This window comes from Arctopsyche grandis, chromosome 1, assembly GCF_051622035.1.
Source record: "Arctopsyche grandis isolate Sample6627 chromosome 1, ASM5162203v2, whole genome shotgun sequence".
Classification (NCBI taxonomy): domain Eukaryota; kingdom Metazoa; phylum Arthropoda; class Insecta; order Trichoptera; family Hydropsychidae; genus Arctopsyche; species Arctopsyche grandis.
The window spans coordinates 21,522,643-21,666,821 of NC_135355.1; the positions used below are offsets into that span (position 1 = coordinate 21,522,643).

Here is a 144,179-nt window from a genome sequence, read left to right on the forward strand (position 1 = left end):
TATCCACTATGTCCACTACCCTTGTCATATTTCTCACCCACGTGTTCCGCTTTCTGTCTTTCCTCGTTATGCCGAGCATACAGCGTTCCATACTTCTTTGAGTACATTGGATTTTATTTTGCATCTTGGCGTTCAGTGTCCAAGTTTCACATCCATACGTCATCACTGGCAAAACGCATTGATCAAAGATCCTTTTCTTCAGGCAGAGTGGCATTTTTGATTTAAAAACAGCATTCATCCGTCCAAATTCACTCCATCCTAATTTCATACGTCTCTTTATCTCTTCATTTTTACTACCAGACATGTCAATTATTTGACCTAAATATAAATAATTATTTACTACTTCTACTGGTTTATCATCTAAGGGGATGCTATCAGGCATGCAATAACTATTGAACATTAGTTTAGTCTTATCTACGTTAATTTTTAATCCTACTTTTCTACTTTCCCTGTCCAGCTGTGTTAGTCTGATAAGTAGGTCAGCTGAATCACGAGCTACTAAAACTATATCGTCTGCGAACCGAAGGTGACTCAAAAAGCGACCATTGATGCTTACTCCGGCTGTATCCCAATCCAATTTCCTGAAAACTCCCTCAAGCACCGCATTGAATAACTTGGGCGAGATTGTATCTCCTTGTCTTACTCCTTTTCCTATGCTAAATCTATCTGTACCTGAAAAAATTTTAACCGAAGCTGTGGCATTCTTATATATTGCAGCTAACAGTCCCACATAGGGTTCCGGCACTCCCTGTGTTTTTAGAGCGTTAAGTACTGCATTATGACTAACTGTATCGAAGGCTTTCTCATAATCGACGAAACCTAGGCACAATGGCCGTTGATATTCGTTGGCGCGCTCGATTAGTTCGCCAACTACTTGGAGGTGGTCCATTGTGCTGAAATTTGCCCTAAACCCTGCCTGCTCTATAGGTTGGTTCTCGTCGAGGATATTTTTCAGCCTTTCTGTAATAACCTTCGTGAAGAGCTTGTAGACCGCTGAAAGTAGACTAATGGGTCGGTAGTTCTTGATATCGCTTTTGTCGCCTTTTTTGTGTATTAAAATGATAGTTGCGTTATTCCATCCTTCTGGTATAGCTTGGTTCTGGATGCATTTGCTGAAAAGCCTAGCTAAGATATTAATTAGGGGGGGGCCGCCACATTTTAGTAAGTCAATGGGAATATTATCTTCCCCTGGGGTTTTACCGTTCTTTGCAGTTTTTAGCGCGGCCTCTACTTCGCTAGGCAATACTGCAGGAACCCTTTGGCCGTGTGTCGATTCCAGAGCGGGGAATTGGCCGTTGTCGTTCTCGTATAGTTTTGCATAGAACGTGTAAACTCTGTCTATGATTTCTTCTCTATTCCTAATTATTACTCCGCTCTCTGATCTGATTGCGATCATTTGGTTTTTGCCTAAGAAAAGATCCTGTTTGCACTTTTTCAGGCTACGGTTATTCTTAATGGTATTTTCTATTAGCTTGCTGTTAAAATCCCTGACATCCCTGACTATTCTCTTTTTAATTTCCTTATTTACTAGATTGTATTCTTGCTTATTATTATCCCTATCTAAATTCCTTTTATGCTTAATTAGGTTTTTTGTTTCCGCTGAAATTTTGCTTAATTTAATCTGTTTCCTGAATCCACCTAATTTCTTACCTGTTGAGGTTAGAACCGAACTAATTACAGTGTTCAATTCCTCGATGTCTGCTTCTGGGTTTAATTTCCCGTATCGATTTCCAAGTTCGAGTTCGAATTCCTTTTTCCTAGACCTTAGTTGAGCGAAATCTGGAGAGTTACTGCATCCTTTTATTAATTTCCTTCGTTCGCAATTTATATTAATGGCCATCTTGGCACGGACTAATCTGTGATCGCTACCTATATCTACTTTACTTAAAACACTAACGTCTTTAACGGAGTGCAGGGCATTTGTTAGGATGAAATCGATCTCGTTTCTGTCTCCTTTAGGACTCTCCCAAGTCCACTTATTGTTGGTGTTTTTCCTGAAAAATGAATTAGTGATAAAGAGCCTGTTGTGTTCTGCGAATTCTATGAGGCGATCGCCTCTGTCGTTTCTTTGGCCGGTACCAAAATTGCCTACTGCTCTTTCTGTATTTGCCTTTTGTCCTATTTTTGCGTTAAAGTCGCCCATGATTATTTTAAAGTGGTGACGGCTATTATCGTATGCGTCCTGTATTTTTTCGTAGAAGTCTTCTATTTCCTCGTCTGGGTGGCTAGATGTGGGGGCGTACACTTGGAAGATTTGACAAGTGTACCTGCTCGAGATTCTTAATACTATATAGCATATACGTTCCGATATGTCGCTTATTTCTATAATATTTCTTTCTATTCTCTTATTGATAAGAAACCCTACTCCTCCTATTCTACCATTTGGTAGCCCTCTCCAGTAGAGACAGTTACCACTTTTTAGGATTATTTGGTTTTGCTGTTTTCGTCTTACTTCACTAAGTCCTACTATATCCCATTTGATATTTTCTAATTCATTCTCTAATGCAAGCACACTTCCTTCACTCGATAACGTTCTTACATTGTACGTGGCTAAATACAGGTTTCTATTAGCTAAGCTATCATTCATCGTCACTCTTACCTTGTTGGAGGTTTGGATATTATTTTTCTCGCATTTATCCAAGATGTGTTGAGAAAAAGGCGGTACCTGAGAGAGATTTCCATTCAAGGAGTGAGTTCTTACCGCCATAGACTCTTCTCTGTGGTCAGCTTTGACAGATAGTCATCCTAGGTATCACTTGGATCACTTATGAATTATTACATGCCATTTAACAGGGTTACTTTGTAAGTGAAAGTAGTTAGTTATGATAATAATAGATTAGCAATTGTTATACTACTTTTTTATAGATCTTTATCGTGAGACGCCTCTTTGGAGACAACGGATTTATATATGTGAGTGCGGTTTGCAATTTAATATTTTAATAATAACTTTAGTAAAGAATATAAAATTACACGAATTACTTTAATATAATTTAAATATAAAAAAGAACTGATAGACAGTTGGGAAACACCGTTTCTGTTTGCTATTATTCTATTAAGTAAAGTTCGTTAAAGATTTTTGGCTGGAAGTAATTATGTGGAAGATTTATTGCTTCTGTGGGACCGACTGAAGGACCCTTTTTTTGTATTCAGGTAAGGAGATGTATCTCGTTCGTATATTTTTTTGCTCAGATTTGACACAAAAATTAGCACAAAATTTTTCGAAATAACTGATATAAAACCGCTTTTTACGACCGATTTGCTGTTTATTTTTACACTTAAATTATACTAGGATGCAATTAGTAAAATAAGTGATTAGATGGTTAAGTTTTTAGATTAAATTTCGTGCAATAGCCGGGTTTAAGCGAGTAATAGCGGGAAGAACGCAGAAGCACGTCTTCCCCGCATGACACGAAAGACCGAACCATATATATATATATATATATATATATATATATATATATATATATATATATATATATATATATATATATATATATATATATATATATATATATATATATATATATATATATATATATATATATATATATATATATATATATATATATATATATATATATATATATATATATATATATATATATATATATATATATATATATATATATATATATATATATATATATATATATATATATATATATATATATATATATATATATATATATATATATATATATATATATATATATATATATATATATATATATATATATATATATATATATATATATATATATATATATATATATATATATATATATATATATATATATATATAAATCTTTGAAAAAATTATCTATAATTTCCTTTTCTCCAATTTCAAAAACTACATTATACCTGAACAACATGGTTTTTTTAAGGGGAGATCGGTAGAGACTAACCTGCTTAATTTCACTAGTACTCTCACATCTTATATGGACAAACGAATCCAAATAGACGTCGTTTATACGGATTTCTCTAAAGCTTTTGATAAAATCAATCACAACCTTTTACTCAATAAACTTTGGTCCCTTGGAATCCGAGGAAATTTATTTCGTTGGATCTCTTCGTATATACTAAATCGTCACCAAATCATAATTCTCAATGGTTTTAGATCATCACTTAGACATATTCCTTCCGGTGTCCCACAAGGGTCGCATTTAGGTCCCTTATTCTTTTTACTCTATATTAATGATATCTCATACATCTTCAAACATTCCTTTATACTTCTTTACGCTGATGATTTAAAAATTTACAAACCTATATACACCATAGACGATTGTCATAAGATACAAGAAGATCTAGATAGATTCTCTATATATTGTTTAAATAATGATCTTTTTATTAATCTAGAAAAATGCTCTATTTTAAATTTCACTAGAAATAAGTCAATTATTACTAATCAATATCAATTAAATCATTCAATCCTTAACACGTCATCTTCTATTAAGGATCTTGGTGTAATACTCAATAATAAACTAGATTTCTCTGAACATATTTCTTTTATTACCAACAAAGCATTTAAATCTCTTGGATTCCTACTCCGCTCAACAAAACCCTTTAATGATCCTTATGTACTAAAATTACTTTATTTTTCCTTTGTAAGGTCTCACCTTGAATTTGCCTCAATTATCTGGTCACCTTTTTATTTATCCCATATTAATTGTATTGAGAAAGTTCAACTTAAATTTATTAAATCCTTACGCTACCTTTTTCCTACCTATACCCATTCTACTGTTTCCGACATTTTAAAAATCCTTTCTTTTAACAATCTTTCTGTCAGGCGACGACATTCTGATGCTATATTCTTCTTTAAGCTCATAAATGGTTTCCTTGATTGTTCTGATTTACTGAATAAGGTTAATTTCAGAATCCCAGTTCGATACTCTAGACGCGTTGCACTCTTTTCACTTGATCCTTTCAATACTAATTCCCAAAAATATTTTTATCTGCAGCGCGTTTATCGTATGTTTAACGGAGAGCTGAATGAGGTTGATCTGTTTGGTATTTCCCTACATCAATTCAGGTCTAACATCAAGAGAATCTTGACCGATTGATTCATTTTTTCTTCTATTCTATTTTTCCAATATTTCCATTATTTTTATACTTTAGTTTAGTTATGTAATGTGCTATTTAATCATATTATAGCTTTCATTCCTTTCCATTTCATTTGTTTATTTTGTATTTACCTTTTTCATTTGTTTTTTATATTTGTAAATTTCAATTTCTTCTTATATTCTATCTTATAACCTTTTCCAAATATTTTAATACTATAGTTTAATTATGCAATGTACTACATATTTTGTCATGCCTTTATTCTTTACTTTTTAATTTGTTTTCCTTATATTTATCTTTTTCATTTTTGTAAAAATCTATTATTGGACTCGGGTGTTACATATATTATTTATTTACTTTTTGTGTTTTTTATACCTATCTCTGTACATCCTGTCTGTTGATTTTTCAATTAATAAAATAAAAAATAAAATAAATAAAATAAAAATAATAAAATATATATATATATATATATATATATATATATATATATATATATATATATATATATATATATATATATATGTAGTAGGGAGGATTGCAGGAGAGAAAGACAAGTAAAAGCGATTTCAATTCAATCTTATACGTTTATTTAGAACCATAGGTACTCGATGCGCATAAGCACCCGGTCTATCGTCACACAGCGACGCTACTGTCGCCGGCCCGCATTATGGGGTACCAACCCTAACATTAATACATGTGCATAATACCAAAGGTTTGGCATGAGCCACATCATTATATATCATAATTATAATCATTTTATATTAATATCATCAAAATACTTAGGTAATAACTTATGATCTAACTTATAAACAAAAGACAATGTACTAATATTTAGACTAACTCTAATACTCATCCATCCTAATTCATCTAACATACTTCCAATACTCTTAAATCCACTCACATTCAAAATAGCTCTCATAGCTTTATTCTGTATTTTTTGCATTATTTCTAAATCTTGGCCACTAAACAAATTAAGCACAGTGGCACAATAAACCACATGTGGCAAGACAATTGAATTAAACACCAAAATTTTACTTTTTTTACTTAAAATATTTCTTAATCTACATAATACACCAACTTTTCTAGCCATTTTTTTTATTATATAGTCAGCGTGCATTTTAAAATTTAGTCCTGAATCTATGTATACACCTAAGTATTTTATATTTTCAACTTTTTCAATTAACTTATCATCAATTCTAATTTCATTCAATATATTTTTATTTTTACCATTCAACCACACCATTTTGATCAATCCATCCATACTAGAAACTGATTTCATGCCCTTCAATACACCATTTAATCCCCCCATTTCCACTAATTTAAACCTTTCAAACTTATTTAAACCCAAATTAATATCATCATTCACACTATTATGCCTTGTTTGTATTGAATTAACTATATCATTCACACTATTGATGTAAAACTCATTCAATCTTTCAACCATATCCTCTTTATCATTATATACTACCCCCTCGACTTCTAATTCATTCAAAGAAAGATTTTTTCCCCCGGAAATCAAAGTATATTTTGGCATACATGAGCTTCCTTAAGTCGTCAAAAATGCGTCATCTGGGCCAGCTCTTCAAATTCTGCTATCCATTTCTCCACAGGATATTCTTCATTTCGTTTATACGGCGAATAGAGTCTTCTACATCTCGAAATGGCAATGAAGTCGCATCTCGTCTTTGTCCATCTTCTTCCTTGTCTTCTTGGTCGGTGTCCTCAGCTTGGTCCGCTTCTTCATCGTCTTCATCTTGGTTCGGTTCTTCATCTTCTTCTTCATCTTGGACCAAATTGTTTAAGAATGATCCAATACGATCGGCAATATCGTTCGTTGTCCCGATCATTTTTATATTTAAAATCCGACATATCATTATGAGATTATTTGCAGGCATATTCTTTACTTTTTCTATTATCTTTTCATATTCTTCCGATGAAGTATCTAATCTATAACCTGAAAATGCTTTCAAATTCTCTCTCAACTGTCTCGAATTTCCAATTTCTCCAAACATAAATAAATATAATTCTCTTATTTCACTCAGTTCCGCTTCATTCAAACTCCGCTTAACATTCTCAAACGATTCTAACGTCGCCATTTTGCAAATGAAATTAAATACAATGACAAATAAACAAATCGAATGGTAAATAAACAAATAGAATGTCAATTATAACCTAAAGAGTTTCAACACAACTCATCAAAATCGTTGCACTAATACATACGGCGGGGCATATAGACATGCACACAGCACTGAACCGTAATCACTGAACACACACACAAACACTCAATGATGCTTTGTAGGTGATCAGCTCTCGATGAAATCATCAGTCATCAGGTCGTCTTAGCAAGTCGTTTGCTAATGTGGTGAATTTCGGCGAAAGAAACCTTTCTTGGTCGTCTTCCCGTCACTGCAGTTCTCTGATCGTCTTAGCTAGCGCCGTCCACCAGCTACCAGACAGCAAATGACGCGTCCGTTAATACCAACACGAATGGCCGCCATCTGACAGTTCGTCAGCGTCGTCCTCTCTTCCAATCTTAATCCCCCATTTTATAGGAAGTCCGCTGGGTAGTAGGGAGGATTGCAGGAGAGAAAGACAAGTAAAAGCGATCTCAATTCAATCTTATACGTTTATTTAGAACCATAGGTACCCGGTCTAACGTCACACTGCGACGCTACTGTCGCCGGCCCGCATTATGGGCTACCAACCTTAACATTAATACATATGTGTATAATACCAACTGTTCGGCATGAGCCACATCATTATACATAATTATAATCATTTTATATTAATATCCTACATTTATATATATATATATATATATATATATATATATATATATATATATATATATATATATATATATATATATCAGTGGCGTGCGGTCCATGGATGCGGTGGATGCGGCGCATCCCCTATAACTTTAAAAAGCCAAGAGTATTTTTAATAAATATTTGAATTTCGCTTCGATGTATTCTTAGTGATGTACGTGATTATGATGTAGTATATGATATATATTTCACATATCACGTGTTTTTTGTTACATGATGCATTATATAGGATCTTTTGATAATTTTTATTAAGGATTCGCATAGGCCGCATTCGCATAGGCCGGCCACAGGCGAGTGACGCTGGCGAGTAGACGCTGAGTGAAGTGCGCGCGCGTCATGGATTCGGAGTCGCGACCGATCCCATTTGCGCATGCGCACTATGAGGCTGTCTTATTCGCGCGGACGCGTTGACACTTGTTTAACCTCTACGGTGGATTCGGTTTCTCTGTTTGCTTATCTATTGAGTTTCACTTGGAAGCCGCTGTTGATCGATATTTCCGCACGCTACGCCCCAAGTTATTTATCAAAAAGCTAGCCGATTCATTTCTTTAGACGAAGTTAATCATTTATACTGTAAGTTGGTTATTTTTTACTTTTGAATTAAGTTTTCATTTAAATTAGTTTCGTCTAACTTTATTTTTAGTTTACGTTCCACTACTTACGAGTTTTCATTATTGCCTTTAATATGGATATCGAAAATAACAATGAGAGTGGACTTGTCGTCGAGATCAATAATAATTGCAATTGTTTAATTGAAAATGTGCTGAAAAGAAGATTTGCTTCTCTCCCATTTAATGAAAAGGAGATTATTGTTAAGAGCCCCAAACCCACACCAATATTAAATATTCAGTCTAAAACAAAAACATTTAAAAGGTATTTTAACACAGAAACATACGAAAAAATTTCATGGATTTGTGGATGTGCTCACTTAACGAAATTATTCTGTTGGCCATGTATTTTATTTTCTCAAGAAGTGAATGTCTGGAGTAAATTTGGATTTTCTGACCTAAACAATTTAAGTAAATCGCGCAAGAGACATGAATGTTCTCAAGCTCATATATGTTCTGCTGCTCAATTTAAAAAATTTGGAAAGGGACCTCGTATAGAAAATTTTTTAAGTGCTCAATTCAAAGCAAATACTGAAATGCACAACAAAGAAGTTACTGCAAATAGATACATTTTGTCGAAATTAATAAGCGCGATCTATTTTTTAGCAAAACAAGAACAACCTTTACGAGGACATTTTGAGCACCAGGAATCGGAAAATAGAGGGAATTATATTGAATTGCTGTATCTGTTGAGTGAATCAGACATAAAATTGAAAACTCATTTAGATAACTCTACGGTGTTTACTGGACTATCGAACCATATACAAAATGACTTGGTATCCGCAATATCAAAAGTCTTGCTAGATGAGATTAAAACTGAAATACGTGCATCAAAATTTGTTTCCATAATTGTGGACGAATCTACAGATATCAGTCGCAAAGCTCAGCTATCTACTATTTTTAGATATGTAGATGAAAATAATGAAATTCAGGAGAGATTTGTTGGATTTGTCGATGTTAGTCCCAATAGAACAGCTAATGCTCTTTTTCAGCACATACGTGAGACCTTGGAAGAATTTGGTTGTTTGGACAAATTAATTGCACAAACGTACGATGGAGCGGCTGTAATGTCCGGGGAGCATAATGGAGTGCAACGAAAAATTCGAGATATTTGTCCTAATTCTTTATTTGTCCATTGTTACGCTCACAGATTGAATTTAGTTTTGTCGCAATCTGTTAAACATATATCCGGATGCAAACGTTTTTTCAGCCGTATGTTGTCATTTTCAACTTTTTTTTGTAAGTCTTCAAGAAGAATTTCCCTTCTCGATTGTCAAATAAAAAAACGATTTCCCACTGCTGCCCCTACACGATGGAACTACAATAGCAAAATTTTAAATATGATATTAGAATATCAAACAGAATTAATGGAAATATTTAATCAAATAATTAATGACGAAGACGAATGGGATACTGATGCTGTCATAAATGCTGAAGTCCTTCATCGTTATTTAAAAGAGTTTGAATTCAATTTCAATTTGCATTTATTTTCTGCAATATTTAATTCGGCAGATTTTTTATTTGAAATTTTACAAAAAAAAACCTTTGACATATCGTATTGCGTAAGTGAAATTAAAAAATTTGTAAAATATTTAGATAACAAAAAAGACGATTTTGATTCATTGTGGAACAAAGTAATAACTAAAAATTTTAATAGAAAAAGAAAATATGCTGAATGTGAAGAAGATGTGAAAACAACGTATAAACTTCACTATTCTGAAATTTTAGAAACTCTTTCAGTAAATACAACCAATCGATTTCGAGATATCGAAAATTTAAAATTTCTCGAATTTTTTAACGTCAAAAAATTTAAAGAATATGAAAATAATTTTCCAGATTTCCTATTTAAATCACTCCACCTAACTTATGGAAAATACTTTGATTTTATGAAATTAAAAAGCGAATTAATTTACATGTACTCAACGCAAGATTTTCATTTGAAATCTATAAATGACGTAAAGGAATTAATTGTGAAAGATGATCTAATAGACGTTTTGGAACAAGTATTTAGTTTAATACAATTAATTTGTACGATACCTTCCACGAGCGCATCGGCTGAACGATCATTTTCGACTATGAAAAGAATTAAAACGTTCACCAGAAGTAGTCAAAGTGAAGAAAGACTCTCTGGTCTTGCTTTAATTGCAATCGAAAAGAAAATAATGTCAAATTTAAAAAACAATAAAAAATTCTATGATGCGGTTATCGATGAATTTTGTAAAAAGGAACGAAGAATAAAATTAAATTTTAAAAAATAAATTGGTCGGTTTTTTTTTTCAAACAAGGGACAGCATCCCTTGTTTGAAAAGTCACCGCCCGCCACTGATATATATATATATATACGTAAGAACTTGTCACCAATGAGGAAGAAAAGAAGATGACACAAATTCTATATGCAAACATAGTTGTCACCAAAAAAATAAATCAAACGATGACCGGAGATGTCGGGTCAACGGAAGAAAAACAGAAGAATAATGGTGAGGAACTGACTGTTCTCACCGAGAATCTCAATAAAGTACAAGAAGAGCTAGCGGAGAGAAACAAAGAAATTTCACAGCTCAGAACGGAGAGAAATTTTATGAAGTTACGCTTGGAAGAGCTTGAAGACTTGATGTCAAACAAGGCGTGTTCTTCAAAAAGGATTGTACCGAGAAGGAAGACTGATCTACAGGCGGAGGTGTCTGTTGAAGTATCAGAATATTACATGGAGCCGGGAGAATTGCATGCTGTTTCAAAGAAAGAGACTTGGAAAAAGAGATTGACTGACAGTGTTCAGAAAGAAAATGTTTCAGATAAAAATATTTTATCGAATGAAGATATCTTGTATAAGAAATTCAAGAAGAAAAACAGACGGACATACAATAAGACACGAACATCAGAAAAGCAGTACAAAGAAGAAGATTTGGTCGGAATAAAAAAGGATTCACAATTTGAATCGGGAATGAAACTAAGACCTAAATTCATAGGACCGTATCGGGCATAAAAGTAGTATATAAATATTCACCGCCAAATTAAAAGGAAAATTAAAGAAATCAAAGAAAATTGGATGAAAAATAAATGTGACGAAATTAAAAGAATTTAACGTACATAAAAACTAAAAGAAGCAACAGGATCATTCAGAAAAAAAGATTTCATACTCCTTAGGAATAAAAAGGAAAAATCATTTTAAATATGGATGAGAAGAAATCAGAATTGACTGAGTACACAAAATTGCTCTCTAAAGACAATAGAGAGATCGGAGGGCATATTGAAGATCCACATACAGGACCAATATATATTGAAATCCGAAGTGGAACATGCTGTAAAACTAGCAAATAGTCAGAAAGCTACTGGACCGGATCTGATTCCTGCCGAATTTATGACGACGACAACATAGAAGATCTCATAAAACTCTTCAATAAAATATATTTATCAGGCGAACTACCTAACGATTGGTTACAATCCATATTTATCCCGTTGCCAAAAAAGAGTAACGCGAGGACGTGTAGTGACATCAGAATAATTAGCCTAATGAGTCACACATTGAAGATCCTACTAAGGATAATACTGGACAGAATTTACTCAAGGTGTGAAGAGGCGATTGGCAGATAGCAGTTTGGGTTCAGACGAGGCTTGGGTACCCGAGAGGCCCTTTTCTGCATGAAAACAATACTCCAAAGATGTAGAGAAGTCCGTAAACCTGTGTACATCTGCTTTATAGACATTGAAAAGGCCTTTGACCGTGTCCAACTCGCTCGCCTGATGGAAGTTTTAAAAAATATTGGCCTGGATGACAGAGATGTCAGTTTGCTACGAAATATTTATTGGAATCAGACTGAAGTAGTGCGCGTCGATGATCAATTCACCGATGAGATTCCTATAGAGCATGGCGTCAGGCAAGGATGCATCCTATCACCTACTCTTTTTTTAACACCTACACCGAATCCATCATCCACGATGCTCTCCAAGAAGCGGAGGGTATCAAGGTGGGCGGCGAGATAATCACCAATGTAAGATATGCTAATGATACGGCACTAGTCGCAGAAAATTTGGCAGACCTGCAAAGATCTCTAGACCGTGTACACCAAGAAAGAAATCGAAGAGGTCTGCGCATAAATATTAAGAAAACAAAATTTATGATAGTAGATAGAATGCAAACAGACATCGATGATCTAACGTTGGATGGAGAGGATGAAGTATTTCGGACACATGATACGGGGTCCAAAATATGAATTTCTCTATTTGATCGCCGTGGGAAAAATAGAAGGTAAAAAATGGATTGGCAGGAAAAAGTTATCTTGGCTTTGAAACGTGCACATGTGGACCGATATGAGCCCAAAGATCTGATCCGAGCCGCTGAAGACCGATGCAGATATTTTCAAATAATCGACGAGGTGGTCGCCAACGTTTGGATGTAGGGTTCGGTGATCATTGGTCACAAAGCGCTCCCCCAAAAGTCACTAAAATCTATATAACGGAACATCTGGCAGCCGAAAAGTCCATCATACTAACGATAACTACCATACTAACGAAAACTAGAGTGCCAAATATTCCGCATTCGCGGTTTTCATAGCAAAAATTGTCTTTGTGACCATTGCAATGTGACTAATAATTCAATTACCGGATGCGGATAGGGCATTGAGAAGAAAAATATGTCAACTATATTTGCACAAGTGCAAAACGCTTACTGATCACTTTGATCAGCACCACAAAAGTTTATATAACATATATGTACATACATATGTATGTACATACATAAATTGGTTGGTAAATGTGAAGGCATTTATTCGCATCAATTATCTAAATTAACACAGCGAGGGTGTGGCACTCAATTTCATATTGGCTTCCAGCATAGAAGCAAATTTAATGGAAAACCTATCAAAGCAATAAATTCGTCCATTAGTGTTGGAACACAACTCAATATCTACCCGCAGTGTCATTTTCAGCTACGACATGTGGGCGACGCCCTGTCGCAAAACCCTGCAATATCTTGAATTATTCAAACAGAAAATAAAAAAATAGCAAAAAAGAACATCAGTACTAAAATAAAATAAGAAAACGCTTCATGATATATGTATGTATATAAATACATATTTGTGTACATACGTAGTACATGTATCAACGGATTCCGTAGGGATTCGTAACTAAGCCCAGATTCGAACAGTGCCATCTGAAGGTCCGATTTTATCTCTATCTTGCGGGACATGTTCGTCCGTTATTTCCAAAACGTCTTGATTTATTCTTACGTCCGAATTAACCCTTTCTATGCGGGCCCTGGATTTGGCCTGTCCGTACACGCCTCCTGAAGAAAAGCCGTGCGGGATTTAACTACCATCTTCACCGTTTATTTTTACTTTATTGTGGATTTAATTTATGTTGGGCTGTATCGACAGATACCTCGACTTCGATAGATTTCACATATTACAATATATCTTGCTCCATGTCATGTATACTATGTATATGTACATATGTATGCAGTGGCGGACTGGGACTGAAATCAGTGCATGCCAGGAGTCAAAGGGGGCCCCCCAGGGTTAAAAAAATTTGTCCCCCCCCCCCCCCCCCATATAACTAAATTTTCTTCTTTCCATCACGCTAAAAATCAAGGGAAAAAATTTTTTTTTTTCAAAAATGGGAATAAACAAATTTAGGTAAAAGAAAAATGGCAAAAGCAAAATAGATCCATAAATTACATTGTATATTTCGTTTTAACCCTTGTCCTAGGTAAATAGAATGCATCATAAAAGAATCAGGGACGTCATTTAAGCTTTTTCTTGGGCTGGCAAAGATTGGTCAAATTTAATTTTTTTTCAAAAAATCTTTTTATATCGGAATAAAAATGGAAAATATTCTTTGAATACACCTTATTGAGTTATAAAATATGGAAAAAATAAGCTTATATTTGAAAAAATATTATGTAAAAAGCGAAAAAAGCGCCGCAGGCGAAAATTTTTTTCCAAAAATCTTCACATGGTCAACAAAAATCGACCATCAAACTGAGTCATTAAAAAACTATCAATTAACTTAATTTCTACCGACTGTCTTTTCACTTTATCTATGTTCATATGTACGTAATAACTAGAGGTAGGATAGTCACAGTGCTATCCATTGTTCGTCAAACCTTTAACAATGCATTTACAACCTTTGAACAATACACGGCCCCCTCAGGCTCCGGTGACTAGTAATAACAATAGATAAAGTTTTGTGATCATGCGAAAATTCGAACTCAGAATCGATCACTGATCACGTTTACATAATATAGAAAAATGTGTGTGGCTCTGTCTGAGTGTGTGTAAAATTTCGTGAACACCCGTTAACCGAAAGTGACAGTTTACTCCTGTTAGCAGTTTACCGGATTTTTCTTCCACTATTTTAATCGACCCTTTAAATATGTCTGTTCTTCACGATTTTATGTATAATTCCTTGTATCAAGTGATGAAAATATAATAAAAAAAATCATTAAATTTAATTAACCAAAAGTGGGATTTTTTCCTCTTAAAAAAGTAAAAAAAATTTTTACCACACCCCTGAACGTATCAAGCTGAAAATTTATATTTTTATTCTTTATGTACTAAATTTGATGAGGTTTTGGTCAGAAAGCAATTTTATTAAATAACTAAAACTTGTTTTGGACCGAATTCGTTACACAAGAAGTTTAAATCCATCTCATTCGTTGTTTTGTGAGATAATGGACGTCTGCAAATAAAATAAAAATAAAAGAAATAAAATCATTTGTGATCGAACCGATTCAGTAAAATATTAATTTAAAACATTTCTTGAAAACAAAAAATATACGAACTTTCGGAAAAATAAACGTTACACATCTGTTTTTGAGACAAAATAAAGTAAAGGGGACCTTTCTAACGATTCGCTTCATAGGATGGACAAATTTTACCCAAAGCATACCACTTAAAAACCAAAATATGCTTTGAAATAATATTTTTTTTTTCAAAGCACATTGCAGCGATTATTTTATTAGTTACCCAAAAGTAACATACACAAGAAATAAACGTAGTATTCATAGATCCATAGTATCCCATTAATCATTAAATTCATAATATTTTCTAAATTCACAATATTCCTTAATTTAGGGGGGCGAGTACCCCCTATGCCCCCCCCCCCCAAATTACGTCCCTGAAAACGATGCATAATATTTTCAATTAAATGTTAATCGAAAATCGGGATTTTGGGGAAGGGGCCCCTATCCTATATTTCTATATACATGGATGTGTCTAGATTAGGAATAGATTTTATATTCGGAAACTGTTTACAATTGTGTATTTAAATCTTACTATATCGTCGAAGTATAATCAAATGTTATTTCGAAAGTATGAAGTAAATTTAAATAGCTGGTTGATGATGAATCGTCCTAACAAAATTGGTTTAAGCAATTCAGTTTATATTATTCACGGAAATTTGTTTATTACCATTTTTATTTCAGTAGGTAGTTGTTACATAGGTATTGGTATATACATAATATTGACGTTGGAAATGGGCCCGGCAAAAGGGCCCACGCCAATGTTGAAACTTACATTTCGAGCCTAATAAAAAAAGTTAACCAATCCTTGGGCTGTTAAAGCAGGTATTAGTTGTTTTTGTATATCGTAAGAAATTTGTTTTGTTGAAATACACAAACTTTAGGTCCCAAAGTGCAATATCCTATAAATTTTTACACACGTGAAATAGATAAAAAGTTATTTAATTTTACTGAGGGCCCATATTTTCTAACAGAACGTGGGGCCCACATGCCATCGGGCATGTTCGCTTGTATGGCCAGTCCGCCACTGTATGTATGTATGCCTGTGATCATAATGTCGAAACGTTTCAATTAATTCTGTTTTTGCAGATGTATAAATACCAAGCTAAGGGACGAAATCGATTCGTCCTATATTTTTTCTCTCTCTTTCTTGATTGCACGCTTCCTATAAATGCCTTTTTTTTACTATACATACAACTCATATGACATACATACATACATATATACATACAAAAATAAATGGTTCAAAACCTCGCTAAATAAAATTATTATAATTACGTATTTTTATATAACGAAAACGAAAAATTCAATTACTGTTTAAAAAATAAAAGCCATTTTAATATTCTACGATGGTTTCATCGCTAACTCTCTGAAGTCATGTACATACATATACCTAAAATTAGATATTTGTGTTCGCTTGGGGGTTCGGGGGTTCGACTCCGAATGAGAATTTATACAAAGCTAAAGCTTTTTATCGATTCATTCATTATGTTCGGCTAGCGTTAGGATACACAGTTTAGCGTCTTTATACATATGTGTAATGACAAAACAAAAGATGCAAAAATAAAATTAAATATCAAAATGAAATAAAATGTAAACAAAAATGAAACAAAAGCAATGGACGAAAATAATGTAAAGTAAATAACAAAAATAATAGAAAAAAAAATTGGGTGTGACAGACCTATGTATCTATGTATTTGAGGAATATCAGAAAATCACAAAACAAACTTCTATATTGAACCGTACAGACACATTCACACATACCGTCAACGTTATGAAATACTAATAGCTATGTATTACAGCATTTTCCATACAAATTGAGAGCAAATATATGGAAACTTTCACAAAACAAAAGTTCTACTTCCGGTTGTCGAATTTTATTCAAATTGTTTTTAATACTTAATATTACTATCAGTATTATACACATTAAATATCAAGAAAATAAAAATAATTTAAAAGGTCAAAATTAAATAATGAAATATTGTTTTAAAAAAAATACTACTTCTGGCTTACGAATTCTGACCAAAACCTTATCAGCTCTTAGTTTGTACATAAAGAATACAAATATAAATTTTCAGATTGACACGTTCAGGGTGTGGACAGAATAGTGGGCACAACATTTTTGACCTTTCTAAGAGGAAAAAATCCCACTTCCGGTTTATAAAATTCAATGATTTTTTTTTCATCACATTGATACAAGAATTATACTTTTTTTTTGACGAGAACACATGCTTAAGGGGTCGAAAAAAATAGTGGAAGAAAAATCGAACAAGAGTAAACTGCCACTTCCGGTAGACGGATGCTTACCAAATTTTATAAATAACTTGGTATTAAGCTTAAACTTATAATAAACTATAATTAAGTTCTATAATAAACTAAAAAGTTTCTGAGAAAAAAATAAAAAACCTCGATTCTCTAGAGTAAAAGTTGATTGAATTCAAAAACTTAAAAGAAAGAGGGGAAGCACCATTACTTAAAATTTTGAAAAAAATTTACGTCGTGTCGATAAAAATGTCAGTAACCTATACTAAGTTTCAGTTCAATAAAACTAACGGTGTTCAAAAAATCCCCAAAGTACACAGACACACACACATTTTTTTCTAGATCATGAAAACGTGATCAGTAATCGATTATGAGTTCGAATCAGTCAAAATCTCGAATTCGAATTTTCTATTGTTACTACGTACATAGATAAAAACCATCTCAATGTTCACCTATAGCCGTTTTATTGGGTCAAGTATGATACATTTTGGCTGATTAACGAAAATTCATCATTTTATCAAAAAATCCCATACATAGCGCGTCTCGGTGGCAACAACCATTTGTATGGCAAAAACCTTCTTTTTGGTACAAAAACCTTCTTTTCCAACACGAAAAAAAAGTTTTTTCGTGTTGCCGTCATTATTTTGACAATCAAACTTTTTAAGATCTTCTTTGGGTATACATATGTATACGTACGTACCTTTAATTTCAACACAAATAATGCCGAAAAAATTTATATTTAAAATTTTAATTCATGTATGTACATATGTAGTTAATTAAGAGCTTTTAAGTGCTTTAGAAGCTACTTTTCAGTAGCATTTTATTCACCACAACGATTTTCAGTCTCACCAACTGATTGTCTATTCAACGAAGCGGTAAAATATTTGCAAAACAAATATACAAAAGTAGTCTATGGGAAATATTGAACCATCCATACAGTACGGAATCATGTCATCTGATTGACCTGAAAACTGGAGTTACCAAATATTCGAATCATTCGAATATTAAATATCGAATAGTAAGCTTTAAATTATTTAGATCGAGTTTTGGAAATGTCAGATCCTAGTCTATTACATCTAGTATGTAGTGTCAAACGTGATATAGATAAAAATAAAAAAGTTCGTATAAAAATTATTTGAATACTACTGAAAACCCATACCTAACGTTGCCGATGTTTATCAAATTTTACCAACTCTTCAACGAAAATTCCTCCACAATTTAGATGTCAATGTACGAAACGATTCTTGCAAATGACTCTTGTAAATCCAAATGACAGAGATGTGTTTTATACATAAATTTTTTAACGATGTTTTTTTTATAATTAATAGAACAAAGACGCCAATTTTAAATTTGAATTCGATCAGGCGATTTGAGTGTTCTAAGCAAACCTTGCTTCGACTAAGAGCTTCCCGACACCTATACAAATTCGCAAATACCGATAGTCTATTTGCGCAATGGCAAAGTGTTCCGCTCAAGGGAGCTTTCGACCCGGCCGCAAAGTTTTAAAACGAATTGCAAACTTTAGCTTTACCCACGCTACTCTTGTTTATCGTGCTTATCCAAACGACGTGCGTCGAAAAGCTTATTCGCACCCAATCAAAGGAAGCTTATAATATTCATAAGATTAGCCGACAGAATACTAATGAGGCCACAATCACTTCTTGAAAGTCGTCATTTATTCATAGACGTTTTGTCGGCGCAAATTCGCTTACGATGTTGTATGCGTATTTAAAAATTCATGATTTTAATCCCTCTGGCTTTTATATAAGCTTTATTGAATTTCAGATGAATTCATTATATTTACAATATATATTATATTTATAGTATGTAACATATTAAATTAGCTTGATAGCTAAAATATATATAAATAAATAAATAAATATTGTACATACATGTACAATATGTTACATGTTATGTTACATAGTTATCAATATAAAAGTGAAATCTCGTGAAATATAAAAGTGAAATAACCAGCTGCATTTTCACTGGACATAGTTCAGTGAAATCAAATCCAATTACATATTAATTGGTCTTTGTGTTAAGGGGGTATTCTAGTCTAGAGGCATGAATTTTAGGTATTTTTTCAGGTGCAATAAAAAAAACAAAAAATATTTTTACAAGCCATTATTTTACCAAATATTTATTAATGTTTGAAGAATACATAGAAAAAAAATGAAAAGAAAAAATTCTAAATTCAAAAAGTTACAGGCTGATGAAGTGAGGGGTCTCAAAAAAATGGTGCGCCCTGGTTGACACGATTCCAACCCTCCTAGTATTCCAAAATCAAAAAAGCAAATTAATTCTTAATCCAAACAAATGCTGCTATGGCATGAACTACGGAAAAGTCAAACAAAAATTTTTTCGCAAAATAGCGGCTGTTTGAAATAAAAAGTCTATTTTTTACCTAAAAGTCTATTTTAAGTTTTTTTGACTTTTCCGAATTTTTTAAAAATAGTAAAAATTATAATTTTGTCATAGTTCTAGTTCATGCGATAGAGGAATGTATAGAGAAGACCCACACCAAATTTCAAGTAAATTGGTTCAGTAGAACTTAAGATATCATGTCAACCGTCTCGAAAAAAGTAGTAAAACGCGTTTAAAGTTTCGGGTTAACTTACGTGCCGGTCAGATGCCACGTCACTAAAGCAGCTATATCTCCGAAAATAATTTGAATTTTGAAAAATCCTCTTAAGGACATATTCTTAAAGGTTTAAGCTTTGAAAATATGAAAGAAAAAAAATCGATTTCTAAAAATCGAATCTAGACTAGAGTACCCCCTTAAGTTATGCTGCGTACGGACCAAACCAACGACGATTTTGGGCCAACGTTTTAACCAGCAGGATAAAACCAGTAGCGTGCAAAATATCGAAATTAAAATTAAATTTAAAAATTTAAATTAAATATCAAAATTAAAACTATTATTATTATATTAAAATTAAATTCAAATATCAAAATAAAATTATAATCAATATATTAAAATTAAAATAAAATATTGAAAGTTAAAACAGAACATGCCCAATTTAAATAAATTTTCGAGATTGACCTAAAATTAGATCATCAACAATCACATACAGGTAATCCTCGACTTTTGTTTGTCGAAGATGTTTTGACTTACGAAGATACGCACTAAGATCGAAAAAAAAATCAAAGAATTATTATTTTTACTTCCCCGTAATGCGCAGTTACTGAGAATATCTCATGTATTAGTATGGGTGACCGAGCGATGGTCGCAATCCGGTGCGTTGTCGGTATATTTTTTAGTCTTCAATTGTTTCTCTCGTCGAAATAAATCAATTAATTAAATCATTTCAGAGGTAAAATTTATCGGATAATGTATTCAATTGTTTCTCTCGTCGAAATAAATCAAATAATTAAATCCATCTCAGAGGTAAAATTTATCGGATAATGTGTGATTATTAATTTTATTTCGACGAAAGAAAAAAAAACCCTTTGACAAATCACCGACAGTTTTTTTGTTAAATGTCGACGGCGGAAACACAGTAGTATATCGTGATGACTTTCAGTAAGAAATAACAACAAGGTTTTTTTCGGTTTTTTCAGAGAAATTATAATATTTCTCTGGTTGAAATGCGTATCGTCGTAATTAAAAACATTGTTGTAATTCAAAACATCAACGATGATCTAATTTTAGCTCAATATCGCTCTTTAGCTTAATTTTGATATTTAATTTCAATTTTTTAATTTAATTTTTATTTCGATATTTTGTACGCTACTGGTTTTATCCTGCTGGTTAAAACGTTGGCCCAAAATCGTCGTTGGTTTGGTCCGTACGCAGCATAACTTAAGGGGGTACTCTAGTCTAGATTCGATTTTTTTCGATTTTTAGAAATCAATTTTTTTTTCTTTCATATTTTCAAAGCTTTAACCTTTAAGAATATGTCCTTAAGAGGATTTTTCAAAATTCAAATTATTTTCGGAGATATAGCTGCTTTAGTGACGTGGCATCTGACCGGCACGTAAGTTAACCCGAAACTTTAAACGCGTTTTACTACTTTTTTCGAGACGGTTGACATGATATCTCAAGTTCTACTTAACCAATTTAAAAATAGTAAAACTGGTTTTAAAAGTTGGCCCAAAATCGTCGTTGGCTTGGTGCGTACGGACCATTAGAGTTGGTTTTGTTTATTTAAAATTAGGTTATTAGGGTTGGTTGTACTTGTAATTTGAATTCGTACGTCGTAATTCGAATTAAAAATTCACTAACATTGAGTGACAAATCACTGACAAAGTGAATTTGTAATTCTTTTGTTATGTCCATACTTACTGTTTGAGTCAATAACAGTTTCACTGTTGCATAAACCTATATGTATATAAAAATAACAGCACTCACTTTTATCTACCATTTCCGTGACTCTTCGTGTATATTTCATCGCACTTTTGGGTATCAAAAAGTATGTAGTAATGATTTTAAACATATATTTTCATCGTTTCAGTTCATCTCAAGCGTCGGAAGAGGATGATGCTGATGAATTTAGAAGACCGTCATCACGAGATTTGGTCATATTAGCTATCGTGCAAATGTTTCTCACTGTTGCCACTCTGGTATGCGTATTTGTTCTGGCGCGTATAGAATGGAGGGCCGATTGACTGCAACTGCTCGGAGGCAACATTCCTCCGACCAGTGGAACTTCAGCTTCCAACCCAACCTTCGGAGAATCATCTCGACCAACTGCAACAATCACCAACAGCGAGAGGACATTTCCGGGCGTTCAAAATTCAGGCACAGAAAGACCGACGAGAGTTGCCTGGGTCATATAGTCCAATGGAATGAGCGGTTATTGGAAACTTGTTGAATGAATATACATAAAAAGAGAATCCACTCATGTCATATTTTTCCGCTCCGTATATGTTTAACTCGTACTACATATCGTGCGATATTTTAATGAATAGAGTTTAGTGGTGAAAAACAAACGAGCTTTGTTGTTTTTCCCAGAACCTTCGTATTGTCACAATCGAACGGTTTACGGATCACGTGTCAATAACTTAGAAATTCGGGAAATTCGAATGCATGATTGATTCGAATGGTCAAAATTAATCATTATGGAACCAAAGTCAATATATGTTAATTGAATGAATTAATGTTAGAAAATTATTAAATATTATTTTTTATTATGACCAATATTGTTATATCACTCTATAAAGGTTCATCTATACCAGCACAGCACAAGCCGATAACTGCATGTAAACAAAGAGAGATGTAATTAGATTAGAGGGGCCCTTACGAATAAATAATTTTTGTCAATTTTACGCATTACGTCTCTATAAATACGCTACATCGCACGGAATACAATCAGATCAATTTACTTATAAAAATGTATCCCATGTTGTTTATTGTGTGTTTTTTGAATGTATTGTGCAATTTTTACCGATGCTTGCCCATCTTGCGAGTAATATAAACAGACAGAGAAGTTTTTATCGGACATACGTCGAGCACCAAGCGTCAAATACGACTGATGCTAAAATTATTTAGATCTGTCTGTGGACAGAATGTCACTTGACAACAATATAACACCTGAAGCCACTTCTATTATTATTACATTTCTGTGTAAACAGCAGTACGAAAAATATTCTTAAGTACATTCTAAATGCACACATTTATATTTTCCGTGATGTATGTATATGTGACGTATCTGAAAGAGCAACAACAGACACGATCTTTTCATATTACACAGCAGTTCATATCATCGAAACGGCTCAAACATAACAGGTTTTCTTTGACCACTTTGGAAATATTCACGCATGAATATTTGTGCATATGAATATTGACTCATGTGAATATTTGTGCATATGAATATTGACTCAATGCTTTGCGATGTGCATACATATATTTAAGTCAATTTTGTTTTGCACTCGTCCAAAAGAAGCATGTGCCGAAAAAAGGCGATACTGTATAGTATGAGCAGAACTAGTATTTTTCATGCAGTGTTTATTTATTTATTTATGTTTATTTATTTATTTTTCATGCAGTGTTTATTTATTTATTTGTTGTGCTGACGTGTTGACGTGCAGTCCTGAATAATATGAACGGACCTTTATTTGTAAATTAAACTAATAATATAAGACAGTGTAATGTAGACATTCATTTTCCGGTATTAAAAATCGGTCATATGTATGTACATGGGTATAGGTGTAATAACATATGTACATACATACAATGTGTGTCCAAGTATATATGTATGTTTAATGGATACGTTATTTTTTTAATTTGATTATTGCATACGTATCAATTTTATATAATATAATGTATTTTTAACATATCACTTTTATGTATGTATTTTTAGTAAACATTTAGATTTTTGATTAAGTGAAAATGAAATGTCTTTATTTAATTATGTACAAATATGAACGATTAATTTTTAACAGAGAGTGTATTTATTTCCAGTCGATAAGTAATTGTAATACCATTTTAAAACATCTATTAACATTTTGATCACTTAACATTAATGATACAATTACATATGTATGTAATATAGCATAAATAATAATATACATAATGTAATATACATATACATTTCCATATCAAATGATAATAATCATAACTATATTATGAAATGTATGCATGTAAATTTTATTATTAATAGTTGTAAATCTTAATATTGCGTAATGTGGATATGTACTACAACTTTAATAAACTATAGATAAACTATAGAAGTTTCGTTTTATTCATATATTCATATATATAATATGCTGTGTCTGTCTTTCTGAGATAACAAAAAATAATAATGAACAAAAAAAACACGTTTTTAAAAAATGCATAGTAGTGTTGCGTAGGGGTGGGTGGAGGATCCAAGTAAAAGGCCAACAGTCGTTTCACAGCATTTATTGATGATTAAGGAGATACACGCAGTGTCACGGCTAAGTCCAGAATGAATTATATCGCCTACGTACCGCCTTATAAAGGGTAGATCTCTCAGGACGCCTAATCTGTTTACCTGTTGTATAGTCACGTATTCGGATATGTATTTCCAAGACATTGGGTCTTCCCGTACCGATTCTGAGAAATAACTAATAACGGTCATTGTTTAGCCTAAATGCACTTAGAGTCCAGATATAATCTTTGGAAGTAAGTGCATGCATTTAGTTAATCCGATAACAGATATCCGTTGGTCTAAGTGCAATTCGCTCAATCCGCGGCGTACGGAACAGTAGTTAGACTATTTATTTATATATAAGAAAGTCATAAAGCAAAGAAAACTAAAAAAGGTACATAAAACAAAAAAATCAAATAAAAAAGTACATAAAACAAAGAAAATCAAAAAAATCAGTTACAAGAATTTTCATTCACCACCCTTGCTCATTAAATCACAATACTACTATCGTCGATTAAACTGTTCGACAAATGACGAATTTTTTTTGGTTCAGAGTATATGTATATATATATATATATATATATATATATATATATATATATATATATATATATATATATGTATATATATATATATATATATATATATATATATATATTTATATATATATATATATATGTATATATATATATATATATATATATATATATATATATATATATATATATATATATATATGTATATATATATATATATATATATATATATATATATATATATATGTATATATATATATATATATATATATATATATATATATATATATATATATATATATATATATATATATATATTGAAGAGTATTCAGAAGTAAGTGGAGTCAGGTCGAGGTACAAGAATACACGCAGACAGGTTCCAAGTCTTTATTGCTGCTCGTCCGGTGGAGGTCAGGATCCGAATGCCACCGTTCGAGGGCGCACCATACTTATAAATATTCAGCGCTCAGCGCATACACGTATGACACGTAAACATGTATAGTCATTGGTCAAGGAGTCTGGTGCAGCCATTGGCCGCAACGCCCGACTCCACCATTGGTCGGCGTCACCATGACGTCACCGGTCTACGGGACGTCTCTCTTAATAACTTTACAATATATGTATTACAATATTGCTTTGGGAAGCTGTGTTCCCCTGGATGCTACTACTCCACTTAATTGCAAAAGCATTTATGTGTTGATTTATTATTATTATTTTTTTAATATTATATTCTGTGAATGTGTGTGTGTGTGAGTGTGCGTTTGCTTTTTAGGTGAGTGTATGTATTTATGGTTTATGTGTGTGTATGTGTGTGTGTGTGATTGTGTGTGTGTGTGTATATATATGTGTGTGTGTGTATGTGTGTGTGTGTGTGTGTGCTTGCGTGCTTATGCACGCATAATCATGCGTACATGTATGTTTACTTGAGGTGTGCGTGCATTCGCACGGCACATCTCAGGTTTTGTTTCCTACCGCATGCGCGCTTTATGTGTTCATGCGTTGTTGTTAATTTTGTACTTGGTTATGTACAGTGTGGTTTTTTTTATTAGAACAGTGATGTGCGGTTGTTCTTGTGCGATATTCATGAACAACCGTCTCGTTCTCCGACGAGACTCTTGGACTGTATTCGTCGGGGGGGTGGTGGCCTCATGTTGAGGGCTTTAAGGGTCAAATTCCGTGACCTTTAAAGCGGGCTTAGAATGTATATTTATATATATATATATATATATATATATATATATATATATATATATATATATATATATATATATGAACATCTTCGTCATAGAAACTTCGGTACCACCAACAATTTTGGTACCACCAAGTGGTACGCGTACCACAGGTTGGGAAACGCTGGCTAAGCTAATAGAAATTTGTATTTAGCTACGTACAATTTAAGAACGTTATCGAGTAAAGGAAGTGTGCTTGCATTAGAGAATGAATTAGAAAATATCAAATGGGATATAGTAGGACTTAGTGAAGTTAGACGGAAACAGCAAAACCAAATAATCCTAAAAAGTGGTAACTGTCTCTACTGGAGTGGCCTACCAAATGGTAGAATAGGAGGAGTAGGGTTTCTTATCAATAAGAAAATAGAAAAAAGTATATTAGAAATAAGCAACATATCGGAACGTACACATATGCTATGTAGTATTAAGAATCTCGAGCAGGTACACTTGTCAAATTTTCCAAGTGTACGCCCCCACATCTAGCCACTCAGACGAGGAAATAGAAGACTTCTACGAAAAACTGCAGGGCGCATACGGTAAAAGCCGCCACCACTTTAAAATAATCATGGGCGACTTTAACGCAAAAATAGGACTAAAGACAAATACAGAAAGAGCAGTAGGCAATTTTGGTACCGGCCAAAGAAACGAAAGAGGCGATCGCCTCATAGAATTCGCAGAACTCAACAGGCTCTTTATCACTAATTAATTTTTCAGGAAAAACACAAACAATAAGTGGACTTGGGAGAGTCCTAAAGGAGACAGAAACGAGATCGATTTCATCCTAACAAATGCCATGCACTCCGTTAAAGACGTTAGTGTTTTAAGTAAAGTAGATATAGGTAGCGATCACAGATTAGTCCGTGCCAAGATGGCCATTAATATAAATTGCGAACGTAAGAAATTAATAAAAGGATGCAGTAACTCTCCAGATTTCGCTCAACTAAGGTCTAGGAAAAAGGAATTCGAACTCGAACTTGGAAATCGATACGGGAAATTAAACCCAGAAGCAGACATCGAGGAATTGAACACTATAATTAGTTCGGTTCTAACCTCAACAGGTAAGAAATTAGTTGGACTCAGGAAACAGATTAAGCTAAGTAAAATTTCAGAGGAAACCAAAAATCTAATTAAGCATAAAAGGAAGTTAGATAGGGATAATAATAAGCAAGAATACAATCTAGTAAATAAGGAAATTAAAAAGAGAATAGTCAGGGATGTCAGGGATTTTAACAGCAAGCTAATAGAAAATACCATTAAGAATAACCGTAGCCTGAAAAAGTGCAAACAGGATATTTTCTTAGGCAAAAACCAAATGATCGCAATCAGATCAGAGAGCGGAGTAATAATTAGGAATAGAGAAGAGATCATAGACAGAGTTTATACGTTCTATGCAAAACTTTACGAGAACAACAACGGTCAATTTCCCGCTCCGGAATCGACACACGGCCAAAGGGTTCCTGCAGTATTCCCTAGCGAAGTAGAGGCCGCGCTAAAAACTGCAAAGAACGGTAAAACCCCAGGGGAAGATAATATTCCCATTGACTTACTAAAATGTGGCGGCCCCCCCCTAATTAATATCTTAACTAGGCTTTTCAGCAAATGCATCCAGAACCAAGCTATACCAGAAGGATGGAATAACGCCACTATCATTTTAATACACAAAAAAGGCGACAAAAGTGATATCAAGAACTACCTACCCATTAGTTTACTTTCAGCGGTCTACAAGCTCTTCACGAAGGTTATTACAGAAAGGCTGAAGAATATCCTCGACGAGAACCAACCTATAGAACAGGCAGGGCTTAGGGAAAATTTCAGCACAATGGACCACCTCCAAGTATGTAGTTGGTGAACTAATCGAGCGCGCCAACGAATATCAACGGCCATCGTGCCTAGGTTTCGTCGATTATGAGAAAGCCTTCGATACAGTTAGCCATAATGCAGTACAAACACAGGGAGTGCCGGAACCCTATGTGGGACTGTTAGCTGCAATATATAAGAATGCCACAGCTTCGGTTAAAATTTTTTCAGGTACAGATAGATTTAGCATAGGAAAAGGAGTAAGACAAGGAGATAAAATCTCGCCCAAGTTATTCAATGCGGTGCTTGAGGGAGTTTTCAGGAACTTGGATTGGGATACAGCCGGAGTAAGCATCAATGGTCGCTTCTTGAGTCACCTTCGGTTCGCAGACGATATAGTTTTAATAGCTCGTGATTCAGCTGACCTCTTAGATGAAGAGATAAAGAGACGTATGAAATTAGGATGGAGTGCATTTGGACGGATGAACGCAGTTTTTAAATAAAAAATGCCGCTCTGCCTGAAGAAAAAGATCTTTGATCAATGCGTTTTGCCAGTGATGACGTATGGATGTGAAACTTGGACACTGAACGGCAAGATGCTACATAAAATCTAATGCACTCAAAGATGTATGGAACGCTGTATGCTTGGCATAACGAAGAAAGACAGAAAGAGGAACACGTGGGTGAGAAGTATGACAAGAGTAGTGGACATATAACAGAGACGAGTGGAAGCGTGTTGGAGAGGCCTTCATCCAGCAGTGGATGGCGAATGGCTGTAAATGATGTATATACATGATGTTTATATATATATATATATATATATATATATATATATATATATATATATATATATATATATATATATATATATATATATATATATATATATATATATACACATACATATATATATATATATATATATATATATATATATATATATATATATATATATATATATATATATATATATATATATGTATATATATACACATACATATATATATATATATATATATATATATATATATATATATATATATATATATATATATATATATGTATATATATACACATACATATATATATATATATATATATATATATATATATATATATATATATATATATATATATATATATATATAAATATATATATATATATATATACATATGTGTGTATGTATAAACCGGATTACCGGATATATAAGTAAGATTACCGGAATTTCAATATTTCAATTTAATCTCAAATTTGCTGGTAATCCTTTATTATTATATTTAAAACCCTCTTCAGTCAACCTGTCACGTAATGTCTTCCGACGCAGATCCTGTTATTCTTTTGATAACATTGACCTGTTTAGATTTGCATAAAGTATTACATAATCTCATTTCCTTTTTTCCAATTCCTGAATCTTCTTATATGTGTCTCCATTTATCTCAATTTTTAATGGTTTAGAAGCAGTGGCGGCTCGTGATAATTTTTAGTGGCGGGGCTGCACTGAAAAGATGTCTAAAAAATGTCACCATAATTATTCTATCATGTCATAACAGGACAAAATAAGCACAATTTTTGGCGTACGACCACTTACATGTGGATTTAAGTATTATTAAAAAAAAAACTAGCAAAATTCACCACCCATTAAAGGGGTGCGTCCAAACGCGATGAAGATTTCGAAAAATACGCTGGTACTCCAGTAAGATTGCTAAAAAAAATTCGTTCTTGCTGGTTTCGCGACGCGGATTAAAAAAACCCCAAAACCTTTCAAAAACTTAACCCCCTAATTCGTAACGAAAAACATTAACCTGTTGACAATGCATCGATACATCGGTTGTTTCATCTGCCATAACAGCTAGATATGTTGCTTTTTTTATTTCAGCACTTATTTGTTCCCTACACACGTTCAAAATACAATCTAAAAGTTAATTTTTAATAGTTTTTGATGTCCCTTTAAAAACCGAAGAAGTTTGAAAATGTTTTTTTAAAGAATCGTCGAAATTTTGTGAATATTCTAGAAGCCCCCGAAAAACTCCTGGATTTTTTGAATTATCTGTTTCATCGTGTCCCCTCATTGGCATTTCAAATTTACCGCAAAATTTAACGCAATCAATAATTTTAAATAAAACATCCCGATTTTTTTTTGACGTTTTCATTATGCTTATCTATTTCCCGCCGACAAGCTTCCCAAAATCGTGACATTACACACATTTTTTAAGTGTTCGACACTTCCCTCGTGTTTTTAAATTAATCGTTTAAATGTTTTAAGTCAATAACTCCTGTTTTCGTCCAAGATGCTTCGCCTGGCGACTCGCCTCCAAACAAAAGACACGGATAACAAAATAACGCGTTTTTTTCTGTACATCTCGTTAACCAATTGTATTTTTTATAAATGTCTGGATTAAATTTTCGCGAGTAACTAAAAGATCTACTAGTTGCAGGCTGTGAAATAATTAAATTGGGCGTGAGGCAGCCTAATGCTTTTATAGCGACTTTTTCGGTAAGTTCTAGTCGCGAAAAGTGCAAATTTTGTAAATATTTTACTGAATTCTTTTGTTCTTCCATTTTTAAAAGAAAAAAAATCTTAATATATTTAAATAAAAATTACGAGAAAAAGTTAAACAGATTTGAAAAAAGTTTGCTGTTATCAAAATGAAAACGACTCACCGAAGATTTGATGAGGGCTCGTACGCAACCAATTAAGAGTAACGAAAACGAATAAAGCTGTGATCGTGCGATTCAACTAATCAAATGTAAGATCAAGCGCGCGAAATCTTAAACAAACTGACAGATGAATGTCGTTTAACAGGCGAAGGCTGCCGACTGTCCAGCCCAAAACGGAAGAGTGAGTGAAAGAGAAAGAGCTATCTGCAGTTGCAAATAGCTCTTTCTCTTTCTCGTTCCGAAACTCCGGGCTGGGCAGCGTTCAGCTCGGCGCTGTAACACTTTACAGCCAGTACAGCAACATTTTAATTCATCTGTCACCATACAAGTTAGTGGGGTCTTCGAAACGGTCAACATTACTTACAATATCACCCTTTTGGATATGGGTGATATTGTAAGTAATATTTACTCTGTCGAAGGCCCCAATAGTTAAGTCCATCCAACTAATAAAAAAAATATCATTAATAAATAAAATATTAAATGTATTATTAAATATATATCTTAGAATTTTATAGGAGGGGCTGCAGCCCGGCAGCCCATTAGGACGAGCCGCCACTGTTTAGAAGTCAGTTTATTTCAATTACATTTATCGTTTTGGTACTCATTTTTTTTAATAATCTAATTTATAATTTCGAAAGAGACTTTGTATGCATATGTTACACCGAATCCGTGAAATTGTCTATATATATATATATATATATATATATATATATATATATATATATATATATATATATATATATATATATATATATATATATATATATATATATATATGCGTGTTGGAAGCGTGTTGGAGAGGCCTTCATCCAGCAGTGGATGACGAATGGCTGTAAATGCATATATACATCATGTATATACATGATGTATATATGTATATATATATATATATATATATATATATATATATATATATATATATATATATGTATATATATATATATATATATATATATATATATGTATGTATATATATATACATAGATATATATATATATATGTATATTTATATATATATATATATATATATATATATATATATATATATATATATATATATATATATATATATATATATATATATATATGTATATGTATATATTTATATTTATATATATATATATATATATATATATATATATATATCATCATCATCATCATTTACAGCCATTCGCCATCCACTGCTGGATGAAGGCCTCTCCAACACGCTTCCACTCGTCTCTGTTTTGCGCAACACTCATCCATCTCATTCCGCACATTTTCCTAATTTCGTTCACCCATCTTCCTTGCGGTCTTCCTTTTACTCTTTTGCCTTCTCTCGGGTACCATTCAAGCACTTCTTTTGTCCACCTTTCGTCCATCCTCCTAGCAACGTGACCCGCCCATTGCCATTTCAATCTCTTCACTCTATCCACTATGTCCACTACCCTTGTCATATTTCTCACCCACGTGTTCCGCTTCCTGTCTTTCCTCGTTATGCCAAGCATACAGCGTTCCATACTTCTTTGAGTGCATTGGATTTTATTTTGCATCTTGGCGTTCAGTGTCCAAGTTTCACATCCATACGTCATCACTGGCAAAACGCATTGATCAAAGATCCTTTTCTTCAGGCAGAGTGGCATTTTTGATTTAAAAACAGCATTCATCCGTCCAAATGCACTCCACCCTAATTTCATACGTCTCTTTATCTCTTCATTTTTACTACCAGACATGTCAATTATTTGACCTAAATATAAATAATTATTTACTACTTCTACTGGTTTATCATCTAAGGGGATGCTATCAGGCATGCAATAACTATTGAACATTAGTTTAGTCTTATCTACGTTAATTTTTAATCCTACTTTTCTACTTTCCCTGTCCAGCTGTGTTAGTCTGATAAGTAGGTCAGCTGAATCACGAGCTACTAAAACTATATCGTCTGCGAACCGAAGGTGACTCAAAAAGCGACCATTGATGCTTACTCCGGCTGTATCCCAATCCAATTTCCTGAAAACTCCCTCAAGCACCGCATTGAATAACTTGGGCGAGATTGTATCTCCTTGTCTTACTCCTTTTCCTATGCTAAATCTATCTGTACCTGAAAAAATTTTAACCGAAGCTGTGGCATTCTTATATATTGCAGCTAACAGTCCCACATAGGGTTCCGGCACTCCCTGTGTTTTTAGAGCGTTAAGTACTGCATTATGACTAACTGTATCGAAGGCTTTCTCATAATCGACGAAACCTAGGCACAATGGCCGTTGATATTCGTTGGCGCGCTCGATTAGTTCGCCAACTACTTGGAGGTGGTCCATTGTGCTGAAATTTGCCCTAAACCCTGCCTGCTCTATAGGTTGGTTCTCGTCGAGGATATTCTTCAGCCTTTCTGTAATAACCTTCGTGAAGAGCTTGTAGACCGCTGAAAGTAGACTAATGGGTCGGTAGTTCTTGATATCGCTTTTGTCGCCTTTTTTGTGTATTAAAATGATAGTTGCGTTATTCCATCCTTCTGGTATAGCTTGGTTCTGGATGCATTTGCTGAAAAGCCTAGCTAAGATATTAATTAGGGGGGGGCCGCCACATTTTAGTAAGTCAATGGGAATATTATCTTCCCCTGGGGATTTACCGTTCTTTGCAGTTTTTAGCGCGGCCTCTACTTCGCTAGGCAATACTGCAGGAACCCTTTGGCCGTGTGTCGATTCCAGAGCGGGGAATTGGCCGTTGTCGTTCTCGTATAGTTTTGCATAGAACGTGTAAACTCTGTCTATGATTTCTTCTCTATTCCTAATTATTACTCCGCTCTCTGATCTGATTGCGATCATTTGGTTTTTGCCTAAGAAAAGATCCTGTTTGCACTTTTTCAGGCTACGGTTATTCTTAATGGTATTTTCTATTAGCTTGCTGTTAAAATCCCTGACATCCCTGACTATTCTCTTTTTAATTTCCTTATTTACTAGATTGTATTCTTGCTTATTATTATCCCTATCTAAATTCCTTTTATGCTTAATTAGGTTTTTTGTTTCCGCTGAAATTTTGCTTAATTTAATCTGTTTCCTGAATCCACCTAATTTCTTACCTGTTGAGGTTAGAACCGAACTAATTACAGTGTTCAATTCCTCGATGTCTGCTTCTGGGTTTAATTTCCCGTATCGATTTCCAAGTTCGAGTTCGAATTCCTTTTTCCTAGACCTTAGTTGAGCGAAATCTGGAGAGTTACTGCATCCTTTTATTAATTTCCTACGTTCGCAATTTATATTAATGGCCATCTTGGCACGGACTAATCTGTGATCGCTACCTATATCTACTTTACTTAAAACACTAACGTCTTTAACGGAGTGCAGGGCATTTGTTAGGATGAAATCGATCTCGTTTCTGTCTCCTTTAGGACTCTCCCAAGTCCACTTATTGTTGGTGTTTTTCCTGAAAAATGAATTAGTGATAAAGAGCCTGTTGTGTTCTGCGAATTCTATGAGGCGATCGCCTCTGTCGTTTCTTTGGCCGGTACCAAAATTGCCTACTGCTCTTTCAGTATTTGCCTTTTGTCCTATTTTTGCGTTAAAGTCGCCCATGATTATTTTAAAGTGGTGACGGCTATTATCGTATGCGTCCTGTATTTTTTCGTAGAAGTCTTCTATTTCCTCGTCTGGGTGGCTAGATGTGGGGGCGTACACTTGGAAGATTTGACAAGTGTACCTGCTCGAGATTCTTAATACTATATAGCATATACGTTCCGATATGTCGCTTATTTCTATAATATTTCTTTCTATTCTCTTATTGATAAGAAACCCTACTCCTCCTATTCTACCATTTGGTAGCCCTCTCCAGTAGAGACAGTTACCACTTTTTAGGATTATTTGGTTTTGCTGTTTTCGTCTTACTTCACTAAGTCCTATTATATCCCATTTGATATTTTCTAATTCATTCTCTAATGCAAGCACACTTCCTTCACTCGATAACGTTCTTACATTGTACGTGGCTAAATACAGGTTTCTATTAGCTAAGCTATCATCCATCGTCACTCTTACCTTGTTGGAGGTTTGGATATTATTTTTCTCGCATTTATCCAAGATGTGTTGAGAAAAAGGCGGTACTTGAGAGAGATTTCCATTCAAGGAGTGAGTTCTTACCGCCATAGACTCTTCTCTGTGGTCAGCTTTGACAGATAGTCATCCTAGGTATCACTTGGATCACTTATGAGTTATTACATGCCATTTAACAGGGTTACTTTGTAAGTGAAAGTAGTTAGTTATGATAATAATAGATTAGCAATTGTTATACTACTTTTTTACAGATCTTTATCGTGAGACGCCTCTTTGGAGACAACGGATTTATATATGTGAGTGCGGTTTGCAATTTAATATTTTAATAATAAATTTAGTAAAGAATATAAAATTACACGAATTACTTTAATATAAATTAAATATGAAAAAGAACTATTAGACAGTTGGGAAACACCGTTTCTGTTTGCTATTATTCTATTAAGTAAAGTTCGTTAAAAATTTTTGTCTGAAAGCAATTATGTGGAAGATTTATTGCTTCTGTGGGACCGAATTTTGACTGGCGAGCAGGGACCCTTATTTTTTTTGTATTCAGGTAGGGAGATGTATCTCGTTCGTATACGCTTTTGTAACTGACACAAAATTAACACAAAATTTTTCGCAATCACTGATATTAAAAACGCTGTTAACGGCCGATCGTCTGTTTATTTTTACACTTAAATTATACTAGGATGCAATTAGTAAAATAAGTGATTAGATGGTTAAATTTTTAGATTAAATTTCGTGCAATAGCCGGGTTTAAGCGAGTAATAGCGGGAAGAACGCAGAAGCACGTCTTCCCCGCATGACACGAAAGACCGAACTCTATATATATATATATATATATATATATATATATATATATATATATATACGTGCTTGTAAAAAATACGTGTTGCATTATAACAGCTTGTATGTATAGCATGACCCAAGATACAAACATGTAAGTATTTAAATTCTAATAAATATACACACATATATATATAGCAATTTCTTACATTACCTCTTCATTTTCTTAAGCTCAACAAAGCTTTCTAGATGATAATCGTATTAGATTTTCATCTCGAGTTTAATTAATCCTTAAATTAGATTTTTATAACATGAAAAATTCATTATAAAATTCACAGAAAATGCCTACAAAATATCGTATATATATATATATATATATATATATATATATATATATATATATATATATATATATATATATATATATATATATATATATATATATATATATTTATAATATAATTTTATTTTTCAAATATCGAACATGTAACATATTGAAGTAATTGTAGCTATGTTAACTAAACTATGTTAATAAATGATATATAAAAAATACGTAGGCATGTACGTAACGGAAAAGTCACATTTTCCACCACATTTGATAAACAGAACGGATTTTTGTTTTGTCAAAAGGCGTCAATTTTCGTTTTATGATAATTTTAAACGTAATAATTATATCGGTAAATGTCTTTTAAATTTCAATAATGTGTACTTAAAATTCTAAATATTTTATAGGTACGTATAATAATTGCGCACCGATTTACTCACGCCACGGCAATACTCGAGTACTCACACACAACAGCCAATGACAGTCAAACAGCTAGCGGCGAGCGAGCCGAGTGGGTCCGCCTTGTCTCGCAAAAAAGATTCGACGCGTGCAGATCGAACACAGAACCGACACATTACTTTTATATTTTTAACGACAGATATTACCAAGTTTTGTGCATATTTTCGCAAACAATATACACATACTTTTCATTAAGAACTTAACAACTTGTTTTTTCAATCAAATTATTACAACTTACATATACATACATATGTATTTATAATATATTAATTAAATTGACAATGCCGATTATGTACCATCGGCATTGCCAGAAATGGTTCAAACAAAGTAATTGTTTGAACCATTTCTAATATCTATTTAATGATTGTAACTTTACTTGTGCCATCAATTTAAGTTTTGATCAATTTGGAAGAACGTCTATGTCGAAGTTGAACGTCTTTATGACAACATTTCTCATCGCTATTTTCCTTCAAAATTATCGTAAATTCAAATTTAGTTCCCCGAATTCTCTCTACCCCCCCCCCTCTCCCCGCCCCCTTATAACTTCCTCCTAAGTTTGAGATCTCACAAAGAGTTGCACAACTTCAAAGAGCAAAGAACTAGTTCTCTGATGATACCTGGAACATACATATGTATGTATGTAGTAATATCCAAGTACTACCTGTATGCATGGAATCTTGTTGAAGTTTGCGTATTAATTTGGAGATGAGTTTCATATTATATTACACCGAGAAACATTTGATTAGTTGACAATTATTGTTCTAGATACTGAACAATACAAATCTTTGTATGTATGTATGTACATATGTACATGCAGTGGTGTGGTGCTAAATAAAAAAGAACCAGGTCGTGTTTAATTTTTACGCCCCCACCCCACCCCGCTTTCTTCCTTACGAAAAAAAAAGATTGTATCCTAATATTGGTAGTTCAAATATTTATAAAAAAAATCAAATAATAATTAACAAATATTCTTATTTGTTGAAATTATGAGCTATTTTCTCATATTTTATTAAAACTTCCATAATGGATCCTCTTCAACATCTTTGATTTTGCAAAACCCGTGTTTGTGTGTCAACCTTTAGCAATACTAAAACCATGTACTTTTATCAAAAAACTATCAAATTTTAACATGAGAGTTTAGAAATCACTATTCATTTAAGCTGAGTCCCTCATTTTATCCATCCTCAAGTGCCTATAGTCAATAGTTCAAAGAATGTTTTCTCTCGAAGTTTTGGGTGGTTTTAGATTAAAAATCAAATAAATTTCATTAAACGTCCTTTAAGTTTTGAATATGCTCACATTACTATTCAACTGTTTCTCATCGAGTGCTAGAACGAGAATGCTAACAATATTTGGAATACAAAATTTTATATGAAATTTTACTAAACATGTTTTTTAATTGTACTCGAAAAAAAATGTTTATATTAATCAAAGTGCCAGGGAGGCGACATGGCTCCAAAAAAAGAACCAGGGCGGCGACCTGCCCGGCCTGACCCGACTACACCACTGTGTACATGCATATGTACATAATGGAGTATCTCAACTTTTATCTCTCACATGTTTGGATATTGCAAACAAGAAGCTTTCCCAACATTTAATGGAAAAAAAAAACTTTACTATCTGGGACGTTTCAATACTACCGCGAAAATAGTTGGGAAAGCTTCGGAAATTGATTCGCTTCAATCTGAGTGGTGTTGAGAGCTTTTAAAATTCAATAAGGGGCGCTATGAAGGAGCGGCTGAAAGTCGACATTCGAAAGGTCGTGCGCTTGGTTTTCAATCAAAAGGAAAATACCCTTCGGAAAATGGACTCTAAGACTCTTGAGACGTGTTCCATTATTGACACGTGTGAAAATATAGTAATTTATACTATATAAATACTCAGATAAAAATGTCAAGCTATTTGATCGCCATTTTTTCTTTTTTTAACATTCCTTTAGTACCATGAAAGTTTTCGACTGGGTATATTGATGAATAACCAAGATTCGCATATTTCGCTCAGGCCTAATGTCAATGAACATACGCGTTAATGCATATTAATTAAATCAATTCTGAATATCTAAAAAAATCGAACCGAAGTAAAATGCACCACGATTCTAAAATTATCAAAAAGTATAAGCCTTGATTTTAAATCGCCATATACTTTCTATATTAAACTATATATATTCCAAAACCATCCTTTGAACGTGAACGGACAAAAAACTAGTTATTATTTAATGAACTCGTTTTTATAGTATAACACTAGTAAATTAAATAGTTTTGTTTAATACATCCTTATACCTTCATAAATGAACTAACCGTATTGCCAGGCGTTGCTCGGGTGAGTGAAATTCAGATAAAAATATATGAAACCCGACCCCGTCCCTTCCACGAACTGTCCACAACCTAAGGCAAATAAGATACAATGAGATTTTAAAATATATTTAAAGTTGAAAATATTTCCAAATAAATTTAACGTTTCTTCCATGGAAAAATTGTGATTTAAATTTAATCGATATCTAAATCGTTATATAAATCCTTAAAAATGAAATATAATCGAATCTAGAGAATCCGAAATCAAACTACAGATGAATAATATACATTTTAATAATAAAAACTTTTCTTTAATTAAGTGCAAAATACGATTTTTTTCTTTTTATATGTTGGAATTATTTTGAAATTATGAATACCCTTCTTTCTTGATTTTCAAATATAGTAAGTGTAATACGGTGGATTTTATGATAGATATACATATGTATGTACATACATATATGCCCAATTAAAAAAGTAAATATATTTACATATGTAGCTGTGAAAAATATTGCCCGAACATGATTACGAATAGTAATGATTACAATGAAATAAAAGTGGCATGATTCCAAACCTAAAGTGATCAGTAAATTAAATAAAAAGTAAATATTTTCTTATTCTTACAAGTGTATCTACACAGAAGATAGATTGCCAATAAAAAAAAAACAGCCCTGCCGAGACAGTGGGTTAACACTGCCGTGACCAGGAGTCGAACCTGGGTTACTACGGCCACAACGTAGGGTCCTAACCACTAGACGATCACGGCTACCAGAGCTGATATTATTTCGAATGAAAATTCCAGTTTTTGTATTAAGCCAACTAATTGAAATCACTTTCACTTCGGGCAGACTTGGCCGCGCCTGCGACGAATTGGGTAATTCGCTTGTAACGATCTCATTTACCAATTGATACATGCAACATTGGCGTGCTCGTATTTATTTATTTTTTTGAATGGCAAACAACAAAAAAAAATATATACATATACACATATACATATATCACCGGGGATGATCTAAATTGAAGTAAAACTCATTCATCCCGCCGTCATCGCCCTCCCATTTTATCGGCCTTTCTATCTCTCTTCGTGTTTTTGGCAAAATTGCTTCACATTTTTTCGTCGAAATTCCAAAACTGGTCCTTTTTTATTCAAGTACATTTTTCTTCAGAGACGTATAAAAATTTCATCGATGACGCTCGTCAACGATGTCACATTATAAGTATGTGTGTAGCTTTTTTACTCTATCTAATACATATTCCCAAACATTCAAGAAGCAATGTAAATTGATTTCATTATGTGGTTATTCAAAACTACACAAATAATATTAATTACCAATGAATTCGTTCAACTTACATAGTATCAATAGTTTGTGACATATGTATTTTTCAAATAAATAAAAAAGATTATAAATAATTTAAGTCGACTAATTTGGCCACTTCGACGTTACTCGGGCGATGCCACGTTACCGGTGTCGTCTGAGTGACCAAATTAGTATTGTGTCAATCCGGTTTAAGCGAGACAAAATGAACATATGTATTACATTCATATGATTCGGATTTTTGTCAATAACTAAGAAGATTAATAATAAATTCTGGATGTTTTCAATTCAAATGTGATGCTTTAATACTATGGATTCGTTTCTGCGGACTCGCAAATCAATAGCCATCGAAATTCATAAGAAAATATTGCCGCCGTATGAAAAACGGTTATCTCACTCCTGCGAACGAAATAGCGACGACGATAAAAATAAGAAACAGAAAAAAGACACAAGACAACTGGAAGATAAAAAAATTGAGCCCGAACCCTAACGAAAAAATCATATTTCACGGCACAAACCTAATGTTGTCGAAAAAGAGGAAAAATATAAAAATCATATGTCGCGGCTCTCTAACTGAATTTACGTACGTTTCTGAAAATGCCTATACAAATCATACTCATATAAACAATATACATACATATATCAGTGGCGTGCAGTCAAATTCTCCCTGTTTTCTTCGCACAGCCTTACTTACGTGTGAGCGAGCAGGACACAAGAGGATGCGGTATGACGTCACAGCATCCTCTTGTATCTTACTCGCGCAAATTTAAATAAAACTGTGCGATAAAAGAGAAATTTCTACCGCCCGCCACTGATTATATATATATATATATATATATATATATATATATATATATATATATATATATATATATATATATATATATATATATATATTATATATATACAATTACAGTAAAAAAGTTCTTCAAGGTCAATCAATTGGAGTTTTAAGTCTTATTTATTTTTGCGGAGGCGAAATTGAATCTATACTGTACTGTACCAATATTGTAATTATGTGGCGAACGCTTTTGTCTAACATTTGTTTATTTATTCAAGCGATTTCGCCTCGAGAATTCTCATTATAATTTCAATTCACTCTCTGTTTTTGAACTTCAATTAAATCATTAAGAAGGCTTTTATTAATTTCCATGCAAAACCTTTCGGTCGATTTTCTTTCTACCTAACAAACTTTGCGTAGATTATGTAGTAATTAATATATGTATTTAATATTGTTATAAATATAATAACTATATTAAAATATAAAAAAAATAAAAATGATATAATAAGTATTGATAATAAATGAAATAGGAAAATTTGGATTTGAAGTAAGAACACTGTAAATATACGTGGAATGAGAACTATAATCTTCGATGAAATTGTATGTCATCTCTTCTTTAGAAAATCCCTAGTGGATAACCTACATATGTATATGCATAGTGTAATCTCACCTTGACAGGCTATTCATCATTGATATCTAACATTGAAACGTCAGAATATATTTGTGTAGGTTATATGTATATTCCATTTTAAATTAGAGTCCAGCATGAATTTTTGATACGATGAATGAAATCTATGTACATTAAATAAAATTCCCGATTATTTCTTAGACACCACAAATTTTAGATGGAAGCGTAAACATGTTTTCCGTAATGAAAACTTATTTATAATTAACAATTGAAGTTCATTGTTGAATTTTTGTTAAACTGTGTACGCGAGCTCTTACTTCAATCGCTTCCGAATTTGAAATTCCAATCCGCGTAAAACTTTTAATTAATTAATTACAATCGTTGTTTATATTATATAACGATAATATCCTAATTGACGTTTATATTTTTCCTTGAATAACAATATTTTTAGTACAAAATTCATAAAGATTGAAATTATTTTTGCTTGAAATAATCTATTAATTTGCATTTATGAAGCAACTCGTATAAAATGTATAATTTTCCTTTTCGTTTACTTTTATTTTAGATCTCATCTTTTCATCTATTTTGCATATTTTAATATCCAGAGAGTAGATATTATCATAACAAAATGGTTAAAATTTTATCAATTTTAATGAAAACATGTTTTCCCCAATGTACATTAAATCTCAAAATTAATGGCTAGACTAGACTAGATTGTCTGAAGTAATATTTTACATAAAACAGCTTAACTGTTCATTGCATTTTAAGTTATGCATGTACACAAATAGGTGGCCAGGTTCATCCATTCTATGAAACCCATCTATCTATTATATTACATATGTATGTACATATGTATTTCATTTATTTGTTTGTACATAATAAATACATGAAAAAGTCATTACTCTAAGCATTAATATTAAAAATAAAATAGAATTTACTTAACAATATATACACTCGCTGGTTCGATTCACCAAACTGCTGGTGAGATTTGGGTGTTTGTGACTCCAAATCGATCGTTTCTCTATCAGATTTTGAAACGATTCCTGAAAATTGGTAATAGATCATTTCCTGTTGTCACAAAATCTTTGTGTATAATTTGTAAAAATTATGCACAGTAATCTGAAATCTATAGATGTCTCTATAATTTCGTGTTTATTATGTGTATAAAAATTGTAATAATAATTGTGCACAAAATCTAAAAATAATCCATAGATGTCTCTATGATTATTATTTCTGTACTTGATTAATCATTGTATTCAATGTTTATTGAACGTATGTACTGTATACGTTGTCTGACCGTTCTCGTACACTCGTCACATTGGAGCGATCTGTAATGACTAGAGACTGGAATCTGAAGGGGCTGTTTATTGTTCAAAGATTGTAAATGCATTGTTAAAGGATTGCCGAACCTTTTTTACAAAGGATTTTTAACAATGGAACAATATATATATATATATATATATATATATATATATATATATATATATATATATATATATATATATATATATATATATATATATATATATATATATATATATGTGTGTGTGTGTGTGTGTGTGTACATGAATTTGCTAAATAATAATATAAACTTTGGAAAACCGTACTATTTCAAAGTGATTGAAAAGTTTTGGAATATACCTACGTATGCATGTATGTACATACATATATGTATGTAAAACGAGGCGTTCGGAAATCATTTTAATAACTGGTACTTCCAAAAAACCATCGATCAACATAATTATTTATTATGTTTATTCGTTTATTTACTATACCCAAAATTTCAGAAACAAGCATCAATGTGGAGTCGGTAAAAAAACACAACTCCAACTCGTAACTGACAGTCCTGGTTATATCTTCTGTATCTGGCTTCGATTGACTTATTCGGGTAGTTTTGCATATTTTTTTCATTTCTGTGGATAAAGCTCCTGCAGGAACGACCTGGTTTGATCTTCAACACACAAATTCTGTGCCAGGGGAACTCCTTCGGTAAGGCCTCAAGGTACCCAACGATCAACAATTGTAAATACATATGTACGTACATATGTATGTGTGTATGTACATATATACGGTTAAGGTGGTTATCCACGTAGACATTTGTCTGCAGACATGTCTAGTCGTTGCGGTTTCTCAGAGGAAATCTATTTATTAAGACAACACTTCAAACAGTCAGAAAATCTTTACACTACAATATATAATAAAACAATTTTTAGCAGACGAAGTTGAGATTTATCTCTCGTGGTATCTCTATCTATGTATGACGAATTACGTGGCCGAAAACCATATGAGAGACTTGTCGGTAGACAATTCTCTACGTGAATAGTCTACTTATGGGCAATCCACGACTGTAATCCATTCCAAAATGACTATACATACTTACATTCATATGCATATGCAAGTACACCCCGTTGTATATAACCTTACCCACAGCCACTAGAACAGTGGTTCTTAAGTGCGGCCACCAGCGACTTAATAGTAAATAATACTAATATTTAAAAAAAAATAAATATATTTTAAAAACTACAAAAAAGTAACTTAACACTAATATTATAGAAACCATGGTCATCATTGACAAACTAAAATTATAGCGAAAAGCCTTGTGGCAGAAGTTGAAAATGACAATTTTTCAATTTTATCTTCTGTTAGTGATTTCATATATAAGATGACAGAAACAACTTCAAAATTAAAACTTAAAATAATAGAGTGTCTTAAATATCTGAATCTGAAACTTGATAAAAGGTTCCAAGAATTGTATATTTTTAAAACTGTTTCTTTTGTATCTCCCCTTTTATTATGATGACAAATTAAAATTTCATAGTACTACAAAATAGATTAAAATCATTTTCAGTATTGAGATTAATTAACTGGGCTAAAGTAAAATATTATTAGAAATTAGTCATGATCAAGTACTTAATAACCATTTTAATAATATTTCGGTTCAAAAATTTTGGTCGGAAATATACGTTGACAATGAAACAAACCTATATAAAGATTTGGCAACAATAAATCGCTTTATTAATATTGTCTATTTTTCCCACTACCGTATATTGCGAAAGATCATTCAGTGTAATGCACTTTATTAAAAACAAATTTAGAAACCAGCTGACAGACGCAAACTTAGAAGCAGAAATGCGGCTTGCATTGGAAGAAAGGAGTATTGAGCAATTTCCATTTGCATTATTATTAAATAAATAGATACCAAAATGTTAAAATTTATTTTATTTTATGAATAAATTGATCCACTTTTTTTGTAACTTTAATTTATTTGATTAAATTTGGTGCGGCCACCAGACATTTCCATGGGACCACTATTATCACCTGTGCGGCCACGGTAAAATTTCGCCTGAGAACCACTGCACTAGAACGGTAGTATGTATATAACGGTAGTAAGTACTATATACATAAGTACTATGTAAATTCCCTCTTTAAACTGCACCATATTTGGTATATAATTTAATATTGTAAGGGAGGGAGTTAAGTTGCAAATTCAGTTCAATTCATTATTCAAATTTATTTACATCAACCGAGATCGAAAAATTAATTAATATTAACACAATTAAAACACATTAAAAAAAGTATTTATTATACATATGTTTACAGTATAATATGTACATGTATATCCTTGGTCAAGCCCACGACAGAAAACTAGTTAAAGGAAATAATGTATTATTACTTTTGTATGTTCTTCGAATTAGAAAACTTTTTCTTTTTACCAGTGCCAATAACAGAACTAACGATAATTCGTTTTACTTGTTTGTTCATAAGAATAACTTCCGAGATGAAAAATCTTTTATCGATAAAAAAGAGCGTTTAAAATTTCTGCAGAACGCTTGGCAAAAACCAATGCCGTTCGGGATATTTACGGTTGAATTTTGGTTTCAATATATTTTTTTGTGGAAATATTTTCCGAAACCTATGAAAATGTTTTAATATTTTTATGAGGCAGTATTCACAATTATCAGAAATGAACTTTAGTCAATTGTGTTAGTTTAAATTTTTATACATACATATATATGTAGGTACATTATTTTTTACATACATATAGGTAGGTACGTACATTTTTCTGAAACTTAAAAAAGTTTATGAATCACGTTTTTATTTTAATAATGCCGTAAGAAACGATCTCCCTTTTGTTTCTTATAGATAAGTCAGCATTTTCTGAGACAATTTTATGAGAAGATATGAAATTCACTTTCATTACTATTTTTTATCAAACGAAATCCGTAAAAAGCAATCGTGAGTATCACAATAAATGCTAAAGCGCATTTCATTTCGAACATTTGGCCTTTCATAGTAGTCCCACGCCCATTCAAACAACCCACAAGAAATATCCTGATATGAGAGACAATTTTCCATAACGAAACACGAGTGAAGTCTTCCTCTAGTGGTTATCGGAAGTCGACCTCGTAGATGTTTGCCATTGAAAGCACGACAATACCAGAATAAAACGAGGCTAACTGGATGGGTGGTGGGTACTTGTCGGGAAAATCGGCGTGCTTCTCAGCGAAAGCACCTCGTCACACCAAAGTGGGATTTGCAAGCTTTTTATCGTGTGGTTTTCCTACTGTATCCTGAGCTTCATCGACCCGAATACTCCACCATAAAAAGTAAACGGTTTATTCCAGTGGTGTCCAAAGAGTAACGGAATATGTAGATCCATCGACGTGCTCTAAGATTATATCATCAAAATCAAATTAAAAAAAAATTAAGAATGCATATTGTTTCAATATGAGATTTCCGAAAATATTCATATCCACTTGGCAGCACTCTCGTAAGCAAGGATGCACTCGCCACTATGACGTCACGTCATGCGTGAATATTTCCACAGTGGTCAAACAAACTGGTTCTACATGAAAATTTTCGGTGACATACACTTCTATATAGGGTCTACGTGACGAGACAGAATGTTAAATTACAGAAAACACAAATATCGGAAGGCAAAGATCGAAAATCGAAAGATTAAATAAAAATGGTGCATGGTAAACGGTACATACTCACTTAATTTGCGCGAGCAGGATATAACAGGAACGAGAGGAACATGCTTTTCCTCCCGTATTCTGCGCGCGCACATTAATACGGGAGGAAAAGCCTGTTCTTCTTGTTTCTGTTGTATCCTGCTCGCGCAAATTAAGTGAGTATGTACCGTATACCATGCACCTTTTTTTTTTTTGATCTTTCGACTTAAGATCTTTCGATTTTCGATCTTTGCCTTCCGATATTTGCGTTTTCTGTAATTTAACATGCTGTCTCGTCACGGTGACCTTTCTATAAAATATAAATAGATGGTATCGTTTACTGCTATTTCGATACTTCATTAACACATTAAGGAACATATGAATGTGCCCATATAGAATTTACTAAATAATATTTTTGTTTACGTGCAGTGGCCGGTAACAGTACTGGAATAAACGAAACTGTAAAGATATTATCATAAAAAATATATATTTGAAAATTCTATTAACAATTTCGTAGTCTACTGTTTAAATTAACTTTATTTGCCTAATTTAATTTAATAAATTATTATATTAAATATACTATCTTACAAACGTAATCATAAGATAATTCATAAAAATCTTGTTAATAATTTGATTAAATTTATTTCATAGGTAATCTCGTTATTCTGAAATTAATCTCAACAAGAATTTCAATACGATATATATATATAATACAATAGCTGGATTTCATTTCAAAGTTTTCATGATCAAAGGCTTCTGTAAAGTTTTGTGCCTTGCTCTTTTGTGAAAGCCTACAGAAACAATTCAGGTTAATTAATTACACGCTTTGTTATGAATTTCGTTCAACGTCAGCAATTAACTTGCTAAAAAGAAAATTTCACTGTATTTTTACTCCAATTTCTGATAATATACATACGTAAAAGCTATATAAATATAATATTATAAAAAAATTATAAACCACAGTCTACCGTTATCGGGGATTCATTGATTGGAAAATCCGAAAATAAGATGTTTATCTATAGCTGTTCTCGTTCCATTTCCCTCCAGGTGGATTTGCAGCATTACTTTATACGAAATTCAACGAATATATTTCAATTTTTACTTTTTTTAATACGGATATTTATGAACACTGGTCTATTAATCGAATAATCCGACAGATGGGTTTTTCAGGCTTGAATTTTTCATATTTCACACACGACAGGCATTTATACTTAATTAATTTTCCCGACATTTTTCCGACCGGAAAAAACGATTTCCAGGCTTCACTGCTGACAAATTGATTAAAACATTTTTTACAGATAATTTCAAACACCTCTCGTGCGTCGCGACGCAATGGATCTGTGTACTAAATAATTACCCTTTTTATGTAAATTAATCGCGTTGACCTTTTATAAACATTAATTACGTTCTTGTTACGTCATGAAAAAACCTTTGTGGAGACGGGAGGGGGGGGGGATTTGACCTTTCAAGCGATAATCTTTTACTGAAAATAAAAAGAACTCACATGGGTATGTATGTAGATACATACATATACATTTTTCATACATATTCCTAACGCCTTTATATATTATTTTTATTCCTGCCCACGATGTATCATAAATTATGTCGTCCTCAAAAGGCGAAGGCTTCCTTTCAAATTTTTATTTTCGCCATTTTAACGCCCCCGGAAAAAATTCGTTGGAAATGATAATGCATGCGTATTCATTTGAATTGAAAATTATTTGAATGTTTCTATGCTTGTGAAAAAAATATTTCCAAATATACGGATACCGCAAACAACTTCATGTACACTGTATGTATGTACATTAATTTGTTTATATCTGAAGCAGCGTCCAAATTAGAAGATATTATTATGTATTATTCATATTTTGTCGGTTAAAGCATTTGAACGAATTTCCATAAAATAAGCGAAGCGATTAGCGTGATCATATCACCACATTTAATTCAAAAGCCTAATTATAATACAAATACACAAGCTTTGTCAAAAATTTCTCTTTCGTGTATGAAAATAAGCCCGATATTTTTGTTAAATTTTGATAAAATAATTCTTCAATAATCCAAATGCCAAGTTATAAATATTATCAATTGAGGACAACACGTAGAACACATTAGCAAAACATTCAGCATGTCCGTTTCAATTTCAGACTGTATCCGTTTACATGCATATACATACATACATAGGCATAATTTTTTTTATATAATGTTGGCACATTGATGAATGTTTAAAATTAAAATCGACATAACAATTTAGATAAGTATGAAAATGACTGAGAATTATGTACAATACTTATTATGTAAGTACCTATATATGTACATACATATGTATTATAGAAAGAGGCGCATCAAAAGGTTCAGGATGAGATTCGAATCGTGCCGGAAATTTTCGGAAAAGTCTCAAGGAAATATCGACGCTTTAGCGCGTTTGAAAAGAAATTTAATCTTTACAGGGTTGGAAGATTCCGATAAACGACTTTGCGGAAGTTTTTCTGGTTGTGGGGTTTTTTTCCACGCTTTGCCATTCGTCAAGCCTGGAGGACTTGGGAACCCGAAGTCAGGCGAGCCCATTAACGCTGTCATACGTATGTATGTATGTATGTGTGGTCCCATTCAACAAAGGACCTACATTCTTTCTTCTTCTATATGAGAACGACATAAGGGGGAAGAGGATATGTAGGAAAAGCTAGGGAACAAGTGGGTTATTAGTATAAATTACGAGTTCAAGTGGAACCGTAATAAATGATGCAACACTATATCACGATAGAAATGGGACCCTATTACTTTAAGAAATTTGTAGGTATCTGAAGAAATTCCCGATATTGGGTAAATACATTTTATCACATTTTTTTTCATATAAAATACGTGTAATTACAACGCATTTAAAAAGAAATACTTCAACGTTAAAAGGATCGCATAGATTTTCCTTTAAAGCACTGGTAATTTCCATTAGTTTTATCCAGCGATTTTCTCGAGGGTGTACTTCGTACACAGCGCAAAAACTAAAACATATTAGTTGTCGGAATTTGATCTTTTTTGTTCATTTTAAACTCAACGAAAAAGCCGTCCGTGGTTTAAATCCATCGTACTTTCCCATTTTTTACTATAAATATGTTTTTACATATAAACAAATGTATGCAAAACTTTTTAATTATGTTTAGGCTATTTAAAATAATTGATAACGTGATCAATTTATCACATAAGGTTATCAACAAAATAATACGAGGCTTGTAATTAATACATGTCCGTAAATACGTATTAAATTCGTATATATACATATGTACATACACCCACACATATGTATATATATATATATATATATATATATATATATATATATATATATATATATATATATATATATATATATATATATATATATATATATATATATATATATATATATATATATATATATATATATATATATATATGTATATATATTGTATTTGTAGAAATGGTCCAAAGAGAAATTACATCAAAAATATGCCTGGAAAAGAATGAATCTCATCACATTGGAGACGAGAAGAATGAGAGGCTATCTAATCGAAGCCTATAAAATCATGAATAACCATTACAGTTGTAAAATGGTTAACCTCCTTACGTTTTACAAAAACACTGAGAGGTCACCCTCTCAATCTCCAAATATATACATATATATTACAAAATAATCAGAGAATCTTTCTTTTCAAACAGAAGCCAACTTTCAAATATTCGTCTTAGTACTGATGAACTTCATTATTTTTTTCACTTTTCATTTTGCACACGCGGGCTAGAAACTTAGATATGATCAAAAATAATTTTATAAACTGCATTAAATAGGTTCACAAATAGAATATATGTATGCATGTACAAGAATAGTCGAACGATATGTAACAAATATTTATAATTTGCTTATTGCCGCCCCCAAAACATTCAAATTTCAAGACACTGGAATTTATGATAAAACAAACACGAAAGGAAGATTGCGAACAAATGCACATAGAAAAAATTGTTATTAAAATTTAATAAAGTATTCATTGATGATAATAATAGCGCCAACTATCATAAGCTTTTTACATTACATTTTTGATATTCTTCTAACATAAATCCGAAATTCAATTTGGCTTTCTTTTTAAAACAAAAAATAAAGTTATAAAAAAAAGGAAACAAATATGTACAAAAAATTGCATGGAAAATACTGTTGATTTTAGATTTTTTTATTCAAAAGTTATCTTTGTTACCAATATTCATAGTTCTGATGCCTCAATATACATACGTAGAAAGAATTTATTTTCAGTAGTTGGAAAAAGTTTTTCCCAGATGCAATTTGTTCGCTTTGTAGTCGGAAAAGCCAAATAAAAAAAAGGTTCCGCCGGGACAGTGCTAACACTGCCGTGACCAGGAGTCGAACCTGGGTTACTACGGCCACAACGTAGGGTCCTAACCACTAGACGATCACGGCTATCGGAACCGTTGAGAGCACCTGGTTTATAGCAGTAATTTATATTTTGGAATCAGAACAACTGATTCAACCGGTTACACTCTATTACACTACTTTCACCTGTTACAATTACCATGAAATGTCCTACAATTCATTCTAAAAATTTATAATTAGATTTTAGTTCTTGAATAATATACAAATATTTCAAAAACAAAATAGATCAATGAAATAAATTCCAAATTTAAAAAAATCAAAAAGTCTATGTACTTTATATTTAGTATATATTCGTATTGTATGCAAGTATCAAATGATAATGATACCGATTGTATTTATTAAATAACACGTATATACATTCAAAACATATAATGTGCTAATACTAAAAAAAATTTCAAGGCATTCCACGTGTCTAGCCGATTTATTTATTTGTGTATATATATGTATATTTATTAGAATTTAAATACTTACATGTTTATAAACAATATTTGTATCTTGGGTCATGCTATACATACAAGCTGTTATAATGCAACTCGTGAGACGTATTTTTTACAAGCCTCTTCTAGCTTGTTTACCCTGAAATATAATTATAGAAATCAAAAGTCAGTTCCAGAACTTTATTACCCGTGTATTCTATACATTAAAGCTATTCTATCGTAAGATTTTCTTGGAAATGGCAACATTATTTCAAGCGCATTTTTCCTACATCAGGGAAATGGAAGATTTTACACATGTACATATATCAATTTATACTGTAAAATTTTAAATAGCACTTTGCATATGTGCATACGTACACACATATGTACATATTTGGATGGTTTATATAAGATGAATATTAAAAAAAAAACAATGTGAAAAAATCTCTAAAAAATTAGCGCATAAATAAAGAAACAAATTAAAAGCAATGCGATAATAATTAGCTATATATACCCGGATATTTCAATTTTTCAATTACAGACACGTTTTAACATAATAATTTCATTTATTTATTTTTTTTTGAATTTACTGTATTTATTTCTCTGATATTACAATGTTTTCATATTAAAGTGAGGTCTTCAAAATATACTTCGAGTCCTAATCGCACATATTTGGACAATGGCTCATTAAAACCGAAAAATATTATGTAGCGACATCTTGCTAATATTACTTATTCGTGCATGTAGAAATGTAAAATAGTTCTAGTATTTAGTTTATGAACTTTAATTATAAAACAAATTAAAAATATGATTATAATTATATGAATATTTTATTACCAAAAAAATAGTTTTATTTGTCATTATAAATATATACATATTGAAAATTTAAATAATATTTTTAATACGTATCGAGACATCTATTGACAGTTTATATAAACTGTGTTGAAATATTTATAGTATTTCATACATAAATTTCAACAAAGTAACAAAGAGTGACTTAAATTTATAAAATCCAATAAGCTGAATAAATTCTTCCAATTTATTACAAGTGTATTCTGTTTTATTCGTTATCGACGAGCAGATTATGCAAGTATAATACTTCTTCGACAGTATTATAGCTATTATAACAGTAATTCATCATGCAAGGTAAAATAGTTAAAAACACGACGGCAGGATATAAGATGGCGACATCTCATGGCTGAAAATTTTAAGATTGGTCAAAATTGGCGATGTTCTGTGCTGCTGTCAGTAAAAAAACGTAGCCAGGACAGAGAAATGTAATAATAATAGTGGCTTCAGGTGTTATATTGTTGTCAAGTGACATTCTGTCCACGGACAGATCTAAATAATTTTAGCATCAGTCGTATTTGACGCTTGGTGCTCGACGTATGTCCGATAAAAACTTCTCTGTTTGTTTATATTACTCGTAAGACGGGCAAGCATCGGTAAAAATTGCACAATACATTCAAAAACACACAATAAACAACATGGGATACATTTTTATAAGTAAATTGATCCAATTGTATTCCGTGCGATGTAGAATTGACAACAATTATTTATTCGTAAGGGCCCCTCTATTCTTATTACATCTCTCTGAGCCAGGGTGATCGCCAATATTCGCCGAGCTGATGAGGGATGTTTACTGACAGGATGATTCGATGGTGTCATTATCGGTATTTAATTATGTAAGCATTTACATAATATATAGCAATGCAACCAATTGTCAGACTTTTTGTGGCATTATAATTCATTGCCATTTTAGCATAAGTAAAAAAAAATAAAAAAACATATTTATTGTTATGTACTGTGTTTTTATTTGTCATTAACATAAAAACGTAATGCTTTTTTTGTAATACAATAATAATGTTACTTTATAGGTTAAGTTTACAGGATCTAGAAATCGTTTTGCTCTACGGTTTCATTTGTCAACTATTGCCCATGTTTTATTGTGCATACGTAACAATGAAGACTGGATAAATCTGTCTAATTCATCTTTCATATTACAACACAGACCACCTGTCGATAAACTACATATAATCATTTCAAAATGGGCTATCAACAGGTCGTACTCGTGAATTAAAATCTTAAAATTTATAGTTCTGGACAGATCAAAGCGAACAATTATGACATACAATTTAATTGTCAAATGTTATTTGGTAATAACATTGATTACAAATCAAAAATTTTATTTGCTAAGTTCATTCAATCGACCTGCCCCTCTGATCGGTCCAGTAGAAATATAACTACTATTAAATTTACCACTAGAAATGAAGAAGGTCCCTTGGTAATATCATGGTCACTTAACTTTGTTTACAATAGCTCTAAACCAGTGCTGTTCAAAGATTTTTTTAAGCTAAGTTTCATAGCCAGATAAAGTATAACAATCTTATATTTGGTCTTGTGAGCAGCACTGCTCAGAACTAAAATTTCATCATAAAACGTAAAATTTATTTCATTTCATATATTGATTTGAACACAAAAAATTGATAGTATTTTTATGATATAAAATATTTTGGAAAACAAATTGGATATGGAGCTTAGCATTATTTTCAGCATTTTAATGTGCTGGGCACAGGAAAATATTATGAGTTTTGACCAGATAGTAATTTGTTTTTTAGATGTTTAAGAAATAAAACCATAGTAAGACATAGTAACTTACTCCAGTTGGAATCGAACCGTTTAAATAAAATTATCTTAAAAAGAGCAAAAATGTCTACTACAAAAATAAAGTGGCTATCATCTACCTGGTCAAATTTCAAAATATACTCTACCTTCCACATAATAGTTAAATGACCATGGTGGTATTATTTCAATATAGTGGTTGTCACTACACTAGTACTGCGGTTGATTAAAAATATAGACTCAAAAAGTGATTGCCAAGTTACACAATATAGTCCATGATTAAGCACATTACACATATTCTAGATAAAAAGAGATTTATTTGAATATGATGAAAAAATACCTGAAAATGCCACAAATAAATGACTCCTAGATACGTAGCAATAATTCACGTACAATTTGATAAGTGAAGGATCGAAAAACAACAGTTTTGTTTGCCACGATCGCAAGCATCAGCTATAGCAAAATGAATTTTTTGTTTATGAAACCGAGATCAAGCAAAATATATATTCACAATGACGACAGCTCATACATGAGTTCAATGAGTTTTATTCCGTGAAACGAATGTTTGTGAATTTTAAGAATGTAACGAGTGTGCTAAGCACAATTACTAATGGAAATTAAAAACACCGAGAAATTCAAACTTGTAGGGATGTGCCACCACCCTATAATTAATATAACTCATTTCGGCAAATTTCACTATTGGAATAAATGCTAATTTATTAAAAAATTAAAGTTCATATAATATATAAAATAATGGCCCCCGTGTGATCGAATATAAGCAACTTTCTTTTTGTATTATACCAAAAACATTACGATTAAATGATCAATCGAAATAAACATATTATTACTATCAAAAATCCACATTATTATCACTTTTTTTATAAATTTGTCTATAACAAGTTAATTCCATTTAAGTCATCCGCATTGTGAAAACACAAAACGATACAAAACGCGGACCGATTGTTGGCCGCTACTGCCTCATGTAAGGTTGAGCACATCCCACCCGGCAACGACAAAATCGGTTGCAAATTGTAACGCTAAGTACATTTTAATATTCAATAACATTTTGGTTCCGACAGCTAAAAACTATGGATTTATACTTTATTTTGTTTTTTAATAATATATATATGTATATATATTTTATAATATGTAATTTCTATATAAATTGTTTTATTCGTTAATAATACTAGTCTAAACTGGCCATTTAATAAGTATCTGCCATGTTTTCATCGCTAATCATTATTATAATATCCTTAATTATCCATAAATATGTACAAATAATACAAATTTCAATATGACAATGTTGCAAAATAATTTAAAACGATTTTTTGCACTTTTTGATTATGTTAAAATAAAAATTACAATATTCGTTTTCTAAAGTTCACAATCATTTCACACGACTGACGACTCGCATACAAGCAATCATACAAAGCATAAAAATTTACATTCGCGACACAAATTTATGTACAAGTTTGTATACAAAGATATGTATATATGTATACAAACATTAAATTGGAGATTTTTAGCATATTAAGAACTTCAAAGTGTAATATATATTTTTTGCAATAGCGATTTGCAAATTTTTGAATTGTATATATTTCGCCTGCATCTCTCGATTAATAGTACATACAAATGTATGTACATATCTATATATTACTAGGAAAATTCCGCATTGAAAATGTTTTAAATAGCACCTTAAAGTTCATAGATTAGCTCCACTAGTTGTCTCATATTTGAATATAAGTAGACATACACATATCTTCGTACACATTACAAACCAACGAGAAATATATTACATCACTGCAAATACCGAACGTTATAGTTCTCACCGATTCAGTTTAGGAACTATAAAATCCATTCAAAAACCCTTCTTATTTCTAATATCAACATACTAACAAACTTTAGAATGTGAAATCTAAAACATACTTTTAAGTCAGTAAATAAAATAAAATTACTAGTGAATCAATTATCAACTTTTGTGGTTTTAGCCTAGTTTGTTTAGAATGAAATGGCGGCGTATACTCCTCGGTATCATCCGCACAACACTAGGAACAGCTTCAATGTTTTCTTCACCTCTTGAGGAACTTTATTGCGCGTAACATTATGTCTATGGCCACTTTTCAGAGTTCAATCCTTGCTTTTGTTTTTCTTTTTATATCCATATCACAATGAATGTAAATAATAACACTTTTCGTGATTCGATATATTAAATTTTGATTACATCTGAGTAAAAACTTGTTATTTCATTATCAAAGAGAGCATAAATTGTTAAATATGGCCATAAAGTTCATTACATCACACAATTGATATGTGTTTAAAAACATATCGAGGAAACTCACTTAGAAAATAGAACAGTTAATTTCACTTGCGATTATCAACTAACGATGGTTTTGGCATTCTTCAACTCAATATGAAGTGAAGATGACCATGATATTGATCCCTCAGCAATGGCGGACATTCTAATTACTGACGAAAAGTCTGTTTGTGGATCAACATCAAAATAAAAAAAAATGTTTATGTAAAGACACCACACTTATTTAGATTTTAATCATCACATTAAAGGTTAGAATTTCATTTCCGTTTTTGTAGAAAAAATTAGCAAATTTTTAATATACATATAAATCACATTTTCCATAATCAGCGAAACCGATTTTGTGTCTACATAAACAATGCGAGAATATCATCACACTCAGCATCCGATATAGTCTTAGTCTTTCGCTGGTCACGAAGGCCAGTTTTTGGGCTTAGTCACTCAAATAATGCTAGTATATCGTCCGATGAAGGTGCCCGGTGTGGGTGTGAATGAGCTGAGCTGGAGGATGAAGGCGGCGTGGCGAGGAGATCGCCCAAGCCACCAGGGGGGTCCAAATACGAAAGTAATTCCATGGGATCGACTACATTATCTGGTAATAGCTAAAATTTAAAACAAAATAAAATAAGCCTCGTAAAATCACAAAATTCAACTAGTTAAAAATGTCTAACAAATATTATATATGTATGTATATATGTATATGATGGTACTTACATTTAAGCCTTCGTTAGTTCCTTCACCATCTATAACAGCCGCAGGATCAAAATTAAGGTCAGAAGGAATATCGACATCAGTGAGGGTTGATGAAATATGCTGTTGCTGATCGGCGGAGGGGGGTACGCTGGGTGGACCACCAGGGGTGTGCGCAGAACCAGGAGTGTGTGCACCACCTCCGCCGCCTCCCCCACCAGCACCAGGTGTGTGTGGAGTGTGGGGAGTATGAGGTGTGTGTGGCATCTAAAACATAATTAGATTCATTATCAAATACACATTTTTTTTAACAACATAATTAAATATATATTGAAGATATATCAAGGAAGCTTACCTGTTCGTTAAGGCTTTTTTCCATTGCATTCAATGGATCCAAGGAATTGACACTATCACTTAAATGCGACAGAGGACCACCTCCTCCGGAATACTCATTGCTACCAGGACCGGTGGAGTTAACGCCAAATTCATAATTATTTTGGCCATTTCCACTTCCTGATCTTCCATGACCGTTGCCTCCATTGCCATACGATGATGTCATCATTGAACCATTTGCTATGGTATTCATGTCAGGTGGAAGATAAGGTGAGAGAGCTTGATTCATATCCCAACTGTTCATTGTGGGAAGAGTCATCGAGCCCGGTGAAATTGCTTTTCCTCGTTTACCAGCACAAGAATCACTACTGTCATCTTCCTGCTATAAAATATAAAAAAAATATGAGTTACCACGAATTTTTATTTTGTCTATCAAGCTTAAACTACAATTTAAACAATATTTACCTTGATTCCGGGAACGGTTGGGTTTTTAGCAGCTTTCCAATTAGCTCCACTATCTATCGTGACTTCTTCGACATCAGAATTATTTAATGTATTTAAAATACCCCACATATACTGATCTACTTCTAATCCTTCTAATTGTGCAGGTTTACTGAAAAATAAAATAAATAAATGACATAAACCTTTTATTTTCATATAATTTTATAATAAATTTATCAGAATTTAATTGAACTCACTTGCAAACAGGACATCTCCAGGAGCCTCGCTCACAATTAAGTTGTAGATATGATTCCAAATCAAAACATTGAATATGTTTGCAATCGTGCCCTCGGGCAGGCAAAGTTATTCTTTTAAATGTTATCGGACACTTCAAAGAAACTTTTAACGCAGTCTGCTCCACAGCATCTCTATCTCTATCTTGCATTAATGGACCACCACCACCGTTGCTAGTGCTAGTTTGACTAAAGTTGCGTTTAATTTTGGCAATGCAATGGTCTGCTGTTAATAGCCTTTTACGCAGAAGTCCTTGTAAAACACTCCTGACGCTCGGCCTATGCACTAATTGCAGAACAAATAGATGTGACTGCAAAAAAAATTAAATAAATTAAAATTTTATTCGTTATTCATTTTAATTGGATAGTATGTGTATAATGTAGCAATACTTACACAACAGCATGCTGAAACGGTAATTTGTATCGTGTTTCGGCCTGGCTGACACACATCTTTCAGGTACAAAGGTTTATGAGATGTTTTATTTTCACCACGATCGATAATTAAAGGTGTAGCGTTAACAGAAACTTGCACACTTGCTGGCCAATTGGTATTCATTTGCCTATCTTCATGGTGGAAACATTTTAATTGGAGTTCTAAATCAGATCTGAAAAATAGTGATGCCAATTAAATGGAGTTATGTTTGAATAGTTACTATTTAATACAGGATAAGTTAGGTATATTTACCTCCACATTAAAGTTTGGTGAACTGTCGGTTTTAATTGGAAAACGTGATTGCTTACAGCCAAGTTATGTTCTAGCCTAAACGGTGGGAGGATAATTCCATCTCTAACAGGGAAAGTCAAGCGCAACTCATCATCTAAAAAGCAAAAAAATATTTTTTAATAATAACTTTCACAGTTTAATTTTTATATTGATTAATAAGTATGAGAGCAATACTTACTTTGCATTGGCAAGGGAGGTTTGAGTTCGTTGAAATTTGGTTTGACATCAGCATTGGGACTAATATACGGAGGCATACTACTAGCAGGTGTTAATGGTGGAGTAGGATTCCCAGGTACGGGACTATGCTGATACGTCATATTGCTTCTCATGGTACCAACTTCAGGTTGGAATTGACCAGCAGCTGCATACTGCCCGCTCTGGCCGACATACGCACCACCGTTGCTCGATTGGTGGTGACCAGCAAACTGACCAGGACCCATTCCTCCATTACTGAAGTATTGTCCTTGTGCGGAGTAGGGTGGTGTATTCTGTCTCATTCCGGCACCTCTCATACTTGCAGGACCAAAGTTCCCGCTCGGTCCTAGTGGTTGCTGGGGAGGATATTGGTTTTGGAAACCCGGTCGGCCATTGCCGTAACCGGTGGGATATTGAGGTGTGTTGGGATTGAAACCAGGCTGCATTGTGCCTGGTCCAGTATTTATGTATCCCTGTTGTCTCTTTTGATTCATGTGCATTGCAGGTGAGGGATAAGGTGCAAGCCTCCGAGGATAATTACCGGGACCCATTTTTCCCATGGCGGACATATTCGACATCTGACCAGGACCCATTTGACCTGGCATCATGTTGGCGTGCATACCTCCCATGCCCATATTCGCCATTTGGGCCATAGGATTCATATTAGGATTCATATTAGGATTCATACCGTTCATGGCTGGGTTACCACCCATTTGGCCCATTCCACCCATACCACCCATTCCTCCCATATTTCCCATCGACGACATATTAGGATTGTGACTTCGCTGTTGGCCATAGCCATTCATATTACTGTACTGGGGATTTCCCATACCCATGTTGTTTTGCATCTAGAATAGATAATATAGTGTGTTAACTTGAAGGTTTCACTCTCCTAACGTAGATATTGGGATTGTTTTGGAGCTACATACTTGATTGAAAGGTTGTGCCTCCTGCATGGCGACTACACTTGCAGTTGCAGTGGCTGTAGCAGTAGCTGTGGCTGCAGCAGCCACCATGGCGGCCGTCGAAAGTGCTGGCCCTGCGCCGTATTGCCCTGCCTCACCCGCCGCACTCATGCCGCTCGCAGCAGGCATGCCCCCATACCTGTAAATGAAAAATATATTTAAATTTATTAAAAAAAAACATCTATAATTAAATTAATGAATTCAATGATATAAATCCACCAAAGTCTAAACAGAAAAAATATTTGAAAAATATATATGTATATGTACATATCTGTAATTCAATGGAGGGACCAAAACTAACAATTAATTAATATAAATTAAATCACCAAATTGATTATACTATTTCATGGTATTTAAAGTCATATAAAATTTTCTGAAAACGTATTTTTTTCTAACTATTGACATGAGCAGCACATTCGGCAATTTGGGTAGTAATTCTTAAAACATTTGTAAACATATGAGTAATACGCCTCCAAAATAATACAATTTAGCTCTCTATTGTAATAACAAATAACAACCAAACAAAAGAAGTAAGATAAGATTTCATGCAAATTTTGAACCTACTAAAATAGCGTGTGATTGATAAATTCCAAGGTTAATTAGGCAATTCACCCATTAGTCTTGACTATACACAAGATTAAATCATACACTCATAAAGTTGTTTATGTTTGGTTTATAGCTACGTTTGCTCATCTTTAACATCATTTTGGAAACACTTGGGACACCAGGAAACGAAAAAAACGTGATGTAAAAAAAGAACGTTCTACCCTATGGTGGCTAATTTTGTAACAGTTCTTGGCTTTGGGGTTGTCTATTTTTTTCCATCTATAGCTCAAAAGGAGCTTCCCTAAGTGGATATTTTACAAATCTCTAAATATTATTAGTGCGATAGTTATAAATAGTCTAAATAGGGAGTGTTGAAATTTTATCCGCAGTGGCATGTACGTATGTCAAAAAAGAAACATTAAATAATATCGATACATTGAGGGCACAAAAATAAAAAAATCGAAACGTTTGCGAAGTTTAGTTAATGGTAGAATTTGTCAAGTATTTGAGAAACAAATCAAAGGACACAAAAAAATGTACCCACGAAATCTTAACAATAAAAGAGGCTGCTACCTGATCCACATCTTTGCACTGTACATACACACATAGATGGCCAACAAATATTTCCATTGATACAAGAACATTGCTCAAAACTTCATTTAATTTAAATCAGTATTTAGCTCGCCGAAAATACGAAAAATAAAAAAATAAAAATACGAAAGAAGATTTTAAAACAAAGAAAAATAAAAGGTTTACATAGTACGGAAACTAAAAAAAAACTTGACAGGAAATCCGTAAAAATAGGATTTTTATAAAAATCTTCCCCCACAAGCAGCTAAACATCTGAAGTGCCTACCCTCCACGTAACCATAATTATGTACACATTTTCACATTCTTAGTTTTGTATAAATCATCTTCTTTTCCTCACCTCCATCAATACCATTATCATCATCATCATCAATATCATCACCGACCAGTCAACTCCAATCAGTCTTGCCTCGCCGGCATCTTGCAACAAATCAATACTCGTGTCCCATATTGCCACACTTCTTTACATCACCACCACTTGTCAGTATTGTCTCTATAAAATCCAAAATAAGAAATCATTTAAGAAGAACCTCAAACTATTTGACTTCTATTTGAAGTTTTAAATAACATTCAATCGACAGCAGTTTGGCCGACAATCGCTCTTGGGGTGGACCAAGAAAGACGCAAATACATATATCGAGAAAAAATCAATACAAAAATATGTGCAAGGTACTACCCCTGTTTTTGTGAAGGGAAACGTTTTTTTTTCGGCTGCTGCTGTGAGGCCAGGATTCATGTGAACCGGCCAGCTCACATATTCCCGTAGGGGTAGGTTGTGCAAGGGGTTGTTGTTAACGGAGGGGGGTGCCCCGACCAGGCGACAATGGATCTCCACAATGAATCAATTGGTACTACTACTCCCTCAGTGCACTTTCATCGATGTGTGTGCAGCAGCACGATGCACCATGCAACACAGCGAAAAAGCACAAAGTTTGATCTCCGATATCCGAGGGAGGAACTGTGTTATACCACAAACAAAAACACACGAAACCCGATTTTGATACGTTACACAATATCAAATTTGATAAACAGAGTATACTTACTCAAATCTAAATATATGAGCATGTTTCAGTGCAACATTTTTAATAACACCACTTAAACTTTTAGAATACGACACAAATTGATCATTGATGGAATATTAAACATCTTATCCTAAATGCTAACGTGACACCATAATCGTTAATTTGCAAGTCCTCAAATCTTGCAGTGTACATATGTACATAGGTTGTAATCAGAAAAATTTACAATCACGTTTATGATCATTTGTGAATATTATAATTTATAACTATATTCGTTTGGGTAACTATTGTACATCAAACAAATCTTTGTATTTAAGTTTTAAAACCACCATACTCTCGAACTTCTCTCTGAGATAACTATGCGTTCACATCACTGACGGAAATGATGAAAAAAGTGTACGATGATCTATCAACGTAAACAATAACAAAGACGATCCACAGACAAGCGGAATACTTTGGGAAAATTTTGTAGCCAACCACAAGTGTCAAGTATGCATGTGCATCCAATAATGATAAAAAAGCACGTTCACACACGCGCTCTTTAAAAAAAAAGTAAACATACACTGCATCATGTGGGTTAAATAAAGGAGAAAGGGGGGAAACAAAACGGGGTTGATAGCATGCCCCAAAGGCTCAATGGGGTTAATTAAGTCTAATCGAATTAATTAATGGATATGACGCGGACAACGCCGAACGGCACATCAAAAATACATCAAGCGGACGAGAAGAGGTTAATTCAATTATGGAGGTAAAACAAAAATTGCAGCGAGCTATGCACTATTGATGCGCTCCGCAAGGCCAAACAAGCAAAACTGAAAATCCGGTCAATGAAAACTTCATATTGACACAGTGTAGTCCACTCAACGACCCAAATTATTATACAAGCTTCAAAAACTTTTTGTTAAATTAAATGTAAGTTAAAAATTAACACTAACATAAACAACGTTTATATATTGTGACACGTGAGCTAAAGATGTAGGGTGGTCCTTGTTGGCCGTCTCGCTTTGGCTTGCATTTGTCGCAGTCGACAAGCAAAAAAAGGCACAATAGGGCCTTTTACCATGATCATGGTTAAATAAAGCTCGATGGCTGCGTAAGTGGAAGGGATACGTGTCGTATTGAACGGGAGGCAGAGCTTTCGTCATGGGGAATGATGAACGCTATAAGCTTGGGCACATGCCCTCATCGACGAAAGCTCCATCTCACTCTCTTTTCGAAAGCTATGGGGGTGAATGGTCACGTTTATAATATGAAGGGGAGTGCTTTGATGAATTTATTGATGTTTGTTTCTCACATTATACACACTCTATACAGGGCGTATAATCAAAATAATAAAATAATAATACACCAGACGTGAAAGAAAAATATTACGTTTGAAGCAAGTGCAATCAGTGCATTGATACGGGAGTCATTGAATGGACCGGATAATAAATCTTGAATTGAATGTTAACGCAAGAGAAAAGATTGATGGGTTTGGTGCAAAACAAATGAGACAAGTTTGTACAATTTCATGCACAACAACTTGTGGACTGACTTTGAAATTAGTCATAAATACGAGCAATGTCACAGCATCTCGCCAGGCGGTGACGGGGCGTCCATTTGTCCCCAAAACGATAAGCGGTCATAAATAAAAAGGACGAGGATGAAGTTTTCTCTCTTCTTTTTTTCCCGTCTCCCTCTCTCTCTTTCGTTTGGTCTCAGACCTGGATGCAAGTTCGGCATCTGGAGGTATACGTTGTTGTGCCCTGCGACAACAAAAAAAGATCCGAGGACCATTTGTTGGTATCCAAATATTTATGCCTGTAGTATTCGAATCGTCGCAGCTTTGTGCCTTTTCCGAGAAGAAAAAGTTGCCCCAAAAAAGATGGTGAAGATCCAAGCCGACAGCAAACCATCCGGCTTTCAAGTCAAACCCAACCTTTCGTGATAAGGACGAGGTATTTAAAAATTCAAAATATATAAGAGTGGTCTAGAAAATATAATAAGCCTGAGACAAACTCAAATTCAAAAGTTTGAATTTATGTATAATACATGCATAGGTCGATCTGAAACAGGAGTTTTCGAAGTGGTTTATGAAAATTAATTAATAGAAATACATATATAGATTAACGGCGAAGCCACCAGTTGAAAGCGACAGTTTCAAGAAGACTTCGAGGCCATTACACGAATGGATGACCTCATGCAGGGTCAGTACAAGCAATTTCAATGAGTCTTATCATTTTGTGAATGTAAGCATAGCCATACTATCAATTGCACACGAATCATGCAATAAAATTCATCTCAAATAGAACTGGTGAAAAATTAATAAACATTTTATAAAATAGATTGAGCCACATTAGATTTAGATAGTGATGTTCCGATACCTCCTAAAATGAGGGTTAAAAAAGAAGGCAGGTCAGGTACGATACAATAGTCAACAAAAAATACTGTTCAGATGAGGACGTTCTGAAAACAAGTTGTAACACTTTTACATAGTTCTAAAACTAATTGGTAGTTACGTCTATCAACATATTATTGTTTGTCAACGTGAATGTTTTATAAAATACAGTAAATATGTGTATGTAGCTAACGCGGAATTGCACAAGTGCAAGTTGCAAAATTATTGATGAGCAAACTGTTGGCGACGTTTGTCCTCAAAAATATGAAAAATAAGCAAAAAAAAAATTATCACGACACATCACCTTAACATACATGATTGAAAAATTCGTTTTGGAAGTTTCCATGGTCAATGGTCGCGCAAGACGACGTTCTTCCACATTTTTTTGGTCCACGCGGACCGATCAGAAGCGAGTGCACCTTGAAAGTCCAGGCACAGTCTGAGGTCGTCGTGTCGCCAAACAAACAACAATACAAAAAGAAGATAATAATGACGAGAGCAAAACAAAGTTCGAATGAAAGTATTGTTTGTTACGAAAGTAAATGGTGGCGTTCGAAGTCGCGTACCACTTTCTATATGAGAATTCTTCGTCGGACACTAGGAGTGTGTTAGATACGTTTCTCACACAATTACGAACCGACACATGGATCTACACTTATGTATATATACATATATGTAACACACCAGGCAGTTATTAACATTCCTCTAGATAAATTAGATTAATCTTCTGGTTCTATTGGTGCACTCGTTACCCAACAAACGAAAGTCAGCGATGCAAGACACCCCTGTCCCTTTATCGTCGAGTGAAGGATTTTTCGAATTTTCTCACAAGAATTTATAATAAATGAATAAGTAGTCATAGTTACATACGCATCGGTGTGACTGTTTTCACCTTGCCACGTTCAGGTCGTCAAACAAACAAACCTTGTTCGAATGATTACAGTTAGTTGTAATCGACCGTGTTCAACGCGATGGATACCATCACGCCACGTCCCATATTTATTAGTCGCTTGTTGTATTTGTTTATAATACTAATAATTGCACGAAAATTAAAATTCGGAACGGGGTCGTCGCGCACGACGTACGCACGATCAAAGAAAAAATTTCTCAATAAATTTTCACTCGAGATTATCATGTTAATTCGATTGCAAGAACGCAGCATAGCTGACGTCACTCGGTGACCTCGAAGAATCGAGGAAATCGCACTTGGATGCAAAACTTAATTTATAAAACTGTACAACGCAAAATATTCAAGCGAAAACATAATCAATACAACGAATATCAGATCAATATATAATTATTCCGGTACGCTTATGAAAGTGTTGATAATATACAGATAAATTCGAATTTCATTTGAGATTAGATAACATTACGGTAGGTCACCAAAGTATCAATAAAAATGCATATGGATAATACAAAATACCCGAATCGAAGAGTTTGATTGTTATGAAATAATCATTCAAGAATCCAATCTGGCCACAATAAAAATACAATGCAAGGATAATGAATATAAATATCATGTTTAGGTATGTTTGTCTGTGTTATTTGGTAGAAAAAAAAACAATATATACGTAAGCACATGTGTGACAATTATGTTTTAAAGGTTCGTTTATACCAGTACAGCTCAAGCCGGCAACTGCAGGTTAACAGAAGTACGAAAAATATTCTTCAGTATATTCTATATAGAGACAATCATATCATAATTTGTATGTGACGTATTCGTTGCAGTAGCAACCGACACGATCTATTCATATAATACAGCAGTACATGTCACCGAAACGTATCAAGCAGAACCAATTTTTTTTAGGCACTGTGGAAATATTCATGCATGACGTGACGTCATAGAGACGAGTGAACCCGTACCAACAAAAGTGCTGCCATGTGCATATGAATATTTTCGGAAACGTTATATATTGTGATAATATTGAATCGACGATACGACGTAAGCAACATTGCGCCGTATTGTCGCGCTCTGCAATGTATATGTAAGCCGATTTTGCTTTGCACTCATCCAAAACAAGCATGAACGTGCTGAAAACGGGCGGTGCTATATAGTATGAATAGAAATGTTCTTTTCCGTGCAGTGCTATACTGTGTTGTGCCGAGCTGTTGACGTGGAGTGCCGGATAATATAAATGGACCTTTATTTTAGAACACATTATATAAAGGTTGTGAAAAGATTTTTTAGCCAACAGTTAATGATGAAAAACGAACAACGAGAGAAACTTTAACATAAATTTTCATCGCATACGATTTTAGAAAACAATACGAATCCCCAACCAAATTTTTGGAAACTTAGTATGGACTTTGTATGGACTCGATAAATGTTCAAAATAGTCGAACTCAGAAGATGGACCAAGTCCAAAAAAGCATCAACACAAATACACGCGTTGCAAGAAAAGATCTGCGAATGAGTCTGTCCCCTGTGAATTTGGTAGGAATAAAAAAAGTGTTCACATTATTATAATGGGGCAAAAAAAAAGGAAAATAAGTTGCTCAGCGACACACATACCTGACGGTCCTGAAGTGGAGTATCGACCAGACCAGAGCAAAAAAGATGAGTGCAAAACGCGAGGTGCGATGCGTCAAGAACGGCCGCTTTCGCTCATGGCGCTTCCGCGTGCCATATCCGATAGAAAGCCTACATTTTGAAAATCACTCTAATGCGAACACATCAGAAAAGCCGCAATTTAAATTTTGATTTAACTAAATTAAAAAAAAAAACCAAATAGGTAAAAATTTTACTGGATTCTGTAATACATAGTTTGCTTGACGTGTGATATCTAGAGTACGGACCCAAAGCGCGCCGCTCATTGTTCAATTGTTGTAAATGCTTTGTAAAAACGGTTCAGCAAACTAACAATGCATTTACAACATTTGAACAATGAACAGCGCGCTCTGGGTCCGGGCTTTAGTGATATCATATCACACGTCAAGCAAACTATGTATTACAGAAATTACACTGATATGTAGTGTACTTAGTTTGGTGTTTAATGTCACAATTCCATGTTTTACCAATTTTATTCGACAGGTTTTAAATGTGTGTAAACTGTATTAATGACCAATCATTATAAAAGTCTGATATATATACATATGTATGTAGCATAAGGTGATTTTTTCCAAAAACCTATTTCTAAATACTTCAATTATTTAAAACGAAGATAAAAGAATCATGGACGCATATTTATGAAATGATCAAACCGCACAAAATGGCAAAGTTTCAAAACGATTTGAAGACTAGGAATTTTAGCTCAATCTTTTGCGAAAGCAAACTAATGACTAATAACTTATTAGTAATAAGAGGCTTGCAAAAATGAATTCATTTAATAGAATGCTCCTACAAAATTCTACACAAAACTGGTTAAAATTATAGTAGAGTGATTAGTTAACAATTTAAGGTTTCAACATTTAATTTCATCAAAGTAAAAAATCCGTCGACTGGTGCATTTTATGCTGATAAACGAAAACAACATTTGACTAATTTGCCAATATGTTTGTAGGAGCCATAATTTTCGCCGAAGAATTTGTATATGTATCCATCTATTAGATAAAAAAATTCTATTACATAAAAAAGTGTACTGATTTTATCTCACGATTTACCAGGACAGATATCCAAAAAAACAAGTACTGTCCTGGTAAAATCAGTACAAATGGTTACCTTAATGTAGCATAGCATTTATACTTCATACTAATTTATATTGCAAAAATGAAAGGACATATAAGTACTAAGTTGAGACAATTCTTCAATTTGGTCAAGTATAAAAAAGCCGAATACAAATATAGAAAATATTTTAATATGTACCATTGAAATTGATCGATCAAAAAAGCTATACCTATGTAAGATTCGTGATGTATCAAGCTGAATGTTATGTTTGGCACGGTTGGAAATATTGAGAGTGTTAAACTGGCTGAAAAAAGTTTAAAATTGTCTAAAAGTGGAAGAGTCGTTTGCGCCAGGGACGATGACGTTGCTAACCATGTACTAGACTTGGCACGCTCGTGATGAATAGTAGACGCGACCTTGCCACGGTTTCATTCATGATTGGTGCAGGTAGTTCAGATGCGGCGAAAAGGTTGAAAAACTCGACCAAAAATTTTAAGTATATATTGTGCCTACATGGGACTTGGTGTGTTGAACACACTTCTGGAACATTCGTTGTCGGCTGCACCATTGTCATCGTAGCAGGTAATAAACAGCTAAAAGGCCCACAGAAAGAATGTTAAATCTCACTTCAAGTTCGACACAAAGGTATGCCGTGCCAATCATTCGTTTATTGACCGGTGAAAATACCAGTGTTGAACTTGTTCGATCCTAAATTTCTGTATTCGCAGAGTTTTACAACCAATTTGGGCCCAGTCTTTCTAACTTTACGAGAGAAAAATAAGTTGACGTTATTAGGTGGATAATTACAATGATATCTTAAAAAGATGTTTCATCGTGAGGACATGAGTCATTTATCGTTCGCTCATGAACATAATAATTTGTTCATACACGAACCAACCTGGCCAGTTATAGTGTACACAAAAGGACAAATTGACAAACGAGCTAGTCTGTTCATGCACCAACTATTAGTCATAAGTAGAGGTAGGACCGGAAGCGTGCCGTTTATTGTTCAATTGTTGTAAATCCTTTGTAAAAAAGGTTCGGAAAACCTTAAACAATTCATTTACAACATTTGAACAATATACAGCCCCCTCAGGGTCCGGGCTTTAGACTCATAGAGCATAAGTTTAAAAATTCTCAATCGTTTGTTTCATTCTCCATATATGCATGCTTATCGTGGCTTGCGATATTTTGAATATTAGCATTGAATGTTGGAATGCGATTTCTCATTTCAAATACTTGGCGTTTTAATGGACGAACCAGAGTGAACACTTGGACTGTATCATATAATATATATGAATCTAATAAAAGTGGGCATTCACGGAGACATTTGTCGGTGGATAAATCTTTCGTTAGGTGTCTAGCAAAGAAATTTATCATAGAGGGAGACAAATATCTTAACTAAGAGGGTTTCAGAGAATCTTCTGTCTTCAAAAAAATATTTTGTCAAACGCAATTTTGGAATCATATTGACAAAAAAGCCAAACTTTGTCGACACATACATACATATTAAAATGTATAGACCAAAATTATTCAGTGAATTCATACGACTAGAATAACTAGTTGAATTAGAATAACGACTTTCCGATATTTTTATGTATATTTTTGACAAAATTATCAAATTAATTAATCATCCTGTAGGGGCTTTACGACATGGTGAAGTTTGGGTTGCTATCCAGAGCGTTGGGACCGATTCGACCATGTTGGTTGCTACCACTTTACTTCCTTCTCGACGGTCATTTCATTTTCCAAAATATGTACTATTTTTTTAATTAAGAGGGGCTGGCGCCCCTGGCTACAACCATGGTATAGACTGTGTTGTGTTGTAAACAAAAATCTTATTTGTCGTTGAGAAATTGCAACGATTGACAAATTGCTCGAGGTTCATCTAGATATATCTTTACGTTAATTGGAGACAAAAACGTTCAACCCAATATGTTGATATTAAAATAGTATTACTTTTTCTTCTATTCAGATATGAAACTTTGTGTTTAACAATAAGTATTATGTATGAATCAATACGAAAGCAATTTGTGTTTAACAATAAGTATTATGAGCATTGTAATGAATTTGAATTGAAGTTTTACGAAATTTGTTAGTCTAAGCTTGACTTCGTGAAGAAACAGTCAAATTAGGTTATTATCTGTGACAAATATGAACCAACCGTTAAAACGATCGGATTGAAAGCAAGCGACAAACACGACAACAATGGCGCGTTGTACAAGCGTTGGGGTCAGATCCCAACAATATTTCTTCTTCCGTATTGTATCGATTATGTTCGTGTGTAAGCAAAGTCTATACAGCACAAACACGGTTTTTCAAACTGTAAATAATGCATTAATTTTTTAATAAAATTAATTTTAATACGGTTAAATTATATAATACAGATTGCGTGAAGAATTTGCAAGTATCGAAGAGCACTTATAGTTTGCTCAATGATTTTAAACTCAATGAGTAACGGATAGGAAGTCGTTAGTAACATTTAACGGGACAGAAAAAAAATGTTGCGAACTGCTTCCGCACGCACAAAGGTAACAAACCCCATATTACCAAGTCATTGACAGCCCCTAAACACCCCTCTGTTAAATAATGAAAGCGCCTAACCCCTGGATGAATTTGTATGAATCAATACGAGGCTTTTCATTGTGTACGCTACACTGTGTGCCACAGAACGTATAAACTTGCGTCGCAACGTTTTGAACTCATTATTTATGGTTGATCATATCGTCGAGAGCTCGATCTTTATAATCTAGATGTGCGCTCTTTGTGTGTTAAGTTATTGAACGATAGAGTCGTTACGTTTTTGAGCGGTCGGTTATTCGATACGGGAAAAGTTTACATTTGAGAAGAAAAAAAAAAGATGCATTGTAATTTCATAAAATATGCGGATATGTTTGTCGAACGATAGTTCGAAGCGCCCCTAATGAATAGGCGCCTGTGGTCGAAGCTTGATTAACCGTAACCTAGTAACGACACTGATCTTCTGTTAGTCAGTACGAATTAAATATACAAATCGTTATTAAAATTAAAACAAAAACAGTTTAACAAATTTTTAACCCTCCCAAAAACCGTCTACGATAAGTTAAAGTACCATGATAACAAATTTGATGACTAAAATTAAAAACTATAGATTTGTATAACGGATAAACAAATAAATATCTATCTTTGTCCAGTGGAAGATAAACTTCAATAAAATTACTGACTAAGGGGAAATTCACCTAATTTTTGTTTTATCTACATACTAAATACGATGATCAATAGATGAAGTTTTTAAGATCGAGATAAAATTCGGCTATTTTTTTTTAGGTACTAAGTATCGATCACTGACTACGTTTTTATCCAAGGTTTTATATTATTCTTTGTGCCAGACGAGGTATTTTTACTCAAGAAAATAAATTCTGTGAGTGTGGTTTAACCCATTTTAGATGCACATACTTATAAATGCCACCATCGTCTATGAATTAAGGCAATTGATACGCAAAAACTTAGCAAAAAAAGAAGAAAGTTTTCGCAGAAGTAAAAGGTCGCAAAAGTGGGTCAAATCGGGGTAAAACGATTCAACGAAAAATCCTATACGAGCCGACAGCTTCACCCCAGGCTCGAAGAAGCGTGGGAGGGCGATCGAGTGCCACCCCCTAAACTAATTGAACCACCATCAACCCCCATACATACTCCCGCAGCGCTAATGGACTAAACCGAGACACTTAAATTGACGCACCAATGACGCTTCAATTAAATACTCGGAAGATTAATAAATTAAAATTGGAAAAAGCGACCGCAGCATGGATATATTACCCAACATATAGGTATATTATACGAGTTAACCCTTTGATTGCGAGGGCGCAGGAGCGTGCGTGTTGCTGAAATCAACACATGTCAACGCCAAAGGACCAATAGCGCGTCGAGACTCGTGAATTAGGGTTGTTGTTCCGCATGTGCATTATTTACCGGCAAAATCGGGTTGTATTATTATTGTCTGTATACATACATATATACGTATATAATATAATAGAATAGACGCTGTTTGCCCCTACCTCAAAAAGCGTCACCTAATGATTCTTAAAATGTGACAAATGGGACGCTACATAAATATCATTCGAGCATAACCGTGCAAAAAAAAGAGCAACGTGCTAAATCAACACATATTTAATTAATCAATTAATAATAATAGCGTAATAATTTGAATAAACATACAATCGATACTTTGACATATTTAATTAATCCACTTTTTTTGCAGTCAACTTTCTTATAACGACCTGGATTGGCTCGGCAAAAACACGCAAGAAATGTAAGGAAACAAAATAAATAAACAAAAAAAATGAAAATGTGAGCGGATGACGTTTTTATACAATTTCATATTTTCCTTTTGCCTTCTTGTATTCTCTCCGTTTTCTTGAGAAATTAACCCAGCGCGCTATAGGAGGGTTGACTGCACGTACCAAAAATTCACATACCAATTCATCAACTTTTTATATAAATTCTGGTAAAAAAAACTATTGTAAGATTTGATATTTATGATTTAAATCTCACCAACCAATATGTAATATATAATACATATTCAGAGGATCAATTAGTAAATAGTAGATTGATTTGCGCCTGGGGCAAAAGCTTGAATTTGGCGCCCCTTTTTTCCCTCAAAAATCATGTTTAATATACAAAACAATTTCAATTTTCATCAGTTATTTGTATGTTCATACGTTATGGTGTTATAGAAAAAAGATAAATATACTATAAATAAACAATAATGAGTATTTATTCGTTTTTAATACGACGCAAGAAGAACATGATAACCGAAATGAGTATAAATTCAAATTAAAAATATTAAATAATCGATAGAATTCTAAACGGTCTATATTTTGAATTTTTTTATTCAAAGGCGAGTAATGGCGAATAATGTCTTTGCATTTATTATTTCATTTAAAATTTCGGAAATTTGTCGTATTCATTTAAAATTCGCATTCAAAATTAAATTTTCTGATGACGATTCCCCCTCTCCTCCCTTTGCAATTGGTTTACCACAGTATAATTATGTATGTACCTAAATAAAAGCACGAATAAAAGTACCTCTTATGAAATTTCCTACAGCGCTTCATAAAAACAAAGCAAACTATCTGAAAAACTAAAAAAAGAGCGATAGGCAAACGTCCAAATATTTCAAATATACATATGTACATACATATATATGTAAAAGCATTGGGGGATATTTCTTTGTCGTTTGTGGAATCGCAAAGCTCGAGTGCGGGGAGCTTAAGGGTCAAAAGCTGCGGCTCGTGCGTGAAGCTCTCGAGCAGAAACACCTGCTCTTTGCGGTCGCGTCGAATTATTTACATCCTCAAATTAAATACAGTGTATTTAATAAAGTGTGTCCTACATGTGTACGGCTCGACTTGGCGTGAAATTGAAAACGGTCACGACGATTCGGCCCGCAATGTGTTAAAATCAACACGCGTTCGACTTTCAATGGAACGTCAAAATAGACGACCACTCATTGAAAACAAACAACGAAAGCTCGACAATAATGTCGATAGCATAATCTACCTAATAAAAGTAAAGGGGTTGTTGAGACTATAGTGATTACAAACAAAAGGACAATTGTAAACGTAGCCGAAATATTCAAATTCAAATTTCAAGTTAAAATTTTTGGACTTAAGACAGAAATTGTTTGAACAATGATTTCATTGTACCGAAATAGAACTGGATTGAATGAATTAATACAATTGTATAATAGTAATTTTTAGATTTTCGATCGTAAAATTTGCTAATAAGGAAAACGTGTGGGTTATAATGTGATTTCCGCACATCCTTATAAAGGATATCATTTTTAATTCAAAAAATTCAAAGACCGACAATATACATACATACATGACCTTCATGAATTTTTTGATTGATACACTTTATTAGCTCGCAAGTTGTAATTTATATGGTTTTCATAGCATACGATATGAACAGGTACCTCCATGGCTGAGAAGAATTAGCATAAGAAGCTTTCACGGTCAGTAAACTTTCCAACAACCTACAAGTTACATGTTACACACCTTTGGTATTATTTCGCTTTATTTAACAGAATCTCTGCTTTACTTGAAATCGATCACTAATTGGTAAAGGAGAACAAACATATGTATGTATGTGCCCCTTAATATGACTTGAAATTGTATTATTAGATATTATAATATTGCAAAACAATTTTTGAAATTCGTCTGAATTTCAACCACTAGGAGACTTTGAAATTTTGACCAAATAATTCACAATGGCAAAAAATTTCATTTTTTAAGGGTTAAAATGATCAGAAAGATATATTTGTCTACACATAAGTATATATTTCACTTTATTTTGTATGTAATTATTGATTTATGTAAGTCAATTTTTGATATTCAAAATTGTACGATTTGATATACATATGAACAAATGTTTAGCATGAAATGAAAGATCAAATCCACATGGTTAGATAGATATATTACCAATCGAAATTGGTTGAATCCATTACCTCTACTTTGAATATGCACAAACACGAAAGTCTAATGATCTCGATACGAAATATAAGGTTTGAGCCACTGAACCGGCTCATATATGTATACATATTTACAATCAGTTGTATAATTCACTGTAGCGAAAATACGCAAGTAGAAGGTTGCGAATAATATTATCAAATAATGAACCTTAGTTTTTTAATGAGGAACCTTAAGTAGTACATAAAGAAATTATCGGATATCGGATGGTCATTAGGTCGATTTGCTGCATGTCAAATGCTGCATCTAGTATGTACAATGTCGCAAGGTCCATGATTGCATGTATGTGAGCAGTGTTTCCATCTGCCCTTTAAGTTATAATTCACAATTGATAATGAAGTATAGACGAGGCTAGTATAAATAAATGGGTACGATTTAAGATCTGTTCATCAGCGTCCATATAGAATGTACCAAATAATACTGTCCGTAATTGCAGGATACCTGCTGCTACCGGTTTGTGCTGGATAGGTATGGACAGACATTTAGTGGTGCATTTAAAAAAAAGCTCCTGAAAACGAATCATTTGCGCATTAGAATAAGATAAATTGCGCATCAAATAAATATAATTAGGTAAATTATGCCCGACAAAAATTATCTAACCCAAATTTTAAGTAAATATACAAATATATAAGTAGACAATTTCGCTTCACCCATTCAATACCATATCGTAGATGTACACAAAATATAAGGATTCTCCCCATTAACGTACGGGATAATTTACCGCATTTAATTTAACTCTTAAAAATGGGACATTTGTCGATTGTGAGTGAACCGAACTGCCCAAAACGCACATCGTCGGATGAGTCAACATATTACGAAGTCAAAATAAGTGGGTTCGATACATTTCGTAGCAGTTGTGCGGTAGGTCGATGCATGTGCGTTTGTGGAACATGTGCAAGTTCAGGGCAATGTGGACATATGCCGGCCGGAAGATACGAACAAATCAACCCCTCCGGTTTGAGCATAGTCAAACAAAGCAGTCGACTAGAGCTCTGACAACCCCCAAAAAACGAACTAGAACACCACACTGTATATTACATGTACATATATGACTTCCCATGATCGAGTTTTTGTCGCCCTTCTCGACCCACAGACAAACCGACGAATTATCGCTCTTGTTTACACGCGTCTATGTTTCACGATGGTTTGTGTTTACATTTGAAAATGATACACGTTTAAGCATCATGACTTCATAAAAATATGTATACTCCCATGTAATAATAGTAATTGCTGTCGTAAACATTATCGCGCTTTGCAATTGCAATTGCAATTGTAGTATGAATTAAGAGTCACAACCTAAACTATGTATGTAGATATGCATGCGAGAACAAATGTGTACTTTTTATACATGAACTATTTAACGCTGAAAATAAATCAATATTCCTGAGTATATTTCAGAATATGGTATATCAGGAACATATTAACATAGAAAAGTAATTTGATCTATATTTTGTTTATTACGGACATGGCTTATCTTATATAACGCGTATGTAATATTGTGCTCAATTTATTAGATAGTCAGACAAAGTCCAATGCAGTCAATGAAGTATGGAACGCTAAATGCTCAGCATTACGAGGCGAGATAGGAAACGGAATACGTGGGAATATGGGTAGTAAGTATGACGAGGGTAGTGGATATAGTAGAGAAAATGAAGACATTAAAATGGCAATGTCACGTAGCTAGAAAAATGAATGAAAGGTAGACAAAAGAAGTGCTGGAATGGTACCCGAGAGAATGTAAAAGGGTAACAGAAAGGCAGCAAGGATTGAACGACATATAATATATGATTATATGACATAAATATGATTGGACGACAGTAAAAAAACATAAAGTAAAAATTGGGTGAAATGGTTGAGTTGCGGAAAACAGAGACGATTGGAAGCGTTTTAGGAAGGATGTCTTCATCCAGCAGTGGATGGTGGATGATTGTAAATGATGGCGATGATGATTAGATACTACCTAACAAATTACAATTATATTTTCATTTGTGCCAAAATTAAATAGTCCAGTCGTAGCTACATATATGTATATGCATAACACGTTCAAATTATGTATTCAATTTCACACGCAACCCATTAATTCTAAGAAAAACACAAGCACGGATTATCACATTATCTATAAAATCCAACACATATTTTTATTGTAACGAATCATTAATCGTCAACAGTAACCATTCAACTATAAATCTAATATTGGAATGTATTACCTTATCATATCAACAGATACATATTTTGTATTAAACAACAATTACGTCCAATAATTTGTGCAAGTGTGTCACGTGAATTCCGAAATATGATCAGTCGCCAATTAAATTATGTAGAAGCTATAGTGCACTGCACAAAAATGATAATTAAAATTTAGATGGTGAGGAATCGTCGACAATAACAGAAGGCGTTCGAAGGGCCGACAATAGCGAGGACCCTTCATTAAATAACAATTCGACAGGGGTGAATCATCGTCACTTCATAGGGCTTCATTGAAGGTGGGTGAAATGTGCAGGAGACCCTTCAAAATTCACGGTCTGTTACCACGACCTGCTATAACTCGGCGTAATCAAGCAGCGTGACGCTAAAAGACCAGACCCAAAGACCAGAGAGATACCATCAGCCACGGTAGCCGACCACGGGATCAAATCCTCGAAGTGGTAAAGGGGAGACGAGGTAAGAGGCGTGATGATGACCACTTACGACTAGGACAAGGGGCACTCATTTGACACCTTGTACGATGATAACCGTGACAAATTGGCGTCCCACAGCGAGGATACCCAGTGAAAGTATGTACGTACAGCTAAACCTGTATTTTCTTTTTGCCTCTCGTCTACAGGACTAGTTGCGATATGTACACTTAGCGAAAACTGGTTCGCTGTTTTCAACAACAGATGAAAATCATTGCGCGTCGGGCCGATAATCAGATGCAGGTCAATGCGGACAGGTCATTTCGATTGATTAGCACTTCTTATTATATAATACAACGGTTCCCAACCTATTTTGATTCGCGTACCACTTGGTAGTACATTACGATAAATTGTACCACCGTATGAAAATGATTGTATTTCATGAAATTTGCTATTGCAAGTGTAATTATATAGTATTTGCATGGTAAGGAATGTGAAGACAGGGTAGACGCAATGGATCTGTTTTGTTAAGAAATTTAATTATATTACTGATAATTTTTTAATAATTTATTTTCTTTTCTTAATTAAATCTCCTTACAAAATAAATTTAGTGAGATTCTTGTGCTTGTTTCTAGGAATATATTTTTTTTAAATTCGGTTAAAATGATGCCAGATATACCCTTAAGTCTGGAGCTGCATTCAATCTATGTATTTCTATAATTATCTTTTATAAAACGGTATCGATTGCCGGATTTTCGACCATCGACGTCGATGTTCGATATTTCGATATTGACGTCGACTATGATTAATTAAGATAATGTTTATTAATTATATAAAAATATTTCTATTTATGATTGTAAATCATTCATTCTTGCATGTCCGCCATTACTTATTTTTTTTTCGCGTACCACCAACTTTGAACCGCGTACCACGGGTTGGGAGCCGCTGATATAATATATTGCAGATAATCGAGAGAAGTTCTTTAAAAAATGTCGATTTTAACCATGAAATTCCTTTGCTCGATCTCTCATGCGGTGCGCAATTTCAGCAATCCGAGATAAGATACAAAGCAAATAACGCACAATACGCATTTTTTTTAATAAAAAACATATAGAGAGCCAAAATTTCGATAAAAATTAAAAGTATGCATTTTGCGGAAGTTTATAGAAACGTCAAGTACATACATATATACGTATGTAAATTTGATAGTAGGTATAGTAGATCCGAATTGTACAAAGCAAAGCAAGCTTATGATGAAAAAAAAAACACAAAAAAAGAGGCAAGTTTATTTTCATTTGGATCATCTGAACGTATACCGAAAACTTACAGATTTTTAATCCCCATATAATCCGAATAAACGAGTTCCAACCGTATTTATGAAACCGCAGACATGAAATCAAATTATTCACTTATCAGGCGCCTTTCCCAAGTATAAATAAATAAAAATACTTGGGAATGACACGAACAGATCTAAAAAAAAACGCTATACCGATTTAAAAACATTCTTAAACTACACTCATCCCCTGTTTTACAGAATTTGGTAAAAAAATCTCAAATGAAAATTGAAATTTATAAGTATCTCGAAAAATACTGAAAATCACAAGTTATGACTCAAAACTAAACTTAAGTTAGGGAGCAGTTATTTTCTTAAAAAAAAAAACACGTTTTTACAGGCTATTTTGCTCTCTTACTTTGAACACTGATGGAACCCAGTTCATTCAGTGAACAGAAAAAATATGCAAACCAAAAATGCATCACAATTTGTTACCTTACTTTGAAAAGGTTCTAACTTCACCTGTTTTCACTGTTAGTTAGAACCCTTTCAAAGTAAGGTAACGAATTGTCGAATTTTCTGATCTATATATGTATATTTTTTTTTAATATATTTTTCAAATGTAGGCCATTGTGGCGCATTAGGTTCTTCCTGTAATGCCAAAACTATTAAATAAATAAATAAATATACGAATTTCAAAACAATTTCTTAACTTTTTACAAACATCGTAAATTTTTTTTAGCATTATGTCTTGTACATATATATGGAAAAAATTACTTCGATATGCGGGGGAGCCATGCTTCCCTGTGTGATTTCACCCTTATGGGTGTTTTTACACGACTGATGGCCCAACGACAACTGGTCCATAGGACATAGCGATCATTCGTGATACGTTTAAGATCGGAGTACGATGATGATATATGGATGATGAAACTTTCGACACTTTTCACTGTTTCCGGTATCCCAAAAGAGTTTTAGAGAGAGAGACTTACCCGGGCGCGGAGAGTCGATATCCTCCGGGTGGTAGATGATGGTCAGGGTGAGGCTGAGGGCCGGAGCCAGAGCCTGAGGAACCCCACAGCGTGGTGGTCACTAAAGCCACCTGCTGCTGCTGCTGCTGCTGACCGCCACTCGTCCAGTCCCTGAAACACCATCAGCACACTCTTCACACACTGTCAACGATTACGTGCCCGGCGAAAAGCTTTCGTGTCACCGATGATGATAACCTCTCGTTTTCGTGTGCAATCGTGTGATAACGTTCTCGTGTGCAATCCTTCCAACAACTGACCAAACGCACAGTGGTGTCATTCTATTGATTTCCGGAAACCTGTTGTTCAGAATCAAAAGTTTCCGAAAACCCGTTGTTTGAAATCAAAAATTCATGTCGTTTTTGTTAAAAATTGTACAGTTGAACTTTGAAAATATTGTTTAATTCGTAGTGAAATACATAGCAGGTATAAGGAAGGACCTTTTTTCCGTTATGCACTAGAAAAATTAACTGTTGGTCATTCAATGTGAACTGCACAGCTGCACTCGACATTTTTTTCAAACTAGCAAACTTTCTGCATCTCTCAGTTTGGCATATAGTTCGATTCAAAACGGACTTATTTTTATTATTTCGGTTTTACTCGATTGAATTGTTAGACTTTATTTTCATGTATATATATAATATATATAAAACCGTAGTTCCGAAATTAGGATGACACCACTGAACGCACCAACTATATATTTAATCCGATTCACCGAAGCACTGGGGTAAACGTTGCACAAATTGACATCACCGTTGAGAAGAATTGCACACGAATACTGAACTGAGCGTTTTTTCACAATATCTTCACTTTTCAAGAAAAACACAGTAGAAATCGTTTGCGGTTGTATATATTAAATATATATTAATTTTGGGATATATACGAATATATCCTTACACTCGTTTGGCTGTTGCCATAATCGACTTCTACTGGTATTTCGAAAACGTTAGCACGGAATGGATCGATACGGACACGAAAACTAAACGTGGGCATTTTATTTGTAACGAATGTATTTTAAAATATACATCTACGACAATAAATAGTAATACGAAAAAAAAAATACTAATAAAAAAAAATGATAAAAAGTAAACAAATAATCGCTGTGTGTATGTATATTCGGCTCGTACAATTCGTATTGTGATTAAATTTTAGTGCGCGATTAAAAAGTTTTATCTTCGTAGCGTGTATGGGTTGCAGCGTTTAGAGTTTACGAAACGCATCGACAGATGCCTCCGGGCGACCGTTAATCGAAATTAACGTAAATAATGCGAACCGGTTTGCGTCTCGACTAAAATGCAACCGTGCATCGTTATCGCACGCATTAAAAACGCATAAACAATTGCATAAAGTGTCGACGATGTCGATAAACTTAATCGCAGCTCCACACGTGTGCACTTTCAATGCGAAAATTTGCAAAATCGATTTCGGTCTAATGGTCGCACACGCGCGCGCGCGCAGGCCAACTGTCAAAGCGTCAACGCGCGAAATTCAAAAAAAAAAAACATTTCACGTTTAAATAAAAATAAAACGTAACTTTAATATATATATATAAAAAAATCGTCGTATGTGTGTGTGTGTGTGATTCGTTTCTGATTGGCTATTATTGGTAGAGTTAAATATTCTTAATGAATTAAATCAAACAAACGAACGTTCACTGTTAGATAAGCCACATTAAAGCGGTTTACATTACAAGCACCGAGCAAAGCCGGGTGGAACCACTAGTAAAACTAAAAAACACAAATCGAAATTAGCGCGAAGATTTCGTTTTGAAAACGTATGACAGATGCGGCGCATGCGCACGTCGATACATCAATCGTTACGTAAACACTGGATCGCCCGCGAAATTCGAACCACTGATGAGCATTCCAGAAAGGTCACAATTTGGCACTGCAATCCGAGTCACTTTCCAAACACACACAAACACGCGCAACGGTAAACAAACAAAAACAAATCACTACTGTCAACAGTGAAATAAACATTGTAGGAAGGATACTCTACTTGTGAGAAATTTTGCGGTGATTTTACGTTTCCAAGTCGACGGCGAGTTCACGGCAGAGGAGGAAGGTAGGAGGGGAGAGGGGTGGGGGAAGTCGGAAGAGTTGGCGCGCGCGAAATTCAAATCGGTCACTTGGCGCACTCGCTCACTCGCCTGTCCCACACAACAGGTGACCACTGAACAACTGAAGAGTTGGCGTTCGCGAGCCGAGGGTCGTGGCGCGTCCGCGAAGGGTCGACTCGCGTACGAATCGGCCGAACGCCGAGGCAAAGAAGCGTTCGAAGTTTTGAAGTTCCGAGTGCGAGAGCGAGAGCGAGCGGTGGTGCGAGTGCGAGGGCAAGGGCGAGTGCGAGTTGCAGCACGAGTTGCGAGTTGCGAGGCGTGTACCTGTAGGGCGTGTAGTGTAGCATCGGACTCGTTTAGCGGCGGCCGCGCGGGCGGCACGAGCGGCCGAAGCGCGGCCGCACACGAACTGCCCGACTGACGGTGACGGCGACCGAACCCCCTCCACGCGCCCCTCCGCTCCCCCGCCCGCCCCGGCCCCCGCGCCCCTCTCCCCGCCGCCCGCCGTTGCCGCACTGCCGCTGCCCCCCCCGCCGCGCCCCGCCGCCCCCTCTCCCACCCCCGCCCCGCAAAGCTCGACGGCCGCCAGTCTGCGTCTCGGCGCCGAGCGCTTTGCTGCGCGTCGCTCTCCCCGCTGCCAATGCGCATGCGTTACATTTCAGATTTACGTACGTACATATTCGATACGGCACCGCACCGCACCACTCCTCGGCTTGCCGAGCCGCGTCTCTCCTCCATTTATTTACATGTATGCATGCATTCGATTCCAACTTTGCCATATATGTACGTACGATTGCTCACGGGGGATGAATATATATATATATATATATATATATATATATATATATATATATATATATATATATATATATATATATATATATATATATGCATACATTCATCACACAATTCACAAATCATATTCGCAAAACAAACTTTTTGACCTTGAGTTATCGTGTGGTGATGAAAATATGTACTGTACTATGTACGATTTTGCTAATCATAATAATGTTTCACTGCGTTCGTATGACCATCGCACAAAAGTAACCAAATTCATTTTAAAAACTGAATTAATCGACTATGACTTTATTCGTGAATGATTGATTAGCAATGTAAAAATTCAACAATGATTATTTTATTCTTTCAATGTTTTGTATTTTTTTATTTATTTATAAAGATAAACTAAAGGCCTAAACATGAAAGACAAAAAGATAGAAAAACATTACGTATCATATCTGCATACATTAGATATTGATGAGTCATTCTCTTCGCAAACATGAGCTCTGCACTTCGTTAGTAATTCAATCAAAAGCTAGTTATAATCACATATAATTAATTATTAAGAAAAAAAATAGAAAAACTTCGGTCAAAAAGCCACGACTCCAAGACAAAATTTAAGACGATTTATTAATTGTTCTGAAAAATAAATGGAATTGACATTTTAATAACACAAACTATGTAGTAATATATATGTACATATGTATGTATATGTATGAACGGATGGGATCCGTATGTATGCGCGAGTACATCGACAAGTATGGAGATTTCAAAATAAAATTTTAGAATTATCATGAACCATTATATTGATTTTATTATAATTGCGATTTCGATGACAACTATTGTTGTTTGTTATTATAGAACTTTTATTGAACGTATGTATCAATTATCTTTCCTAAACCACCAGTTGAAATACCAACGGGCACAACACTAGTTACCAATAATACTGAGCAACAACAAAGATTACCGGAGCGGAGATTATCCAATCATTACTAAGTTTGACCCACTGAATTCGAATATAATAATATTTTTGTTGGTTTCGTCTTGTTCGTGAGGTTGTAAGTGAAGCTAAAAGTAGGTACATATATAAAAATGCGTAATTTTTATAGATTTCTGGCTTTTGCAGTCTTTAACTCAAAATCTAGTATTACTGTGCCCAAAGTGAGTAATTGAATCAGTACTCAGATTTTTTTCCTATTTATTGTGATGTTTTTATTGCTTCAAATTACTTAATTATCCATCGAATATTTTTAAATATTATAATTGACTTGAGTCAAAATAGATATTTTTATCTCGACACATCCATTGGGCCAGTTTTATAATCCACTACGTCTACAAGGATTGTTTTACAATCCCAATATATTTTTACTTTATTTAAAAATATAAACGTACTAATTCGAGCGGTAAATCAAACGAGAGGAAATCAGCAAAAATCATTATCATATTCGAATCAGTGGGTTAAACTTAGTTTGATTTACAAAATTTCTTATAAAATGGTAACTATTTAATATTTTTTTATTTATTTTATTTTTATAGTTTTTTTTAAATATCTTATAACATATTATACACTCAAAGAAGTTTGAAACGCTGTATGCTTGGCATATCGAGGAGAGACAGAAAACTGAATACATGGGCTAGAAGCAGTGGCGGACTGGCCATACAAGCGAACATGCCCGATGGCATGTGGGCCCCACTATCTGTTAGAAAATATGGGCCCTCAGTAAAATTAAATAACTTTTTAACTATTTCACGTGTGTAAAAATTTATAGGATATTGCACTTTGGGACCTAAAGTTTGGGTATTTCAACAAAACAAATTTCTTACGATATACATAAACAACTAATACCTGCTTTAACAGCCCAAGGATCGGTTAACTTTTTTTATTAGGCTCGAAATGTAAGTTTCAACATTTGCGTGGGCCCTTTTGCCGGGCCTATTTCCAACCTCAAGATTATGCATATACCAATACCTATGTAGCAACTACCTACTGAAATAAAAATGGGAATAAACAAATTTCCGTGAATAATATAAACTGAATTGCTTAAAACAATTTTGATAGGACGATTCATCATCAACCAGCGATTTAAATTTACTTCATACTTTCAAAATAACATTTGATTATACTTCGACGATATAGTAAGATTTAAATACACAATTTTAAACAGTTTCCGAATATAAAATATATTCGTAATCTAGACACATCCATGTATATGGAAATATAGGATAGGGGCCCCCTCCCCAAAATCCCGATTTTCGCATGATCACAAAACTTTATCTATTGTTATTACGTACATATGTATGTATGTATATACATAGATAAAGTGAAAAGACAGTCGGTAGAAATTAAGTTAATTGATAGTTTTTTAGTGACTCATTTTGATGGTCGATTTTTGTTGACCATGTGAAGATATTTAGAAAAAAATTTTCGCCTGCGGCGCTTTTTTCACTCTTTACATAATATTTTTTTATAATTATTTTATCAAAAATAAGCTTATTTTTTTCATATTTTATAACTCAATAAGGCGTATGCAAAGAATATTTTCCATTTTTATTCCGATATAAAAAAGATTTTTTGAAAAAAAATTCAATTTGACCAATCTTTGCCTGCGCCCCCCAAGAAAAAGCTGAAATGAGGTCCCCGATTGTTTTCTACCGAAAGTAAAAGCCCCTTTTATGCCGCATTCTTTTACGATGCATTCTATTTACCTAGGACAAGGGTTAATGAGAAATATACAATGTAATTTATGGATCTATTTTGCTTTTGCCATTTTTCTTGTACTTAAATTTGTTTATTCCAATTATTGAAAAAAATGAAAAATTTTTTTTTACCCTTGATTTTTAGCGTGATGGAAAGAAGAAAATTTTGTTATAAGGGGGGGGGATAATTTTTTTTAACCCTAGGTGGGCCCCCTTTGACTCCTGGCATGCACTCATTTCAGTCCCAGTCCGCCACTGGCTAGAAGTATAACAAATTAGGTTGAAGTAATGGTGAGAGTAAAAAAATTGAAATGGCATTGGTCGGCTAAGTCGCTAGAAGAACGGACGATATATTGACGAAAGAAGTGCGTGAATGATACCCGAGAGAATGTAAAAGAAAAGCCGCAGGGGAAATGGGTGGATGAAATAAATAAAAATGTTTGGGATGAGTTGGATGAGACCAAAACAATGGAAGCACGGTGGAGAGGCCTTTATCCAGCAGTGGATGGCAAGTGGCGGTCAATGATGATATGTTTCTATATAAAAAGCTAAAAAATGTTAGAAATGTAATTTTATTTTGTTAAGAGTTTTACTGTTTACGTCGTTGAATCTTTTCTCAATTTAAATTTACCGCCACTCGATATTATCATCGATGCTGAAAAATTTCCACTCTTTACCAAATATTTGCACAGTCGTAAGCACCTGTTGTTTAAAATTAACAAATTCGTTTCCAAATGCTTCGGTACACTTAACTTACCTATTCAAAGATAATCTTCATCTTAATTAACTCCAAAATTACAGAGCACCTTATCTGTTATGACTGTGTAAGACTAAACCTCGACGCTTATTTTATCGGTATAAGTATGTATACTTGCCCTCCTTATTCAAACTTCTCTGGGACAGTCCACTTATTATTTTTCCCCTCCATTTTGCTCCTTAACCGTTTTCCTGTTATGATATCAAGTACAAACATATACATATATGTACCTATACATACATCCAGTGCAACCAATGCTAGCTTTCGGACGATCATGCTCTTCCACAATAATTATTATCTAGACAAAATATGTAATTTAATGTCAACATCTACATATTTTACATAAATATAAATTGTTCCATTAAAGAATTAGAACATTATCAATTGTTGACGGTTATGCTTTGCACCTTAGCGGACATCCTCGCACTCGATATTAAATGACAATGCATTTGTGTCATTGAATCTTAGCACTACTATTGTCCATTCATTCGAGAAAACTGTCATGGTCAGAGACTTCGGTGACCTTGCATCATCCGACCAAGTTATCGCAAGACGAAAGTCCATCCACAGTAAAATTAAAGCCGCCGTGTTTCATATTGTTATTGCAACGGTAGTTGAAAAAAATTGTCCTGCATGCAGCCTGAAGCAATGCGATTGCAATTTGTGCAGTGGGGCAAAAGGAGTGCCATATTCATATTCTACATGGAAATAATACACCTAGTTGAATTTAAAAGCATTTTTTTGCTAAGTTTGTTTGTTATTTTGGAGGGATGATATAAAAATACCTAGGCCTGAGTTCGGTCAGTCAAATTTAAATAATCGCAACAATGGAAAAACATAGAGGATTTGTGAAGTCATTTTGCAGCGCATCCCTGCACAACTCTGCACATCCTATAATATACATATATATATATATATATATATATATATATATATATATATATATATATATATATATATATATATATATATATATATATATATATATATATATATATATATATTTATATATATATATATATATATATATATATATATATATATATATATATAAATATATATATATATATATATATATATATATATATATATACAGTGGCGGACTGGCCATACAAGCGAACATGCCCGATGGCATGTGGGCCCAACTATCTGTTAGAAAATATGGCCCTCAGTAAAATTAAATAACTTTTTAACTATTTATAGGATATTGCAACTTTGGGTATTTCAACAAAACAAATTTCTTACGATATACACAAACAACTAATACCTGCTTTAACAGCCCAAGGTTCGGTTAACTATTTTAAGTTTCAACATTTGCGTGGGCCCTTTTGCCGGGCCCATTTTCAACGTCAATATTATGTATACACCAATACCTATGTAACAACTAACTACTGAAATAAAAATGGGAATAAACAAATTTTCGTGAATAATATAAACAGAATTGCTTAAAACAATTTTGATAGGACGATTCATTATCAACCAGCGATTTAAATTTACTTCATACTTTCAAAATAACATTTGATTATACTTCGATGATATAGTAAGATTTAAATACACAATTTTAAACAGTTTCCGAATATAAAATCTATTCCTAATCTAAACACATCCATGTAAATAGAAATATAGGATAGGGGACCCTCCCCAAAATCCCGATTTTGGATTAACATTAATTGAAAATATTATGCATTTTTTTCAGGGACGTAATTTGGGGGGGGCATAGGGGGGCACTCGCCCCCCTAAATTAAGGAATAGTGTGAATTTAGTATAATATTGTAATATAAGTATAATATTGTAATATAAACCATGTGCATAAACCAAGTTTTTTTCTCATCAAAATATGTACGTAGTACACATTTACTCGAATCATAATTTCACATGTAGCACATTCTAAAACCATAATATATAAAAAAAAAAACGGACGCGATTTATGTGGATATGTGGGTATGTGGCAGACGCGTCCACCAGTATGGGGATTTAAAATGCGTTAAGCGGAAGCGTATACACATACACACTTCCACAAAGACAAACACACACACACACACACACACACACACACACACACACACACACACACACACACACACACACACACACACACGTTAATTCATCATTTCGAAAGGATGAATGGGTTGGATCGACGAGCGTGTAATGCGCGCACTCAACTTTTCTTTTTATTTTGAATTACCTTATATTATATTTATATATAACATATAACTTTATTTTACATAATTCGTGTATCAATTCCTTTCCGAAACCACCCATTGAAATCAACGGGCACAACGATAGTTCTATAATAAAACGTATCCAATATTTATTAAGTGGAAGGAATAAGCTGATGAATCTGTTTAGCGGGGTCAGTATTTGATTAATAAAACATGTTTATATGTGTGCACATGATTGTGATAGTGGTCTGTCAGGGAAAAAAATTGTTATATGAAAAAAAATATGAAAAAAAGTCAATTTTATTGTTTAATCGGTTATATTGTTATATGTAATTTATGAAAAAAAAATCTTGACTTAGACTAGAGGTTGTGATCGAGAATTCTCGAGAAATTTTGATTCTCGTTTCTCGAGAATATTTTATTGTGAAATTTCGGGATTGTCATTTCTCGCGAATATTTTATTATGTAAATTCGAGATTCTCGTATCTCGAGAAATCGTTTATTAGAATCTCGAAAATATCGAGAATATTTTAAATTTATCGCTACATGTTTTGCATTCGCAGATTTTTTTTAAATCTTTAATTGTAATTACTATTTTGAATGTACATAATTACAGATAAAAACGTGACTGTATTTGGCTGTCGATATAAAACATTTGAAATTTTTTATCAGTCTTACTCAAGAGAAAAATTCAAAATGTATTGTATATAATAATACTCACTTGTATATTTATCAGATTATAATGTCAAGGAAAAGTATGATTCCCCAGAAGGAGGAAATTTATTTTACAGGAAAATCAATGCGACCTTTGATGATCTCTCGACAGACGTAATTTGACAACAACAAAAAAATGAAGGCTATCTATCGCCATTCTTTTTTCATTCAATTTTATCGCTATTGTTTAAATTTCCTCTGTTGACCAATAAGTCACACTTCAAACGTTTAAGAGAATTCATATGCATACATATATGTACATATGTATGTACATATGTGCTTACGTAAAACTAACACTACCAATAACAGTATGACAAAGTTAGCTGAAAGTTTATCTTGAGATAGTTGCATAGAATTGCTTGTTAGTTCAGTTTCACTGCAAAGTCCCCGGAATGGTATTTAAATACTTAACATACATATGTATACAATGGAATGAAAACAAATACTTGATCACGAGCTAATGACTAGTCACCGGAGCCTGAGGGGGCCGTGTATTGTTCAAAGGTTGTAAATGCATTGTTAAAGGTTTGCCGAACAATGGATAGCACTGTGACTATCCTACCTCTACAGTAATGACACCTCGAAAATATTATGAACTAGTGGTTTTACCCTGCTTCGCTCGGTATTTGTAATATAAACCGCTTAAGAATGACTAATCTAATCTAATAGTAAATATTTTATTAAATTTATTTGAATAGTTTTATTTTATAGGTAACAAATTAAACGGTCATAATTATATCATTCAGGGTTAGAATAAAAATGGTATATGGTCAGAATAAAAATGATACATGGTCAGAATAAAAATGTTAAATGGTCAGAAAAATGTAATAATTGGTCTGAACCAAAAATAATAAATGGTCAGACTGGGAAAATTAATAAATGGTCAGAATGTCGAAATATATGGTCAGAAAATTTAAAAATAACAAGTAGTCAGTCAGCAGAAAATAAAACTTTATAGACAATATTGCAATTAATTCGGTAGATGTTTTGTTGAAGAGGGTTGTAGATAGTGCGTGAGCGCGTGTGAACTGTCAATATCGAGATGTGCGCGCATCCGAATGATACTCATTTGACGTTTGTTTGGCTGTTGTCGTCTTGACCACTTGTACCAATCTTCAACGTTGCACGCACTAGTGCCAACTGACAAAAATTAATCTGACCATCTGTCAACATAATTCTGACCATTTACTACAAATTATGACTAATCCAGTTTAAATTCTGACCATTCAATATAAATTCTGACCATTCAATATAAATTCTGACCAATGTAATATAATGTAATTGTACAATGTAAACATTTAATATTTATTCTAGTATTAGTATTCTGACCGTTTAATATTAATTCTGACCAATGTAATATAAATTCTTACCAATGTAATATAAATTCTGACCAATAACGTATTAAAATTCTGACCCGAAAAGTACGAGCCATTATAAATGTCCCACATTGACAATTTCGCAATAAATATCATATTATAAAAAGAAATTTTGTGGTTTTTTAAATTTTTTTTGTCGTTTATTTATCACTAGTTGTTTTACCCGGCTTCGCTCAGTATTTGCAATATTTGTTTTTCTATTAAATTTATTTGAATCGAAAAAATATAATATTCAACCAATTGAATTGTCGTCATAGAAACATAGTTTTGTTTAAGAAGTTTCCAACCAAATATACTTACGTATATACATACATACATACATACATACTTAAATACAAAGTCTCTTTCGAAATTATATATTAGATTTATTTAAATTTTTATAAATGTCTTTTTTTGTAATTTTATAATTTTTCTTAACCATATAGCTGTCTTGACCGGTAACCAATAACATTATTTACAACGTTCTTTATGCTGAAGTACAATGTTAACCTTATTCCATTTATCAAATATGAGATTCCAAATATTAAAAAAATCAAGAAACTTTTAATTGTACATATATTTGACATCTCGCAAGTGAATGTGAATTAGCAAAATTATGATCGTATTTTGCTGCGTACGCACCTAACCAACGAACGGCCCCCAGGCCAACTATTTAAAACAGTAGCGTACAAAATATCGAAATAAAAATTAAATTAAAAAATTGAAATTAAATATCAAAATTAAGCCAAAGAGCGAGATTGAGCTAAAATTAGATCATCATTGATGTTTTGAATTACAACAATGTTTTGAATTACGACGATACGCATTTACAACCAGGGAAATATAATTTCTCTGCTTACGAGCGAAAAAAAATCGTTATTATTTCTTAAAAGTCGTCACGATATCCACTGTCCTCTGAGAAAAAAATTATACGGCATCACACATTAGACTATATACGGTTGTATGAGTTGATTTGATTTTTTTTTGATTTTTAAATGCTTTTTATTATTACGAAATTATGTTCACAATACATCTTATATCTATTTTAATAGCTACTGATCTACTGATCATTTTCTATTTTACAATTTTAATTTAATTTGGTTAGTAATCACAGTATTATATTATTCTAATGTTAATCTAAAGCATAATAGGAAAAAGAGCTCAAAAACCTATTTACAATCCTTATAAATGTTCATAATACATCTAATACATAATATTAATTAAAGACTATCTAAAGTCGATGACCTAAAGCAGATTGTGTTTAGGTAATCTGTGTTTATACCTGAAGGGTATAGACATTTTGTTGTAATCACCGAGACTCTTCACAAGTGTGTTAGTATGGTTATTAGTGATTCTTTCATAGAATCTACTGGTTAGTTTGTTAGTAATGTCTGTAACAAACGGAATATTATATATAGCATGCAGTTTTTTCAGGTTAGTATATATGGGTGTATTATAAATTATTTTAAGGGATTTATTTTGTATTACTTGGAGCTTGGAAAGGTTAGTATTCGAGGCGTTATTCCATACAGGTGAAGCATAGGTTAATAATGGTAATATGAGCGCGCGATATAATTTTATTTTATTTAGCGTTGATAAAGAACTATGGCGATTAAATATTGGATATATTGAGGATATACCCCGCATCGCCTTGCATTTCGCTGCCTCAATGTGAGGTGCCCATCTCATTCTTTTATCAAACGTTACTCCTAAATATTTTATTACTGACTGCCATTTCAGACTTTCTCCAGAGGGGATTTTCAGATCTGAACTTGGCTTATGTTTTCTAACACTAAAGAATATGGCGTCTGTTTTGGTTTGATTAATTTGAATTTTCCACTTAGTGAAGTGTTCAGTCATTGTTTTAATTGCAAATTCAAGATTTTTAAGAATAGTGTCTGGTTTTTTGCTACTTGTGAAGCAAGCTGTATCATCTGCATATAGGGCTATGTGACAGTTTTTTGGAATAGGTATGTCATTTATATATATGGAGAACAAGAGTGGGCCAAGCAAGCTCCCCTGCGGAACGCCAGCTGCGATTATTTTTGGAGACGATAATTCATTATTTACGCTAACCACTAGCTTTCTACGAGTTAAGTACGATTTGATGATGAGAATTAGGTAGTTTGGTATTTTGTTAATAAGGAGCTTATGAATGAGTCCATCGTGCCAAACCGTGTCGAAGGCCTTTTCTATGTCGAGACATACCATTCCGGTACTTCTCTTCATATTAAAGTTCTTCGTCACGTGTTCAGTTAGTCTTGTTAGTTGTTGGGTCGTGGAATGTCCAGTGCGAAATCCAAATTGTTCATTTATTAATTTCTTATTTACGACTTTAAGTAAACGTGTGTAGATTATTTTTTCCAGAATTTTTGAAAGCGTGCAAAGTAAGCTAATGGGTCGATAATTGGCCGGGTTTTTTGAGCTTTTATCGGGCTTAAGTATGGGAATTACGTTGGCTGTTTTCCAGTATTCTGGGAAATACCCGGTGAGTAAACATGCGTTGAATATTTTAGATAGTGAGACTAAAGCTTTAAATGGAAGTTGTTTGATTGTGATGTTATCTATTGAATCTCGCCCAGGTGCCTTTTTATTTTTTAAATTACGTATTATATTTTGGATTTCACACGGATGCACCAATTTTATATTTTTAGTACTGTTAGTGGGAGTTTTTGTGATGATTTTAATGGACCGGTTGACTTTATTATGCGTTGGTATGTGATTGTAATGTTGTGTGAGTGTGTGATGTTTTTGGAAGGATTTTGATAATAGTTCTGCTTTGTCGCAATCACGCGTCACTGAGATTCCTGCATCATCTAATGGAGGAATCGAGTTTTTTGTCCTGCGAATCGCTTTAGCTAATTTCCATAGAGAGCCATCAACTGAGCTCAATTTTTCTAATTTTTTAGACCAAGCTTCATTTTTGATTTCTTTGATTCTAATTTTAATTTGATATGTGAGCTTATTAATTAATGTTTTCAATGCTGGATTTTTTGATGTTTGCCAAATTTTACGGAGTTTATTTTTACTTTTAATTAGATTTGCAACAAAGTCAGTTATCTCTAATTTGTGTTCAATGTATTGTGTCTTAGGTATGTGAAGGTGTTTGGATCGAGTTATTGATTCCGTTAGGTGTATTATGGAGCTGTCGATTTCGGTTTTGTTTGTGAGTGTGGTAGAAGTTAGAATGGTTTGGTCATTTATGTACGACTTGAACTCTCGCCAGTTAGCTCTCCCGTAATCCCAACTATGCTTGATGATTTCCTCGGGTTTCCCGTCGATTGAGAAGATTATCGGGAGATGATCAGACGACAGGGTTTGAAGGGCATTTGGTGTCGATATTTTTGGGCAGTTCTTGACGAGGACAAGATCTAGTGTGGATGGTTGTGAGTTATTTGTGGGATAGTGTGTGTATGTATCCGGATGAAGTAAGATTGTATCTGTTAGTTGAATGTATTTAAAAAGAGTTGTGCCTTGTTGGTCAGTGTTTACGCAACTCCATAACGGATGTTTGGCATTAAAGTCACCAGCTACCACTACCGAACTACCAATGTTAAATATTTTGTTAAGATCGGATGCCAATAATCGTTTTTGGGGAGGATTGTAAGCGGATGCTACTATGTGACGGGTGTTGTTAATTGTTAGTTCGATGGCGGTTAGTTCTAAATTTTTTAGTGGCGGAGTTATTACGCGACAATGTTTAATTGACGATTTTATAAAAATGGCAACTCCCCCTCCATGCTGTTCTCGGTCTTCGCGATAGCAGTAAAAGTTAGGTAGGTTAATACGGATATGAGGTTTTAAGAAGGTCTCGGAGATTAAAACTATGTCAACACAGTACTCACCGATCGCCGACTCTAGTTCGTCAATCTTATTCTTAAGTCCACGAGCATTCCAAGCTAGAATGTTCAGGCGCCTCCCGTTAATCAAAGACATCGAGATATTCGACAAGCATGAGTGCCAGCTCTAGTTTGTCGGTGCAACCGCTGGCCTTGGCACGAATCTCCTGGAGGATCTTCAACATCTTCGTCATAGACGCCATGGAAGTTAGGTCTGTTGTTGGTTGAATGTTGGGATTGGTTGGTTGGTGGGGTTTTTTAGGGATATTTGGGATATTTGGTGAAGGAGTTTTAATGGTCGGTAGCTTTGGGAAGTTATGATCGTTAACGACCGGGATATTTTGTGGCTGCGCCACTGGGAGTTTCCAAGGGTTGGCTTTGACAATTGATGCTCGATTCTTCCTCGATTCCAGCATTTTCAGATAGCTCTGTCTTTTTGGACAGTCTTTGAAGTTAGCGGGGTGAGATCCTGAACAGCCTGAGCAGACAGCAGGGGTAACTTTTCCTTGATTGCATTGTGCGGTGAGGTGAGTGCCGGCACATTTGACGCACTTGGCCTGCCGATTGCAGTTTTTCGCAGCGTGTCCATATTCTTGGCATCTGAAACATTGAGTAATATTTTGTGATTTACTAGTATATTTAACGACACTGACCTTTGTGTAACAGATGTACCGGATTTCTTTAATCTTCTTTGCCGATACCGATGGCTCGAAGAACACCAAGTATAGCTCGGTGGCGTTGCTCCTAGGCTCCTTCGTCTTCATCTGTATGACTTTGGTTACAGGGAGTCCCTGTCTGATGATGTCATCTTTAATATCAGCTTCCGGCAATTTCGGCAAGCCACGTACGACACTTTTTATTTCCTTTTCCTCCTTCCTGGAAAAGGTATGGAATTGTCGGTCTGGTGTCAATCCATCCCGAAGTTTTTTAAAGTCTTCAAGACTTTTACATTGTATCTTGACATTATTTTGACCAATGTAAGTCATTGTGAAGTCTTTTATAAACTTCTTGATCGACTCGATCATGCTGCCATGAGTGCCAGTAGCTGTCATGATGATGGGCGGGATTCTTCCACCGCTTCTGGGGACATCGGAAACTTCCAAGAGCCCTTCAAATTTGTTTTTCTCCTGAATTTTAAATTCAGGAGCAACATCTTTCACGTTCTTTGCCGTATGTTTTGGAAACTGCCACTCGGTCTCCATCTGAGCGGTCTGAGAGCAGCCTGGTTGAGGAGCTTCGGTTGTAGTTATCAGTGTCTTCTTAATTCGCTTTTTCAGGTTGGATCCTCGCATGGTGCCAACATGTGTTCGTTTGGTGTTCGTTTTGTGGGGGGTGTTTGTGGTGTATGTTAAAAGGTGTGGGTTTTTTGACGGTATGGCGTATCGCTGTATTATGAGCGCTCGCACAGAGAGTACGTCTTCGGCACGTCCGTTCTCACGGAGCGTCGAGAGACGAGTAAAGAGTTGATTTGAGATATACATACATAGCCTATGTATTTGTATAATTCATCAAAATTCATCCTCTTGTCGGTCATCACAAAGGGAAATAATATTAATAAATAAATCAGCTCAGAGGTAAAATTTATCGGATAATGTGTGATTATTAATTTTATTTCGACGACAGAAAAAAAACCCTTTGACAAAACACCGACGTTGGTTTTTTGTCAAATGTGTTTTTTACCAATCATCGACGGCAGAATACATTTTTTTTAGAAATAATAACTAGATTATTTTTCGCTCGTAAGCATAATATTTCTCTGGTTGTAAATGCGTATCGTCGTAATTCAAACCAATGTTGTAATTCAAAACATCAACGATGATCTAATTTTAGCTCAATCTCGCTCTTTAGTTAATTTTGATATTTTAATTTAATTTTTATTTCGATATTTTGTATCCTACTGGTTTAAAAAGTTGGCCTGGGGCCGTTCGTTGGTTAGGTCCGTACGCAGCATTTTATGATGTTTAAAACTGAAAGTACAAATGTATGTACATATGTCATCATATTGATCATGAACTGCTTCTATTGCTTTTGATTTTGAACACCATCTCATATCCGAATGTTTTTAAAGCTAATTATGATGAACGATGATATTTTTTCCCATCTATTAGTAGACGATGAAAAAAAATTAAAAAAATAGTTAAATAAGGTTCCGGAAATTTCGTTTTCATTCGTTCGGTCAATTTCTCAGAACTCATATTAAATGTAAAACATGCATTACGCTCCCTCGAACAATGTGCATAATTAAAACATTGTTACACCGAATCCGTGAAATTGTCTATTACACGCATTCGGCAAGAGAATTGCCGAATACGTGAAAAATGCAAGCATGTTGCCCAGTTCACGGATTTGGCAAATTTTTTGGCGAATGCGTGTATTCGGCAAGATTTTGTCTGCTCAAAGCATGGAGTCGGCAAATAGACAGCAGCGCTCCGGTGTTGTTTTTTAGAACTGGACAGCGTGGACAAGTGTTAAAGTGACAGCTGAATGAAGAAGTTTGATTTACATATTATTATGTATAATATGACTACATATCAGTGGCGGCTCGTCCTAATGGGCTGCCAGGCTGCAGCCCCTCCTATAAAATTCTAAGATATATGTTTAATAATACATTTAATATTTTATTTATTAATGATATTTTTTTTATTAGTTGGATGGACGAACTATTGGGGCCTTCGACAGAGTAAATATTACTTACAATATCACCCATATCCAAAAGGGTGATATTGTAAGTAATGTTGACCGTTTCGAAGACCCCACTAACTTGTATGGTGACAGATGAATTAAAATGTTGCTGTACTGGCTGTAAAGGGTTACAGCGCCGCGCTGAACGCTGCGCAGCCCCGAACGAGAAAGAGAAAGAGCTATTTGCAACTGCAGATAGCTCGTTCTCTTTCACTCACTCTGCCGTTTTGGGCTGGACAGTCGGCAGTCTTCGCCTGTTAAACGACATTCATCTGTCAGTTTGTTTAAGATTTCGCGCGCTTGATCTTACATTTGATTAGTTGAATCGCACGATCACAGCTTTATTCGTTTTCGTTACTCTTAATTGGTTGCGTACGAGCCCTCATCAAATCTTCGGTGAGTCGTTTTCATTTTGATAACAGCAAACTTTTTTCAAATCTGTTTAACTTTTTCTCGTAATTTTTATTTAAATATATTAAGATTTTTTTTCTTTTAAAAATGGAAGAACAAAAGAATTCAGTAAAATATTTACAAAATTTGCACTTTTCGCGACTAGAACTTACCGAAAAAGTCGCTATAAAAGCATTAGGCTGCCTCACGCCTAATTTAATTATTTCACAGCCTGCAACTAGTAGATCTTATAGTTACTCGCGAAAATTTAATCCAGACATTTATAAAAAATACAATTGGTTAACGAGATGTACAGAAAAAAACGCGTTATTTTGTTATCCGTGTCTTTTGTTTGGAGGCGAGTCGCCAGGCGAAGCATCTTGGACGAAAACAGGAGTTATTGACTTAAAACATTTAAACGATTAATTTAAAAACACGAGGGAAGTGTCGAACACTTAAAAAATGTGTGTAATCTCACGATTTTGGGAAGCTTGTCGGCGGGAAATAGATAAGCATAACGAAAACGTCAAAAAAAATCGGGATGTTTTATTTAAAATTATTGATTGCGTTAAATTTTGCGGTAAATTTGAAATGCCAATGAGGGGACACGATGAAACAGATAATTAAAAAAATCCAGGAGTTTTTCGGGGGCTTCTAGAATATTCACAAAATTTCGACGATTCTTTAAAAAAACATTTTCAAACTTCTTCGGTTTTTAAAGGGACATCAAAAACTATTCAAAATGAACTTTTAGATTGTATTTTGAACGTGTGTAGGGAACAAATAAGTGCTGAAATAAAAAAAAAACAACTTATCTAGCTGTTATGGCAGATGAAACAACCGATGTATCGATGCATTGTCAACAGGTTAATGTTTTTCGTTACGAATTAGGGGGTTAAGTTTTTAAAAGGTTTTGGGGTTTTTTTTAATCCGCGTCGCGAAACCAGCAAGCACGAATTTTTTAAGCAATCTTACTGGAGTACCAGCGTATTTTTCGAAATCTTCATCGCGTTTGGACGCACCCCTTTAATGGGTGGTGAATTTTGCTAGTTTTTTTTTCAATAATACTTAAATCCACATGTAAGTGGTCGTACGCCAAAAATTGTGCTTATTTTGTCCTGTTATGACATGATAGAATAATTATGGTGACATTTTTTCAGTGCAGCCCCGCCACTAAAAATTATCACGAGCCGCCACTGCTACATATATATGTTTCGATCATCTCATATGACTTATACAAAAATTAATGCCATTTTTATACATTTTGATCAATATTTTAACAGTGAAACATATGTATGTAGTCATATTATACATAATAATATGTAAATTAAACTAAATTAAACATCCTTATTCAGCTGTCACTTTGACACTTGGTTATAATATAACACGCTGTCCAGTTCACGCATTCGGCAAAGAATTTACGGAATCCGTGAACTGGTCAACGTGCTTGCATTTTTCACGCATTCGGCAATTCTCCTGCCGAATGCTTGTAATAGACAATTTCATGGATTCGGTGTAACATATATACAAAGTCTCTTTCCAAATTACATATGTATATATTAGATGATTACCGATGCGATTTTAGAGGATGGGTCAAATGGTTTGATTCAAAGACATTTTTAAGTGTTAAAATTGTATCAGGGGCGTGTTATCGTTTCGTTCTTTGATAATGACCCGAAAAACGGTCATAGCTGTAAAACAAACAATGAACCCGTTTTGAACGCTGCGCGTTCATTTGAATACGAACGTGAACCGTGAACGCCGATGTTCGCTCTATTCCAGATTGGCATTGTTATAACGTGGTAGAGAAAAAAGTATCTTAGCACTATTCTAATCTTCCGTTGTGTTTCTCAAACTTCAATTTGAACAAGCAAACCGAGTAAAAACCTCGTTCCACCAACTCGCAATATCGCAAGACTCGTTTTCCCAACTCGGTGTATATCGTCATCGAGTTTGTATATATGTCACAGTGAAATTACATATGTACATATATTTCAAATGAAAATATATTTTCAGTGACGTTTCAGTGAAATCATAACCAGTTACATCTTCAGGGTTGGTTTTATTCATTTAAGATTAGATTGTTAGGGTTGGTATTATTTAAGGGTTAGGATAGGTTAGGTTAAGTAAGGATTGGCCTATTCATTTAAGATTGGGTTGTTAGGGTTAAATTTATAGAGTTAAACGTTGTAAATTCATTGTTTGATACATTTTCACTACTTGAATTGGTGAAAATATATTTTTACTAGTGAAAATATATTTTCACTTGAAATATGCTTTCACGGTAACATATGTTACATATTTTGTTAATACGATACGATAATGTTTTACATATGTAGTTAAATACTCATTTTACGAGATGAACATTAACTATAAAAAATACAATAAGAATTACATAACTTTTAAACGTATTTTTAAATATTTAAAGATATGTTAATTATTAGCTTAAAATCTACGAATGATCACAATATGTATCTTTTATTAAATATATTACATACATGTATACAAAAAAAAAAATTGTATACAATATACAAACTCCTGTTTAAGCAAACGAAAAGTTGAGAAAACAAGTCACGAGATATTGCAAGTTGGTGGAATGGAGCACACCGCATGCATGGGTATCAGAGGATTGCCGTGGAAATCTACCAGTTTTTATCGCCCAGTCTTACTGAAGTGTGCGCGAGTAAGATATAACGGAACTAGATGACGTCATACAGAGTTCCCTTGTATTCTGCTGCCCAATAGTTTTTCATTCCCTTTATAATAGAAGTTATTTATTTTCAACTTTTATTTAAAATATCAAAGCTTTTCTTCTTCTTCTTTGTTTCATATGTCGCAATAAGTAGGTCACAAAACAAAATTCGATATTGAACCGTACAGACACATCCACACATACTGGCAGCATTATGAAATACTATGACAGCATTATGTAATACTAAGCTATGACAGCATTTTTGATACAAATTGAGCGCAAATGTATGGAAACTTGCACAAGACAAAAGCTCTACTTCCGGTTATAGGATTTTGTTAAAAAAAAAAATATTATTTAAAATCACTATCAGTATTATACACCAAAAAATCAAGAAGATTTAAATAATTTAAAAGGTCAAAATAGAATAATGAAATAATGAAAAAAGACGAAAAAATTTCACTTCCGGTTTTATAAATTTATAAGTGTTTTTCTTATTATTTTCATCATATTGATACAAGAATTATAATTGAATTTTTTCGTGAAGAGCACACATGTTTAAGGGGTCGAAAAAAATAAGTAAACAGCCACTTCCGGTTGACGGTCGCTTACCAAATTTTATAAATAACTTGGTATTAAACTTAAACTTGTAGATATGAAATTTCAGTTCAATAAACCAAGAGGTTTCTGAGAAAAACAAAAAAAACCTCGATTATCTAGAGTAAAAGTACAACTTCTGGCTTAGGAAAAAATATTTAAAAAATATTGAGGTCCTAAATTTATAATTTCTATTACAAAAAAATCGTAAAAAATTTTCAATCCGTATTAATTAGCCGTTTGGAAGATAATATAATTCAAAAACTTCAAAAAAAGAGGACATATAAGGGGAGGTACCATTTCCGGACAACTTCAATATTTGAAAAAATTTTCGTCGTACCGATAAGAATTACAGTTACCGATACTACGCTTAAGTTCGATAGGTTCGAATCAGTCAAAATCTAGAGTTCGAATTTTCGCATGATCACAAAACTTCATCTGTTGTTACTACGTACATACCACAGATAAAGTAAAAAGAAAAAAAATCTAATCGAGTAACAAAAAAAAAAATTTTTTTTTCTTAAACAGACTATCTATAGATATAATAAAACCAATGTTTGTCTGTCTGTCTGTCACGTATGCGTTCCAGACAGTCCATTTAACCAATTGCGATGAAAATTACATGAGCTATTTATTGTGTGTATGCCCGCGATGGTTTCTGTAAAAAAAAATCGCCCAAAAACGGGAACGGGAAAACAGGAATGAATGGCATTTGCAACGCAATAATTTCAAATGTTTTTGCGACTCCACCTGCGTTGTTAGGGTAAAATAAACAAACAATTGAAAAATTTCAAATGTATTCGCCGTCTGCGTTCTTCCGACAAATTGTCATTACAGTAATGACAATTTAATATATAATTTCGAAAGATACTTATACTATATATATATATATATATATACTTATACTATACTATATATATATATACTTATACTATATATATATACTTATACTATACTATATATATATATATATATATATATATATATATATATATATATATATATATATATATATATATATATATATATATATATATATATATATATATATATATATATATATATATATATATATATATATATATATATATATATATATATATATATATATATATATATATATATATATATATATATATATATATATATATATATATATATATGTAAAATTGGTTGGTTGGTTGGAAACAACACATTCGATTTATTTTTTTTCCGATTCATAGAATTCGAAGGCCCCGGAGGCGAAGGCCCAGAGACCGAAGGCCCTGGGACCGAAGTCCCCGGAGGCGAAGGCCCAGGGGGCGAAGGCTTCGGAGGGCCTGTCGGGGGGCGCCGGATTCTGGTATACATATAATTTCGAAAGTGACTTTTTTCGTCACTTTAATAAAAAAAAAACAAATGAATATTCAAATAAATTTATATAAAATGAAACTATTTAAATAAATTTAATAAAACGTTTACTATTAGATCATGTTTAAGCGGATTATATTACAAATACCGAGCGAAGCCGGATAAAACCACTAGTTAAGTATAAATTTGATACTGAAACATTTACTTATCGAAACACATGCCGGGTTCAGCTAGTGTATTAGCTGTTTTCTGTATTGGGAATAGTTGATATTCTCCGGTGAAAGTTACTTTGTACCGGATCCACGCGATCCGAGTGCACTCAGACCGAGGCCGCTAATTAGGTCACTCGGACGATGCCAAGTTACGAGTAACGTCCGAGTGATCAAATTAAGGGACTCGGTCTGAATGCACCCGTATCATATACACGCGGTGTTATCCTGACGGAGACCGGGATTCTTGCTTGGAGTGTTAGAAGTAATGTCACCATTCACCATCTACAGCTGGATGAAGGCCTCTCCGACATGCTTCTAGTCGTCTCTGATTCGCATAAATCTCATTCATCTCACCCCACATATTTTCCTAATTTCGTTTACCCATCCGCCTTGCGACCTTCCTTTCACCCTTTAAAATTCTTTCGGGTACCATTCAATTACTTATTTTGTCCACCTTTCATCCATTCTTCTAGCTACGTGACACGCCCATTGCGATTTAAATCTCTTCACTCTCTACTGTATCCACAATCGTCAGAATTAATACAATACGCCAATATCGACAATTTTTCAATATTTAGGTATTAATTTAGATTTTGGATTAAAATTTTGTAAATGTATGTTTTAATATTTTCAGTTTTGGCACATTTACCTTATGAGTAGAGGTAGGATAGTCACAGTGCTATCCATTGTTCCATTGTTGTAAATCCTTTGTAAAAAAGGTTCGGCAAACCTTTAACAATGCATTTACAACCTTTGAACAATACGCGGCACCTTCTGGGTCCGGTGACTACTGATGAGGCTATTGTTGAATTATTATTAGATGTGTATCGTACCTACCTCTACCGCATTGTATCAGATCGTTGAACTTTCGCAGTCGGCAATGTTTTCAGATGATGATGATTCAAATATCTGAATGCACGCTTAAAATTATGTCAGATTTCATCAATTAAAATCACGCCGAAATTGGAAGGTGTGCGTCACATTTGAAAAATTGCTAGAAAACGTTTCCAAAGTCTTGTAAGCGAGTTGCAACATCGGCTATGCACTTAATTGTTAAAACGGTGCCAAATTTCTTACAACAGTTGTCAGTCATGGCACGTTCACCTACAGAAAAAAGCCATTTAGTGCAATAATATACGCATTTTGTATACGAGTGGCTTATCTTGTAATCGATTCTTTCACTCTTCGCAAATTGGTTTATCGTTTTGATGTCCAGCATGCATTCGTTTTGTACTTTAAAAGAGGAAATAAAAATCGGTCCAAATATAAACATGTGTTAATTAAAAAGTAAAGTAGTAAATGGTTAATGGTTTTTGCTAAACTGTCTCAATTAGTAACACTTTAATCGCTATCGCACACCGTGGGAAAAATAATGTCGGACGAAGATTTAACACAATGATTTTTTTTCAATTGAGTTTTTTACTATATAAGAAAATCTGTGTCCAAAAATGAGCACTTATACATATTGCATGTGTGAAAAAAATAACAATACCAACTTCAATGACTCTTTTCTCTTCTGAAATTTTGATTGAAGATTCATAAATTCGTCAATCATAAAGCTGCATACGTATGTATGTACTAGTCATTTAACTAAAGAAAGAGCATTTCACAATAGGTATGACGTTATGAAAATTTGGTTCAGCTATAATTTATATACACACAAGTAAAAAAAAATTGCTTATACTTATGTAGTACATACATATGTACATATGTACATACATGTAAATATTATAATTATATAAAAAAATGAAGATTAAGAAAAAATCAGTGGCTTGCCCTCATTGGACTAGCTAGTCCCCTAAAATTTAAAAATATCAATAATTAAATTACAATAAATTCAAATTGTTATCTATATTGATATTTTTCACTCGAATTAGCGAAGTTCAGAAACGGGAATCGGCCTTATTCAAAGTAGAGGTAGTGTTAAATTGTTTTTGATAATTGCAAAAGGATTCATTAACTTTTTGTATAAAATCGTATTAAAGCGCCGCAGGACTAAATTTTTTCGAAAAAATATCACGATTAATTAATTTGATGATTTGTTTCAAAAAAGTCAATAGAAAACGAAAAGTCGATATTTTTCAAATTAATTTTCTGGATAAATATTTATTTTAAATGTGCCGAAGAATATGTACCTAAATAGAAATATTTACGCTAACCCTAATTTAAGAGTGAAAAAAGTTTCTAATATTTTTTTATAAACGCTTGGGGGATATATATATATATATATATATATATATATATATATATATATATATATATATGTATGTAGTTAGTCAAAATTAACGATTACATACAAGTTACGTGTATATAAAAGACGAGAGCTTTTTAGCGGGCGAAATTTCTTAATTCCTATATTTTACATTTACGAATCGAATGTAAATATTTACGTGCTAGTGTTCTGCCCGTTAATTTCAACGGGTGGTTTCGGAAAGGAGGCAGAACACTAGTACAGTATACAGTGATTTAATTTTTTTCTAATATGATTATGAGACGCACCGATTGATTGCGACAAAAAACTGCCAAAACAGAAACGGAAACGGGAAAAACGGGAATGAGTGGCATTGCAACGAAATAATTTCAAATGTTTTTAGCTTAAAATAAAAAAATATTTGAATTATTTCAAATGTGTCAAATCGCTGCCTTCGTTTTTCCGACAAATGGGAACGGGGACGAGAACGGGAACGAGAACGTGAATGGGAACGGGAACGGGAACGGGAACGGGAACGGGAACGGGAACGGGAACGGGAACGGGAACGGGAACGGGAACGGGAACGGGAACGGGAACGGGAACGGGAACGGGAACGGGAACGGGAACGGGAACGGGAACGGGAACGGGAACGGGAACGGGAACGGGAACGGGAACGACATCGGGAATGAGAACGGGAACGGGAATTGCATGCGTTATTGTGGCATTGCAACGCATGCCGAGTTCAGCTAGTAATAAGTATAAAAATGAAATTATCAGAAATGGAATTGCCAACCAATATAATAAAAATAACTGAAAAAAATAAAAATAACTGAATAATCGTTGAATTTATTTATTTTTATTTATTTATAATTTTATTTACATATGTAAGTATGTACGCATGTACATCCATAGATAGTAGGAACTATAAATCGTCTGGAAGTTAGATTTCAGCCAGTTTGGCGAAACCCGCAATACAGTTACAATGTATGAACATATGTATGTATATGTATATAGATACGATTTCAGTTTTGCCTTCCTTTGGTCGGTCAGAGGTGACGTATCCGTGGATCGTTATGGAGTATTCATTGTCGGTGTTTGGCCGAGCAAACACGAGCAAAACTTAAGAGACGGATACAGTTACAATAATAATATCGTAAATTGTTAACGGCGGCGGCGGCGGCCCCGCAACGTCTTCGGTCACCGGCCGGAGAAAGTCGGTCAAAATATGCCATATTTTACATTATTCCAAGACGCACATCGAACATGACAACAGAACACCTCTAGACAACGACAATTGAACCGCGAACTATATGTACAAAATAATACTGCTTGGTTACATTCGTGTGTACCAGCCACAATAGTAGAGGCTCAGTGGCGTAGCTACCGCGCCCGTAGACCCTGCAATGCGGGGGGGGGGGCGCCACGAAGCGCGCCGTTTTCACTGATTTTTTAATTTGTTCCGTAATTTTTTTGAAATAACTTTTTTAAAAACTTCTCTTATTTTGCAACCTATTTTTAATATACGTGTATGTACTATATGTACATATGTACATACATTATTATACATATTTTGAATTCATCCTCATTGTGTAATTGATCTATGCCAATAAATAGGGCTAGAAGACTGCCGTCTTTTTCCATCTTTTGAACGTCAGTGCCACATTTCAACCTATTTGCTGATAATTCTCTCTTATTCTTGTACATATATATGTATTTTTTCAATGTGTAAACAATAAAACAAAATTATATGATTAAAACAAATAAAATTTATAAATTTTTCGATGTCACCATTAACAGGTGGGAAGTTTTTAAGGAAAATTCACCATCAGTTACTTTAAACAGATTGTGCACTGCTTGTTGGTCGTCCAGATTAAACTATTAATGCACTTCGGTATATATGTATTTAGGTACATATACCGATACGCAAAAAAGGTATAAATTATCAATTTGGAAAGTTATTTTAAGTAAATAATATGAATATATGGGGGGGGGGGGGGCACCAGGAATTCACGCTACGCCACTGTGGAGGCTGCTACATTTACGACGGCCCATCCCATCCCCATTAGTCTAGTGCCCGGACTCTGAGGGGGCCGTTTATTGTTCAAATGTTGTAAATGCATTGATAAAGGTTTGCCGAACCTTTTTTACAAAGCATTTACAACAATTGAACAATAAACGGCACGCTTACGGTCCTACCTCTACCCATCACAAGGAAATGATACATGCGCTACGATTTTATACTGACCGTTGCTCTTGCGCACCTTTTCCGAGGGGTGAGCCTTGAGCCTGTACTCTACTAAGCGACTACCTATGTGTAAACGACGCTTAAAGTTTATTTAGAATTTATATGGATTTTTTGTGTGTGTATGTATGTTTTGAAGATCGATTTTTTACAAGCGTTTTTTCTATTAAAATAAATTGAATATATGTACATAATTAATACATAAATAAAGTTTTATTCCATTCACCATGTCTTCATCATCGTCATTTAGAGCCATTCACCATCCACAGCTGGATTAAGGCCGCTCCAACACGTTTCCACTTGTCTGTTTTGCGCAACTCTTATCCATCTCACCCCACATATTTTCATAATTTCGTCTACCCGCCATTCTTGCGATCCTTTTACCCTTTTAAATTGCTATACTTTCGGTTGCAACGTCAGCCATTCGCCATCCACTGCTGGATGAAGGCCTCCCCAACAATCTTCCACTCGTCTCTGTTTTGCGCTCTCATCCATCTCACTCCACACATTTTCCTAATTTCGTCCACCCATCTTCCTTGCGGTCTTCCTTTTACCCTTTTGCATTCTCTCGAGTACCATTCTAGCACTTATTTTGTCCACCTTTCGTCCATTCTTCTAGCAACGTGACATTGAAATTGCAATCTCTTCACTCTCTCCACTTTATCCACTACTCTTGTCATACTTTTAACCCTTGTATGCCGCTTCCTATCTATCCTAGTTATGCCGAGACTTAGTTAAGCATATTGGTGTTTAATGTCTAAGTTTCACATCCATACGTCATCACTGGCAAAACACATCGCTAATACATTGCAATCATGAGCCTAAGCTTTTCACTCGTAATTTTAAAAGCTTTTCTTTTTTTTTATCATAATAATAACCCCAAACTAAATAAAACAGTTTGTCAGTTTGGAATAGTCTCAATAATATTGTAATTTCCGATAACCTTAATATGTTTAAACTTAAAGCCTTTATGTATTTATTTTTTCCCAATATCTTATTTCTGTTTCTTCTTTACTTTTTTCTTTCTTATTTTTATTTTAATTTTGTCATTTTGAATGTATTTTACTTTTTTTCTCATTTAATTTACATATATGTATGTATAAATCAAACCCCTTTAATCAACTTTGCCGTCTATCAACTTTGCCGTCTCCCCCAAGTATGTTAAATAAATAAATAAAAACAGACTAATTTTACATGAGTCTTAACTCTATAATGTACATTTTTAAAATGGCTTATAAAAAATAGTATGTATAATATAAAGTTCGTAAAATATCGCATTTCCGAATTGACGCTCGCAGTCCAAAATCAAGCGAAAAAGTTAAAATCAGATAGTTGAAAACAAAGATCGACTAGTTCAAGCAGAGAGACGTCAAAAAGACGAGGCTGCGGGCTCTAAGCAAAGAGCTAGCTGTCACCGACTCCAAAATGTTCGAATCTTGAAACGTGTTAATTACGATTATATTTCACTATAGACTGAACGTACACCATTTAAATCTCTATCGGGGGTCAAACATCGGCAAAGTTTCAAAGCGGTCGGAAGAATTTAACCCATTTGAACCCAGAGCTCGCGTGAAAACACATGTCCCATGTGCCCAGGACTATTTTTTCGTTTATTTTCCAAAATCTTTGAGTTATTTCATGGGAAATATTTTTTATAGGATAGGGATGGATAATTAATTGATTTTTCAACATTTTAAATTTTTTTCAAGGTGGTGTCGTGAACGACCTTTGGGGCTAATGAAACATGTTTTTTAAAATAAAACAAAAATCACAATGGAGTCACATAATCAGTTATAATACTTTCTCACTGGTTATTTGTAATTTTATTGTTAAGAAATTTATAAAATTAATTTTAAAAATAACAAACACGCATCTCTTCGATAAAATGATATTTTCAAATCGCATAACATAACACACGTAGGTACATATATTGTGACATATACACATCGTCAACAAAAAAAAGGGTGCACCCTTTTAAAAGAAGAAATGTCATAAACGAGATTTTGGGTTCAAAAGTCGTAAAAACAAAATACATGAAGACAAAATAATTAATTATTATGATACGGTACAAAACATTTGTCATGCAATGGAATTTCACAGTTACCACAAGCGGAAAACGTTTTATTTTTACAGTGTCCACAATTTCTCCTTTTCTGTTTGACCAATATCAAATGTCTTCCAACTTCCTTTTGATTTTGATTAACTTTGCCGGGTCTGAATGGGACCAATTGTTTTCGTTTTTGACCACAACACTTGCACAACGTCTCTGTTACCTGTCTGATAAATCCTAATTTATCAAATTTACAACCAAAACTTTTGCTTAGAATCCAAGCGTTATTCACAGCTACATCGATGTTCCAAAACAGAATAGGCATGTACCATTTTTCCCTCTAATACTTATATTATAGTTAGAAATATGGTTATCCATTTGATCAACCCCACCCATATATTTATTATACATATTTATACTAAATGGTTGATTGATTTCCACCCTACTTTTTTCTTTAACCGAATATCAGTTTCCAGGGGTGGTAATATGTATGTATGTGGAATCCGGAAGTTGAGACTCGTCCCAATTATCAATTTCTTCCCGTATCTCTGCAGTAGTAAAATTGCATTCTCTGGAAAAAAATATGTGTCATTATCCCAAGGAGTCATAAACGACTCCGTCGACTTTTGATTTTTTTTTTCAGGAATATGAGATATATAAACGCAATTTCTCTTATGCATATTATACAATAAGTCCTACTGTATTAGAAACATAAAGATAAATAAAAAATATGTAAAAATAAAAAACTTACGTATGTTTTCTCTTCGACATATCTGCAAGTCGAAAAGCGCTCGATGTTATTCCCTCAAAACTCCAAAAGGAACTGATTTAATTTCGTGTGACTTTCTTAAAATTCATCACCAACATCTGACCAAGCGTAACGAAAGGTTTTACGGCCGGCCTGAGTGATCCCTTTATTTTACGACGCAAAATTGTAAAATGCCGTGAATGACCGCGCTGGCATACATCGTGTAAGTTCATAACTGACCGCGTGGGTTCAAATGGGTTAAAGAAGGGAACACTTAACGCTATACAAGTGAAACTACATATTACTTGTAAAAATATGGTTTTTTCAAGAAAATATATTTGCATATAACATATAGAATAATTTTTAAATGATCTGCTTCACGGTATAACCATAGTTTATGTTTAAATAAATAGTGGTTAGTGATATTTTGTGCAGCCTACGAAAGAGTATCTGTATACAAATCATAAATACATACATACATAAATAATTTTACGATTTTTTCTAAATTACTCACTACCTAGAAATGTATGTAGTTGTCAATAACAAATAATTCAATTGAAGATAGCAATTACGAATATGTAGAGATTGTTATATGGTAATGCGTAAGAGAACAAGTACCACTTTTAAAGCAAAGCGATTGTTTACGTGTCAAATATGAGTCATGACTCATGACAGTGTAGTGCCCGGTCATAGGAGAATGTCTGATCTCCTTACTGATATTGAGAGTGCACAATTGACGACAGCTCTACCTTCTCAAACAACGAGAAAGAGCAGCAGGTTTGTCGCCAGCTGGTTGTAGCCGTCATGTCCACTTCCAAACTGCATCGGCTGAAGCTCAAAGATTCGACGAAGACAGCAAAACGAGTTTTATCAGCGTAAATAATTCATCAATGGAGCGCGAAAACGACACGCGCCGCTACTGACATAAGTATCCAGTGACGCCGATTACGAAACTTTTTTCTCTCGAAGAACGAGCTGTTTTATAGCGTTATATAATGAAAGTGATTTTTTAATCGCATACAAAATTATAATTTTATTAATGACAATCAGGGATGCATCTAAATTTTTACTTTATCTATGTACGTAGTAACAATAGATGAAGTTTTGTGATCATGCAAAAATTCGAACTCGAGATTTTGACTGACTCGAACTGGGAATCGATCACTGATAACGTTTTCTAGATAAAAATGTGTGTGTGTGTATTTTGGGGATTTTTTGAAAACCGTTATTCTTATCAAACTGAAACTTAGTATCGGTTACTGAAATTGTTATTGATACTACGTAATTTTTTTTCAAATTTTTAAGTTGACCGGGAATGGTACCTCCCCTTATAGGTATCCCCTTTTTTTTATCCCCTTTTAAGTTTTTGAATTCAATTATCTCCCGAACCGCTAACTGAATCGGACTGAATTTTTTTTACATATTGTAAAATAAACTATAAATTTTATAACCTAAAATTTTTTGAATATTTTTATCTGAACCGAAGTAGTACTTTTACTCTAGAGAATTGAGGTTTTTTATGTTTTTCTCTGAAACCTTTCGGTTTATTGAACTGAAATTTTATATCTAGAAGTTTAAGCTTAATACCAATTTATGTATAACATAAAAGTTGGTAAGCATCCGTCAACCAGAAGTGGCAGTTCACCCTTGTTCGATTTTTCTTCCACTATTTTTTTTGACCCCTTAAACATGTATGCTCTTCACAAAAAAAATCAAGTATAATTATTGTTTCAATGTGATGAAAATAATAAAGACACTAAATTTAAAAAACCGAAGTGAAATTTTTTCGTCTTAGAAAAGTCAAAAATGTTGTGACCACGATTCATTCCAAACCTCTGAACGTATCAAGCTGCAAATTTATATTTGTATTATTTATGCACTTAAGCTGATAAGGTTTTGGTCAATTTTCGTAAACCGGAAGTAGTATTTTTTTTAAAACAATATTTCATTATTTTATTTTAACCTTTTAAATTATTATTTCCTGATATTTAATGTGTATAATGATTATAGTGATTTAAAGTAAAAAAAAAAATTTTGAACAAAATCCGACAGCCGGAAATAGAACTTATCTTGTGTAAGTTTCCCTAGAATTGCGCTCATTTTGTATAGAAAATGCTTTCATAAACGGTATATGTAGTCGTGTGTGTATGTTTAATTATAACATTTTGTTTTGTCACCTTCTTATATTCCTCAAATACATAGATAAAGTCATATGTTGGTCACATCCGATTTTTTTCTTCAACGGGAATGAAAAGTGGAGAGGTGCTAGTAACACTAACTTAGTATACTAGGTATGAATGCTTCGATATTTTTGAAATTGGTTATGTTAACATGTTGTTTGAAAATTCATATTATTGAAATAATTATCTCTATACTAAGTGCATATAGTTTATATTATTCAGGAAGATAGATTAAAACCAACATTAACAACTCGTGTCATCAGCTGACACAGCGGTCACCTTTAGATAGATGATTCGAGAAGATAACATTTGTTCGTTTGAAATTGTATCGCACAGTGCAAACACAACTAATTATTCATTAAACTTTCACTTGTGCGTTTCAATTTCAAATACGATAATTATATATGTATTTACTAGTAACTAGGAGCATGCATTCGTGCATTACAAAAAGCTGCGTATTGTCGATGTGACACATCTGTACGAACAATCAGTGTGGTCAGTTGACGCCCTGCGCTTGCGCGTCGTCGGTGTAACGTTTGTACGAACGAACAGTGTGACGAAATAATAGATAACGCTATCGACACCTACATATATTGGCACGTATTACTCATTTTTTCATGATGCGATCATTCTAAATACGCCAATTATTATATTTATTTTCGAATCGATCGAGTGACATCAATGTACACAATTCGATGACCTCTAACTCTGGGACATTGACGAAACATCGAAAGCGTCAAAAACTTTCGACAAAGCACGCGGATCTCCGACAAAACGGAGTCGGTCGACCTCCATAGTCATATGCTTTTTCTTACACTTTAATTTTTTCGTCGGTATTACGACAATATTTTTCGCATATAAGCGCATACGCAAGTATACATATTCATTACGTATGTACGTCGCGCGTGCGCACACGACTCGTCTACAGTTACATATGTAAGTTCACCGTATCACCACAGTTGAACCTGAATTCTATCTACATAACTGTGTTTGACTCGAAATTCATCTGCCTAGTCTTTGATGGTTACAGACAGGGTTGTGGAGTCGGAGTCGTTAAAAATCGAGCGATTTCGCATTTTTTTTACCTTTATTATTTACTTAATTATGTATTTGAATATTAATTTTAAATACTTGGGAGAGGCAGTATATGCGATGGGCCCTAGGGAATTATTAATTACATTAACACAAAAAAATTAAATAAAATAACATAAAAACAAGAATCAAAATAAAATAACTATTGTTATTTTGTTTTTTTTCTTTTTTGTGTTATATTTTTTGACCATTGTGGCGCTTTAGGAATTCCTGTTATGCCACAATGGTCTGTTTAAAATAAATAAATAAATAAATAAATAACTAAAACTAGAGGAAATAAAGGGTGTCGCCAGCAAAGATTTAAATGCGATAAATAAAATATGGTCTAAAATGGAGCCTTGTGGAGCACCACTGAGTGCGGGCTAGGATATTTTATCAAAGGCATAACATTTTATATCAGTAATGTCAATATATATTTTTAATATGAACAGGTAAACATATTAACGTAATTATTTCACAATCAATCTGTTGTATTCAATCAATTTTCCGGTTACGCTATTTGTCTAGAATGCATCATGTGGTCGAGTCAAAGCTGCCGCGCTTTATCTATGCAAGATCATTGAAGCGAATCGAAGTCATTACACGGATCACATGCTGAGGGAACACGTTGTGGTGGGTGTGGACATTGATGATAAACCGATTGATGATTAATTGTCGGCAGTTAATCAGCAATCAATAATCTATAGTCTCGGTCATAGGTTATCTTAATTTCTGGTCTTATTTGCTGACATTGAAACTGTAGGAAGTGTGCTCTTCTAGATGAACTTCTAATCTACAATTTCTTTTATCATTGATAGAATTTATGTGTATCGACAGGTTGACCAAGTAGAGATAATTTATTCTCCTGTAAGTGCTTAATTCTCCTATAAGTCATCGCTTAATTAAGTTTATGAAATCTCTCGTCAAGTATATGTAATATGAATATGATACGAAAGTGTAAGATACAACAGCATATCGTCATATCAAGTTTGTTGTACTATTTTCAATATTGTGATGTTTAAATAATAATCGTCATACAAACTTTCCATTGTGTTGAAAATTAGAAATTATTCGTCATTGGAAAAACTCACTCAATGCCCTGATGCACTTACATATCGCGAATTATCTTGATTCGAAATCTATATGCATATGTAAATAAGCTCAACTTTAGATTTATATGCCTCCAAGGTCCAGATTGCCGTAATAATCACAAAGAAGAGACGAAGAAGATAAGATAGACAGACATTGTATGTAAATTTAGTGTATATGCATGAAGTTAGTCCAAATATATTTGATTTCACTCAAAATTATTATATTTTTAGGATGGGACAGGACGTCGTTAATTCGAAAATTTATTTTCTAGAATAATTTCCAATCTAATAAATATATGTATGTATGTATGCATGTACAAATGTTTTGGTCAAATGAATGTATCTCTTCGTATACTGCTGTCATGAAATATCAATTACCGTCAAAAAGTCGAGCATTCCTTGAGCTTTCTTTTTATTTCAACTTTCTTTTGCATAATACTAATAAAAAATATTCGGAATCCGTCCCAGTCTCCATCAGGTTAATGTTAATTTTGACGGAAATTTTCATATTTTTTTAATTCAGACAATTGTCGAGTATAAATATTTTAAGAAAATATTCTATCATATTATACCACCTATTAAGTATTTTATTTTGATATTTAGTCAAAAAGTGAGCCAATGGATTCTCCCTACCTCGGTCACGTTCTTGTACGGGACTTCGTCATCTGCATAGCTGAAATTTGCATTATTTTCAGACAATCTCATTTTCAAGTACCGATTTCTACCATTAGTATAAGCGCCGACAGAAAATTCGGGGCAAAGTTTAATTTAGTGACCAAAAAAAGAATGATTAAAAATAAAAATAAATAATTGTGCATTTAAATGATTGACTTTTAATGGCGAATTTTGTCGACGAATCCGTCACCGTTGGGCAGATGGTAATTTGCAGGCTCCATTCACATCGCTTACCATTTCGGACCAGGCCCTTAAGAGGGCTGGACACCAGCGCCTTGTCCATACAAACGTACTATACTTCTCCCTTCCTCAATTATGGCACCAGAGAAATTATTTTTTAATATGCTATGGATATCCACCATTGGGGTGCATCTATCGTTTTATTTTTTTGATTAATTATTTTTTATAGGAGCTAGGAGCCGCCAAACATCTATAAAATCGCCTCTTTTTTACACCCACGAAAAGAGTCCAGCGTGCTTATTTAACGGTTGATTTAAAAAAAATACGCCGATAGTTGCACAGAAAATATCTTTCTCATACCGATGATGAAATTTTTTTAAAAATTGGTCCAGTTTTGGAGGAGAAAATAGGAGAATACGAAACCTCGATTTTGTCGATTTAAAATACGTATTATCTGGTGGAAGCGCAACTGTCGCATTCACTCAATATATATATCGATACATATTGTCGCATTCGAAGAAAGGATCTATATATATCGAAGAGAGGAGAAATATATATATCGAAGAAAGGATCGGCAACAAAATTAAGATTTCAGGTGTACAGCCCTCTTAAATGTAGCAATAATCAAGTAATAAAAGTAATCTGCAATTTGTACCGTCTTCCCCTCTCCCCCCTCTCCTAAGCCTTGACCACTACCCACTTTATTGCAATGTACACATGTAATTAGCTTAGAAATGAAGTCTAGGAATAGCAGATTTGATATTTGAAATAAAAATTGAAAACAAATAAATGTTTTTCGTATTTAGAGGAAATGACAAAAAAATTATATTTTATTATATAAAATAACTACAGAAACGTGTTTTTTTTTGTTCATATTAAAAGTGGTCATTTATGTAAGTAGAGGTTTTTCGGTAGACAAGTGTTGTTAGATAAAGATTGTTCTCTGATGTATCGCGCACATAGAAGTTTAAAATAAAAACAATCTTTGAACTCATTATTAAAAAATATATTGATTTCATTATTTATGTATATTTTTTAAGACCTTGAAAATTTTATATTGTGTAGTGTAAGTAGTCAACGCTGTATCTGTTGGCAGACAAGTTGCTGTTCTTTTTAAAAATTGCTACGACATACGAATTACAAGAGTATTGTCTACAGATTAGTTGGTTTTTATTTTTGAATTTTGATTCATATCACTTTGATCATTTCCGGTACACTTTCATAGGTAGCACCAAAATACATAATATGTTATCGAGTGTCCCACAAACAGTCCCATCGAGTGAATCGATCGCAAACGGACTAAGCATTCGTTGGCAACAACAACAACAAATGGTAAACGATCAGTCTGGAAGAGCAGCATGCTCTATTAACCCCAGTGAACCGCCAGCCCACCGCCCACCACCAGATATCTGGAGCACGAGACCATCACAACGTGTCACACGTCACACTCGCTCACTTATTGACAAATCTTCAACGCACCTTCAAAGATCGATAATTTTCTTTCTCGACATTTTGATACAGATACGTGCTTCGTTTGCTACTTTTTGCTCGACCACTCCTCGGAGACATGTCGTAAGAGGTGGTTTCGGCATCGTGAGCCGAAAAAGTGACTTTTACCAGAACAAAGAGACGAATTCTCGCTAATGTGGTCAAGAACGGTCTGCGATTAACATCAGACCTTTGACTAGGCGCTCTTGCCTCATCCATATTTGCACTTGGACATATTGTAACCGTGCCGTGGCGTGAAGTCACTTTTCGAAATTGTTCGTGCACATATTGTAGTCTTGTGGAGCCATAGATCCGGTCTAGTGAATGAACTAAAAATCAGTTTGGCACCGATGATTTATTTACGCTATGCATATTATATACTAGTGTTTTGCCCGTCGATATATCAACGGGTGATTTTGGAAAGGAATTGATAATTGAAGATTGATGTCAGTCAAAGATTGATTTCTTTGGTCACATGCATGGTACAAATTTGTAGTCAATACAAGAGCTGCGTAGTCGTCAATAAAAAAAATCGGTTGTGACCAACCAATGACTTTATCTATGTATTTGAAGAATATAAGAAGGTCACAAAACAAAATTCGATATTGAACCTATGCTTCGTAATACCGGGTCGACACGATACGAGTAACCCAGGCCGAGTTGCTCGGACGTTACCCGTAACGTGGCAGCATGTGATGCATCCAACCGAATAAATCGCGTTTACTTGTTCGTGTAAACCCGGTTACTTGTATCGTGTAAACCCGGTTTGAGTGTTTAGAGATTGAACTATGTACTCTGTAATTATTTTTATCAAATATGTATTTTTATAATATAATATTTTAACTAAATAACTTGCACTAGCAAACTCATAGTCGATAAACTGATAGCGATTATTATGGCTCATACAATAAGTGCTCACCTCAGTATGAATTCTAACGACTGTTAACTATTATATTATATATTTGTGATAACAAAAGCGTTTTTCAATGACATATGAATTATGAAATCGACCGTTTATCTCTCACCTTGTCGTATGTATGTACATATGTATGTATGTATGTATACGTTTTTGCCTATGTTTTTCTTTTGCTGTGTTTTTACTTTATCTTTTTTTTGTTATCATATTTTGCATGTTAATCCTTTCTTTTCAATGATAAATTTAACATGTGATTTCAACGTTTCCAATATCAGCAATTTTAACTGACTTAAGCTCTGTATATATGAAAAAACAAATTTAGATTACAAATTTATTTATTTATATATACGGTCAAGAAAAATAAAAATTTTACATAAAGAAAAAGGAGCATGAAAAAAAAACAAACTACAATGAAATACAATAAAATTAGTAAAAATAAGTAAGAATAATGTACACATACATACATGCATACACACCTACATACATATACGTATGTACATACACTCGAATGCATACATATGTATATACATTCACACTTGTATATGTACAATATAGTGCATAGTAATTGAATAATGTAATAATTTCTTCAGTATAATATTTAAATAAAATTGTTATTTATTATTGATTTTAGGGAAGGAGTTTTTAAGTCCCAAAATTAAAATTTACGTTTATTTGATCATGGATGTGTATGTATGTAATTAATACACTCGGTTAATAGACGAGTGAAAATAGAACAACGGTGAATCGCACGCTGTGAAAGACTATTTATCTAACACTATATTGTCTACAATTGACCGTCAATTTTAGAAAACGTTGGTCAATTTTAAACACCTTAGTGTTAGTGACGAAAACTCATCTCGACGTGTCCGTGCCAATCTCGACACGCGGCTAATTGTTGCATACTTGATAGTCTGGCCGGGATCTGGTATTTAACTAGGGTTGACATATATCCTAATCATTAAAAAAACCCAATACGGTAGGTAGGCTTTTAGAGCAAAGCAAAAATATCTTTCATTACATAATGTAACTAACTTAATTTTAACATACTTAAAAGCGATGGGTCTTAAGTTCAAAATAAAAATTTTGTATTTTAGTTTTATATTTTGGGCGGTTATGCAAAAACATGTGTTTTTACGCAAAATCTTGATTCCAGCTCGAACCAAAGGTTTTTCAGTAGGACGGAAAAAATCCAGCAGGGCGGAAATTTCAGGTCTTAAAAAGAATACATGTCTAGGAAAAGAGTAGGTATGGTAGCCCTAATTTTACTGATCCAACGACCACGCTACTAATCTGAAACTTGCGAACTCCAAGACACTTGCACTAGCATTGCATCTTCAACGAGCCATTTTACCTACAGTATCTACAGCGTCGTCAATCATTAAGCATTGTCTCAAATGCTTTTAAAAAAAATGACGATATGCGATTATGGTTTTACTTATCGGGTTGCACTTTAAACTGAGAATTATTGTGAAGGTCACCTCATGCGCGAACCTAAATGCATCTAATAAGTGCACATGATACCTTTGATCAGTGACGAGGAGGGACAATATAAGATGGAATTAATTGTGAGGTAGCGTACACCAACAAACAGTTGTTTAGTAGTTATTTAGGTTAATTATTAACTGTGCATAGTTGGGAGGGTCAAGATCAATGGTAAAAAAAACAGTATGTGTACACTGAAAAGTATACGGACGTGAATTATTTTAGCTGGTATACTATGTAGATAATATGTTAAATATACGAAGCCTGAATTATTTATTGCAGTCAACTCAGGTAGAGTACAAATATCAAAGACCTGGAAATACTCATATCTGAGATTCCAATAATATCTACTGTTTACGTTATTTTAAAATTAACTCATTAGAATTTTTGATGCAACTTTACACATTTTCGTCGAGCAGGAAGAGTAGTGGCAAATAAGTAAACGGATGTATTTTCTTTGTTGTATAAACACAAGTAGTAATGATATCATTTGTTTATCGAATCGACTTCCTATATTTGAGTAACGTCGATATTTTTTGTCAATTTGCGACACATTTTCGTTGCACCACTTCGTGACAAATATGTTGATAAATACGAGTATAATAGTTTAGTATGTATTTGTTTTAAAATTGTTATTGTTTCGGCGATAAAATTTTGGCACAAGTGACGCATTATGACAATAGAATTATCATAATTCCGTATTTTCTATTATTACAATCTTACCCGATAAAGCTAAAAATTCTTTAAATTTCTGATAACACTAATGTATTGATTTTATATTTCTATGAAGAAATTGTAAAACATAAACGAGCAAGTATATTCCCCCTAGTTTCAGAAATACATACATACATACGTATGTACATACAATAATGTAATTATTAAATTTGATATATTTTGTATCGTTTTGTTAAGAGCATACATACATATGTATGTATGTTCAGTTTCGTACGTACATATGTACATTGTTATTTAATTGAACGAAGAGGGATGTACGTAATTATTACTTTATCCATGTACGTAGAAACAATATAAGTTTTGTGAAAATTCGAACTCGAGATTTTGACTGATTCGAACTCAGAATCGATTACTGATCACGTTTTCATGATGTCGAAAAAATGTGTGTGTGTCTGTGTATTTTGGGGATTTTTGGGAAAGAATACAAATAAAAAAAATTTCAGTTTGATACGTTCAGGGGTGTGGAGTAGTGGGCACAAAATTTTTGACCTTTCTAAGAGGAAAAAATCCCAATTCCGGTTCAATAAATTTAATGATTTTTTTTTTCATTTTTACTTACAATCACTATTTTTATTACACACAATATATATCAAGAAGATTAAAATAATTTAAAAGGACAAAATAAAAAAAAATACTACTTCCGGTTTACGAATTCTGACCAAAACCTTATCAGCTCTAAGTTAGTACATAAAGAATACAAATATAAATTTACAGCTTGATACGGACGGAATAGAGGGTACAAAAATTTTGACCTTTCTAAGAGGAAAAAATCCCACTTCCGGTTCATTAAATTTAGTGATTTTTTTATTTTCATCACATTGATACAAGAATTATACTTGAATTTTTTCGTGAAGAACATGAAAAAATTCAAGAAGTTTAAGGGGTCTAAAAAAATAAAATGCCACTTCCGGTTGAGGGATGCTTACCGAATTTTATATATAACTTGTAATTACGCTTAAACTTCTAGATATGAAATTTCAGTTCAATAAACCAAAAGGTTTCTGAGAAACACATAAAAAATCTTGAATCTCTAGAGTAAAAGCACTACTTCCGGCTTAGGAAAAAATATTTAAAAACTATTGGGGTATAAAATTTATAATTTCTATTACATGTAAAAAAAATTGAGTCCGATTCAGTTAGCGGTTCGGAAGATAATTGAATTCAAAAACTTAAAAAGAGGACACCTATGAAGGGAGGTACAATTTCCGGTCAACTTAAAATTTGAAAAAAAATTACGGTATATCGATAAAAATTTCAGTAACCGATACTAAGTTTCAGTTCGATAGGACTAACGGTGTTCAAAAAATTCCCAAAATATACACACACATACTTTTTTTTAGATGATGAAAACGTGATCACTAAAGGGCGGATAGAGAGCGTGCTTTTTCCAGAAAACACGGCGTTTTGGGTCTATTCACAAAGCTAGAGTGCAATAAAAAAAGGTTCGGCGAACCTTTAACAAAGGTTCATCATAAAAATGAACAATGCACAACGAACAATAAACAAAGAACGGCACGCTTCCGGTCCTACCTCTAGTGATCACTGATCAGTGATTGATTCTGAGTTCGAATCAGTCAAAATCTCGAGTTCGAATTTTCGCATGATCACAAAACTTCATCTATTGTTACTACGTTCATAGATAGAGTAAAAATCACGTTTGATATTGTTTGACAATAGTGGTATTGGTGTAACTATAAGGTTGATGCTTTTGACGTAAGGCCGTTTACGTCAAAAGCATCAACGACGTGGCGTATAAGTCTGAAAACCAATTCATGGATAGTGTAGTACGAGTTAACACCGATCAGTCAATGTGTGTTTGTGTGTATTTGTCTCTTTTTCGCAAGTTATGTTAACAAAAGTGTAAAAGAGAAGCAGCTATCTGTGTACTATACCTGACCACATTTTGATCGCTCAACTTCGTAAGCTCTCGCCCCCGAAAGCGTTTACTCATTCAACCCATACACGCAATGCATATGTTTTTATGTGCTTATGATTAAAGGACGGTGTTGGGAAAATGTTTTATGCAAAAAAATGTTCTTGCTTTGTACGGTAAAAGAGATGTCTATTCTTATTTGACGAGCACCAAGCCAACGCCGAAGTCTACTTATAATTCTTCACTACTCATATCGATTATTTAAGCTAAAAATTTCAGATATTTGTTTACATAAACATTGTGCAATTTAATTTATTATATAGTAAATTGCACTCTAACAAAATATCAATCAATCTTCTTGAATATGCAGTTTGTGAATTACCGTTGTTAATAATGAAAATTCAATCTATTTAGCATCTTAACCTTAAATTATGGTTTTCATTGGCACTAAGAGAAGGAAGACTTATTTTTATTTTTTTATTACATCAATTAATCATGCACACTCGCCTAACAGATTGCTCCAAAGCGACGAGTGTGCTAAACTGATTGACTAAAGAAATTATATATATTTAATACATAATTATTACATAAATTGAAACCATTCATGACATTGCAAATATCGTATACAATATGATCAATAAACATCGTATACAATACGGTCAATAACATTTTCATGTAACAATACGAATATATATATATATATATATATATATATATATATATATATATATATATATATATATATATATATATATATATATATATATATATATATATATATATAATAAACATCCACAGAGACATCTGAAACCTGGCGAAAGTTGAGATATAACACAATAATTCAAGATTTCGTGAGAGAAATGGGGAGGGAAAGCCAATTTCGCAGGATAATTTCAATGTAAATCAGAAAAATTGGCAAACTCTGATAAGAAACGACCGACCTGGTTACTAACCAAGGTCTGGCCAGCAGCAACCAGTGTGACTCGAACTTACAACCACACTGACCATAGCAAAACATGCCAACCACTAGTCCATGCTGCTGGTTATAATGTATAAAAAGGATACCATTTCTGGTCGTTTTAAAATTTGAAAAAAAAAAGTATTTTATCAAGCAATACAAAGTTTCAATACGGTAGGATTAACGATGTTCAAATTATCTCCAAATCACACACACACACACACGTATGTATCTCAGAAATCACTTAAACATGACCAAGGATTAATACTAAGTACAAATCAGTCAAATTGTCAAGATCGAATTTGCTCATGTATTAAAGTAAAAATCATAAATAGAGACAAGACAAGTGTAAAAAAAGGGTACTATTTAACGACCCGGAAAAATAGCCCTATTTCTAGAAAAATTAGGTATTTATCACATTATATGCGAATTCCCATCTCTAAAACATTTCATGTTTTGCAAATAAATGCAAATAAAAAGAAGCCCCTCTCTAAAATAGTTCGCTTGGCAAATCAAACGTCAAGTAACAAAAATAAAATTTGACAAAAATAAATACCGACCCTAACAACCTAATCTTAAACGAATAGGGCCAACTCTAACCTACCTAACCCTTAAATACATAATTATTGGCTGTAAGGATATTACGATGTGTTTGAATGGATATTACGATGTGTGGACCATGAAAAGAGTGGGAATGGACAGGGGTGGGGCGACGCGCTATCATCCAACTGTCAAAAATTATGACTTATAGATATGATTTCACTGAACTCTACCCAGTGAAAATGTTACTGGTTATGATTTCACTGAAACGTCAAATTTTTGTTTGCTACTGGCAACCCGTTTGACGTTTGATTTGCCGGGCGGACGCCGAATCTGTCGTGCGAGCTACTTTAGAGATGTTAATTTGACATTAAATGTCGTTATGACAATTGTCGTGTAATTTGTTTTACAGCCGTGCCAAAAATATTATCCCTAAAAAAACAAAAGCGAAATGTACATATGTATTATACAAATATGTATGTATGAATATAATTATATATTATTAACGTTTGCTGGAAATGTGTGACAAAAATGGCGTCGGAACGAAAACAGTCGGAAGCAGTGTGTATATTATTAGGTCAAATGTATGAAATTAGCGGTGCGATTACCGTACCGTCGTCGATGCGACGCAATTCGTTAATTGATATCGATTGTGCACGGGTGGCACAATACGCTCGCGCGCGCACTCACTCCGACGCGGTCTCTCCGTCTCCCTCACTCGCCACGCGCTGAAAAGAGATACAGTTACATCACTAAAATATTCATCTGTGACGTCACGCGAGCTCCGTACCTTCATGATTTGTTTGCATCTCGCTCTGGCGCGCGCTCTCCCCCCCGCGCAGACAGAGACGCCTAATGCGTACTAAATATTCATCCGTGACGCCGGATGAGTTTGTACGAACTTACGTACGGTACATTGAGTGCGTTCCTTTCAGGCCAGCGGCTCTCAATACGATTGTCACCTTTATCTCGGAACTTTCACAATTTCGCAGATCGACGCTGAAAAGCGCATGCTTTCTAATTACGCGTCTCCAAATTTTCTTTGCTATTGGCAGAAGTACATGGTTGGTGTGATATTGTGACATGAGTTTGTAGGTGTCGCGCACGGCGGCATTTCCCAATGGACGGAAGCGATCGCCAGCATTTTATTTTCATTTTTCTGGTATTTATTTATTTTAATTTTATTTTATTAATTGAAAAATCAACAGACAGGATGTACATAGATATGTATAAAAAAACAAATAGTAAATAAATAATATATGTAACATCCGAGTCCAATAATAGATTTTTACAAAAATTAAAAAGATAAATATGAGGAAAACAAATTAAAAAGTAAAGAATAAAGGCATGACAAAATATGTAGAACATTGCATAATTAAACTATAGTGTTAAAATATTTGGAAAAGGTTATAAAATAGAATATAAGAAGAAATTGAAATTTACAAATATAAAACAAATGAAAAAGGTAAATACAAAATAAACAAATGAAAAGGAAAAGAATGAAAGCTATAATATGATTAAATAGAGTACCGAACTGGGATTCTGAAATTAACCTTATTCAGTAAATCAGAACAATCAAGGAAACCATTTATGAGCTTAAAGAAGAATATAGCATCAGTATGTCGTCGCCTGACAGAAAGATTGTTAAAAGAAAGGATTTTTAAAATGTCGGAAATAGTAGAATGGGTATAGGTAGGAAAAAGGTAGCGTAAGGATTTAATAAATTTAAGTTGAACTTTCTCAATACAATTAATATGGGATAAATAAAAAGGTGACCAGATAATTGAGGCAAATTCAAGGTGAGACCTTACAAAGGAAAAATAAAGTAATTTTAGTACATAAGGATCATTAAAGGGTTTTGTAGAGCGGAGTAGGAATCCAAGAGATTTAAATGCTTTGTTGGTAATAAAAGAAATATGTTCAGAGAAATCTAGTTTATTATTGAGTATTACACCTTAGATCCTTAATAGAAGATGACGTGTTAAGGATTGAATGATTTAATTGATATTGATTAGTAATAATTGACTTATTTCTAGTGAAATTTAAAATAGAGCATTTTTCTAGATTAATAAAAAGATCATTATTTAAGCAATATATAGAGAATCTATCTAGATCTATGAAACTATAATGTGACAATTACTATATTTGAAATTAATTAAGACTAGATTTTTAGTTATTGTATATGTTTAAGCAGTGGCGGACTAGGACTGAAATCAGTGCTTGCCAGGAGTCAAAGGGGGCCCACCCAGGGTTAAAAATATTCTCTCCCCCCCCCATGTAACAAAATTTGCTTCTTTCCATCACGCTAAGAATCAAGGGTAAAAAATAAATAAAACTTTCAAAATGCACGAATCAAAAATTAAAAGATTATAATTAAAGCCCGGATAACCAGGGTGCCGTTCATTGTTCAAATATTGTAAATGCATTGTTAAAGGTTTGCCGAATCTTTTTTACAAATCATTTACAACAATTGAACAATGAGCGGCGCGCTTTGGGTCTGTAATCTAATTATAATGCTTCAATTATAATCAAATGTTATTTTGGAAGTATGAAGTAAATTTAAATCGCTGGTTGATGATAAATCGTCCTATCAAATCATTGTTTTAGGCAATTCTGTTGCGAATTGCTTAAAACAATTTTGATAGGATACAAATTCTTGAGGTTGGAAATGGGCCCGCGTAAAAGGGCCCACGCAAATGTTGAAAACTTACATTTCAACCCTTATTAAAAAAATTTACCAATCCTTGGGCTGTAAAAGCAGGTATTATCTTATTGTGTATATTGTAAGAAATTCGTTTTGTTGAAATACCCAAAGTGCAATATCCTGTAAATTTTTACACACGTAAAATGGAATAGTTAAAAAGTTATTTAATTTTACTGAGGGCCCATATTTTCTAACAGATAGCGGGGCCCACTTGTCATTAGGCAATGTTGCTTGTATGGCCAGTCCGCCACTGTATTTAAGTAGTTTCACCCGGCTTCATTAGATATTTGTATTATTATAAAACGCAGGGGCGTCATTTGGGGGCTGGGTCAGACGGCCAAATGCCAAATGCCTGCCTTACATGAATGTTTGAATGAATTAAATTTTAAAGTAGATGAAGAAGTTTCCAAAGTATGTTTAGAATACCTACATAACTTGAAAATAAGTCTTTTGCAATATTTTCCGAAAACTAGTAAGGACGATTCCTGGGTTCGGAATCCATTTTCCGTGACAGCTAAACCAGTAGGCTTAAGCGCAAATGACTATGAAAATCGATTTGATTTAACTAGTGACTCTGATTTGAAACAAAAATACAAAAATGAGCCTTTAAATGATTTCTGGGCGAGTTAGTCAAAAGAGTACCCCCATTTTTCAAAACAAACTATTATTGTTTTACTTCCGTTTTCTACAACCATTATACTTATGCGAAGCGGGATTTTATTATTATGCTGCATCGAAGTCAAAGTGCAGGAACAGACTCGAAGCCACACCAGATATTAAAATGACACTTACCAAAATTGTGCCTGATATCAAAAAGATATGCAGTTCAAGAACTCAAAATCAAAAAGTCTTTATTTATTCATATTTTATGTTTATATTATACCAGCTGTATTACCCGGCTTCGCTCAGTATTTATAATATAAACCGCTTAAACATGACTAATCTAATAGTAAACATTTTATTAAAAAAAAAAATCAAAAAACAAAAAAAAAAATCTAAATTTCTTTTTTGCCTTCTAGGGCTTCGCCCTCGGCGCCCCCATGAGCAATTGCCGTTTAGGGCTTCACCCCTCTGCGCCCCCATGAGCAATTACCGTTTAGGGCTTCGCCCGTTTGCGATCCCTTCGGGGCCCCATGCGGCTGCGTCCCATAAGGCTGCGCCCCCGCTCGGACTTTGAATCCATTGAATCGAAAAAAATCAAATCGGCGCCTATGAATCGAAAAGAAAATAAATCGAATCATTTGTTTGATGACGGCTGCGCCCCATGAGGCTGCGCCCCTCTGCGACCCCTTCGGGGCCCCATGCGGCTGCGCCCCCGCTCGGACTTTGAATCCATTGAATCGAAAAAAATCAAATTGGCGCCTATGAATCGAAAAAAAAATAAATCGAATCATGTGTTTGATGACGTCACCGATCTGCGGACGACGAACGATCGAACCAAGGATACATACATATATACAAAGTCTCTTTCAAAATTATATATTAGATAATAGTGTTATATTTAAAAATAATTACTTAATAAATAATGTGTTTTAATAACATTTTTATTTTAATTTTTGCTAGTACGAATTACACAAGTGTTCCGTTAAAATTTACGAGTGTGCGAAGTGTTCCATTGCAGAAAAAAATTGTGAAACCCGGCTCTACATTCTGAGAGCGCCCAAATTTTTATCAATTATCACACACATCGGGCGCTCAGCGTATACAGATAATCGCGAGATCCTATTGGTCGATGAGTCGCGCGATCCTATTGGTCGTAATACACGACTGCTCTATACGTCGAGGCCATTTTGGCGTGAACGAGAGATCAGCGCTAGTAAACCATCGGTCCACTAGCGCCACTCATCTAATCTCTACGTTACAATACTAAACCAACAAAAATAGAAAATTGAAATTTTTTAAAATACTGTCAGGTATAAACACGTCGATATTTCCCAGAAATTGTTAACTCCCAAATATATTTTGTTTTTTTGTTTCTCTTGCTTCGAAAGATATTGGTAAAACTCGTTTATCCTTTAAAATTATTTTACTATTAATTTTATTGATAAAAATATATAAATAAAAAATAATTTAAAAGAAATATCGTTTTGTTTTCTGCTTTCTTCCCAATAACTTTTTTCCTAATTTGAACTTCCTTTCTAATAACTTTTACGAAATATTTTATTGCATGACAAACCACTAGGGCGCAGACAAACAGAATAGTACGCGGCACATATTTTAACAAGCTTTTTTATATAGGTAGTTTGTTTTGCACAAATTGTAAATATATAATTAAAAATTGTAAATATTTTTAGATCAGCCGGCAGTAGTACTTTAACTCTAGAGTATTGAGGGCTTTTTTATGTTTTTTCCAGAAACCCTTCAATATACTAAACTAAAATTTAATATCTAGAAGTTTAAGCTTAATACCAAGCTATATATAAAATTTGGGGAACACCCGGCGATCGGTTCTGAGTTCGAATCAGTCAAAATCTCGAGTTCGAATTTTCGCAAGATCACAAAACTTCATCTATTGTTACTACGTACTTAGATAAAGTAAAAATCGGTTGTTCGATAAATTCAAAAAAAAATTTCAATAACTTAATATATGCATTGTATGTATTGTAATGTGAAATATCGACAGTAAAACAAAATTGAATATGTTATAAAAATTAATAACATATTTTAATCAGGCTTTTACAGGATTTTAATCAGGAATTACAAAAAAGAAATTAAATTCAAATAAAGTACTTAGTGTTAATGAAATCAGGTATGATGATGATGATGATAATATTGAAACGTTGCTTACAATCTGAAGTATTAGAGTAGTCTAAGGCAAAATTCTAAAAATATGTACACTGTATTTGGGTGAAACTCAAAATTTAGCCAAATTTCAGTACGCCATGTCGTTTTCGGTATTTATTTTCAGTATTTGCAAAATCCGTTCCATTGTTCGTAGTTTTCTCAGACCTCACAAGTCGTAAAATCAAGTTCTCGAACAAATAAGGTCTTATATGAATCATGTACACGCAGAATCTATAAATAACATATACATATTTCGATATTTTCAATGTATTGACTGAAATCATTTTGAATTTTTACGTTAATACTCGAAATTTTAAATACCCGGGTCCAGCGGGTTTTGAAGCCCGGATTCCGAATCTGGGTTTTAAGTCATTACTAAAGCCCGGACCCAGAGGGTGCCGCGTATTGTTCAAATGTCGTAAATGCATTGTTAAAGGTTTGCCGAACCTTTTTTACAAAGGATTTACAACAATGGAACAATGAGCGGCACCTTGGCTATCCTACCTCTAGTCATTACCCGGCCGAGTCGACTCCAGAAACCCTACGCGTATCAGTGGCGTAGCTAGAAATTTTGGGCCCTGATGCAAAAATTACGTAAGGGGCCCTTGATATTTTTTTTAAAATTCGAAATGAAATAAGTTTATGTACATATTTTACATAATAAATATTCATATAATAGAAAAAAAATTAGAAATAGGCTCACCAATTTTAGTTTAGTTTTTAATCATTTTTAATTTACTGAAAGATCTTTCAACACTCGCCACTGTAAAAAATAAATAACATAAGTAAAAAATAACATAACATGTAAGTAAAAAATAACATAAACTTCCGAAAATTCACTTTCTAAAGAACTTTTTTTTGTGATAAGTAATTGTGAAAATTGTTTTATGGTCATGTTTTCAGTGAATCGTTTTTCAATAATGAAATAACTTGAATGAACTGGTCATCAAATTGATCTGAGAACACTTCTGGATATTTTTTCCTCAATTTTAAAATAATTTCTAAAATATTTTCTTCTGACGAATTCATAATATTGCGAGGTTCAAGAAAACTGAAATATTTTTCATTACCTGCATTCCTTGCAAGCGACTTATAAGTTGAACGGTTACCTTGTCAATAATGTTATAAAATACATTTACTCTGAATAGTTGTTCAGTGTTCAATCTGTAATCGGATGCTAACTCATCAGAATTACGTTTAATGATATATTGACGTTTGTTTTCAAAATCATCATTTAAGCCCCACTTCCTGGCCACTTTTTTCGCTTCTGATTTTATTTCTTCGTATGAATTTCGTAATTTTCTAACATTCTCATTTATACGATTTAATACCAAGTGGCTTCGTCCAAAGTAAGATCTCGTTTCTGCAATATTTTCGTACTCGAGCGGCTACACGGCTCATTCGTAATTGACCGTATAACTAAAAGTGTCATACGCAGCTTAGCTTATACATATGTATAATAGCATCAAATATGATCCATACTTTCTTGGCTTTTGTTGGAATACGTCAGAAAGTATTTTGTCATTTTCTGTTGTGTTCTGTTTCAATATTCGATATATTTAGATGCATAATAATATTTTTTTCATATTGAGTGTTTAAAAATTTGGGCCCTTGTCGAGCATGGACCGTGATAATACATATGTATAAGCATGCGCAATGCTACGCGCAGTGGCGTAGCTACCATTGCGCATCACTCTGCGCAATGGTAGCTACGCCACTAACTAGAATTTCAAGTTTAAAATGAAATAATTTTCACACTGAACAAAAAAATCTTACACATGTCATGAAAATTCACATAAATCGTCAAGATTCTTAAAAACTAGTAATCCAAACTCGTAGGGGTAAACCTTTTAAAATTTTGAATTTTGATTTTTTTTAATAGTACATATTTAATTTTGGACCCGGACTTGTCTAGTCTCCAAAATATTAGACTCGGAATCATCGAGTCTTAAAAACCCGGGTTTTCAGAATCCCTAATTTGACATCCGAATTTTTTTCGTTCTTTCATAAAAATTTGAAATTCACAATGGTTAGCCTTGAGAAAAAGAATATTAAAAAAAACCCTAAATAGCCGGATTTCGATTTTTGAAAAATGTTCTATCTCGGACATATGCACACCCGGTCGACACTCTGAGGATCCGCCTCCACATCTCGAATTCCCTCACTTATTCACCTCTATATGTTTATTTATCCCTTTGATACGATATAAATGAACTATGTGAATGTATTTAGAAAAAAAAATAATGTCTGTGTTCAACAATTCAGATGTGTCAAACGAGGTCGTGTTCAAAGCCCTCACAATGGGGGCAGCACGTTACAGTTACTAATGGGATGATTTGAGCTCCCGACTCACCCCCGAACAAGCCACCCCCAAGTCTGGTATAGGTGTGTGTGCCCTCATACATACAGCTCGTGTGCCACCGTTTCGCTTCACTGGTGTCTGTGTGGAAGTGTGTTTGTGTGCGGTGTTGACGGGTGTGTGCACGCACGTCGAATGCTGCATGTATTTATTTTAGGCGCGACGACCGCCGCGGAAAAATGCGATGGCGCGCGCCGTCTCACCTTGCGCGACCGATCACATCACACTAAACCAGTGACTTTCAACCGATGACTGGTGATCAATCATAGCCTATTTCAGGGATGGCGAACCTTTTTGAGTCCGCGTTCCAAAAATCCTCAAATATTATTTCTCGATTGTGTGGCGTGCCCAAGCAGTAAAAACAAATTAACAAAATAGAAAAAATAAAAAATGATTTTTTTCTGAATTTTATTTACAAGCTAAAAAATTACCATAGAGTTTCTTAAAAATAAAGTCATAATCAATAAAAATACACATCAATTATTTATCAATGAGATTTTTGCTGTTATACATATGTACATTAGAAGACAAATTCATAATATCTGGTTCATATTTCGTCACTTTTAGTAACACACACGACCAACTAGATTCATCAGTCATTCTATTTCTCAAACTACATTTTATAAAATTTGTCGAAGAGAAAATTGATAATATTGCCCTCGCTAGTTTTTTAGCTAGCTTTCCAAGTTCTCATTATTTCTTCTTCTGCATTTTTATTAATTACATATGTTCGTTAATCGATCACTTTCAATTATTTCCAAATCAACTCTCAAATCAACAAATTTTTGTTTCTATGTCGATCTCGATTGGAATTCTATAAATTGCATTTCAATGTCTTCCAGATTTAGCCACTCGAAAATCTCAAAATTGAGGTCATCTGATGATAGTGCGTCTTGATATAAAATAAATTTTGATGTCTTTTAAAATCTACTGAATTGTTTGAATCTTGGAGAAAACTCGTTGATTATCGATTGAATAACAACAGTAAATTTTCAAAAAAAAAATTCTTCTGCAACTTTTTTTTTGTATTTGGAATATATTCGAAAGTGTTATATACGTCACAATCGAAAATTTATAATTTAGCTTGAAATTCTTTGATTAAATCAAACAACAATACTTGTTTTGTTAACACCTTGGAGCTTAATATTGAACTCATTTAAATGTAAGCACAAATAAGTAAAAAACATTAATTTTGAAAGCCCTTCGACGTCCAGTAACTCGTTATATTTTTCAATAATATTCTCATTAATTAAATAAGAACCCAAATTTCGTCACACGAAAAAATCGAAAGTGAACTAAGAAGAGGCTAGTAAAAACCTTAACTTCATCCAAACACTCAACGAATCTTTGAAGAACTTTTCCACGACTTAACCATCGCACATTGTTGTACGATGTAAAAGTAAACCATTATACACTGAGTTTACCTCATTTAACAATCCTAAAAAATTTCGTTTGTTTAATCCGCGTGCAGATATCAGACTGACCAATTTTGTTACGAGAATCATAACATACTAGTGTAGGGCCCGTTGATTTCAACGGGTGGTTTCGAAAAGAAATTGAAACTCGAATAAAAATAAAGTTAAAGATATGGAATCGACTGGTTTCGGAAAGACAAAGGCACAAAAAAATGAAAATTATGAAAAAAATGAAAAATATGAATAAAATTCGTCAAGACTTTGCCGCGGTATTGAACGTGTGCCTCAAATACCCTCTTATCTTGAATTCAACGGTCTCAACTACGAAGCCAACGTCAAATTTAAATTGGCCTTTTTTTCAACATTAATTGAAATTGTTTCCTTCCCGCGATATAAAAATACGTAATAATAATTGTATTCAGCCAGGTTTTGAACCTTTTTTTTGTTTTCATATTAAACAATTAAATATATATGTTTTAATTAAAATTAATTATATTTTAACGATCTTTGAAAAATAAAATGAAATCGAAATAGCGGGTACGAGGTATCCAACCCAGATCCCATAATTCTCGGCACCCGGCTACCGCCTTCCCCGGGAAAAGTGTGCTAAATGCACATCATGTATGTACTTTGTTATATGAAATAATAATATTGAAGGTTGCGAGGTCAATGACCGTTGATTATAATCGGAAATTATTGCATTATGTAAACTATAGATAACAGCAAAAATTTTTTTATGCATTTAGTATGCCGGGTCCGGATTACTTTTTCCGTACCGGATCCGGAATTCTATTTCATTTCCGATTTTCAATTCCTTTTTCATATCCGATTCTCAATTCCTGTTTCAGTTCCAAATCCCAATTCTTGTTTCAGTTCCTATTTCCGATCCCTGTTTCAGTTCCTATTCCCGATTCCCGATTTCTGTTTCAGTTCCGATTTCGATTAATTGTTACTATTCGTATTGTAACTTTATTTTAAATCATATATCAATTTCTTTTCGAAACCACCCGTTGAATTTTCAAGGGCATATCACTAGTAATATATTAAAGTATTGAACATTGAAAGTTCTCTCTTATCCATTTACAGAGATTACTAACTGATCATTGAAAACAGGGGAACTGGTATTTGATTTCATTATGCTCGTATATTAATATAATTTGATTACCTTGATTTCACTGATATCCTCCATTGAAGACGGTGATATTCGTGAGGCAATATATGTATGGGATATATTTTTGTTGACGATGACGTGACTGACATAATATCACGTTCCTAGTTGATTATTCGGGGTTAGTAGAGAGCGTATGGCGCCAAATCACCTAATCCCGGACATGCCTCAGACACTTCCTAGTTCTATTATCATTTCCTTTTAGGGTATGAACATTTTTAGAAATTATATTTTGTATCACTGTTTATAGAAAAGTCGAAATAAAAAGAAGCATGCCAACGTAAATGAAGCGCGAGTACCGTTTGTTGAACGACCCGCTAATATGGCTTTCGTTTGCGTAATCTTGCTGGAACAGTATTTCGCAGGCACGACAATTACATATTTGTTTTGGTTATGAATGTATAATATTTTGATGTACTCTAGAATTCGCACTAGTCATATAATTTCATATGAAATATGAAATTATGATATATTTCTCGTTTTATTCCGTTCCTGAGATTGAACAAGACGATTGTTTACGTTTCTTGATATATTTATGAAACGTTTTATTGTTCTGTTTTTGAAATTGCATCTTCCAATGATTTTGTCATTGAGCATATCGGAAAATTTGATTTATAGTGATGTTTATTCATTTCAAAATATTTTAGATTTTTTTTGTTATGATAAAGCTTGCTGGATGTAAAGCGTCACTGTTTCACCAAGCTAAATATTTTTCTTTTTGCTATGTAAAAAATTATCTAAAAATAGACCTTTTACAAATATCTACATCGAAGACAAATTCTGACACATTAATAAGTAATTTTATTTTTCTTTAAAGTAAGGACAAACAAAAACAACATTCCTGGATGAACTTTATTGTACATAGACAATAAATAGAAAAATATAAATTTAAATATATATTATAGGTATGTATCCATATGTAACATACATATAGTATATATTTATATATATACATAAACTTCGTTTGATTTGGTCAGTCAATAGATGAAGGGTAAGTTATGTATAGTATCGGTCACTGACGGCTTGACTATTGCCTGCTTTATCAAAAAATTCTTATCTTCACATAGTACATCATCATCGCGAAATTTTCATAAAATACCATTTATTGAAAAAAACTGAACATTTCATTTATTGCCCATACATACATACAAATGTATGTGTAAGTTTGAACCAACCCAATAATAATAAATAATAACAAAAAGAGGAAAAAATTAAGTCTTACGTACGGTGTGTCGGAATCCTAGTGTTAATATTGCTTTGATTGTTACTCCCAATCAGGACAATGAGCATGAATAAATTTGTAAAATTACATATGTAGATAATTTTTACTTCGGAGACAAGATAATTTGTTGATTTAATTTACAAATTATAGAAAAAATGGTTATAGCTTTTTAGTGAGTGATATTTAAACTTTAAAACAAATTGACAGACAATATAATACATATTAAATAATAAAAATTCATGTACATATTCGTAAATAAGAGTTTGAAACCAAAACTTATCCGACCGTTATATATTTTTCAGATTTTTGTAAAAAAATGATAAAGTTGCGCTGTCACATTAATTAGCCAGGCATTGACGGGAAACATGGGTCAGTTTATAAAACATGTAGTAATACGTTGATTTTTTTGTAATGTTTGGGAATATTTATACGTTGAAAATTACGTTAGTCGATATTTGAATTATCGGGTGGTGGTTTTACGTCAGTGAATTTAATTTTTATGGTAGAATTTGCTTAGTTGACCATCACAAATCGTCTGGGTTTCCTTGGCGTGTCGACCGCTAGCGATAACGTCGTATCGTGACGTTAGGTAGAGCGGCGTTACTAAATCATCGCCTGGTTAACGTTGCCATAAATCAACAAACAGTTGACCCGACGAAAAGAGGCATTTTAACCTTACCTTTAAGAGAAAAATTGCTAAATTGAAATATGCCGAAAAATTTCAATTACAATTTTTTAAACTAAAACTACCGGAAAGATTAATTTGATTTTGTTTATGAAAAAACATTGTCAATATGTACATATGTACATAGACTACATATGTACATACATACATACATAATTCTGTATCAACTTTTCTAGGATACTGAGTTCTGTTAGTTTTTGTTTCGTTTCAGTGTGTCATTATTGGGCGTCATTAGAATTATTCTCACGTTTAGAAGTGTCAACATATGTATTTTTCGTTGCATGTGTTAATTCAAATTTTTGGAGTTCATACTGACGGTAAACCAGATCTCATGTACAAACAACCAAGTTGCGATTTCTAAGACACGACTTCAATGGTAATAACAATCTGAAAAGTGCAGCATGGGACGCTCGTGGTTTCCAGCTGTAATGTAATGGACGTATCTTTGTGTTAATGTTATTTCGTGCGATCTTATTATTTCGACAAGTTTCTACCACATTTCTTTGAATATGGGAATCACCATTATCGATTACTGTAAAACCAAGGCCAAACAAATGTCAATACAAGGATAGACCCTCCAGGGTGTGAGGTTTGTGAAGAAACGCGATGGTACAGATTTGACCTAGTAGCATTTTTTTCTATGTATAAAATATCTGAAAAAAAATTACTCTCGGTGTGTCTCTACCTTCAAAAAAGTTATTTAGAAGCTGAGGATGAAAAGAAACAATTAACTGTTGTTGGTTTTCGTTGATCAGTGGCGTAGATACTTCATAGCAAAATCACGCAAAGAGAGCCCAGCTTGACAGGGAGTCTACATTTATATACATACTAGTGTTGTGCCCGTAGATTTCAACGGGTGGTTTCAAAAAGGAATTGAAACACGAATAAAAATAAAGTTATATGCCATATAAGTATGTATAATGTAAAGTAATTTATAGGCGCACGCGCAAGTAATATTAATCGTAATAAAAAGTGGCACATTATACATACACTTCAATACATGCAATCCAACCCGTTCGAAATGGTGAATGAATGTGTGTGCACCTCTAGAATCCAGAGTCGAAATCGAAACGGCTGGTTTCGGAAAGAAATTGATGCACGAATTAGAAATTACGAATTACGAAGTGATATACTTTGTGCGTCACCGACCCCAACCAGCGCCTTCGACGCCTCAGGCTCCCTGAGGGCTTCGCCCCCAGCGCCCCCTACGCCCCGGCACGAAATTGTCCGTTGTTGTTCTCGTATAGTTTTGCATAGAACGTGTAAACTCTGTCTATGATCTCTTCTCTATTCCTAATTATTACTCCGCTCTCTGATCTGATTGCGATCATCTGGTGTTTGCACTTTTTCAGGCTACGGTTGTTCTTAATGGGGTTTTCTATTAGCTTACTGTTAAAATCCCTGACTAATCTCATTTTAATTTCCTTTTTTACTTGATTGTATTCTTGCTTATTATTGTCTCTATCTAATTTCCTTTTATGCTTAGTTAGGTTTTTTGTTTCCGCTGAAATTTTGCTTTGCTTTGTTTCACTTGTTTTTTCAAAATCGAAAAACCTTAGAATACCAGGAGCATATGTTGTATGTAGAGATAATATTATTTTATTTTATTTTATTTTATTTTTTTTATTTTATTTCATACCAGGAAGGCATTACAGGTAAACCCCAATGCACCTTCCTGGCCAAATTACAAACAATACAGCATTTTTTTTTTATTATATAAGTCGCTAAATTACGAGACACTGACTTAAACTCGACAATTAACGAGACATCTATGAATTGTAGATACATTTTTATTGTAATATTTACATTAATCATACTCAAATAGTGGTGACATAGTGGGTAGGAAGGATTTTTAGCCAATTTTTAATCGGGAATCGTTTCAACAATGAAATCAGAGAAAATTGGCAAACTCTGATAGGAAACGATCAACCAGGAGTCACAAATCCTGGTCTGACCAGCAGCATTACAGATATACTCAGAAAAATTCTTTTCAATCGAGGTCAGCTCAAGGGATCGAACTCGGCGCCTCTCAGTGTTAAGCAGAAGCTTAACGACCGAGCCACGCTGCTGGCTTATAAAATTTAATATCCAGTTGGAACTTTTCGGAAAACCCTCTTCCGAAATTGTAACTGGATATCAAATTTTACAATATTATCTCTACGTACATTTGCTCCTGGTACCGAAAAAAATGTTTTTTCGAAATCCCCATACTGGTCCATCGTCTGTCACATATTTATATACATACATATTTATCGACAGTCCGTTTATATATATATATATATATATATATATATATATATATATATATATATATATATATATATATATATATATATATATATATTATTATTATACATTGGTACACTCAATAAAATTTAATATTGTCAAAAATGTTAATCTAATTTTAGCTCAATCTCGAAAATTTATTTAAATTGTGTATGTTCTGTTTTAACTTTCAATGTTTAATTTGAATTTTAATATAATATTTATAATTTTATTTTGATATTTGAATTTAATTTTAATATAATAATAATAGTTTTAATTTTGATATTTAATTTAAATTTTATTTCGATAATTTGTACGCTACTGGTATCAAAAGGTGGCCTGTGGTGCCATTCGTTGGCCTGGGGCGTACGCACCATAATACGATATTTTTTCACCATTGTAATGGCGGATGACACTTCCATTTCTATTGTTGACCAAAATGGCAAAGTATGAAAAACGATCGGATAAGAGCCAAATTTTTTCCTTAATAGTGATCGTAAGTGAAAGTAAGAAGAGTTTAGTAAAAATACTGTATTCAACATGTTTTTATACTAAACTAGTTGTTTTACCCGGCTTCGCTCAATATTTGTAATATAAACAGCGTAAACATGACGAATCTAATAGTAAATATTCATTTGTTTTTTTTTATTAAATTTATTTGAATCGAAAAAAAAAATCATCATAGAAATTTTGACTTGTTTGCGATTCCCAACCAAAGATACAAAGATAAACATACATACATATATATTTACATACAAAGTCTCTTTCGAAATTATATATTAGATTATATGTAGTTTTTTCTCCATTTTGTAGCTGCACTGAACTGACAGCCACCCTCTGGGTGGTGCATCGGAAAGTCAGCGGTCAAGTTGTCGAACGTTCTAAAATGATCACTGTTACTCGCGTTTCGTTTCACATCCGGTCTAGACATATCCCTTTGTTCACTTCAAAAAGGTGGTATGGACATCTAGCTATTAATAATTCGCAAATTACTGTGTTATAACGGTCATAAATGCAGGTTATGTTGTAACATTTCATAGATTCACTTCGATGTTTGATTTTGCGGGGTTCCATCCAATAATAGACGGACAACGCGTCGAGATGACGGTCATGATCTCGACTAATATATAGTAGGTAAATACCTACATACATATGTACATATTTCCACTTCAAGAAACATTTGAAACAAAATCAACATAGTGTTTTAATGAATATGTTTGTAAAAGAAAAAGGTTTTATTTTTATTTTCGTATTGGGTCGATTAGTAAAGATTTGGTTTTTTACTATTGTTGACATTTATTGACGCTCATAAATTAATTAGCACCACGGTGGTGACAAAATGAACGTTCACTGAACATACTGTGTTCATTTTTCAGCAAGTGTTGTTTATCCATCCGATTAACCTCTTCGCTCCTATCATAAACATTCAAGTTTATTTCAGAATAAACAACTTTTAGATACATTTTAAGTCTGCCAATTTTGAATGTCACGAATTCGTTCGACCGAGAGATGCATTTAAGTTTGTCATACGTATATGGTTTTCGCGTTTTTCCCGAAGTCGGATGCGACGATCTCTCGTCCTTTGTTCGTCCTTTCGCGGGCAAAATTTTTACCTTTTTCTTTCTTTCGACGAAAAAAATCACGCATCACCGCCAAGTGTTCGAACGTTTGCGCATTTTTCAAGAATGAAAATATCCCCACGGGAACACTTAAACACGTAGACGAAAACAATCTTATTTTCACGATCAAACCGTGTTTTGATATCAATCAAGTAACAATTTATCTTTCATTATAAATAGAAATACTAATGCGTACACGAATAATAACAACAGGACACGTAAACGAATGATATTTTTAATTAACTCTGGAGCAATGAAGCCTTCGGAATTCTTAACATTTTTACTTTGAGTATATAATATATAACAGTTTATATCATATATATAAAGACGCTAATCTGTGTATGTGTGTGTGTGTGTGTGTGTCCTAACGCTAGCCTTTGTATAAATTCATTCGCGGTCTCGAACCGGTCACCTCTCACACAAATATCCTCTATATAGGTATATTCGAGTTGGGAGTTAACTGATTCTGCCATCGTCCGAAATCCAAATCGTGCTTTTTTTTAAACATTAATTGAAAATTTGTCGTTCTCGTCATATAAAAATTCATAATTACAATAATTTTATTTAGTAAGGTTTTGAACCATTTTTTTGTTTTCATATTAAACAATTAAATATATATATTTTTTAAATAAAATTAATTATATTTTAACGATGTTCGAAAAATAAAATTAATTCGATATGTCTCGACCGCGAGTCGAACCTAGGGCCCATCCGTCAGCTGACTGCGCTGGATACCATTAGACCACGACGGCTGACAAAGGAACTGTTCTAAATTTAATAAATATGTAATTTATAATATTCAAAGTTGCGAGGTCAATGGCCTGGGTTTGTTTATACATAATTGTGGGTATTGGGTTTTGTAAATTAAACACATAGTTCACAAATCTTTTTGCTTACGTCACGCGATATAAAATACATTTATATATAATATATATAAATGAATGTCTCTGTGTGTGTCTCGAATAGGCTCCTAAACCACTGAATCGATTACCCGGGAAGCTTACTAAACCACTGAACCCATGCCCGGGAAGCTTATTGTGAAAACACTTGGTTCGGTGCAACAAATATCTTTAAAGGGCAAGGGCAAAGGGCAAAGGGCCAACATTTAAAGGGCAAGGGCAAATTTATCATCGTGCAGGATCACTACTACCAATGCCAAACGCAGATCACAAATTTCTTCAAATTTATTTAATGGAAACACTGATGAACAGATCGATCAACGTTGGAAATTCAATACGGGCACTAAACGAGAAATTGTCGCTGCTTTCAATTAATCCTACAAGCTTTCCAAACAAGCAATTGAATAATTTAAAATGTGTTCGCTGCCTGCATTTTTCCGACAAATGGGAACGGGAACGAAAACGAGAACGGGAACGGGAATTGCATGCGTTATTGTGGCATTGCAACGCATGCTTTAATAAATAATTACTAGTACTTTAATAAATAAATACGTTTTGGTGTTGACTTCAGTTTTATAATTTTATTATTATTTTTTATTGCATAATTTAATTGGCATAACCGATTCCCGATTTCTGTTTATTATTCATATTGTAACTTTATTTTAAATCATGTATCAACCCGAAAGCACCGGTTGAAATTTCAACGGGCATAAAGCTAGTATAAAATATATATTATAAATATTATATATATATATATATATATATATATATATATATATATATATATATATATATATATATATACATATATAATATTTATAATATATATTTTATACTAGCTTTATGCCCGTTGAAATTTCAACCGGTGCTTTCGGGTTGATACATGATTTAAAATAAAGTTACAATATGAATAATAAACAGAAATCGGGAATCGGTTATGCCAATTAAATTATGCAATAAAAAATAATAATAAAATTATAAAACTGATACGTACATACATGAATTGTATAAATATTGGATGATATGTACATACATGAATAGTATACATATTGGATTGGAACAATAGTGAGTTCCCACGATTCGTTTTCGATAATCGAGTCCGAGTGTTGTGTCTGTTTGTGTGGACGCAGTCGCTCTGTTGGCCATGGAGAACTCCTGCGGCCAATGAATCATCGGCGAAATTGGTTGTTGACTTCTGCATAACTGCTTCGCACCACAGTACAACACTCCTCGTAGACACACGCCAGCAACTGAGGAGGAACCGGTTTCGGAAGGGGCCGCCAAGTGAGTGGCCAACCGTCAAATAATGTCTCCTACCTGCAACAGTGGCCAGAGGTCGTAAGATACCATTTCGAATTTAATGGGCGACAATTATGCATGTGTCAAGTTGAGCGGAGAAAATTTGTAATCAGGATAATATGTATAAAATTTTACACTGTCTATGGAACGCTCTCAAGATGATTGGAGATATTTCATATATGTATAATAATTAGAGACACGTATTTTGCTATTAATGCTTAATTGATGCTAAAATTCGGAATACATGCCAATAGATGCTAAATTCTTAAAATATGCGAATAGCTGCTAAAACAAACAAAAGTGAAATTTGCATAAAATTTATAAAATTAATAGACAATTTAGAAGGGTCTTCTTATCCCTTTGCCCATTTATTATGTGAAGAAATTGAGGGGATAAAACAGAGCTTGCAGTTTACTATAGACGGTGTTTTTCCTGTCGAAACCACGCAACGCTTTTGTCTACTACTGAACTGAACAAAAGAAGACAGTTGGAGCTGTGTATCCAAAAGGCTGCTCATAAAAGCGTCTTAAAACTAGACTCGAACTCAAGACTGAATGAGACAAATCTATTCCTCCAAACATTGAGTAAACTATTCAATCCATCTGTGGCAGGTACAAAATCTAATATTAATGTTAAAGAAACGGTTTTGTTTTTTAGAAACCTGCCATTGTTTAATGTATTAACAGAGGCTCAATGTTTGGAAGGATATCAGCACTTTTCTAGAAAATTAATAGAGAATATAAAAAGTGAATCCACGCCAGCAACAAAAATTAAATATGAAGATTTTGGTTGTGTAGCTCTAAAATTTATTTGGTTTCCCGTCAATAGTGTGGATGCTGAAAGGTATTTTAGTAAATACAATATAATTGTTACCGATCGTGGCACGTATCTCAAAAAATAATCTGTAGAAATATGCTCCATGTTGAGTTTTAATAAATTTCAATTGGTATTATATTTTTATTTCGATTTTTATATTCATGTTTTTTTCATTGTAATTTTAATTCCAAAACATTTTTGAATTTTCCTAATATTTTTTAAATGTTGTGTTGTCTTTAAATTGTATATATGTATATACATATATAAATTTTATTAAAATTTATTGAAATTTTTATTATTTAAAATTAAACTCTTCATTAAAATGGATGCTAAAATTGAACATTTTTAATGTCCTAAAACGCTAAAATGCGAAATGACAGTGCTAAAATTGACAAAAATAGATGCCCAAAATACGTGTCTCTAATAATAATGTAATACTATGTAATCCAGTGACCGGTTTGTGGTCAATATTCCGCCATTTATTTCTATTAACCAACATATTTCTTCTTACTCATAGAATTTATGGATAAGAAATAGGCCAATAAAATAATGCTACATAATGTCTCGGTAGGGGAAAAATATTTTCGTTAATAAAAGTGAACAAAAAAATTATCCCAGCGGAGATTAATCAATATTTACTAAATTTGACCCATTACATTTAAATATGATAATAATTTTTGTTGGCTTGACATTTAAAATTCGCTAGATAATTAGTTAGAGTATTTTAAAGCAATAAAAAATCAAAATCAATAAAAAAACATGTGAATATTGATTGGAATACTCACTTTTGCATACACCAAAAAACTGTAAAAATTGCGAAAAGAATTCAAAAATAATTATCATATTTGAATTCAGTGGGTCAAATTTAATAATTATTGATAAGCTTGAAGCTCAGAAACTTGATTTTTTATTGCTCAGTGTAAGATGAACTGGTAAGTAATTATTACATACATAAATGTTCATATATGCATACATGTATGTACATATGTACCAGTGGCGTGCTGTGATATTCTACCTGTTTTTATCACACAGCCTTACTTATGTATGCGCGAGCAGGATACAAGGGGACTAGGTGACGTCATACTAGGGTTTCTGATTTCCCAGACATCTTAGATTCAAGGGACAAGGGACGGAGCTTAATATGATGTAAAAAAAATCTTTTTGAATTTAATAAATTTTTTTAATGATAAAAAATTATTTAAAAACAAAATATTGAAAAAAGTAAACAATATAATTATAGACTGGAAAAATGTGTAATTTATTTGAAATATCTTTTTATGAATACTAAAATATTTAAATGAGTATCCGAAAGCTTATTTCTAAATTTGGCACAAATATTTCCGGTAATGGAAAAAAACTCTTGGTCGAAATTAGTATCAAAATTAAGAAGAGACAAAAACATTTTTTTTAATTATCTGTTTTTTTATCTTGTCAGCATATTCACATATTTAAATTTAAATTTTAAAGTCGATGCTATTTTTAATTAGGTTATTTTGTAGATTTGACTTTTAAACTCCGTATTCATCGTCAAACACACAATTGTCTCACCTACAATAATAATAAATGTACGTTCCATCAGGACTGATTGTAAGATAGCAAAACAAAAAAGTTTTCTACTAAGTTAACAATAGCCATAGTGCCCCAAAAGCATATTGCCCTTATCGCCGTCTGCTGTCTAATCATGACAAGCAGCGTGTTGATAATTTTGCTTGGTTTGGAAGCAACATTTATTATATACTAGCTGTAGTACCCGGCTTCGCTCAGTATTTATAATATAAATCGCTTACACATGACTAATCTAATAGTTAACATTTTATTAAAAAAAATTTTTTTTTAATTTGTTTTTCCTTTCCCACGACGCTCCCTGAGCCTTTGCCTTCTAGGGCTTCGCCCTCGGCGCCCCCATGAGCAATTGCCGTTTAGGGCTGCGCCCCCATGGGTTCCCTTCGGGGCCTCATGCGGGTGCGCCCCATAAGGCTGCGCCCCCTTCAGGGCCCCATGGGGCTGCGCCCCTGGTGTGGCCCCATGTGACTACACCCCTTGCGCCCCCGCGGGGGTGAATCCGTTGAATCGAAAAAAATCAAATCGGCGCCTATGAATCGAAAAAAAAATCGAATCATTTGTTCGATAACGGCTGCGCCCCATGAGGCTGTCCCCCAAGGGTTCCCATCAGGGCCCCATGCGGGTGCGCCCCATAAGGCTGCGCCCCCTTCGGGGCCCCATGGGGCTGCGCCCCTGGTGTGGCCCCATGAGACTACACCCCTTGCGCCCCCGCGGGGGTGAATCCATTGAATCGAAAAAAATCAAATCGGCGCCTATGAATCGAAAAAAAAAAGTCGAATTATGTGTTCGATGACGTCACCGATCTACGGACGACGAACCAAGGATACATACATACATACATATATACAAAGTCTCTTTCCAAATTATATATTAGATTATTTATCTTATTTCTAATAAATAATAAATATTAAAAATCCGATCCATTCAACACAAACAATTCATTTTTCTTGTTAGCTGAATAGGCGTTGCATTACAGAAAAAAAATCATACAAAGTAGATGCTAGATAGACTTAATTTGCATAATCTGAAAAGTCATAGCTATTCACTAAAAAATGCATTTGCATTTGAAAAATTTATTGCGTTGGTTTACAACTCAATACACACTGGTTTAGCTTACATATATTATTATTATATACGTTGAATGAGCACGTGCATAAGTGGTTTGCCTATTATTATTGAGCAGGTCACAATGATTATAATTTTTATAAAATACTAGTGTTGTGCCCGTTGATTTCAACGGGTGGTTTCGAAAAGGAATTAATTGAAACACGAAGTTAGATATATGTTATGTATATGTAAGCAGTGGCGGACTGGGACTGAAATTAGTGCATGCCAGGAGTCAAAGGGGGTCCACCCAGGGTTAAAAAAATTTGCCCCCCCCCCCATATAACAAAATTTTCTTCTTTCCATCACGCTAAAAATCAAGGGTAAAAAAAATAAAATTTTCAAAAATGGGAATAAACAAATTTAAGTACAAGAAAAATGGCAAAAGTAAAATAGATCCATAAATTACATTTTATATTTCTTTTTAACCCTTGTCCTAGGAAAATAGAATGCATCATAAAAGAGTGCGGCATAAAAGCGGCTTTTACTTTCGGTAGAAAACAATCAGGGACGTCAT

The 144,179-nt window shown here is 33.5% G+C and overlaps 1 protein-coding gene and 2 non-coding genes across 3 annotated transcripts; all 3 read right to left on the reverse strand.

The window, feature by feature from the left end:
- Positions 1 to 39,117: 39,117 nt before the first annotated feature.
- On the reverse strand, positions 39,118 to 39,189 carry TRNAH-GUG (transfer RNA histidin (anticodon GUG)). Its single transcript has one exon. It is a non-coding gene; the product is annotated as a tRNA-His (tRNA).
- An 11,280-nt stretch (positions 39,190 to 50,469) lies between these two features.
- On the reverse strand, positions 50,470 to 50,541 carry TRNAH-GUG (transfer RNA histidin (anticodon GUG)). Its single transcript has one exon. It is a non-coding gene; the product is annotated as a tRNA-His (tRNA).
- Positions 50,542 to 54,708: 4,167 nt separating this feature from the next.
- tna (Zinc finger MIZ domain-containing protein tonalli) lies at positions 54,709 to 81,553 on the reverse strand. The gene is made up of 11 exons (XM_077446409.1): positions 81,444 to 81,553; positions 79,025 to 79,174; positions 59,469 to 59,643; positions 58,523 to 59,387; positions 58,306 to 58,438; positions 58,015 to 58,225; positions 57,585 to 57,931; positions 57,352 to 57,499; positions 56,909 to 57,268; positions 56,578 to 56,820; positions 54,709 to 56,465 (listed from the first exon to the last, which is right to left on the reverse strand). The coding sequence occupies exons 1-11, from the start codon at positions 81,464 to 81,466 to the stop codon at positions 56,301 to 56,303; spliced, it is 2,820 nt and encodes a 939-aa protein (XP_077302535.1). The 5' UTR covers positions 81,467 to 81,553; the 3' UTR covers positions 54,709 to 56,300.
- Positions 81,554 to 144,179: the final 62,626 nt, after the last annotated feature.

Bases quoted from the DNA above. Each gene is read 5' to 3' on its own strand.
- tna (XM_077446409.1), bottom strand. From the start codon at position 81,466: ATGCTACACTACACGCCCTACAG. The intron at 59,644-79,024 runs GTAAGTCTCTCT...TTTCATTTACAG, and splicing joins TATCGACTCTCCGCGCCCGG to GTATGGGGGCATGCCTGCTG. The intron at 58,439-58,522 runs GTAAGTATTGCT...TTTGCTTTTTAG, and splicing joins ACCTCCCTTGCCAATGCAAA to ATGATGAGTTGCGCTTGACT.